Source organism: Ornithorhynchus anatinus, chromosome 16, assembly GCF_004115215.2.
Source record: "Ornithorhynchus anatinus isolate Pmale09 chromosome 16, mOrnAna1.pri.v4, whole genome shotgun sequence".
NCBI lineage: Eukaryota > Metazoa > Chordata > Mammalia > Monotremata > Ornithorhynchidae > Ornithorhynchus > Ornithorhynchus anatinus.
The window spans coordinates 19,137,451-19,280,296 of NC_041743.1; the positions used below are offsets into that span (position 1 = coordinate 19,137,451).

The window sequence follows — 142,846 nt, forward strand, 5'->3', positions numbered from 1 at the left end:
CCGCCTGCTCTGTGACCTTGGAGAGGTCGCTTCTTCCTATCTCTGTGCCTCAGTCTCCTCCTCTGTAACGTGGGGATTCACCACCAGTTCTCCCTCCCATTTGTTCTACGAGCACCACGTGGGGACAGGGACTGCGTCCAGCCCGATGATCTTGTTTCTACGCCCGGGCTTAGTACGGCGTTTGGCAGAGAGTAAGAGTTCGGCAGATACCACGCTCCTTAACGAGGTAGAGCCGAGGGCCACCGAGGAAAAGGATGGCTCCCTCTGAGCTGACAATCTGGGCACCCGGGAGACCAACGGACAGGTTGGAAAACGGCCACGGACGCCGCGGACGGCGCGGAAGCATAGGGCGGTCTAAAATGTGGTCAGGGAGCGGAACGGAATGACGGTGACGCGACTGAACCCACCGACAGAGAAAGGAGCTGACCGTCACCCGAGGCCATCTTCGAATACAGAGCGGGGCAAGAGAGGGTGAGGGGGCTCGGCGCGGGTCACCGGCGCTACCGAAAACCGAGTCAAGGGCACGTCCCGCTGACGCCGGGCTAGTTTATGCTTTGCAACCGACGACGTCTCGGCGGATAGGGTGGGTTGGGGGCACTGGCGGCCCGGTCGCTCCGTGGACTGGGGACCTTTGTGCCCAACCAGCCCAAAGTAGGCTCGCTCCGAATGGAGAAAGGGGCTAGAAAAAGCGAAGCAACGTGGCTTAGTGAAAAGAGCGTGAGCCTGCGAATGAGAGGACCCGGGTTCTAATCCTGCCTCTGCCAACTGCTGGCCGCGTGACCTCGGGCGAGCCACTTCATTTCCCCGTGACTCAAATGTAAAATGGGGATTCAACACCTGTCTTCCCTCTTCCTTAAGACTGGGAGCCCCGTGGGGGACAGGGACTGTGTCCGACCTGACATACCTACTTAGACCGGTGTTTGACACTTAGTGAGCGCTCAGTAAGTACCGTAAAAAAAAGAAGAAACAAAGAGATCTCTCTACAGATTGCCTGCCTCATGCAGAAAAAACTGGGTTGCGCAGGAGGTCTGTAGCTTGTAACTTCTGCACCTTTGTGGTGCAAACACGAAGAGCAGAAACAAAGACATATCGGAAGAAAATAATCATATTTACTGAGTGGGTACTCTGCGCGTATCACCGTACTAAGCGCTTGGGAGAGTACGACACAATAATAGAGCAGACATTTCCCGCCCACGATGAGCTTAGAGTCTAGAGGCAGAGACAGACATTGATATAAATGAATAAAATCCGGATAGGTACGTAAGTGATGTGGGGCTTGGGGGAGTGGGGGATGGCGGTGAATAAAGGGAGCAAGTCAGGGTGACGCAGAAGGGAGCGGGAAAAGAGGAAGCGAGGACTGAGTCGGGGAAGACCTCTTGGAGGAGATGGGCCTTCGATAAGGCTTTGAAGCGGGGGACTGTAACTCTCCGTCAGATATGAAAAGGGACGGTGTTCCGGGCCGGAGGCAGGACGTGGGCGAGGGGTCGGCGGCAAAATAGACGAGATCGAGGTACAGTGAGAAGGTTGGAATTAGAGGAGCGAAGCGTGCGGTCTGGGTTGTTGCAGGAGAGGAGCAAGGGGAGGAAAGAGGGGGCGAGGTGATGGAGTACTTTAAAGCCGAAAATAATAATGATAATAACAATAAAGTTGGTATTTGTTAAGCGCTCCCACAGTGCCGAGCACTGTTCTAGGCGCTGGGGTGGATAATAATAATGATAATAATAATGATGGCATTTGTTAAGCGCTTAATGGGCAAGTCACTTAACTTCTCGGTGTCTCAGTTTCCTCATCTGCAAAATGGGGATTAACTGTGAGCCTCACGTGGGACAACCTGATTACCCTGTATCTACCCCAGCGCTTAGAACGGTGCTCTGCACATAGTAAGCGCTTAACAAATACCAACATTATTGTTATATGCAAAGCACTGTTCTAAGCGCTGGAGGGGGCGATACAAGGTGATCAGGTTATACCACGTAGGGCTCACAGTCTTCATCCCCATTTTACAGATGAGGTCACTGAGGCCCAGAGAAGTGAAGTGACTTGCTCAAGGTCACCTAGCTGACAAGGGGCGGAGACAGGATTAGAACCCATGACCCCTGACTCCCAAGCCCGGGCTCTTTCCACTGAGCCACGCTGCTTCTCTAAGGAGCGATGATGCCGCCTTTCCCTCTGATGCGGAGATGGATGGGCAACCACTGAAATTTCTCGAGGAGTGGGGAAACGTGGCCTGAACGTTTCTGTAGAAAAATGATCCGGGCAGCGGAGTGAAATGTAGACTAGAGCGGGGAGAGACAGGAAGCAGGGAGGTCAGCAAGGAGGAATCAAGGTGGGATAACCTCGATCACCCTCCCATCATGGAATATGAGAACGCTACATCGTAACGAAACGAAGCGCTAGAAAAAGAACAGCTCTGGCCAGGTGCAGAGTTGATATGACAGCGCAAGGCAAGATTCCCGGAGGCCAGCTTCCAGAGTCAGCCATCAACGCTGCGGGCGTTAACTTCGGAAAGAGGCATCTCAGGGGTTAGATCTGCAAACAGGCAACCCCTGGCCCGGGGCCTCCCCAATCTTCCCGCTCGCGAAACAGAAACGTTCTTCCACCACCTGGGTACACACACTTCCACTGCGACGAAGAAAGAGAATGCTTCCGCAAAGACTCCCGGAACTCATCCCAGACGTGGCAGCGTCGATAAAATGAAAAGTGACACGGTCTAGTGTAGGATAATGTGTTATAATGTAGTAAGAGCGCCGGGAGCCGTGTCTACCCGGGGAGGTAAGTCACCGGGTCCCTTGGAATCGATAGGCTCAGTAGCCTTCGCCTACTTTGGTCGGCTTCGAACTCAACAGTGGCATCTCACCGATTCCACCGTGGCGGGGCAGAGAGAAGGCCATGCCCTTTGGAGCCCTCGGTCGCCGCAGATAGGCCAGTAGGCACGTGGTCGCCAGGAAAGAAGCGGCTCTCCGGGCAGAAGCTTCGTAAAGATCAGGCGACAAGGAGGCTAAAATGAAATTAACACCGGCTGCGCGACAGATAAAGGTGACAGAAAACAAAGGACAGTCTCCGAGCGTGGAGGGCGTGGTCAGGCCTGTGACCTTTTCAGGGACCGACACCCATCATCAGCGGCGACTTCTTCAAGGAAAAACCCAACTATGTCTCTTGATCAATTTTTCTACATGTACAGAGTGGGGGAAGAGAGAACAGAGAGAGAATGAAAGAGAGGGATCAAGGGAGTGACAGAAAAACGAGCCAAGGACCAGACAGAAAATTGTCATACAAATATCACCTTAAAAATGCTGAAATGGTTTAAATCCCAAGTATGCTCGAGGGACCTTTAATTAGATTAGCTAGTTAGACGGCGAGCAGGTTGGCATCAGAGGAGCGAAGCACGTGGACTGGATCACAGAGTGAGAAGATAGGGGGACAAAGCTGATATTGTGCCTTAAAAGCTGACGGTCAGGAGTTTCGACTTTGATGCAGAGAGCCACCGGACGTCCCGAGGAAGGGAGACGTGCACGACGTGATGCTCGCAAAAAACGATCCGGGCAGCAGAGTGAATCGGGACCGCGGAAGGGCAGGGCCGGAGGCAGGGGAATCACGGAGGAGGCCGACGCAGGAGGCGAGCCGGGATGGACAACACCTTGGATCAGAGTGGTCGCCGTTCGGGTGGAGGAGAAGGGGCAGATCCCGCAGATGCCGTGAAGAACGGACCGGCCGGCCGTGGCGGCCGACGGAACGTGCAGGCTGAGAGAGAGAGGAGTCAAGGATAACGCGGAGGTCGTGGGCTTGACGGACAGAGAGGATGGTGGGTCTAGACTGTGAGTGCGTTGAGGGCAGGGAATGTGTCCGCTGGCTGTTGCATTGTACTCTCCCAAGCGCTTAGTAGACCGCTTCGGACCCAATAAGCGCTCAGTAAATACAATCGAATGAACGAATGAATGAACGGTTCGGTCTAGAGCGACGGGAAAGTCAAGGGGAAGATGAGGAGTTCTGTTTGGGACGTGTTGAGGTTGAGCTGCCTTTGGGACATCCATTTAGAGATGCCTGGGAGTCAGGAGGAAATAGAAGATCGCAAAGAGAGTTGCAGAACAGAGAGACACATAAGGGACCGGGGGACGTCAGGTACGTGAGGAGAAAAACGGGGGCAAGGATGATCATGGGGCAATAGGTGAGAGGAGTACATTTTTAGGCTCTTCTCAACTCTGACTAACCTTTAAAAGGACCCGATTCCTGGTCAGCTTATCCCCGCCCCCTTCTCTCTCTCCTCCACCTCCCACTGCTCTCTCTCACACTCTTTTTCCCCCACCTGCCTGGCCCTTCTCTACACGACCCCAGCCCACGGCCCTCTCTTAGCTCCCCAGATCTAATCCCGTAAACCCTGTATTCCAACCCAGGTGCCTACTTGGGCCCAGGTTTACCGCACACCGCGACCACTACACGGTGCGAGTCTCAATACTCTTCTCCAAGAATTATTATAGCACTTCATCGGCTGAGTTCTTTCACCGCAGAGGAAAAGCGCGCTAGAATAGATAGCGAGAATAGATTTGCCAATACCCGGACGGCAATCGCATCCAGCCTTCACAATATTTCATCTCCATTATGAATGTAAGAATCTGTTAGTGTGCGGAATGGAAATTTGTCGCCTGTTCTACGTCTAGGCGTATTTTGAGGTGAACAATGTCAGTCACTAGTCAATGCCTAATAGCTTGCCAATCAGCTACTTTCTGTTTCAAAATATAGCAAAATAAATCATTGAAATGAGAAGATCGGATTCCAAAAATGTCGCTCTATTAAAATGCCTTTAAAAAGTAAGCTCGGCTGACAGAGCAACTCGCTAACTGCTGTAATCTAGCTATTCAGGGACAATGAAATAAAGCACCTATTTTTCTTTGAAGTAGTTTTGTACATTTATACTCTATTTCCTGATTAACCAATTTCAGCCTTTTTTTCATTTTTCTCAGAGTAAGCCTTTGCTTATTGCCCTCTTCTATTTTTTTTTTTTTACTGTTGGAGTCCTTCACTTCAAGTAGCTTCATGATTTGTTCCTTAGAAGGGCAGCTGGGTTCTTTGCCGAGTGTTTTTATTTCTCTTTTCTGCCTCTGCTCGCTCACAGTTTTTTTTTCTTTACTCTTTCCCTTAAACCTCTTCCCCTTCCTCTGTCCTATTCTTTGCTTTCTTTATGTCTTTTGAATACAGTTCTCATCTAAGGTGGGATATTTTAAATAAAAGACCCATCGACACCATTTTGTTTAGGAATACCGCTTTATTGTGTGCCCGAAAAGCCTGTCCAATTCTTCCCTTGGCTGACACAGTAAAGCCTTCTGCCACGGATTCTGTGAGAATAGGCCTCGGTCTCATAACTTGGTATATGAATTTAAAGAAACAAAGCACAATTACTTAGAGAAACAGCAGTCTAGTGGATAGAGCCCAGGCCTGGGTGTGAGAGGACACACCTGGGTAACTCACAATCACTGGTGGTATTCCCCTACTCATCAAATTACCCAATTCTCCTCTATCTACAAATTATTTTAGACTTGGTCTCTACTGAGAGACTGTAAGATCCTAGGGAACAGGAATGAGATCTATTTCTAGCTTTATCGTACTCTTCCAAACAGTTTAGGGCTCTGCATGGAATAGGCACTCAGTGAATTCTGGTCATCATCTGCATCTTGAAGATTCACCCATTGTCATGCATTAAATGTTGGATGAATTGAGGAAAATGCCAAGATAAGAGAGGCGGCATGGCTTACTGGGTAGAGCGTCGGCTGGGGGGGGGGGGGGTCAGAAGGATCTGGGTTCTAATCCTGGCTCCCCCTCTTGCCTGCTGTGTGACCTTGGGCAAATCAGATTACTTCTCGCTGCCTCGGTCACTTCATCTCTAAAACGGGGATCGAGATTGTAAGCCGAACATGGGACACGTCAGCGTGCATCTATCCCAGTGCTTAGTACAGTGCCTGGCACATAATAAGCCATTAACAGATGTCTTTTTTATAAATAGGGTTATGGGCTTGTGAGACAGGTTTAGGGTGGTGGTTCTGCTTACAGTGATGGGAAAGTCAGGAGGAGGAGAGGGTTTGCGTGAGAGGTTGAGGGGTTCTGTTTTGGAGATGTTATGTTCGAGGTTTCGGTGGGGCGTCCGAGCGGAGCTGTCCTGAAGGCAGAAGGAAATGCAGGACTGCAGAGAAGGAGAATGATCAGGGCTGGAGATGTAGAGTTGGGAATCATCTGACAGAGGTGGTAGTTGAAGCCACGTTGAGCGAATGAGTTCTTCAAGGGGATGGGTGCAGATGGAGAGCAAAAGGAGACCCAGAACTGATCTCTGAGGGACACTCACAGTTAGGGAGTGGGAGGCAAAGGAGGAGCCCACAAAAGAAACTAAGAATGCGCCATCAGAGAGATAGGGGGAGGACCAGGAGAGGACCGTGTCAGTGAAGCCAAGGTCAGGTGATATTTCCAGGAGGAGAAGGTGGTCGAAAGCGTCTAAGACAAGCTGAGAGAGGTCGGATGGAGTAGAGGCCGTTGGATCTGGCAAGGAGGAGATCAGTCGTGACCTTTGAGAGGGTAGTTTCTGTGGAGTGAAGGGGATGGAAGCCAGATTGGAGGGGGGTCAAAGGGAGAAGCCCAGTTCTTGAGGAAGGAGGGAGAGTGTGGGCCTTGGTGGGCTAGGGCGGGCCTGGCCACTTCAGCCCCTTGGCCTGAATTGTCTCTATTGCTGAATTGTTCTTTCCCAGCACTCAGAACAGTGCTCTGCACACAGTAAGAGCTCAGCGTGGCTTAGTGGAAAGAGCACGGTCTTGGGAGTCAGAGGTCACGGGTTCTAATCCCGGCTCCGCCGCTTATCAGCTGTGCACCTTTGGGTAAGTCACTTAACTTCTCTGTACCTCAATTACCTCATCTGTAAGATGAAGGTTAAGACTGTGAGTCCCTCGTGGAACGTGATTACCTCCACACCCCCCTGAACACGACCCATCTCGTCTGATATCGGAAGCGAAGCAGGGTAGGGACTGGTTAGTACTTGGACAGGAGTTCAGCAGGAAACACCGGGTGCCGTAGGCTTTTATTCTGAGAAGCAGCGTGGCTTAATGGAAAGAGTCCAGGCTTAGGAGCCAGAGGACGTGGTTTCCAATCCCGGCTCCGCCGCTTGTCCGCTGCGTGACCTTAGGCAAGTCACTTCACTTCTCTGTGCCTCAGGTACCTCGTCTGTCAAATGGGGATGAAGACTGTGAGCCCCACTTGGGAAACCTGAGTACCTTGTATCTAGCCCAGCACTCAGAACAGTGCTTGGCACATAGTAAGCGCTTAACAAATACCATCATCATCATTACTATTACCTCAAGCTTAGAACAGTAAGCGTTTAACAAATGCCAATGTTACCTAATAGCGATACATATCCAAGACTGAGCTCCTCATCTTCCCTCCCAAACCCGGTCCTCTCCCTGACTTCTCCATCACTGTGGACGGCACCACCATCCTTTCCGTCTCACAGACCCGCAACCTCGGGGTCGTCCTTGCCTCGGCTCTCTCATTCACCCCACACATCCAATCTGTCACCGAGACCTGCCGGCCTCACTTTCACAACCTCGCCAAGATCCACCCTTTCCTCTCCATCCAAACGGCTATCGTGCTGCTACAGGCTCTCATAATATCCCGGCTGGATTATTGTGTCAGCCTCCTCTCGTATCTCCCTTCCTCCCCTCTGTCCCCGCTTCAGTCTATTCTTCATTCCGCTGCCCGGATCATCTTCCTGCAGAAACGCTCTGGGCATGTCACTGCCCTTCTTAAAAACCTCCAGGGGTTGCCTATCGACCTCCTCACAAAACAAAAACTTCTCACTCTAGGCTTCAAGGCTCTCCATCACCTTGCCCCCTCCTACCTCACCTCCCTTCTCTCTTTCTGTTGCCCGGGTCGCACGCTCCGCTCCTCTGCCGCCCACCTCCTCACCGTCCCCCGTTCTCGCCTATCCCGCCGTCGATCCCTGGGCCACGTCCTCCCGCTGTCCCGGAATGCCCTCCCTCCTCACCTCCGCCAAACTAACTCTCTTCCCCTCTTCAAAGCCCTACTGAGAGCTCACCTCCTCCAGGGGGCCTTCCCAGACTGAGCCCCTCCCCGCTTTCCCTCTGCTCCTCCTCCTCTCCCCATCGCCCCTACTCCCTCCTTCTGCTCTTCCCCTTCCCATGACAGTCGTGTATATTTGAATACGTTATTTATTTATTTGTATATGTTATTACTCTTTATTTTATTAATGGCGTGCATATATCTATGATTCTATTTATCTATTTTCACGGGAGCGTTGCCTGTCTACCTGTTTTGTGGTCTGTCTCCCCTCGTTCTGGACCGTGAGCCCGCTGTCGGGCGGATATCGCCTCTGTTGCCGACTTCTACATTCCAAGCGCTTAGTCCAGTGTTCTGCACAGAGTAAGCGCTCAATAAATACGACTGAACGAATGAAACACCATCATCGTTAGTAGTAGTACCCCAGCGCTTCGAACAGTAAGTGCTTAAGAAACGCCATCACTATTATCCCAGTGCTTAGCACGTAGTAAGGTTTAAAAAATACCATCATTATTCTTATTATCAAGAAATACGACTGACTGAGTGACTGCGGGTGGGTGTTCCCCCCACGGCCCTGCTGGCCGCAGGCGTTATGTTGGTATTTAAGCGCTTACCATGTGCAGAGCACTGTTCTAAGCGCTGGGGGAGATACAGGGTCATCAGGTTGTCCCTCGTGAGGCTCAGTCTTCAACCCCATTTTCCAGATGAGGTCACTGAGGCCCAGAGAAGTGAAGTGACTTGCCCACAGTCACACAGCTGACAGGTGGCAGGGCCGGCATTCGAACCCATGACCTCGGACTCCCAAGCCCGGCCTCCTTCCACCGAGCCACGATGCTTCTCTCTAATAATAATAATGTTGGTACTTGTTAAGCGCTTCCTCTGTGCCGAGCACTGTTCTAGGCGCCGGGGGAGATCCAGGGTCATCAGGTTGTCCCACGTGAGGCTCCCAGTCTTCATCCCCATTTGACAGATGAGGGAACTGAGGCCCCGAGAAGTGACTCAGCCACAGTCACCCAGCCGCTAAGTGGCGGAGGCGACATTCGAACCCAGGACCTCCGACTCCCCAGCCCGGGCTCGTTCCGCTGAGCCCCGCTGCTTCTCCACGGAGCAGAAAGCACAGCCCGCCCCCCCAAGAAAGATTCCGGGAAGAAGAAGAAAGAAGAAAAAAGGAAAAAAGAAGGAAAGCGAGGAAGAAGAAGAAATGATGCGGCCGAGCGCAGGCGCGCCCCGCCAGGCGCGAGGCTCCGCCCACGGTGGGCGGGCAGGGGGCGGGGCCGCGGCCCCGCGACCCTCGCCGATTGGCAGAGCCGCTTGTCCATCAAGCGTCGGCGCGCATGCGCGAGGGGCGGAGCGGAGCCCGCGCTCCCCCTCGGCGGCGGAGGGGGCGCCTCGGCGCCGGTGTCCTTCCGCGGGACTATGGAGGGCGGAGGCGCGGCGGCCGCGGCGGAGGGCCACGAGCAGCCGCCGCCGCTGGGCCTCTGCGTCCTCTGCGGCCTGCCGGCTGCCGGCAAGTCCACCTTAGCGCGAGCCCTCCGGGATGGGCTGCGCCGGGGGCGGGGCTGGGGCTGCGTCGTCATCACGTACGATGACGTCATCCCCGAAGACTTCCTCCAGGGAGGAGCCGCGCACTCATCGGTGAGTGCGGGCGGGGGAGGGGGCGGGGCGCCAGCTGCGCGTGCGCACTCTCTCCCTCCCCCCGGCCCCCCCCCCGCGGGCCTTTCTATCATTTTATTAATACGCCATTTATTAAGCGCTTACTCTGTGCTAAGCGCTGGGGTGGATAACCGTGGCTCAGTGGAAAGAGCCCGGGCTTGGGAGGCAGAGGCCGTGGGTTCGATTCCCGGCTCTGCCACTTGTCAGCTGTGTGACTGTGGGCAAGTCACTTCACTTCTCTGGGTCGCAGTTCCCTCATCTGTAACATGGGGATTAATAATAATAATAATAATGTTGGTATTTGTTAAGCGCTTACTATGTGCCAAGCACTGTTCTAAGCGCTGGGGAAGATACAGGGTAATCAGGTTGTCCCACGTGAGGCTCACAGTCTTCATCCCCATTTTCCAGATGAGGTAACTGAGGCCCAGAGAAGTGAAGTGACTTGCCCACAGTCACACAGGTGACATGACTGCGAGCCTCACGTGGGACAAACTGATCACCCCCTATCTCCCCCAGCGCTTAGAACAGTGCTCTGCACATAGTGAGCGCTTAACAAATACCAACGCAATTATTACTATTATTATTAGACTGTAGGATACAAGCAAATGGGGTTGGACACCGTCCCTCGTCCCACGTGGGGCTCCCGGTCTCCATCCCCATTTTCCAGATGAGGTCACTGAGGCCCAGAGAAGTCAAGTGACTCGCCCACGGTCACACAGCAGACAGGTGGTGGAGCCGGGATTAGAACCCGTGACCTTCCGACTTCCAGGCCCTCGCTCTACCCCCTACGCCTTGGCGTAAGTAGGCCTGATTCCCGCCCTCGAGGAGGTTAGAGTATCACGAATATCACTCGCCGAGCGTCTGCCCCGTCTGCCCCGTGCGGAGCCGAGCTCTGTACTCTGGTGCCGGGGGAGTACGGAGATCGTATTTATCGAGTGCCCGCTCTGTGCAGAGGTTGTGCTAAGGGCCTGGGAGAGGACAGCGATAATCAGACACAGTCTCTGCCCACAACGAGCTTACAGTCTGGGCTGTTCACTCAGCCAGAGCTCAGGAATTAGCGCCGATGAAGGACTCACCCTTCGCACGGCACAGGTCGAAGCGTTTGGGAGAGTTCCCTCTGTAAGTAGACACGATTCCTGCCCTCAAGGCCTTCGTTTATAGTTTGACGGCTACCGGATGTGACTTAGTGAGCGTCTGCCCCGTGCCAGGCAGAGCGCATATTGGAAGCAGCGTGGCTCAGTGGAGCCTTGGGAGTCCGAGGTCATGGATTCGAGTCCCCGCTCCGCCACTTGGCAGCTTCGTGACTGTGGGCAAGTCACTTCACTTCTCTGTGCCTCAGTGACCTCATCTGGAAAAGGGGGATGAAGACCGTGAGCCTCACGTGGGACAATCTGATTACCCTGTATCTACCCCAGCGCTTAGAACAGTGCTCTGCACACAGTCAGCGCTTAACAAATACCAACATTATTATTATTATTATTATTATTATTACGCAGGTGCTGGTGGACCCAGCTTTCAGGGGCTTACCATTCTTACCACTTGGGGTGGTGGATGTTAGTTGGGGAAATAACAATAATGGGGTATCTGTTAAGCGCTTTCTATAGGTCAAGCTCTGTACTGAGCGCTGGCAGAGAAACAAGATGATCAGGTCCCACGTAGGGCTCACAGTCTAAGGAGGAGGGAGACCAGGGAAGCCCCATTTTCCAGTTAAGGGAATTGAGACACAGCGAAGTTAAGTGCCCACGGCCACACCGTAGGGAAGTGGTGGAACTGGGATTAGAACCCAAGTCCCAACTCTGAGGCCCTGCTCTTTCCACGAGACCACGCTACTTCGATCGGTACCGTTGGCTTCGAAGCCTTCTGTGGTATAGACCGCGAACCACGTGAGACAGGGACTTTGATCTGATTGGATGGTGTCCACCCCAGTATTTATCCATCAGTGGTATTTATTGAGCGCTCACTATGTGCAGAGCGCTGCACTCGGGAGCGTGCAGTACGACAGAATTTGTAGACAAGTTCCCGGTCCGTAACGAGCTAGTGTTTAGCACGTAGTAAGCATTTAACAAAGACTGCTCTTTTTATCATTGCTAAGCAGCGTGGCTCAGTGGAATGAGCATGGGCTTGGGCTTGGCTTGGGCTTGGGAGTCAGAGGTCCCGGGTTCGAATCCCAGCTCTGCCATTTGTCAGCTGTGTGACTGTGGGTAAATCACTTAACTTCTCTGTGCCTCAGTTCCCTCATCTGGAAAATGGGGATTAAGACTGTGAACCTCACGTGGGACAACCTGATTACCCTGTATTTACCCTAGCGCTTAGAACAGTGTTCTGCACATAGTAAGCATAGTAAGCTTACATAGTAAGCGCTTAACAAATACCAACATTACTATTATTATTATTATTATTTCCACAACCTTTCTCCGCGGTGTGTATCATCTAGGCCGGCCGTGAGCATCCTTGCAAAATCCTAGAACAAGAGGCAAATGTGACAATCTCCCATTCCTGCCCAAACTCCTCAAACTGGAGAACTCCACGGTTATTTTCACGTCCTGCCCTCCAACTCCTCTGGGCCTATTAAAGTCGTGTTTCTGATACGTGAAATGAGAGTTGGTCAAGAGCCTTGTAACTAATTTCTGCCTTCCTGGCTTCTCCATTCAAACGTAAGCAACTTCAAGGTAGGGTTTTCTGTGGTACTCGCCCAAGGGCTCAGTAGCGCTCTGCAGAGAGTGAGTTTTTCCTGTGGTTTTTTTAAGTGCTTACCATTTGCCGGGCACCGTGCTGAACACGGGAGCTAATCAGTTTGGACGCAGCCCGTGTCTCCCGGGGTGAATCCCCATTATTACAGATGAGAAAACTGAGGCACAGAGAAGTTAGGTGACTTCCTCTGGTCACACAGCAGACAGGTGGAGGAACCGGGATCAGAACCCAGGTCCTCCTGGCTCTCAGTCCCATGCTCTAGCCACAAGGCCGTGCCGCTGCTTGTGCGTTAATAAATATTATTGATTTAATGAACGCTTCCTGGCGGCGGTGAGATTCGGGGAGGGATCTGTCCGTTTCGATGGGAGAGGGAGTTCCGGGCAGGAGACGAGACGTCACCGAAGGGCAGGAGAATCGAGAGCAGTGCAGAGTGAAAGGATTAGCTTGGGTTGGGTGGAGGATGCGGGCCGGGGGCGGGAAGGGGGTTGGCGGAGAGATAAGATGGAAGGAGATGATGGCGAGCTTTCAAATCGGTAGTCGGAGGTTCTGCTCGATACCGAAGGGAACCTCTACCGTGTGGAGGGTTTGGAGGAGCGGAGAGAAGTTTTTGGAAGCTGCTCCGGGGAAGCAGTGTGTAGTATAGATGGCAGAGGAGGACCGCTGGGGTCAGCAAGACCAGAGGAGAAAAAGCCGGTGGAAAAGTCCAGTCGGGACGAGAGCCTGAACCGGGGCACGGCCCCCGGCGGGGAGAGAGAGGAGGGGCGTCCGGGGCACGGCGTGGGGGAAGAGCCGGCCCCATTTGGCAACGGAAAGAAAGTGGGCCTGTTAAAAGACAGAGAGGAGCCAAGGATGAGCCCAAGGTTGCGGGCGACTGGAACAGGGAGGGTGATGGGAGTGCTGACTGGGAGGTTAAAAGTGGGTTGGGAAAGCCGATTTCCCCTCCGGGCCCGGCCTGCCCCAGCCTCCGGGGCCCCGCCGCCGGTGCTCGTTTCAGCCCACCCGAACCCGCTCCCGACCGACAGACCCCGCCGCCCCGTCGGAAGTCGGCCCCATGCCGGCGGGGCCGGGCGGCCGGCGGCCGCGCCTTCCCCCTTCCGTCCCGACCTTCTTCCTCTTGGCAGTCACCCTGGAAGCGGCACCGGCACGAGCTGCTCTCCTACCTGGAGCTCCTGGTGGCGGCCCTCGCCGGCGGACGGCGTCGGCAGCCCTCCGGCCCGGGCCTGGGGACCGACCCCACGTGGGGCCGCTTCGTGGCCTGCCTGCGGGCTCAAGGCCTCGGGGCTCCCGGAGAGGCCGGGGCCCCGGCTGACGGCGGAAAGACGGCTGAATCCGGGCCCTTCTGGGTGGTGTTGGATGACAACTTTTACTACCGAAGCATGCGCTACGAAGTGTACCGGCTCGCTCGGAAATGTAAGAAGGCGTGTGTCGGGTCCACTCCCTGCTAGTGTTTGATCCGCATGTGGGCCGGGAGGACCTAGCGGAGCAGAAATACCCGATTCGGGAACTCTCCGGCCCCGCTCGGAAACCCCCACGGCGTTTAGGGGCGCGTGCCGGCTCGAGGGACTTCTGCGGCGAGCGGGCGGGGGTCTGCCCCAAACCGGGAGAGAGAAGCACTCAGTCGCCCGTTGGTCCCGCAGAGCGGGCACCTATGTCTTCAGCCCCCCGGGGAGTGGGTTCTGGGCCAGTTGATTTCAAATCAATTGAAGAGTTATTTCAAAAAATTAAATGACTGCGTGGACTCTCGTCGGCTACTGCGACCCGGACGGTTTGTGGATTCTCGACGTTTATTTGACCCCAGGAGGTTTAGGATTTCGAGCCAGTGTTTTCTGAAGCCGGGCTTTCTCCTCTTTTCTTTTTAGACGCGTTAGGCTTTTGCCAGTTATTTTTAGATTGCCCGCTTGAGTCTTGTCTGCAGAGGAATCGCCAGAGAAGTAGGCCGTTACCTGACGAGACCCTCTTTCTGATGACGAAAAAGTTAGAGATACCAAACCCGGAGAAAAACGTGTGGGAACGCAACAGCCTCACCATCACGAGCTTTGAAAGCAACCCCGAAGACAAGTACGTTCTGCGGTCGAGGCTTTCGTTAACGGATGTTGGCCGTGACTTTGATTTTTGTCTTTCTTCATTCTCTTCCTGAGGCTACGTGTAATGGGTAGCACATTGATTCGTTTCCGATTTCACACTTAACACATCGTCATTCGCCGTATCTGCGTCCCGTACCGCCCACCACTCCCTGCGTTTGTAGCTCTAGGATGTATCGTGCCTAGCATTTGGTTGTAAATCCAAGGCTGACCTGTTGTGCGTGGCGTACTTTCTCTTTCACGTGTCGCCTCCGATCCTGTCGTTCCGTAGTTTTCCTCTGCATTAATGTCAAATTCCCGTCACGCAACCGAGCTACGGACCGGAGGTGGCTGCGAACTTGGCTCGAGGACATCTTCCGCCAGTGATAGAAGTAGTACAAAGAGCGGTCAGGGAGCGGACCAGCCGGCCGCCTCTCCTCGGGAGCCTGGGGATCAGACCAGGGTGAATGGGTGATAGGGTGAGAGAGGAAATGGGCTTCCAAGTCCGGAAGGGAGGCCAGGGAAAATAGCGAGCCGGCGGTGATTTTCAGCAGCCCTCTCGGGGTCGGACCTGGAGAGTTTCTAGTCCTCTACCGGTCTCGACTACGGGAGGGAGAGTCAGCAGAGGCCTGTCCGTCCCATCTCGAGCGAGTGGAAGACGACCTGCTACAAGTCAAAACTCACCCGTGCTGGGCAGCGGCGGACGTGTTTATGGCGGCCCTTTCGGTCCGGTATAAGACAAGACAATTCTTAGCATTTGGGTTTTAAAGCGGGAGGGGAGCAGGCCTGATTATCATCAGATCCATTCAGTTGGGAGGCTTTGAAGTTGTGCTTATCCATCTCTACCTCTCCGAATATAACACTTCAGATGGCACTTTTAAAAGTATTTAGCATGCATTAATTTGGTCTTAAATCCCTTTACAGCCCAGAGGTGACTCATCTATTGCTTACAGCTTTGGAAAACCCAGTAAAGTATTTTGAAGACAACTCAGAGCAAAAGGTAAAACTTCTCTTTCCTTCGCGTGAGCGTCGTTCCGAGAGCTGGGGTAGATACGAGGCGATGTGGTCGGGACTCCAATCTGAGTGGGAGGGCGAACTGGATTTGAATGCCCATTTAACAGATGAGGGATCTGAGGCACAGAGAAGTGACGTGACTTGCCCGAGGTCACACAGCAGGCGAACGGTGGAGCCGTGATTAGAACCCAGGTCTTCGGAATCCCGGGCCCCTGCTCTTTCCACCAGGCCATGTGCTTGCCCACTGTGTGGGAAGAGAAGCAGCAGCGTGGCTCAGTGGAAGGAGCCTGGGCTTGGGAGTCAGAGGTCATAGGTTGGAATCCCAGCTCTGCCACTTGGCAGCCGTGTGACTGTGGGCGTCACTTCACTTCTCTGGGCCTCAGTTCCCTCATCTGGAAAACGGTGATTAACCGTGAGCCTCTCGTGGGACAACCTGATTACCCTGTCTCCACCCCAGTGCTTAGAACAGTGCTCTGCACATAGTAAGCGCTTAGCAAATACCAACATTATTATTATTATGTGTATTATGCCTGGAAGACTGATAGAGAACTAGGGACTGTGCATCTGATGGCTTGAGCCTGTTTCAACCCAGCAAGCTGTTCTGATGGAATAAGTAAATATCCTATAGTACGAGTTTTCTCCAACATGGGTTTTGCAGTAATTCAACGCCCGTGTTATTATAAAAGAACGAGGGGGATGCGAATGATTTGGTACTTTCTCAAACCAAGTGACTACCGGTATGAGAAAATTACGTTAGTCGACCTTTTATTTTTAAACAAATCTTGTTATTTTGCGTGTGGGTAGACAATGCTGTAATGTTTCTGTTGCACAGGAAACTGATCGAATTATTTGTTCAACTAATGTTCTTCATCAAGCCGATAAGACATTCAGAGGAATTATCTCCCAGACCATGAAGACTGCTAAAGGTACACTGTGTGCTCTTCAGCGTTTAAGTGATGCGTCGTGTCGAAGGGGTTTTCCGCAGCCGTGAAGTATTGAAGCTGACTGCCCAGTTGCTTCTAGTAAACATATGAAAGCTAACGTGAAGCTAAAAGCCAATAGTAGCAATAATGATGGTATTTATTAAGTGTCTACTATATGCCAAAGAACTGGGCAAAACGCAGGGGAAATCAGATCAAGTCTGTCGCATGGGACCATCTGGGGCTCACAGGCCTAGAGGGAGTGAGAACAGGGATCTTATTCCGTTTTATAGATCGAATAATGGGGGAATATGGTTTGGGCTGCCTGACTCCTCCCAGGCCCGTCGTCTTTCCACTAGGCCAAGCTGCCTTTATACTCTTCTTAATTTCTTACCCAGAATGAAAAAATTCAATTTTTTTTTTAACACAGAAATCTAAAACCATCTGGTCCTAACGTAGTGATATATACTAAGATATGTTTAGTTGTACTCCAGATGGCAAGTGGAAAATGACCTGCCAGGCATAGGGTTCAGATATTTCCTGAAATCCATCGTATCGCTTAAAAAAATCAACCTGAAACTCGGAATTATTCCTCATCTTTCCAAACGAACGGTCCGCGGAAGGCCCCCCCCCAGAAAGTCGCACGGTATTCAACTCTCCACGTTTGACTCTGAGGGGGCCGACCCTTCATTGCAACCGAGGAGAGTAGGGATCCAGGGTCATCTCATGCTTCTTCGAGGGGCACGGGAGGTGTAGGAAATAATCGGGAAGAGTCGTATGTGCAGGGAAGAGATGTCACAGTGGGTCAGACCGGTAGACCCCGGAGCTCATTATCCCCTCTGCCAGGGCAACCGAAAATATGGGCGGACACGGTGGTCGACGATCGGTCGTTAGTACTTATTGTGCCCCTGTTCCGAGCAGGGCACTGTATTACGTATTCGGGAGAGACCGGTAGAATCGCTAGCCGTGATCTCTGCCCTCAAGGCGCTAACGAACCAGCAGGGGAGGCGGAAAGGAAAATACGTCACAGCTGGGAGGAAATAATAAGGTCCGTTCACAGGCATAACCGGGCTGGTGAACCCTTAGGTGGTTAGACGGCCCAGAAGCGACGACGTGGGAGTGACGGAAGGTGGGAAGATTAGAAATCCATGGGGGAAGGCCTCTGGGAGATGTGATTGCACAGGTGCTTGGAAGATGCGGAGGGCAGTGGCCCGTTGGACATGAAGGGGCATTCCGGGCCTGGCTGGGGGGGGGGGGGGGGCGAATAGTACAGCGCTTAGTAGAGTGCCTGGCACAAAGTAAGTACTTACCAAATATAAATAAATAAATAATCATAATAATGTGAGCAACAGGCCCAAAAGACGAGTGAGCTGAGGCGTAGTAGGAGACAAAGCTGGATGAAAAGGCGGGAGAGGGCCGACGGAGAGCTCCCCGAGAGTGGGGCGGCGGGGATGTCGGTCAGGGAGGCGGGCCGGGATCTCAAGGGGGGAGGTAAAGGTCTGGAGCGGTTGGTGGGGGGCGGTGGGTGTGACAGCCGAAGTAATGTTGCTGAGCAAAAGACAGGGCAAGGTTATAGCGGGAGAGAAGCGGCGTGGCTCAGTGGCAAGAGCCCGGGCTTGGGAAATCAGAGGTCATGGGTTCTAATCCCGGCTCCGCCACGTGTCAGCCGTGTGACCTTGGGCAAGTCACTTCACTTCTCTGGGCCTCAGTTACCTCATCTGTAAAATGGGGGATGAAGACTGTGAGCCCTATGTGGGACAACCTGATCACCTTATATCTACCCCGGCGCTTAGAACAGTGCTTGGCACACAGTAAGCGCTCAACAAAAAAAGGAGAAACATGAATCGATCGATGGTATTAACCGACCGCTTACTGTGTGCATACAACTCTATCCTCCCCTTCCTCCTCAAAAGTCTCCAGTGGTTCTCCCGCCCAGCTGCACGTCAGACGGAAACTCCTCACCGCCAGCTTCGAGGCGTTCGATGGGCTCTCCCCTCCCTACCTTGTACGGCTTACGATGAACCTACTCGTGGTAGCTCCATCTCGTCCGTCTGGCTGCCGTCCCCTTGCCCGGTTCCCTCCCCCACGTAGTCACATTTGACAGACCACCACCCTCCCCATCCTCAAAACCCAAGGGGCCTTCCCCGATTAACCCATTTTCTCACCCTATTCGCTCCCCCTCTTGAATCGCATTTATTCACTTGGGTGTGTATCGTTTAAGCAGTCTTCCCCCGCCGTACGTACACGTACACCGTGATGCTTCCCCAGACTATAATTTAATATCTGTCTCCCCGCAGTAGGCTGTGTGCTCCTTGAGGGCAGTGACCACGTTCACCCACTCTACTACTCTCCCAGGTGGTTTATCGGTACGGTGCTCCGCGCACAGTGAGCGTTCGATAAATACCGCCCGTCGACTGCAGCCCGTTTCTCGCATAGGCTCTTCCCGTCTGTCCGATGTCTAAAGTGGATCCCCGATTTCGAAGAGGGATACAGAGGCCCCCAGAGCCGGTGAAGGTTACCGGAAATCTAACGGCAGCAGGTCAGAATAGGGAGGGCACCGAGTCGACGTCGGTCACGTCTATTGAGCCCTCGCCGTGAACTCCCGCTAAGTGTTTGGGGAGTTCGGGAGGATAATCTAACAGAACTGGTAGACACGTCCCCTCCCCAGAAGGAGATTATAGCCTAGAGAGGGAGACAGACGTTAAAATAATTGATGGCTACGTCGCGAAGTGCTGGGAGGCTGAAGATGAAGGCGAATAAAGGGTGCAAATCCTTGGGCAAGGGTGACGCAGAAGGGAGAGGGAGTGGGGGAAACCGAGGGAGCGCCGGGGTGGACCGTGAGCCCGTTGGGCAGGGATTGTCTCTATCTGTTGCCTAAGTGTACATTCCAAGTGCTCAGTACAGGGCTCTGCACACAGTAAGCGCTCAGTAAAGACGACTGAATACGAACAAATCAAATTTGTCATGACCCGTCCCATGTGGGGCTCATAGTCTCACTCCCCATTTTACAGATGAGGTAACTGAGGCACGGTGAAGTGACCTGCCCGAGGTCACACAGCAGACACCGACTCTGTTGTACTGTACTCTCCCCAGCGCCTAGTCCCGTGCTTTGCGCGCAGTAAGTGCTAAATAACTAACATCGCTTGACTGGGCACGCCGCCTAACCGGTGGCCGACAGACGCTCATCCCCGATGAATCTCCCGGCCTGGAAACACGACCCCGCCCGAGCTTGCCCTCCAAGCGCTTCCCTGCTCCGGTCCCTTGCCCCGGCTCCCCCCGGTCACGGATCTCCCTTCCACCCAGAGCCGGTGACGAGAACGAACCGCGAGGTCGTCTCCCCTGCCGTCGTCTTGCTCGGGTGGTTCCTGCTCCGCGGTCGACGATAGCGCGGTCGTTCCTGTCTGCCCAACGCATTCTACTCCTCGCTGGCCTATATGAGATTAGCCGTCACAGTCGAGCTTTTTTTAAATTTAGGGGGGTCGGTGCGTCGCGCTCTCCCAAGGGCTTAGCTCTGCACACGGTATATGCTCAATAATAATGATATCTAAGCACTTAGCACTCTGCCAAGCACTCTTCTAAGCGCCGAGGTAGATACGAGGAAATCGGGTTGTCCCACGTGGGGCTCGCCCTCTCATTTTAAGGTGAAGCAGCGTGGCTCAGCGGAAAGAGCAGGGGCTTGGGAGTCAGAGGTCGTGGGTTCGGATCTCCATTCTGCCACCTGTCAGCTGTGTGACTTTGGGCAAGCCACTTAACTTCTCTGGGCCTCAGTCACCTCAGCTGGAAAATGGGGATGAAGACGGTGAGCCTCACGGGGGACAACCTGATGACCCCGTTATCTCCCCCAGCGCTTAGAACAGGGCTCGGCACATAGTAAGCGCTTAACAAATACCAACGTTATTATTACGAGGTTAAGTGGCTCGCCCGAGGTGGCACAGCCGACAAGTGGCAGAGCCAGGATTAGAACCCACAACCTTCTGCCTCCCAAGGCCGTGCTCTAGTCACTACGCCCCGCTGCTTCTCAGCAATACGTACCGCCGATGGATGGTCTTTAATTGGTCTCTCCCACACAGAAAATTATTTTTCCTTCAGATAGAGAAGTGCTGCCATGTCAAATGAAGAGGCTGGCGGAAGAACTCAATAAGCTTAAAACAGACTTTTTGGAAGATCTCCGGCAAGGAAACGGTCAAAAGAATCCATGCTTTCAGCGGAGTGTGGACGTTACCGGTGTCATTTCTTTATTTCAACGTGAGAGAGACGACATTGTACAGAAACTTCTGAGTGAGCATTAAACCTCCTTTGGATTGCCAGGTTGTGGGTAAGCTTGCTTTCTGAATTTAGGCTGAGCTTTCGCGAACCGGTTAGAGAGCAACGACTGAGAGACTTCTGCCGGTGGCCCGCGTTAGGTTCAAAGCGCAAATCCGTGCGGGCCCTTCGGCCCGAGAGGAATCGATCCGCTCTGCTCCTCCCGCGGCGGGCTGTGAGCAAGTGGGAAATCCTAAAAAATAAAGCAGAAGCTCGTCGTCCCGAGCTTCGACACCGTTCGTTTATCGCAGGCCTCCCCGCTACGGCTCGCCTGTTTAGAACCTCGTCTGCCTGAAGTGGCTCCGTTAGGGGGAGATGGAAGGAAAAGAAGATGAAAAACAGTGTGGGAGAGGAAATGGGCAGCGGTGGGTTGATTTTAATTTGTCCCTGGTTTTCCCTCTCATTCTTCTGCCACGGGCAGGACCAGCCCCTCAGGGCTAAGCCCCTGCTTTCTCGAAGCTGTTGGGTTGCTTTTATTACTTAGTAATTTTCTTGAACGCAAAGTGTGCAGCCCTCTCTATTAGTCCTTGTCCTCGGTCCAATTTTCCAAATAGAAAGAGACATTAGAAAATGTTATTTTATTAATATTTTACAAAAGCAAAGCTTCACAGTCAACTACACTAGATAGAGTTATTTCAGCATTGAACTGTTTTCTGAAAACAGCGTCACTACACAATATAATCTGTTTTGCAACTGCACCTCCAATTTCATCCGCATATAAAATACGCTCTTTACATCAAAATACATATTAGCAAAGCAAATACCAGAGGCAGAGACACTCGACTCGGCGATCGGTTCCTCGGCGGGGAACGAGTCTTTCCGCGACAGCGCTTCGGCTCGGCGACGCTTTCGCCGGAGACGCCGCCTTGACGGGAGGCTCGTCTGACGAAGTCTCCCGTTGGTCACGTTCCCTTTGTCAGACACGTTCTGCAGTGGTACGGCGACATCGATTTCTGCTACGAAACAGCATCTGGAAAACATCCTATGGGATTTTTCACCACCCTTCCCCCCGCCCCCCCATTTGTCATTTTATTTTTTTTTTACTTGAATTTCAAGAAGCTGTACCTAGACGCTGCATTTGCAAAATCTGAAATAAAAGTATTCTGTTAGTTTCTTCACAGTTTAAAAAAAATATAAGCAGAGATAAGTTATCTACCAATTTTTAAAATCTAAACTGTTAGAATGTTCACTGAACAAAAATAAATTTCGTTTCAGAACATTAAAATCTGCCCGTTAACAGTAAAGTACTATAAATAGTGCATGTACAACATTCCCAAAAATTGTTATCTATAAAATATTTGATTAAAAATAAAACGGGGGCAATGTCTATCAGATACTCAAGTATCGGAGTCGATGTCTTTTCCAAATATAGGTCTTTCAAAGTCACGCTGTGGACACGTTGAAATAAAACTGAAGTTTTCTATGCTAAAACAAATGTTTTCCAACTACTAATGCAGATGACTTCGGTACCCCTCCGGTGCACTTCTAAATGAGCTGAATCCATCCAGCTCTTAAGCAGGGAATTTTACACTACCTATTGTGCTCTTTAAGTTATAGCAGATAGTAGTATACACTCTTTAGTATAAAATTATGAGAAAACGGGCTTTCTTTTGAGGTTTTCAAATTTTAAACACAGTTTTAAAAAAATCTAACCCGAGTGATCAGAAGAAGAAAATTCATTTGCCGCCGTTTAGTTCCAACTAATACGCTGTTTTGCGGAAGCGTATTTGTAATCTTTTAAAATTAAAATTTAGCCTAGTTCTTTTTTTTTTTAACTTTTGGGGGCCCGATTCCTCTCCCCCCAAAGTAAGGATGAGTACACAGAGAAATGCACTGAAAGATGAACACTGCTCTCCTCTTAGATCGGTAAACTCTTATTTCGGCAAGCACCCGCACCAAGAACCTTTTGACTTTTTACACTCTTCCCAAGCTCCAGAGAAATCTGATCTCTGCCGTGTTCACAGTCCTGTGACAAATTTCTAACGCCGACGAGGATCCGCCCGGCCCCATTTTCCGTACATCTCCGCTATTGCACATTTCCAGGTGCGCGTTCGGTCCCCACCACCCCCGAGCCTTCCCTCCTTGTGCCCCCCACGCTTTCTGCCCTGCGGGGATGTGGAGAGGTGAGGGGGCAGAGGGGCGAGCAGGCAGCACCCCAGGAATCCTCCCAACCTCCTCCTCCTCTCCCCAGGACTTCCCGACTCCTCTTCCTGCACGTAGGTGAAAGCCCGATCCACCCGGACGTCAGATCGGCCCGGGTGTCGTTCCCTTCCACCCCCGGAAAACAACGTGGAGGCTGAGTTGCTGGCCTCCATCCAGCCCCGCCACTGCATCGGTGCCAAATGGAAATCGGGAGAAGAACTATAACGTGTGAGTGCTTTCGTGGGCGAATGTATGGCCGTGTGTCCGCGGGTTGCGGCATTCAGAACAGATAATCTGCAAACAGGGTCTCTTGAGGTGACTTACACGGGTGGTGTTCCGTTGAGCTAAAGGCCGGCCTTTTCGGATTCCGGCCCCGAGTAACAGTGGGACTAAGGGAGGGAGCAGAAGCAAAGCTTTTCAAGCAAAAATCTCAGGTTTTCAACCTTCGACCTCTAGATCTCTCGAGGGAAAGAAACCATCGGAGTTGCTAAAAGCGCTCTCTGACAAAAGCAATACTCTGGGAAGTGAGCTAACTTAATTCACTCATCTAATACTGCGCCCCAAAGGAGACACCCCCTAATGATTTCCCAGTGGGTCAGAAATCTGAAGAAAAAAATTCCATCGACTTTAAGATACGAGTATTTTCCTGACAAATATTTACCGTCAGGTTTTAAAATTCCAAAGTTCGAGGGAATCTTGGTCAGTGTGAAACCTTTCCTCGCTACCGTTCTTAAAACTGAACCTGGATTACAGACACTGTATGGAAACATCCCAAGTTGAATGCCACTGCCCTTCTTTTTTTTTTGACCAGGCCATTTTGCTTGTCAAATTCCGTATTCTTCAAACAGAATCTTCCCACTGTGGGATAGCACGGCACTCATGGCCTTATATTCAAACCCTCTTCTCACAACATGAGAAACACAAAAAAAGGCCCGACTCGGGAGTCCTTCCTCAGAGGGGCTTTCCCGATATTTTTGTTCTATTCGTGCATGTTTTTCCAAAACTGCTTCCCTGAAACGACTGGGAAAAATATTAGGTGAAGTAATCCAGAATCCCTACGAACTAATATCGACTGCGGGCATCTAGACAGTGCTGAAACTTGTCACACATCTCCTCCTCTTCCAGACTTAGAAAATATCGTTAAACTCAACATCGTTCTTGCCACCTGTTGCTGAAACTGGGAGAGGCTATTGGCCTAAGTCCAGAGGAACACAACGATGTAAATCTCAAAGGAATCAGCGGCAGTTAACTAGATTTTTTTTTTTAATGAGAATCTGAGATCCAGATGTCAGCGGCCTTCCACTCACTCAAAAAGCAAATAGTCTGTTCCTCCTCCAACCATCCTTTGGGTTCTCTTCTCAGAAATGACTGATGGACGAGCAGATGGAAAAGACAGAAGCCCAACTCCAAAACTTTCTATTTGGAAGACAATCAAGATAACCGTGAGTAATCATCTCGGCGCTATATAAGCTATCTCTCCTGGTGTGAAATTAGTAGTAGGGGAACACGTTTCTTAGTACTGTCGTCTAGTTTAAGACTATGCTCCTCTCGTCACAATAGGGTTAATACAATCACTCTTCCTTGCAGCATCAGAATGAAAATAAGTTATATAAATGAGAAAGTGCATGATGAAGGAAAGATTTTTTTTTTATTTTTCAGGGACGTTACCTCTGTGACACGGCTAACGGTTTCATCTTAAGGGCCATTAAATTAACAGTAGTCGATGTAAACTGGTGTATCACATTCAAAATGGGTTGGAAATATACCACCACTCTGTCTTTGACTAAAGCTAGAAATGAAGGAATAGGTATTTTAAACATTAAATCCTATCTTCTCTCGTTCCCGGCAATGGAGCGAACTGTTCTGAAAATATTTTCAAATGCTAAAAGATCTATTAAGTCCTAGTTGGTAAAGCCTTTTGGTTTTTAACGTGACGAGCTTGCATTTTGCCTCATACAAAAATATAGTCTTTATATTCTTTGCTCTGTCAGTGAAACTAAACCAATATTTGAACTGTTGAAACCACACGAGTTAAAAAAAAAATTCAGAGTTAAGAACTCCCGTGGGTGCCGAACGCTCCCACTTCAACTGGCTGTCGGCTTGGAATACGTTTACACGGGGGAAAACAGAGGAGAGGGGGAAAGGAAGTCTTTCTTAGAACCGAGGGGCGGAATGGATCTAGGGATCCGGATACAGGGGGTTGCGTTTCCAATTGCCAGGTTTTCACGGGCTCGAAATGCAGAGAGTGGACACCGCTGGGCTCCCGGGACCCGTAAATCTGCGCTCCCAACTCACTTTCGCTCCGTCGACCCTTACTTAGCGCGGGACTCTTTCGACCGGACCGACCGTCGGACGCGTGAGGGAAAGCCTGCCTCCCGTCCCACGCTGGCCTCGGGAAGAGCACACCCGAATCTGAAAGATCAGCAGACACTTCACGGGGGGTGGGGGATGAAAACGGAAACGACGAGAGGCCGCCAGGGAGAGCACGGCGGGTCCGTCTGCCGATCAGTGTTGGTTATGCTGCCCTCTTGCAAAGTGACACGCAAAATCGTACTTGTTTTTACACTTACAGCCGCAGATATTACACTGAAACGGATTCTCAAACCCGTGGCACCCCATGTGAATCGTATAGAGGATGTTGTCTGCAAAATACATGTCACAGTGCTGGCAGTGGTGCAGAAGCTGAGGATCCTGAGCCGGCAGGGTCGGGGCCGGGGTGCTCGGCTGGCTGTTGCTTATACTCGGGGTGCTCGTGTGGGCGCTGCGCTCGCTGCTGGGCCCGGCCACGGGGCTGTAGTTCCGCTGCCCGTGGGCGGGCCGGGGCTCCGGGCTGGTGGGAGAGGAGCTCCGGGGGATACCCGTCGAGCCGGCGGAAACCGCCGCCGGGGCCGCCGGCTGCTGAATCATGAAAGGCTTCTCGTCGGGGCACGGCCCGACGTCGGGCGACGCCGGGTTCTGGGTCTCGGGCGGCAAGCTGGATAACTGCCCCGCGAGAGTGGACAGCTGGTTTAAAGGGTTATCCACCATGAGCTCCTGGGGGTCCCTCGGCAGGCCGCCGGGCGGGGCGGTTTTGGCCATGCTCTCGTAAGTGTCCGTCTGAATGTTCGGGATCTCGTGGGTGAAGTCGTTAAGGTAGTCCGGTTTCTGAACCACCATGGAGGGAGGGCTCAGGTTAATTAACGCTCTCCTGCTATAGGCTAGATTGCCGGTCTTCTTCTGTAACACCCCCCACATCTTCTTGCTGCTCAACGACGACCTGGTCCCCTTTATCGGGACCATTTTATGCTTGCGCCTACGATGGTGAGAGAGGTTACTTCTGTCGCTGCAGCGAAAGGAGCACAATTCACACTTGTACGGTTTCTCGCCGGTATGCGAGCGCATGTGGGCCTCCAGATGACGTTCGTAGGCTGACGCAAACGGACACAGGTGACATCGGTGGGGCTTTTCCCCTGGGGAGATCAAGGAAGACAATGCAGACTTTACCACCGAGATCCACGACGGAGACCCGGGTACCCAGAAAACCAGGAGCAGCGTGCTTGAGGACGGATTCCCAGCGAGGACGCACACCCCTAGCCGAAAACGTCAGAAATGAGTCCGTTCACAGGACCTCTGATCTAATGGCTGACTCTGTTGGGTAGGACCCTCAAACTCTGCTCCCCCATAATCCCACTGCTGACCTTTTGCCCACTCGGTTCTGTCAGAGCAGGTTTTTTCACACCACGTTTGGGCGAAAACCGTATTTCCAGAGGTGTTTTACTGAGCGCTTACTGCACGCGGTCACCGTACCTTATGCCGGGAGGGTATAACACAACGCAGTTGGTAGACACGTCCCAAAATAAGGACTATGCTTCGGGCCCACGTGCACCCGGGAAAACTGGCAGGGCTTAGCGCTACACCGTGGGTTTTCCAGAACGCGGGTTTTGGGAGAATGCCATCCCTAAGTTAGGAGATAACTGGGTGTAGGTGCCTGAGGCCTACTTTGGGCAATGCCCTCTACTGAAAGCTAGGGATTATTCCAAGAGGAGAAGCGAGAAGGTCTTGGCCCTTGAGGAGTTTACGGTCTCTTAAGGCAAGTACGCGACACCAAATTTAAACACTGACAGATGTTTACGTAAAGGCTAGGGAGACTTCGGTAAATCACGGCACCTGGGCAGCCGGGGTTTAACGGGGAAGACGCCACAAAGGTGAGTTCTAAGGACAGAGAGACCATTTCACAGACTTAATCCCCATTTTACAGATGAGGAAACTGAGGCACAGCGAAATGAAGTGACCTGCCCAAAGTCGCACTGCTGATTAAGGGGCAGAGCCGGGATCAGAGCTGATGACTTCTGACTCCCAAGCCCGGGCTCTTTCCGCTAAGCCACGCTGCGTCTGCTTCTTTGGCCATCAAACCATCAGCGGTATTTATCGAGCGCTTGCTCTGTGCGGAGCAATGTAGTAAGCATTCGGGAGTGCAACAGGATTGGCCTGAGGAGGGCAAATGGGCTGGAGAAGATAGGAGGGAAAATCCAAGAAAATGCCATCTAAATCCATCATCGTGCTTCCAGTTAGCAGTTCTACGCAAAAACGGGTAGAAAAAGATACGACTTATTGGTTCGATTGGGGTTTTGGAATTACCGGCGGATTGAAGTATTCTCTCTGGCGCTTATTCGCACAAGCGCTCAGAATCAGGCTGAAATAGCCAATAAACCATCTAAACTAAATACGACTGATTCAACTCGAGAGTGTGACGTCACAGTGCAGAAAAGAGGGCTACGGTAATCGGAGGCTGCCGACTGTACGGAACCACCCAACGGTCCGAAAGGTGAGGTCGTCCACGGTCCGGACGGACGCGGAACAATCCACGTCACTGAGATTCCCCGAGCCTTCTTGGTCCGTTGCCCATTTCAGTGTTTCCCTCCATGGAAAAATACACTCACCTGCCCAGATGAGAAGCAGCGGGCAGATTTTAAAGGGCCCAAGGGCATTTGGAGACAGGGACGGCATGCAATACTGTCGTTGATTCATCTCTCCCCCACGAGGTGGTGAGGAGAATGATGATGAGGACGGCAATGGGGGGCGGCTGAGAAGAAGAGAACCAGCTAGTTGGCTGGTGGCCTTCTTTCTGGGGCACGGAGTTGAATTTCGAACCGGGCCCTCCATTTCCAACCGTCAGAAGTGATTACATTCTACCAAACCCACGGGTTACCTTCAAACCGGTCCCTCATTACCTGTGTGAATTCTGATATGCTCTATGAGTCGTGCTGTTCCTTTACTGGCATAATTGCAGTAGCGACATTTTAGCTTTCCATCAAATGTCCTTTCAAACCCATCCACTAACATTCCTGAGTTTTCGTCCAGGGCGACTTCAACGGATGGATGATCGAGTCCGTTCTGATCACCATCTGTCCCAGCTAGAGAGAAAATATCGCAATGGCAATCACGTTATCACAGAAGAGCCGGGGTTTTATATTCCCCAGCGCGGGGTTGCGGTGATCTTTTTTTTAATCGGTTACATACTCGTAGTACGACTCCACCGCGTCGTTTAAACCTATCCATTCATTCATTTGCGTTTATTGCGCACTTCTCTGTGCAGAGCAGTGTACCGTGCAGTGAAAATATCAGTAAACCCAAAGTAAACTCATCTTCAAAGCACTTCACGAACATTTTTGTAACTACACGACGTGGATGTTTGTGGTGCAACCACAACCCGGGGGGTGATCGATCCACTCTCCTAACTATCGGGCTTCGGAGAGATAGGAGAGAGCTCGATCGAGAAGCTCAACTTGGCCTGCGGGTCGGAAGGACCTAGGTCCTAGTCCCGGCTCCACCACCTGTCTGCTGTGTGACCTTGGGCAAGTCACTTTGCTTCTCTGTGCCTCACATACCTCATCTGTAAAATGGGGGTTAAGACTGAGAGGCCCCTATGGGACAGGGACTGTGTCCGAATCTGACTGGTCTGTAACTACCCCAGTGCTTAGGACAGTGCCTGGCACACAGTAAGTGCTAAAATACACTAAAAAAAAAACCCCAGACAAAATCTGCATTTAATTGGGGTACTCGGTCATTCAGTTGAGCGTTCACTTGGGAGAGTATAATACAACAGAGTTGTTAGACACATTCCCTGTCCACAACAAGCTTAAGTTTTTAACCATCTAACGCACGTATTTTTTGGTGAATTCCACACTCGACGTTGCAACAGAATGAACCTTAGAACACCTTCCTCACCGATTGCTTTCTTTACTGCTTAAAAGAAACCAAACATCCAGGTACGGCTCACAAAAACGATAATGGTAATAATGAATGATGAAGAGGTAGAGAAGCAGCGTGGCTCAGTGGAAAGAGCCCGGGCTTGGGAGCCAGAGGTCATGGGTTCGAATTCCGGCTCTGCCACCTGTCAGCTGTGTGACTGTGGGCAAGTCACTTTACTTCTCTGTGCCTCAGTTCCCTCATCTGTAAAATGGGGATGAAGACTGTGAGCCTCATGTGGGACAACCTGATTACCCTGTACCTACCCCAGCGCTTAGAACAGTGCTCTGCACATAGTAAAGTGCTTAACCAATACCAATATTATTATTATGATGATATTTGTTAAGCACTAACTATGTGCCAAGCACTCTTCTAAGCACTGGGGTGGATACAAGGGAATGGGTTTGTCCCACGCGGGGCTCACAGTCTTTATCTCCATTTTACAGACGAGGTAACTGAGACCAAGAGAAATTAAGCGGCTTGCCCAAGGTCACGCAGCGGACAGGGGCGGAGGCGGGATTAGAACCCACGTCCTCTGACTCCCAAGCCCGGGCTCTTTCCACTAAGCCACACTGCGGGGTTGTTCGTAGGCAAATATTAATCTAATGATGTCTAGAGGCAAATATCAGCACACTTTCCAAATGGGATAATATTTAGTAAAACTGGTCTACCTCCCTGAAGAGCTTCTGCTTCTTTGTCTCCGCTCACTGATCCGGAGATCATGTTCACATGGTGGGTTTGTTGAGTTAGGTATTCCTGAAAATCTTTCACGAAGTCCAGGGGCTCTGGTTTCTTTTCCCCCATATTCACCGCTGGAGTTTACGATTCCTCGTACCTAGAAACACAAGACTTGTATTATACTTGTGCCATGAAACGACGCAGGACTCCTACGCTGCGAAGAGGTGGTGGTTTTTCACTGGAGCCGAGGATTCTCCTCCTCGTCTCGCAACAGCCTTATGTTCTCTGGCGTCTTGACGTCAATAAACCGAGTTCGGTGCCCATCTGTTTTAGAGGACCTGGGTTCTGATCGTCGTTCTGTCACTTGTCTGCTGTCGCTTTCCTAAATTTCCTCACACTCAAAATAATCTGAGCTAATGCTGTTGTACTGTACTCTCCCAAGTGTTTAGCAGAGTGCTCTACACAGAGTGTGTGCTCAATAAATACCATTCACTGATCGATTCCCCGGGCCTCGGTCACCTCATCCGTAAAATGGGGATTAAGACTGAGCCCAAGATGGACTGTGTCCAACCTGATTAGTTTGTATCTGCCCTAACTGCTTAGTACAGTGGCAGAGAGTAAGAGCTTAATACCATTAAAAAAATAAAATAAAAAGTAACTGGGAAACAATAACCGCTACCGGAGCTTGATTGGCTTTAACTAAAAAGGGATGAACTGTGGCTTGGGCCAGTGTCAAATCTTTCTAAAATGGGATGAAAAAGCCTTCTCTTGAGTAGCAATTTAGGAGACTCATTTAGGCCAAAAATGATTAGCCAGTCATCAGCTTGCCATTCTTCAATCCATTTACTGAGCCCTTATTGGGTATGCTTGGAAAAGTACATTAAATCCAGTTGGTAGACACAGTCCGTGCCCTCAACGACCTATGATTTCTCTTAAATCACCGTTTCCTCTTGTTGACGCCCTCTGGTTTCCCAATTCCCTTCTTCAAGAGGCTAGTGTCAGTCAATCGTATTTCTCGAGTGCTTACCGTGTGCGGAGCGCTGTACTAAGTGTTTGGGAGAGTACGATATTAAAGACATTCCCTGCCCACAGTGAGCTTGAGTCTAAAGGGAGAGACAGACAAGGATATAAATAAATAAAATCACAGCTATGTACATGAGTGCTTCGGGGCCGGGGGCAGGGTGTGAATAAAGGGAGCAAGTGAGGGTGACGGAGAAGGGAGTGGAAGCAAAGGACGAGAGGGCTTATCACGGAAGGCCTCCTGGAGGAGATGCGCCTTCGATAAGCATTAAAGTGGGGGGAGTATTTCTTCCCAGACTGAGCCCCCTTTTCCTCTGCTCCTCCTCCCCTCCCCATCGCCCCGACTCCCTCTGCTCTACCCCCCTTCCCGCGCCCACAGCACTTGTGTATATATGTACGTAGTTCTTATTCCATTTATTAATGATGTTTATATAACTATAATTCTATTTATTTATACTGATGCTATTGATGCCTGTTTACTTGTTTCTGATGTCTGTCTCCCCCCTTCTAGACCGTGAGCCTGTTGCTGGGTAGGGATTATCTCCATTTGTTGCTCAATCGTACTTTCCAAGCACTTAGTGCAGTGCTCCGCACACAGTAGGCACTCGATAAATACCCCCGAATGAAGAGGGAGGGCGATCCAGACCAGAGGCGGGACGCGGACGAGAGAGACGAGATTGAGGTACAATGCTAAGATACAGCGCTGAGGTAAAATGCGAAGCATTTTTCCCCGGACATGCTGCGAACAAGGCGGGTAGAGGTGGTTTACTTATTTATTTATATTGATGTCTGTCTCCCCCTCTAACTGTAAGCTCCTTGTGAGCAGGGAATGTGCCTGCTGACTCTGCTGTATCAAGTGCTTAGTAAAGTGCTCTTCACACAGTAAGTGCTCAATCTTATTTATTGAACGCTTAGGGGGGAGACAGCAAATAAAAATAAATTATACGTATGTAATAACAATAATTATGGTATTTGTTAAATGCTTACTATTTGCCAACCACCGTTCTAAGTACTGGAGTACATACAAGGTAATCACGTTGTCCCAGGTGGGGCTCACAGTCTTCATCCCCATTTTACAGATGGCGTCACTGAGGCACAGAGAAGTTAAGCAGCTTGCCCAAGGTCACAGAGCAGACAAGTGGCGGAGCAGGGATTAGAACCCAAGTCCCCTGATTCCCAACCCTGTGCTCTTTCCACTAACCCAAGCTGCTTAATGTATATAACTGCTGGGGGAGTAAAGGGTGCAAATAATAATAATAATGATGATGATGGTGTTCGTTAAGCGCTTACTAGGTGCCAAGCACTCTTCTAAGTGCTGGGGGGGGATACAAGCCGATCAGGTCGTCCCACGTGGGGCTCCCAGTCTTCATCCCCATTTGACAGATGAGGTCACTGAGGCCCAGAAAAGTGAAGTGATTTGCCCAAAGTCACACAGCTGCCAAGCGGTGGAGCCGGGATTAGAACCCATGACCTTCTGACTCCCAAGCCCGGGGTCTTTCCACCGAGCCACGCTCAGTGAGGGTGACACAGGCAACATTCACTCGTTTCAACCACCTCCTCCACACGAACGATTCCCAAATCTCCTCAGCTGGCCCTGACCTCCCTCCTCTGGAGTCTCACCTTTCCTCCTTCCAAAGCACATCTCTTTCTGGATGTCCCACCGACACCCCAAACTTACCATGGCCAAAACGCAACTTTGGGTCTTCCCTCGACTTTCCCATCACTGAAGGCAACTCCGCCATCCTCTCCGCCATCCTCCCCACCTCCCAAGTCCGTAACAGTGGCGTGATCTTCGATTCGCCTCCCGTTCAGCCTGTCGCTAAAATCCGCTCCGTTCTACCTTCACGATAGGTAGAACATCTCTTCCCCGCCTCCGGAGTCTCTCCCAGAGCTTAGTGCGCAGAGTACCCAGAGTGACCGCTTAATAAGTATTATTTCTACTACCAACATCTCTGTTAGACTTTCCCGCCATCCAAACCCCTACCAGGCTGGTCCAAGTATTTGGAAGCAGCGTGGCTTAGTGGAATGACCCCGGGCTTGGGAGTCAGAGGTCGTGGGTTCCAATCCCGACTCCGCCGCCTGTCTGCTGTGTGACCTTGGGCAAGTCACTTAAGTTCTCTGGGCCTCAGTTTTCTCATCTGTAAAAATGGGGATTAAAAAACGTGAGCCCCACGTGGGACGAGCTGAACCGTGGTCTGCACATAGTAAGCACTTAATGAATACCATAATTATTATTCTTATCATATCCCGCTTCAATTATTGCATCAGCCTCCTCGCTGACCTCCCTGCCTCTCCCCACTCCGGTCAATACTTCACTCTGCCGCCTGGATCATCTTTCTGAAAAAACAAAAAACAAAACCTTTCCGGGCATATCTCCCAACTCCTCAAAACCCTCCGAGGACAGCCCATCTATCTTCACATTCAGCAAAAACCCCTTAGCACAGTTAGGTTTTAAGGCCCTAAATCAACTCTCTCCACTCCTAAACCTCGCTAATCTAGTACAAACCTGCTTCCACACTTCACTTCTCTAATTTATTCGCTGAACCTCAATCTCAACTCCCTCGCTTGCCATCAACCCCTCGGACTCCCCTCCCACTCTGACCCCAACAGACCATCCCTCTCCCCACCTTCAGAGCCCTACTAAAATCACATCTCCCCAAGAGGTCTTCCCTGCCTAACCTCTCACCACCCCGACTATTTACTCTCCTTTCCGCATCGCCTGCGCCGTCGGGGGTCTGTGATACTCACCGCACACCCAGCCCCAGACCACTTACGGTAGTTAACGGCAACCCTATCTGGAATCTCCGCCACTCCGTTCTTTAACGTCTGTCTCCCCTGTTAGATTGTAGGCTCCTTGAAGGCAAGGTTCACTTTACCAACTTTATTGTACTGTTCTCTCCCGAGCACTTAGGACTCGGCACACAGTAAGTGCTCAGTAAATGCTACTGATCGGTCGATGGATTTCTGCAAGTGGGTAGCGCATCATACCAGACCTGATGACGCTGGGGGAAGAATCTTAAAGAGCTTTAAAAATCTGAATGAGACAGAATATTTGCACAATCACCTAAGCCTAACTAGGAGCATGCAATTCAATTGAGAGTTGATGATAAAGGGAACCGGAATATCCCAATCACCCCTTAGAAGTGAGTTTGTGTAACCGTACTCTGAAGAGCTTGAAGAATTCCCGTTCGGGAATTCGCTCCCATACAATATATCCATCACATTCCCCACCTTCCCCGTAACACTGGCCATATCAACACAATGTACACATTTTGCTGCAGATAATTTTTCAGTAGAAGGAGATTCCGGGGCAGAGCTAACACGGGTGGCCAATCGGGGGGACTGAACCGTGCAGAAACGATCCATCCTTCTGGCGCCTCACTGCTCACAATCTCTGAGCCGTCCCAGGAACCTGGTAACCGCCTGGAAGTCTAACGGGTCAATTCCGTTACCACCTTCTCCATGCCATTGGCTGGGCCAAGCCTTCAAGCCCCGAGGCCTTGAATTTTGGTGCCCAAGTCAGGTTAAACCTACACGGGTTTGGTCTGAGTAATCAGCCGGCCGGCCAGCCGGCCTCTCCACAAGCCACAGGCCTTCGGGTTCGAATCCCGGCTCGGCCACTTGCCAGCTGTGTGACTGTGGGCAAGTCACTTCACTTCTCTGGGCCTCAGTTACCTCATCTGTAAAATGGGGATGAAGACTGTGAGCCCCACGTGGGACAACCTGATTCCCCTGTGTCTATCCCAGCGCTTAGAACAGTGCTCGGCACATAGTAAGCGCTTAACAAATACCAACATTATTATTATCATTATTATTATTCTGCTCCTTGCCCTGGGGATCGAGATGGTTGGGAGCACACAGAGGGGTGGGCCACGATCGCGTCAACCGACTCTGTCCGACTGTACTTTCCCAAGGGCTTCTTCGGACCACACGGTGAGCACTCGATAAATAGGGCCGATCGACTGACTGATGTCTCAGAATGATTCGCCGGACAGGGAGACCCTTAAATGAGAGTGGCCGTGAGTGATGGCTGGCCTGAGCCGGGCCAGACTTGGTGGGCGGCCATTTCCCAGGGGATGAATTAGCGCGTGTTGTACGATGTGGACCTGGGGCTGGTCCCGGGCAGGTTGAGCTCCAGAACCAGACCCTTGTGGCGTTCTACCCCGGAGTGCTGGCCCTGGGGGGCCTAAGGTAAGTCCCTCCAGTTCAGAGGGGCTGACCGCAGGGTAAAAGCAGGGGGTGGAGGACAGGCTGTGGACCCACGCCAATCAAGCCGCACATCTGAGGACGTACTCTCAGAGTACAAACTCCTTATCAGCAGGATCCCGACCTTGGGCCGTTTAGCACGTCCGAGACAAATCGGAACAAAACATACCATGATGAATTCTCTGCCAGACACGCTTAAAAAGTCAGGCAGAGTGAGCGCAGGAAAGATGCCCCGTGATTCCGGGACTCTTCTTCAACCTGTCCGGGACAGATGTTTCTAATAAACTAGGATGAATCCTGACAGCGCCAGAGAACCTGCCGCTCTACCTCACGAACACCGGACCTTAAAGTCCTGCTGCAATCCTGAAAAGTCTGCCTTTTTGCTTCCCTCTGATTCTGAAATTTCTCTCCGTTAGACCAAATTTACATCTAATGCTTTTAATGCAACCCATGGTTCACAGTGCTTCGTACACCAGTTTACAAAAGTCAGTGAAGAGGGTAGGGAGGAAGATGGAGGAAGAGGCCCAAATGGGGCGGGGAGGGGAAGTGGGGAGAGAGAGAGCGGGTGAGCTGGGAGAGCTGGAAAAATGGGAAAGGGGGACGACTCACTGGGCCCATCCGCCCTCCCTCCCTCTCACCCAACCCCAATTTTCAGCCATGTGGGCCCGCCTTACTTCCCACGTCCCCAGTGACAGCCCAGAAAGCAGAAAGGCCAGTTCTGGAGGAGCTGGGAAAGACAGAAAGGGTTAAACAGCTACGTTGCGGAGGGTGGAGGGGGCTGGCAAGCGTGACCACAATCCTTTCTCTCCCCCGCCACTCTCCATATGGCCAACGGCAGGGAAGAGGATGGGGAGGCGGCAAGGTGTATCTGGGGTGGGGTCTCCATGAACTCTTGGTAGTAGGTTGGAAGTCTCTAATCCTGAGGTAGAGAGTCGCCTCTACCCAGAGTCGGGAGTCTGTCAGACCCCGCGTGATTCATTCAATAGTCTTTATTGAGCGCTTACTATGTGCAGAGCACTGTACTAAGCGCATGGAATGTACAAGTCGGCAACAGATAGAGACAGTCCCTGCCCTTTGACGGGTTTACAGTCTAAGCCAAGCGACCCGCTGGAGCTAGAAGTGAGTATTCCCCCTTGGGAACTTGACCCCCTGGGTTGTTTGAAAAGTAGCCCGTTTGGGGTGATCTGAGGTCTGCCTCCCCCACTCTCGACAGTGAGCTCGTTGTTGGCAGGGAATGTCACCGTTTACTGTGGTACTATACTTTCCCAAGTGCTGAGTACAGTGCTTTGCACTCACTAGACTCTCAATAAATATATACGAATGAAGAGCTCTTTGGGGATGATCTGAAAGGGGGCCTGTTTGGGGTGGTTTGTGAAAAGTAGCCCCTGGAGACAACCATCGTCTCCTTCCCGGTTTTACCAGCTGCTAGAAGTTGGGCACCAAGCTGACCAGTACTTAGTGATTATTAGAGAAGCAGCGTAGCTCAGTGGAAAGAACACGGGCTTAGGAGTCAGAAGTCATGGGTTCTAATTCCGGCTCCGCCACCTGTCAGCAGTGCGGCTTTGGGCAAGTCACTTGACTTCTCGGTGTCTCAGTTACCTCATCTGTAAAATGGGGATGAAGACTGGGAGCCTCACGTGGGACAACCTGATTACCCTGTATCCCCACCCCAGCGCTTACAGCGGTGCTCGGCACATAGTAAGCGCTTAACAAATACCAACATTATTATTATTATTAATTACTCTAAGAATAACTTTGCCCTCCGTAGTTTAACTCTCATCGTCCTCTGTCAATCTTAATAAACCTGCTTCTATCACCCATAATCCTCATACATCTGTAAATCCATTTCTAACCCCCCCAATCCATGAGCTCCCAAGTTGCCCGGTGGCCGGTTGCGCCCGGAGACCCTGCCTTTCCGCCAGAAATGACCCTGCCGAGGGGTTCTGCAGAATTTCCAGCCTGACAGCTCTCCAGCTGTGCTAGACACTCCCAAGAAAGGTCTGCAGAAGGTCCAATTCAGCGGTATCTCCGACAAAAGCTGCTGAAGCAAAAGAGAAGGCAGCGTCCCCCCTACTCCTCCTTTTTGGGGTGCTGCTGCTGTCCCCACCCCTGAGGCTGTCAGATCCTTCCCCCGATCTGGGCCAAAACAAGAACGATAGCATATGTTAAGCGCTCGCTGTCCTAAGCGCTGAAGCCCAGAAGCTCATCGGCAGTGGGACGCGACCTCCAGAGACCTGACGTTTTGACAGCGTGGGTTCACTTCTAGAGAAACAGCGTGACTCAGTGGAAAGAGCCCGGGCTTGGGAGTCAGAGTTCATGGGTTCTAATCCCGGCTCCGCCGCTTGCCAGCTGTGTGACTTTGGGCAGGTCACTTCACTTCTCCGTGCCTCAGTTACCTCATCTGGAAAATGGGGATGAAAACCGTGAGCCCCACGTGGGAAAACCTGATCACCTTGAATCCCCCCCCCAGCGCTCAGGACAGTGCTCTGCACATAGTAAGCGCTTAACAAATACCACCATTTATTTATTTTTTCTAATAGAGGATACCAACAGGTAACCAATCTAAGAGTTATGCTGCAGTTTAGGTGAGTGTTTAAAACAAATATTCTTCCACCTCTGTTCCTTGGATCAAAATAGCCTGACACTTTAGGGGAGAATCCTTTGGGCATATAAAACACAGCCACTTTACAAATAGGTTACACTGTAGTTAGGATGGGCGCAGGGCAGCCAGTTACTGGCAGCTGAAGAGTATTTTCAGGCACAGATGTGAGTTTTAAAGCGATACTATATGGAGCTCAGATGAAACTAATACCTGAGGGAAACAACAATAACTATAACGCTAATAATCACCATCCTCTTCATTATTACTGCAGTATTGGCTAAGCGCTTACTACGTGCCAAGCAACTGTACTAATTATGGGATAGATATAATACAATCAGAAGATCTGACACAGTCCCTGTCTCCCACAGGGCTCAGAGTCCAAGGGTACTTTATCCCCATTTTACAGATACAGAAACCGAGGCACAGAAAAGTGACTTGCCCAAGGTCACAGAGCTGGCTAGTGGCAGCACCAGAATTAGAACCCTGGTCTTCTACCTTCCCAGCCCATACTCTCTCCTCTAGGCCCATACATTGTGTCTGCCGGGGGCTACTGTCGTGCAGTCAGATTATAAATACCACCGTGTTTCCGGCCATACCTCTTTTTTCCATCAGTCAGTGGTCTTTTTTTGAGTCCTTACTGTGTGCAGATGGTGAGAGATAAGATATGCTTAAGAATAACAAAACAACAGAGTTGGTAGATATGATCCCTGCCCACAGCATACATATGTAGAACCCCCAGAAAATGTGTCCATCAAACCCAAGGATGGGAAAATCCTAAGGATGCAAGATTAAAAGATATACAGCACAGACCTAAGTGACTAAATAGATTATAGGCATAAGTGCTCATATGGCTGATGGGGAGGGATCACCAGGAAGGAGAGAGATCAGTCCTGGAAGAGGTGACTCTCCAAGTCACCCGGGAGTCAAAAGTGCACGGGTTCTAATCCCAGGTTCCACCCCTTGTTTACTGGGTGACCTTGGACAAGTCACTTCGTTCCTCTGTGCATCGGTTACCTCATCTGTAAAATGGGGGTTGAGACTGTGAGGCCCACACGGGACAGGGACTGCGTCCAACGTGATTTGCTTGTATCCAACCCAGCGCCTCGTATCGGGTCTGGCACGGAGTAGGCGCTTAACGAATTATTATCTGAGAGGGCTTGGCGAGCGGGAAATTGTACAGATACACTATCGGGATGACTGCTGATGGAGGTGGAGTGTTCTGGGAGAGCCGTGTCAATGGCGTCACTATGGGTCGGAGGCGACTCGATGGCATAAGATGGGACAAGAGGGCTTGGGAAGAAGGGCAAGATGCAGTCTGGCAAAGCTGAAGGTGCTCCAGGAGGAGGGAAAACGAGCCACAGGACAGCTGTGAGGAAGGTAGAGCCACTCGTCCTAATATCCAACCCGGTGCTTAAGAAAACGTGTGGGACACACAAGAGTCCTTAATAAATACCCTAAAAATACAGGCAAGGGGATAAAAAATGTCCTCGACATCTTTCCTGCGGGCCCCCTCCGGAAGAGACTGTCCTTCAACGACAATCAAATGCACAGATAGAATTTCAGCATCAGCGGCACTGAATACAAAGAACTGCTCCTAAAATAAACTCCTGCCTCTAATCCAAACCTCCTAACGGTTTTTACTTTTTTTTAAATAGTATGTAAGCACTTACTATGTGCCAGGCATTGTATTAAGCACTGGGGTAGATATAAGATAATCAGGATGGACACGGTCTGTTCTGTTTCAGTGGTGGGCCGCGTGAGCGGAAATCCATCTGTACAAGTGACTCCAATTTTTTGTTGATGACCACGGTTAAGTAGAGCATGTTGGCTAGTCAAAAATACGGATTTTTTTTAGCAGGGAAATTTTTTGAAAAAACAATTTAATCAGTTTTATTAGTACCCAGGTAAATAGTCACAGGCCCTGTGCTAGTTACCGACGATACTGATCAAGTCGAGAAGGATGACGGTGCCTTAAAAGACCGAACTACTCTCAAGAACTGGGGGATGTATTCTGTCTGCGCACACTTCAGTTCTGCCTAGCCTTTTACTGAACGATGGGGCCCAGTGTGTGCCGGCTAATTGGGCACTGAAAATACAACTCCAACCCTCAGGCGGGCCCCGGGCCTGAAGCTGCATGGCGGCCACCCCTGCCCCTCTACGCGCCCAAAGTCGGACCCGCTGCGGGCCGCAGCCGGGGTTGGTTTCGGCGGCCGGAAGGAGAGGAGGGCCGGCTGGGGCTCTGTCATCCGTGGCCAAAGCTTTCGACTGGAGAACCACCTGAGTCGTCTCGCCTGAGGAAAGGGCTCAACGGGAATCGGGTGAAATAGCGGGCGGCAGAGATCTCATCAGCCGGTGGCCCGTGGGGCTACTGCCCAGCCTTGGTCCTACGGTACGTCCACGTAGGCTGAGCGCACAAAACTCTCGCACGCCCCTTGCGATGTGCTGCTCCCACCTCTTCCCCTCCGTCCAGATGGCCACGCTGTCGGCCCAGGCCTTTATCGTACACTGGTTCGACTAGGATGGGACACGTGCCACCAGCGGAGGCCCCCATGCCGCGCTCCGGGAGTGCCGGTCCTCGGGGACAAAAGCCGCTGCTGCGCACTCCCGGCCCCACTCATCGTGGTCGAGCGAAGCCCTCGGTAGCTCCCACCTTCTCCCCCACCAGTGGGGTCTTCTGCTCCAGGCAGGCCCGTAGAGAAAAGCAGCTTCTGCCGCATGCTCTCAGCATATGCTGTCTTACCAGGAACGGACCCCGGCTCGCCTCAATCGATGGTATTTACTGAGCGCTTACTGTTTAGGCAGAATCTCAAACTAAGCACTTGGGAGAGTACAATACAATAGACCTAGAAGACATGATTCCCACCCTTAAGGCGCTTAGAGGAGGGAGGAGGAGACAGATATTGAAACAAATGATGAATAGGGGAGATGGCAGGGTGTAATGCTACAGAGATAAGTGCCGGGGGGTGACTACCAAGTGCTTAAGGGGGACAAATCCAAATGCAATACAGCTCCTCCGTGCCCCTGAGGAGTCACCACCCCAGAGGGAACGAAAATGGCACCCACAGCACGAGGCCTTCGCAACTCCGGGGAGACTGGTGGCTGTTGGAACGGGCACTATGGCGTGGGGCAGGTCTCAGACTCTGAGCTATGAGGAGCCTGAAATTCTTCCCTTCTAGACGCATCGCCCACTTGACTTTTCTTTTTTATTTCGGGTGTATTATGCGTTTGTCCTTGTCTTGTACTCAGTTTTAGCATTTTACTTTTTCATCACTCCTGATGTGGCGGTCTCTAGTCACGCCTCTCCTACTTCTAGTTATAGATCACGAGCCCCCTGAGGGCTAAAGACCGCATCTAACTCCCACCTGGGTATTTTTGGCCTGTGTTTAATACAAGTCCCCGCAGATAAGGCTTACTTACAACCACATCAGCCTCCTCGTTGATTGCTCCGCCTCCCGATTCTCCCCTCTCCAATCCCCGCTTCACTCAACTGCCCGGATCATTTTTCTACAACATCATTCCACACATCGTCTCCCTACTCCCCAGAAATCTCCGCAGGCCGCCAATCCCTCTGTGTATCGTGCGGAAAATCCCATCCACCGGCTTTAAAGTCACTACATCAGCTTCCCCCTCCCGCATATCCACTGTCCCCTCCCACCAGACCCCAGGTCAGGCTCTTTTCAAGCTAACCTTCTCACTGTGCCTCACCCTCTTTTTTCCCTATTGCTCACCTCCTCCCATCTGACAGATCGCTGCTTTCTTCAATTCAAAGGCCCTTCTGAGATCGCATCTTCAGGAAGCCTTCCCCAAATTAACTTCTAATATTCCCTTTTTAAATTTCCGGCTCCCACGTCAGCCCTTTCCCACTCGCAACCCCGCCATACCTAAATGCCGTATTTATTAGGTCTTTCTCTCTGCAATTCATTCTAGTTTCTGTCTCTCCCGATAGATTGCTAAACTCCTGGAGGGAAGGCAACATGCCTACCAATTCTAATGCAGCCTCCCAAGTGTTCTGCATACAGCAGGCACTTAGCAGTACCGATTAATTGATTGACAACTGGACTCAAGGTTCTCCATCAACTCTCCCCATCCTAATCATCCCACTAAATCCCATCTCATTCTCTCAGTTCCTCCAAAGCTTACAACATCTCACTCTCACCTGCCTGGCCTCAGGCCCCCTGCTCATCCTGCTGCTCCCACCTGGACCTCCCTCCCCACCCAATTTGACGGGCCTCAGCTGCCCACAACTCCCATCTGAGCACAGTCTGGGGCCTAGAAGCACCCCAGGCGTCGTTCACGGAGAGGCACGGTGTCTATCGACAGTGGGCGTAACCACGCCTCGTGCAATCCCGGGATAGCTCTCCCGGCCACTGCTCGAAAGGGCCGAGCCGGAGGAATGCCGACCCATTTAGCACATCTGATGACAGGAAAAAATGCTCCCCAAAAGCAAATGCCATTTTCAAACCAGACAGAGGAATATTGACATTGCAGAAGTGCGGCGAGCATGTAGACTGCCCTCACGGACGGTGGCTGTGGGACTGTGTACTGCCCACGGGCTGGCCAGGAAAGAGGAAGGAGGACTCAAGATGGGACCCATGTGAAGGCTCCGAAAGCGGGACACGGGCACCTGGAACAGCCCCTATTAGCACCTGAGGAGGCCTCTCCCACGCCTGCCCTGAGTGCTGGGAGGAACCAGCCAGCCAAGCCAGAGAGTTGAGAGTCAACCGGGAGCTGGTGACTTAGGGGCGACTCAGTCAGTCACCCCATCCCGGATGTGAGAGACTGGCTTTAGAGTCCTCAGGGAGCCAACAGAGAGCCATGAGGCAGGAATGGCTGAAATCACTGAGACCCTACGTGAAGAAGGCTCATCTGAGACCCCAGACTGGGGAGTGTGAGTGCACATCAAAGGCAGTAGGATGCTGAGCCAGCCTCTCTGGGTTCCCTCATCCTGCCATGCTCTTGGCTTGTTTCGCTCCACTTTATGTCTCCTGCCGGCTGCCAGAGGAGGCTGTTCAAGGAGGAGGCTCTATGGTAAGGCTGCTAATCTAACTCCGAGGCCCATCGGCTGGCAAGCGAACCTCATCGAACCCCTCGGTGACTCAGGTCCTACCGAGTTTGAGTGCTGGGGATCAGGCACCACTGTGGGCAGGGAGTCCACTGGACTGCAAAGGATCTGGTGATGTTATCAGCCTGTACAAGGGAGGCCAACCTCACAACCAAGAATTCATATTGGCTACACGGAGGTAAAAAAAAAACAAACCAAAAACAAAAAAAGCTTGGACAGAATTCTGTTACCTTGGCAGCACGACGGCCAACAACACAACAGACAAGGAGGGAGAAAAGCAAATCGGGAAGAGCAGCCCATCCTCTGGTCAGAGATGGTCAGAGTTTGGCAGTAGCATGGTATCGGGCTCCAGATCCAACTCAAGAGCTGTAGTGTTGTCCAACCTTTTCTACGGCTCAGAGGGAAAGCTGGACTACCCACAGGGGCCACCCTGGCTCCTTGTGCAGTTCCACCAGTGGCTCTTACGGGCCTTACTTCAAATCAGATGGTAAGATACGATCACCAACAGTGAGGTTTTGGATCGTTAGTCAGTCTCTTAGCACCGAAACTCTGCTCACCTGAACGCAGCTAAGCTGGGTGGAACACGAACAAGAATGAGTGTCGGAGAGCTGAAATTTAAAAAGAAAAAGCAAGGGAGGCGGGGGAAATGTTTGAAGGACTCGATGAAACAAATGCTTCGTCCCAGCTAAAAACCAGGAGTCAACTGCTGGGGATAGACATGCGTGAAGCGCTGCCATCAAGGAAGGGAGGGGCTCTCAGAGCAAAAGCTTCGGAATAAGTGACGGACAAGGTGACAAAAGAGAAAAGAGTGTCAGGTAATGCAAGCATTAAACATAATACATGGGATGGCCACTTTCTGTAGCCCTGTGGGCCCCACTTCGGCCTTTTCAGGTGCACACACACACACACACACACACACACACACACAAGAACTTCATCTCTTCTTCAAATATAAAAGACAATTATACATGGGAAAAGAATATGAGACAAAGTCAGGAGCCCTGGGTTCAAATGCCAACTCTGCTTATCACTACTCAGCTCCGTGCAGATCACTTGACCTCTCCGGGACTCACTTTCCTTGTCTATACAATGGAGATAAGATGGACAAGAGTTCTTTGTGGGACAGGCACGGTTTCCAATCTCATAACTCCATATCTACCCGGCACTTAGCACGTAGTAAGTGCTTAATTACAGCCATAAACATCATCGCTAGACTATGGTCTTCAGTGGACCGTAGAAACGTTTTCGACTCGCTATGGCCTGTGGACTGTTCTCAGTAAGTCTGGTCATCCAGCAGAGATTGCCAGTATCATAATGGCGCTCTATGACTGGATGGCAAGGAATGAAAAGGATTATGGCTGCTTCTCTACACCCTTCACTGGCACGAATGGTTTGATCACAGCTGCGCTCTTGATATCGACACTTTTCACCATCGGATTCTCAGCTATAGTGATGGGTACATTAGAAGGCGAGGAACACGGGGTCGTCTGTCACAAAGTACCGCCTGAGACAGAGGATTCACTTGTAACAACTTTGAACAAAGACAAGGGTGGCGAACCCTCAACTGTGAGCCATTATTTGCAGATGCCTGCACCCTGCTAGCCAAAACGCTTCAAGACCCACAACTGCTCAATGAATGTTCAGCAGGACCTGCTAAATGTTTTGGGTGGACGATGAATCTGTAAAGATCGAAGCCATGCTACAGCCAGAGCCCAATACGCACACTCCCATTCCAATGGGATCCACTGAGAGCGTGCACTTTAAGGCCACCGGAAATTCTGCTACCTGGGCAGCACGCTTTCGCAAAGCACTGTTATTTGTAATGACATTTCAAGAGGCATCGGCATGGCCAGCGGTTGCCACTTTTCAAGAGCTGGGACACTGGCTGGGGAAAGGCAGGGGAATCAGCTTAAAGACAGAGAAGGACATCTTCCCACGCTGCTGCCCTCACAATACTGTGATACAACTGTGGGGCCCGGGTACCACGGAGGTTACACGTAAAGCAACTCAACCAGTTCCACCTGCTCTGTCCAAGATGGAGAGCCAGCATCCTGAACAGTGCCTGGCACACAGTATGCACTTAAATACCATAAAAAAACCAAACCCAGGTTGTGCAACATAGAGGGGACCCCAGGCCCCGAAGCGGTGACGAACTGTGGTCATTGGATACCAACGGGTGACGAGACTGTTGCCAAAACGCTCTTTAATAAAGAGCTCAGTACTGCAGCATGCTCCCGGCAGAAGAAAAGATTCGAGGACATACTGAAGGCCACCCCCCCAGGGCGGGCTCTCATGGCCACCAGGGTTTGGGAGCTCCAGACCCAACCCTGACGTGTCCTTCTGGCATCGGCTGTGCCAGGCCTTTTGAGGACAAGTGTGTCACTTTATCAGGGAGAAGCACACTTGGGCAAAAGATGGTTTCGAAAGGGCTGCACAACAAAGAGTGCTGACTTTGGGGTGCACCATCTGCGAGAGCCCTTGTGCTCTGCCCCTTGAGCCTCTTTGAGAGCCCAGATTGGATTGAGGCTCATCCGGGGCTCTCACCATCTCCTGCCCTCTCCCACTGAGTGACTTTACAAAGACGAGGGCAGACGAGACTGCCCATCAAACAGGGAAGCAGCAGATGTGGACACTGGCCAAAAAGAGCAAAGCCAAACTATATACCTGTTTCTACACTAATTCGGGAAGCCTAAAAAATAAATGGATTAATTGGAAAGTTTGGCCGCAGCGAAGGACCCTTAACATAACTGGCCACTCGGAGGCTTGATGGAGGGAAGAAAAATCTACATTACTCTGAATATCAACTCTGGGGAAATTGAGAACTGAACTTTCTTTCCATCCAGCACCTGGTCAAACCCCTGCAATCTGGTTTTTGCCCCTTCACTAGGAACGTGTCTGTTAAACTGTCCTCGCCCAAGCGCTCAGTACGGTGCTCTGCACACAGTAAGCACCCAAATGCCATTGAGGGATTAAAGGGACATCACCAGCCAACCTCTCCAACGATTGGCTTTGACCACGTAGAATGGCCCTAACCTTCCCTGATTTCTTGGCTGACTTTGACTCAGGTTCTCTGCAATACCGTGCTTTCCTGACTCTTCACCCTGTAAGCGGATCGTGCTACTTCTGTCTCCATTGCAGACTTCCACTTCTCCCTGCACCTTTCAACTGGAAGCATCTCACAACTTCTTCTTTGAGCCTCCCGGAGTAGTAGAAAGAGCAGCATGCATCGAATGCCCATTTGAATCGATCAACGGAAATAACTGAGTGCTTACTGTGTGCAGAGCACTGTATTAAGTGCTCAGAAGAGTTCAATACAATGGAATTGGCAAACGTGACCAGAGAGTAAAGTGGGAATGAATCGGTGGAGTGCCTTCAAATCTGTTTGACAGGGAGAAGAAAAGATAAGTACTGGAAGTGATGATTTTCTTTTTTTAATGTTACTTGTGTAATGGCTCAGTGGAAAGAGCATGGGCTTCGGAGTCAGAGGTCATGAGTTCGACTCCCGGCTCTGCCACTTGTCAGCTGTGTGACTGTGGGCAAGTCACTTCACTTCTCTGTGCCTCAGTTACCTCATCTGTAAAATGGGGATTAACTGTGAGCCTCACGTGGGACAACCTGATTACCCTGTATCTCCCCCAGCGCTTAGAACAGTGCTCTGCACATAGTAAGCGCTTAACAAATACCAACATTATTATTATTATTATTTATCTATTACGCCATGCTGCTTCTCTAGATACAAGATAATTGGGTTGGACAAAGTATCTATCCCACATAGGGCTCACAGCCTTAATCCCCATTTTACAGATGAGGTAACTGAGGCACAGACAAGTGAAGTGACTTGCTCCAAGTCACACACAGCAGACAAGTGGCACAGCTGGGATTACAACCCATGACCTTCCGATTCCCAGGCCCGGACTCTATCGACTAAGCCATGGTTCCAGTTCATCTCCCCCTCTGGACTGTAGGCTCCTTGTGGGCAGGAGACGTGTCTACCAACAACTCTGCTACACTGTACTCTCTCAAGTGCTTAGTACAGTAGTCTGCGCACAGTAGGTGCTCAATAAACAGGATCGATGGACTGATGTAGACTGAGTCAGCAGTCAAAGGTTGGGAGGGTACGAGCAGATTCTTCGGGATGCATATCTCTTCGCTTCTCTCCTCCACGGCCAGTTTTTCAGCTCCTACCGCATCAGAACTGCCCACTCACCCATCACTTCAATAAGTGACCCAACGATCTTGAGAAACGCGCCACCCTGGAACCACCCAGCAGTTAACGATGACGACAGTCACGTGACGAACCCCACCATCAACACCGCCATGCCTCCGTGAAAACTCACATTAATCAGTGACCACGAATGAGAGCAACTAATAGCCGACACGACACCCGCCCACCCACCCACACATTAAGATCACCTCCACAGTCACTCTCTTTGGCTGTTGTGCACGAGCCTAGTATCTACCCCAGGGCTCAGAACAGTGCTTGGCACATAGTAAGCACTTAACAAATTCCATAATTACTGTTATTATTATTATGAGCCGCAGAGGGCTGCTGGCGGAAATCTAGAGATCAGCCGACTCCGTCCACTTCAAGTGTATCCCTGGGTGTGTTAACTCTGCCCGGCAAAATTATTTCCCCGTCCTTACTGGCACCCATGCCAGCTGCCCTCACCAGTTGTTTCAGATGTCTAACTTCCTCCTCAAACCCCCTCTCCCCTGACCTCTCCCATCCCTTGCCCCGACCAGGTTACCTACTTTATTGAGAAAATAATTGAGAAACGATCACCCCTGAAGGACAGGGGAGATTTTTTGGAGATCACCCCTGATAATCTCCCTAAAATCTCCCATCCTTCCCCTCTCCTGCCCCTTCTTCAACTCTCCCATCTTTCCCAGAAGTATCTCAAGAGATCTCCTGTCTTCTCTCAAAATCTACCCCCTCCAAATGCACATCTGACACTATCCCTTCACATTTTATCAAAACACTTGCCCCGCTTCTTCCCTCCCTAACAGCCATCTTCAACTGTTTGCTCTCCAACGGCCTCTTCCCCGCTGTTTTCAAAAATGCCCATGTCTCTCCTCTCCTAAAAAAAAAAACTCCCTTAATCCCACTGCCATGCGGGTGATTCCTTGCCAAGCCTTAGTACAGTGCTCTACACACAGTAAGCGCTCGATAAATACGACTGAATGAATGATTCCCAAATCTCCATCTCCAGACCTGACCTCTCTCCCCTCTCTGCAGTCTTGCATTTCCTCCTGCCTTCCAGATGTCCGTGTTCCATCACCACCTCAAACTTAACCCGTCTAGAACAGAACACCCAAACACTGTCCATCCCCTGACTTTCCCATCACCACAGACAGCACCACCATCCTTCCTGCCTCATGAGCCCAAAACCTCGGCGTTATCCTTGACTCCTCTCTCTCCGTCAATCCACATATTCATTCCATTACAAAAACTGGTTGGTTTGACCTTCACAACATCCCTAAAATCCGGCCTTTCCTCTCCTGTCAAACCGCTACCATATCAGTCCAAGCACTTTATCCTTTCCTGCCTTGATTACTGTATCAGCCTCCTTGCTGACCTTCCTGTCTCTCCCTACTCTAGTCCATACTTCGCTCTGCTGCCCGGATCATTTTTCTACAGAAACGTTCAGGCCGTCTCTCCCCTCAAGAACCTCCAGTGGTTGTCCATCCACCTCCCCCTCAAAAGGAAACTCCTACCAATGGCTTTCAGGTGCTCACCTTGCCCCCTCGGTATTCTCCTACCACAACCCAGCCTGCATAATTCACTCTTCTAATGCTATCCTTCTCACTGTACCTCCATCTCGTTTATCTGGCCGCTGACCTCTCACCCGCGACCTGCCTCTTGCCCGGAACGCACTCTCTCTTCAATTACTCTCCTCACCTTCAAAGCCTTACCGGAAGCACATCTTCTCCACTCTTTTCTGCGTTGCTCTGACTTGCCCCCCTTTATTCCCTCTTCCCAGCCCCAGAGCACTCTTGCACATATCGGTAATTTTATTTATAATGTCCGTCTCCCCCTCTAGACTGTAAGTTCATTGTGGGGAACGTATCTGTTATATTGCTATATTGTACTCTCCCAAGTGCTTAGTACAGTGTTCTGCCCAGAGTAAGTGCTCAATAAATACGACTGACCGACCGACTCATACTACAGGGGCCCCCCCAGGCTACAACGCACCACGATACATGCGACTCAGAGATACGACCGTTACGGTGGGCTGCTTTTTACCCCAGATCACGGCTCCACCGTGATTCACCAGCTCTGGTGTTTGACACCTTGCCAATCTCCCGCATCACTGCAAGATGTCAAAACAGATGAAATAGGGATCTCTCCAAAGAAAGCAGGTGAGTCAAGACGATGACCAAAGAAGACCACGATGGTGAAAGGAGTTCAGAGGTGTGAAGAAGTATCCAGTTGAAGTTGGCCAACTATCAGGTGCTCTATGAACGAGAAGACTGCTGCTCAATCAAAATGAGAAAAAGACTTCACTAAAGCTTGAAAAATCACTTCCACAGTCAGCAGGTTACTTTTGCAGCCTCCAGCAAAGTTTAGTCGTCATATTAAAACTTCTCATTCAGTTAATATGGTTGATATTATGTTCTGAATGACTCTAATGAAGATGAAACAGTGGCCGAGTGATGCTTAGTTTAACAGTACGTAGCAGAGAAAAGAATTTCGAATTCTCACAGAAGTTTTGGAAGAGATCCCAGTCTATAACATCATAAGCATATCCCATGATAGATCCACGTTTACAAACACCATAGCTAAGCTGTATTGCTCGCCTTAACCCGAGGCAGGATCAGGCAGAAACTGACAATGACTTAGGGCATCCAACAGCACAGAGTCATCCTGAAGATTTCCAGAGTTAATGTGAGATTCACGGGGGAAGGTGGGGGCTAATCAAACGATAACTCGTAGGTGCTACACTCAAAAATGATGACACATCTACAAATACTGAAAATGCTTGCAGAACACAGAGAAAGAGAGAAAATCACACCTTAGAACTGTGGTGTTTGCTCAGCGCTAACTACGTGTCAAGCACTGTACTAAATGCTGGGGTAGAGACGAGATAATCCGGTCCCACTCGGGGCTCACAGTCTAAGGAGGAGGGGGAACAGGTAATGAATCCCCATTTTGCAGATGAGGGAACTGAGGCCCAGAGAAGTGAGGGACTCACCTAAGGTCACACAGCAAACAAGTGGCAGAGGCAGGATTAGAACCTGGGTCCTCTGACTCCCAGATCTGGGCTCTGCCCACAAGGCCACACCGCTAACAACCCTGGGAGCGCAGAGTTACAGCACTCTCCTTCAGTGCTACCTTAAATAGCTGTGGTTAAATTAAGGTTCCAAGCTACAATGTGATTTTTAAAACAAATATTTTTTTAAAAAATGGTATTTGTTTCGCCCATACCATGTGCCAGGCACTTATCAATCAATCAATAGTATTTATTGAGCGCTTACTAGGTGCAGAGCACTGTACTAAGCGCTTGGAATGAACAAGTCGGCAACAGATATAGTCCCTGCCGTTTCCTGGGGAAAAGACAAGATAATTAGGTTGGACCAAATCCCTGTCCCACATGAGGCTCACTGTCTTAATCCTCATCTCTCCATCTGTTTGGGAAACCTGTCCTTCCCCTAACTGCTCGTTTGCTTTTGAAGCTCTGACCTCCCTCCTCCTGCCCTCTGCTGTATTAGTAATTTCGTAGAGGTAGGGCTTGAAAAACCTTGGCTTAGCTCCTCACACCAAAGTTTGGCTTCCCTTGTTTGTTTGAGTCTTATCGATAACTCTCTGCCTACCCTGTGCACATCTGCTTAGAATTATCTCTTCAGAGAGGTGTCTTTATGGAAGGGGACTATCTACTGTGTTCTCGTCTTGCTATTTGATGTTGGCAACAGTTGGTGAGCGATGTCTTCAAACTCTGCAAGAAGCAGGATGTGTCTTCTCTGATAGATTCAGGTCTCATAGCCTCAGAGAATCACTACTTGATATTGACCCTCGCAAGTAGAAGAGTATTTGTCTAGCTCTATACACAGGGGTATCAAAATAATCGCTGCCGGCTATTTTCTCGCCTCTGCCTGAGTGAAGTTTAACTATTTGAGTCTGTTGAGGTCTCATCTCAATTACTTTCTGGCTCCCTCCCTGTGATTTTCCACTTGCCTCTACAGAGTTTATGTGTGTATCTGTTAGGACCAGCTGGGCAACCTTGATTCTTCACTGATCGCTGACAAGGAGATGAATATCTGTGGAGGCCTGGCTAGACACCACATGCCATTTGGGAAGAGGAGGCCAGCCATTAACCGTGCCGTGGAAAAAAACGTGTTATCTCATAAACTTTTCCCCTAAAAAAACGAAATTACTTCAGAAAGATTCTGATTTAGCATAGGTGGAGAATTTAAACTTGTCTCCTGACAAAATCATGGCCGCATAGGTTTTGCCCATTTCACTGGGGTAAAAACAACCCCGGGTTCATTCCATAAGATAATTTTAACAGCCTCTTACATTCCACCAAAACTCTAATGAAACACGCACCCTTCGGCTACCAGGCCCCCAGTAGAGATTACTTAATGACACCAGAAACAGAAATCTACACATAAAGTCACCACGCTATAAATGCACACGCCAGGTCAGTTTCAGTTACCGTATGTTTTGTTTGTTTGCTTTTGTCAACGGTACTTATAAAGCACTTACTGTACGCCAGATACCTTACCAAGCGTTGGGGTGGATACCCCAGAGACTGATAGGTTGAACACAGTCCCTGGTCCAAATCGGGGGGGTTCACCCCACCGCTCGAAAGGCCACGGAGAGTAAGATCTGGCAGCTGCGGATGCAGTGACAAGGCAGGAGAAGGGACAGCTCAATCTCTTGCTCTTTGTCACCCACCGCTTCCACAGCTGAAGGGATCCATTCAGGACCGTGACTCGTAGGAACTGGTGCACTCGGAATGGCATCTGGAAATTCTAATGGACGGCAGAGGAAGATCTCGTTCGGTCAGTGGCTTCTGCCACTTAATAATAAGAATAATAATAATCCACTTCCACCTGGATGACAATGGCGGCTAAGTGAATCGCCCGCCTCTCTATCTGCCTTGCCCATCTCTTCCCTTTCTCCTTCTCCCTTTTGCCATTTCTCCCTCCCCGCCCTTGTCCCGACCCGCTGTCGAATCCCCCCCTCCCCCCCCCCGTTCTTTTCCACCCCACTTCGGGTGATCAAAATGTGGTCCGGTACTTATTCAGAATAAGGAGAATCAGATAACCAGGGCCAAAGGGAGCACCTTTAATTCCTCTACGCCATAAATAGGTTTTTCAAGAGTTCTACGGCAGCCAGATCCCTCTGCCTGCCCCTCAGGGCCTAACCCCTGCACAGCCCTGGACCTCAGTGCCTCCGAGTCGGGTAGAGGTCCAGGCTTCTCTTCTCGGGGGGGAGAGGGGGTTGCCGGTAGCTTCTGGGAGTTGCGGTCCAACATCCCACGGGATGCAGTCGATCAATCGATGGGATCCGATGAACACTCACTGTGTACAGAGCACTGCTAAGTGCTTTGGGAGAGAGCACCGGAGACGGGGTTTGACGTTCTAACCAGACCAGATGCCTACCTAACCCAACCCCCTCCGCTCTAGCCCAGGCAAAATCCTGGCCCACCTACACTGCAGGGCCCCAGAAGCCACAGAGTGGTTCACCAGGTCCAAGATGGGCAGGAGGAATAGTCTGTTGGGGAGATCACTGGAGGGGCCTGCAAATTTGGCTACTACAAGCTCTGTGAAGAGCTCTGCCTTCCTCCACTCGATACTCTGAGAGTGCTCTGGGAAGCAGCGTGGCTCAGTGGGAAGAGCACGGGCTCAGGGGTCAGAGGTCACGGGTTCTGATCCCGGCTCCGCCGCTTGGCAGCTGTGTGACTGTGGGCAAGACACTTCACTTCTTGGTGCCTCAGTTCCCTCATCTGTAAAATGGGGATTAAGACTGTGAGCCCCACATGGAACCACCTGATTACCTTGTATCTACCCCAGCGCTTAGAACAGTGCTCAGCACAGAGTAAGCGCTTAGCATATGCCAACATTATTATTATTATTACTACGAGGCTAAGCTTCAGCACTTTCTAATATCTCAGATCAATTCGCTGCTATAAAACTAGCTGATTCAAGTCCCCAGTAAGGTCAGAGAGAAAGTACTTCTGAAATAAGCCTCACTATTGCTTAGTTTCAAGAAGCAGTACGCCTAACGGAAAGGGTTTGGGTTTAGAGAAGCAACACGGGCTTGCGAATCAGAGGACGTGGGTTCTAATCCCGGCTCCGCCACTTGTCTGCTGTGTGGCGTTGGGCAAGTCACTTCGCTTCTCGAAGCCTTAGTGGCCTCATCTGTAAAATGGGGATGAAGACCGTGAGCCCCACGTGGGACGACCCGATTACCTTGTATCTACCCCCGCGCTCGGAACGGTGCTCGGCATGTGGTAAGCGCTTAACAAATACCATAATCATTTATTATTATTATTATGAGTCAGGGAACCTGCGTTCTAATCCCATCTCTGCCACACGCCCACCCTGTGTCCCTGGGTAAGCCACTTAACTGCTCTGCCCCTCAGCTTACCCAACTGTAAAAGGGGGATAAAATAAATATCAGTTCTTTCTACCCTTTAGGCCGTGAGCCCTGTGTGGGACGGAGACTGTATCCGGCCTCATTATCTTGTATTTACCCCGGTGCTGAGGACAGTGCCTAGCACACAACACCTACATAAGCAACACCACTTTGGTGAGTTCATTTTCAGTTACAAGGCTGAGTACTAACGAAGACTAAATAATACCACTCTTTGCCTGGTGTTAGACAATGTACTTATGCTTTCCCTTCCCATTTTTTTTTCACCTAGTGTTTTCTCTCTGGCATCTTCCTTTGGACCCAGTACAATTCTTCACTCTTTCATCCAGTCACTTCTGTCACTGCACACTGGCTTATGTTAATGTTTATAAATGTCTGCTATGATTGTGTTTATGATGGGCAACGCAACCTTCAACGGTTGCCCATCCTTACCCCATCAAGCAGAAGCTCTTTTTACATTTTTTTAAAATGGTATTTCTTAAGGACTTGGCGTGTCGCCAGGCATTAGAGTATCTTTGTACTAAGAGCCGGGGTAGATACAGATAATCAGGTTGGACACAGTCCGCGGCCAATACGGGGTTCGGAGACTTCGTGACAGAGGAGGTAACGGAGGCACAAAGAAGTTAGGCGACTTGCTTCAGTTCACACAACAGACAGGGATTAGAACCCAGCTCCTCCGATTCCCAGGCCTGTACTCTTTCCACCAGGCCACGTCACTCCTCGCCTGTTCACCATCGGCTTTAAGGCGCTCAATCAGTTCTCTCCCTACTGTGCCATTATAACCCAGTTTGCTTCTCTAACACCAGTCGCGTTACTCTGCCATGATCATCTGTCTTGTCGACCCCATGTTCTTCTCTCCTGCCTGGAGCTCCCTCCACCCGCTTCATATCCTACCCCCCATCACTCTCTCCTTCAAAGCCCTTTGAATTCACATCTCGGTGTGGCTCAGTGGAAAAAGAGCCCGGGTTTGGGAGTCAGAGGTCAGGGGTCCGCCACTTGGCAGCTGTGTGACTCTGGGCAAGTCGCTTAACTTCCCTGGGCCTCAGCTCCCTCATCTGTAAAATGGGGATTAAGACTGTGAGCCCCACGTGGGACAATCTGATTACCTTGTATTCCCCTCCCCCCAGCTCTTAGAACAGTGTTTGGCACATAGTAAGCGCTTAACAAAGACCATCATTATCTCCCCTTGCAATCTTTCCCTGACGAACCTTTCATCTTCCCAGCCTACTCTCCCTCCCTGACTGCATCACCTAAGCATTTAAGGCCGAACTTCTAAAGCATTTTAAAACTCACCGCCCGCCCCCCGGCCCCCACAGCACTTACGTGCATCTCTTTATACTCTGTTAATTCTCCTGTCTCTACTTTAATGTCTTTCTCCCCCATTTGACCGTAAGACCTCTGTGGGCAGGGACCTTGTCTACCAATTCTACTGAACTCTCCCAAGTGCTTAATTCAGCATAAGGTAAGGGAACTTGAACACCAGGCTGAACGAACCATTCTCCGGAGACGGCAGAAAGGAACGTTTGGCACAACAGCAACAGATTCGGTCTCCCTCCCTGACATTCAATGTCACGGTTAAGGCCGGACCTTTTAATCTCCCCGACTGTCCCTTTTAATGATACCGTCTGCTGTCTCAAGGCAAGGTAGGGCTGTGGGATGAGGGATTTGCTCTTCTGTTTGGTAGAGTGGAGCTGCCCACCTGCCCACCTCTTTAAACAAGAGAGCAGGACTCTTTGTTAAATAACGAACACACCCAAAATCCCACGTGCAGAATTTTTTTTTAAAGTACAGAATACTTCATCCAGGTAGAGCTAGGGACATTCACGCCTTCCAAAGGTACGTCTCGGGAGGGAGGCTGGTCAAAACACACAACGCTGTCTATTCAGAGATCCTCGGAATCCCTGAAGTGAGAGTTTGACCCAGTGTACGATACGCAAAAATAAACGTGCCGCAACGAATAAAAACAAGCTTACCTTTTCAACCCAAATCAGTTCCACTTCTTTCTTCCCGCTCTAACATTGACGAATAGCCCAGTATCAGAAATCCACTCTGGCGATGCGCTAATGGACTCCAACAGGCCATCGGGAGGGATTCAACTAAAATTGAAAAGGCCTACAGAGTTCTGCAAAGAAAGACAACCATAAATTCAGGATCCAGCATGGGCACCAATCTGCTCTCCAGAAGGAATTAAGATGAGAGATAGAGTACAGAGCCCTGAGTCAAAAACCATTAGCCAGGAAATGGCTGGCAATGGAAGCTCGTTGGACCATTCTTCTGAAAAAAGCTCTCGCCGTTTCTCTTTCCCACTAAAAAAAAACAGTCTTTCTCAAATCAAGACTGGGATGATGCTCTCCGGGGGAAGGATTTTAGGTTTCTTCTTATGACAGACTAACAGGTTACTGAAAAACCGGAGCCGGTAACACCTTAGCTCTGTGGAATCCCCCTTTGTAGAGCAAAGTCAACTCTCCGGTGGTCCATCTGGGTAAATCAACCCAGCAGTCTTCCTGAACTAATGAACTACTATGGATTTATACGAATAATACGAACTAATGGCCACAGTTCCCATATCATAGTCCACACTCTGCTGCTAAGTCAGACCATGACCTCAGGGTCAAATACTTGGGTGAACAAAGGTGCAGTGACCCTGCGAGAAAAGCAAATGAGGGGACCCACGAGAAGGGCCCTGAGGGTTTCTGCCCAGAGTCTAGTAATTATTATTACTATTATGGTATTTGTGAGGTGCTTACTATGTGCCAAGCACCATACTGAGCACTGGGGTGGATAGAAGAAGCAGCGTGGCGTAACGGATAGAGCACGGGGCCCGGGAGTCAGAAGGTCATGGGTTATCCGGGCTCCGCCACTTGCCAGCTGTGTGACCTCGGGCAAGTCACTTCACTTCTCTGTGCCTCAGTTACCTCATCTGTAAAGAGGAGATTAAGACTGAACCCCCACAGGGGACGGCGACGGTGTCCAACCCAGTTATCTTCTAACTAACCCAGCGCTTAGTACAGTGCTCTGCACGTAGTACGCGCTTAACAAATACCATAATCATTATTACTATTATTACGAGCAAACCGGGTTGGACGCAGTCCCTGTCCCAGGTGGGGCTCTCGGTCTCGATCCCCTTTTTAAAGATGGGGTAACTGAAGCCCAGAGAAGTTAAGTGACTTGTCCAACAAGAGGCGGAGTCAGGATTAGAACCCATGACCTTCTGACTCCCAGGCCCGGGCTCCAGCCACCACACCAGGTTGTTTCTCTTACACCTTGCTGCTTCTCTAGAAAAGCTACCTGAATTGGGATTGGCTTCAAATAACGTGCTGACCCGAGCCAAAACCCCGGGATCCCCCAGACAGACCCACACCTTACAGGACATCCTGGAATTAACATAAATATACGTTTACAGGAATAAATATCCTCTTCCCTTCCACTTTCTGGACATGAGCTCAGGGCACCTTCACAACTGAAAGCTCTTACAAACCAATCTCTCTAACTGGGAAGCAATCACACACATAATTCAGGGAGCATGAGAGTTTTAAATCTGCAAATACTATTAAAGAAAAAAAGCACAGGCCCTTCTTCTGAATAATATATTATTCATTTCTGAAACCATAGTCCTCTGGTGCATTTTCTTGTTCTGATGAGTTTTCTTGTACATTGCTTTACTCAATTATGGCTTTGAGGGAGCTACAGATCACAAGCCAACACGTACTGATCGCTTATTCCGCTGCACACCAGAGCCTGTGGTGATGTTTTCACTCAATGCAGTTCTTGGAATCAAGTTTTCGTTAATTTTGATCAAAATGAGATCACATCTGCAGGACTGCATTATATCATTTAAAAGTGAAAGCTTCTGGATTGTTTAACAGAGGGCCCAGTTGAAAAAAGGGCGAGCAGCGATCTGTCTGCGGCGAGAGAGCACGGGGCTCCAAAAAAATTAATTCCTGAAATCAAGGTCGTCCGGTGGAATACGTACGAAGGCATTCGGGTGAGAGATGATATTTAAAAACTCGACTACTCAAAGAGCACCTGGCAGCGGTAACTGGTTTATCGGCGTAGTCGATAACTGTTGAACCTTGGCAATCGATATTTTACGGATAAGTGAATTTTTAACCGACAAAAATCCCAAGCAATGATAACATGACGCTCAATCCCTCCGAATGGTCCCGTGGTTTACAACGGTCACTCGGAGAGCGATCGGAGGACGTCGCGGTACTAGGAAGAGCAGGGCAGAAGCCGAGAGCTCTTCGTTAAGGAGCCTCTCTCCTCGCACCCGGAAAAACGACTCCGCCGATTCCCACCCTGAAGAAGCCAAGGACAAAACCTCTCCCGATCCAAGTCGGTCTAAACCGGCAGGCCGATTTTAGGGAATACACAATCCGGACCACCGGCGGTAATGCCGCCTCCCCGGCACAGGGCATTTTCCTGACGGAGTCCGGGAGTAGGCCGAGCCTTCTCCGCCACGATGGTGAACTCGGGGGAAGGGTGCGTGGCTTAGCGCCAAGAGTCCGGGCTTGGGAGTCAGAGGTCGTGGGTTCTAATCCCGCCTCCCCCACCTGTCAGATGTGAGACTCTGGGCGAGTCCTTGAATTTCTCTGGGCCTCCGTGACCTCCTCTGTAAAATGGGGGTGAAGACCGTGCGCCTCGAGAGTAGCGGCGTGGCTCAGTGGAAGGAACCTGGGCTTGGGAGTCGGAGGTCATGGGTTCGAATCCCGGCTCTGCCGCTTGTCAGCTATATGACTGTGGGCAAGTCACTTCACTTCTCTGTGCCTCAGTTACCTTCTCCGTAAAATGGGGATGAAGACTGCGAGCCCCACACGGGACAACCTCATCACCTTGTATCTACCCCCGCGCTTAGAGCGGTGCTTGGCACATAGTAAGCGCTTAACAAATGCCATCATCCTTATTATCACTATAACCCTGCATCAACCCCCGCGCTGAGCACAGTGCTCGGCACGTAGTCCGCGCTTAATCAATGCCATCATTATTACTCTAAACTCGTATCCATCCCCGTGCTGAGCACAGTGCTCAGCACATAGTCCGCGCTTAATCAATGCCATCATTGTTACTCTAAACTCGTATCCATCCCCGTGCTGAGCACAGTGCTCAGCACATAGTCCGCGCTTAATCAATGCCATCATTGTTACTCTAAACTCGTATCCATCCCCGAGCTGAGAAGAGCGGTGGGCACATAGTCGGCGCTTAACCAACGTCATCATGGTCATTATTGCTGTAACCTCGCAGGGACCCCCGCGCTTCGAGCAGTGCTTGGCACACGGTCAGGGCTCGCGAAACGGCATCGTTACTAGTCTCAGCTTGGACGTGCCCCCGCGCTCGGTCCAGTGTCCCGCTGCCGCCCTGTCCATTCCCAGCGCCTAGTCCAGTGCTCCGCACGTAGCAAGCGCTCGAGAACTACTACTGAATGAATCCAGTGCCGGGCGCGCAGTGAGGGCTTAAGGGCCAGCCGCGGTGGAGCGGGCGCAGCTGGGCAGCCCGGCCGGGGTCCGGCCTAGCGTTTAGCGCAGTGTCCCGGGGCCTCCCGCCCTCCCGTCGGGGCCGGGCCGGGGGCCGCTCCGGGGCGGAGGCCGCTCAGCCGGGACCCTCCCAACCGAACGGGCGCTCCCTGACACACCGGCCCCGCCGCCGCCCCCTCCTCCTCCTCCTCCTCCTCCTCCTCCCCGCGGCAACGACTGACCGCCGCCGCCGCCCTCGTCGTCGTCTCCTCGGTCTTCTTCTTCTTCTTCGCCGCCGCCGGCGCCGCCGCCATCTTTGTTGTGCCCCCGACTCGCCGCTGGCCCCGCCCCCCGCCCCGCCCCCCCGTCTCGCGAGAGCGGCCGCGAGCGCGCGCGCTCCGTGGGGCCCTTCCGTCCGCCCGGGCCCCGGGGGGAGGGGGCGGGGCGGAAGTGGGCGTCCCGGCGCCCGCCCCTTGTCCTCGCGTCCTCCGGGCCCAGCCGTGGCGGCGGCGGCGGCGGCGGCATGGAGGCGGTGTGCGGGCGGGGGCTGCTGCGGCTGGGGAGCGGCGGGCTGGTGAGTGGCTCCGCCGGGGGGCGCGGGCGGGGGCCTCGCCGGCCGCTCGCCACCCCGGAATCGGGGGGACGGTGACCTTCCCCTCTCCCCCCCACCTACGCGCGCGAGAGAGACCCCCGCGGCGCGCGCCGGGGCCGACGTGATGGAGACGCCCCTCCCCCACGCTCCCGGCACGTGCCTCGCGCCTCGCCCCACGCGCCTCGCGCCTCTTGCCCCGCCCCTCACATCTCTTGCCGCGCTCCTCGTGCCTCGCGCCACGCCCCTCGCGCCTCGCTCCTCGCGCCTCTTGCCCCGCCCCTCACATCTCTTGCCGCGCTCCTCGTGCCTCGCGCCACGCCCCTCGCGCCTCGCTCCTCGCGCCTCTTGCCCCGCCCCTCACATCTCTTGCCTCGCCCCTCGTGCCTCGCGCCACACCCCGCGCGCCTCGCCCTCCCTCCCCCCCCCCCCCCCCCCCCCCCCCCGCCATGGGGCTGAGGGCCTCCAAAAAGACTTCTAAATTCCCCTTTGGATCGGCTCCTTATCCGCCATGCAGCGACCCCGACTTCCCTTCCCGGCGGCCTTTCCCCCCCAGCCGCTTGCCTTTGGGTCACCTCCCAACTTCGTCATCCCTCTTCACCGCAGCCGCCCGCCCGCGCGCCCCGAGGCGAGACCCTCATCGAGGCGAGACCCTCATCCTCCGGCTACACTTAACAAACTGTAATAATAACAATAATGATGATAACGGCATTTATTAAGCGCTCATTATGTGCAGAGCACTGTTCTGAGCGCTGGGGGGGAGGGATACAGGGCGATGAGGTGGTCCCCCGTGGGGCTCACCGTCTTCATCCCCATTTTCCAGATGAGGTGACCGAGGCCCAGAGAAGAGAAGTGACTTGCCCGAAGTCACACAGAAAATCAAACGGTCCCCGGCGTTGGTTAGGAAGCCAGGACGGTTTTAGCGCGGACCCGTCTGATCTCCGGAAATCTCTTTTCGCGGTGAAATTTTATGGGTGGACGTAGCCGGCGATTCGATCAGAAGAAACCCTCGTGAGAGACTTAATGATGGCATTTGTTAAGCGCTGACTATGTGCGAAGCGCTGTTCTGAGTACTCGAGTGGATGCAAGGTGATCAGGTGGTCCCACGTGGGGATCACAGTCTTCATCCCCATTTTACAGTTGAGGGAACTGAGGCCCAGGCAAGTGAAGTGACTTGCCCAAAGTCACACATCTGGCGAGCGGCCGAGTCGGGATTTGAACCCATGACCCCTGACTTCCCGGCCCGCACGCTTTCCACGGAGCCACGCTGCTTCTCTGAGAGACTTGCCCTTCGAGCCCTCGATTGTGGAAAGCTGGACGGTCGGGAGGACCGACTGAGTGCTCACCAAGGGATTGCTCATAGTTCTTTTTCGGATGGTACTTGTTAAGCGCCTACCATGGGCCAAGCCTCCTTCTCAGTGCTGGGGCAGACGCAAGTTAATTAGGTTGGACACGGTCCCCGTCCCTCCTGGGGCTCACGCTCTTAATCCCCATTTTACAGATCGGGTAACAGAGGGCCTGGAGGGCCTGCAAAGTGAAGTGACTTGCCCACGGCAGACAAGCGGCAGAGGCGGAATTAGAATTCAGCACCTTCTGACTCCCCGGCCCGTGCTCTGTCCGCCAAGCCTCGCTCGCGTAACCCTCAGTTGTATCCCCACCGAAGCACGGCGCTCTGAGCACGTTGGACGAGAGTGGTGCAAAACCCAACGTGTCCCCAGCGAGATTCCGGTGTCGGGTCAATAATAATAATAATAATGATGGCATTTGTTAAGCGCTTACTATGTGCGAAGCACTGTTCTAAGCGCTGGGGAGGATACAGGGTCATCAGGTTGTCCCACGTGGGGCTCACAGTCTTCATCCCCATTTTATAGTTGAGGAAACTGAGGCACAGAGAAGTTAAGTGACTGGCCCGGAGTCACACAGCTGACAATTGGCGGAGCTGGGATTTGAACCCATGATCTCTGAGTCCCCAACCCGTGCTCTTTCCACTGAGCCACGCTGGGGTCAAAGCCCGGCCCACCACCGGTTTGGGAGCCGTTGTGGTCTTCACCGCCCAGATTAGCTAGTTATCTTTCCTGAGAAGCAGCTGGCGCACCGGCGGAGTAAAATTTTCAAACGTTGCTAACCAGTTTCCCGTGAAGTCTAAGTGGGGCGAGGGGGAGAGGTTGTACTTCCAAGAGGCAAACTAAATCTGACCGCGTGTTTTTAGCGTGACTTTACTGTATGCGGAGCGCTGGACTCGGTGCTTGGGAGAGTGCGGCCAAACAGAATTAGCAGGCGCGTCCCCTGCCCATAACGGCCTTACAGCCTAGAGAGGTAGACGGACATTAATATGAATCCCTCCGCATCCAAACAGAATTAGCAGGCGCGTCCCCTGCCCACAACGGGCTTACAGCCTAGAGAGGTAGACGGACATTAATATGAATCCCTCCGCATCAACCAAAAACTCCTCACCATTGGCTTTAAAGCATTTAATCCCCTTGCCCCCTCCTCCGTCACCCCGCTACTCTCCTTCTACAACCCAGCCCGCACTTCGTTCCTCTAATGCCAAACTTCTCACTGTACCTTAGTCTCGTCTCTCTCACCGCCGACCTCTTCCCACCTCCTACCTCTGGCCTGGAACGCCCTCCCTTCTCCTATCAGCCAGATAATTGCTCTCCCCCACTTTAAAACCTTAATGAAAGCACATCTCGTCCAAGAAGTCTTCTCTCACTCCCTCCTGCTCCGCTCGTACTTGCTCCTTCATTCATCCTCCCATCCTCAGAGCACATATATATGTGTGTGTGTGTGTATATATATATATATATATATGCCTGTCGTTTATATTAATGTCCGTCTCCCCCATTGAGGAGCTGTGAGCTTGTTGCAAGCAGGAATGTGTCTGTCTGTTGTTATAGTATAGTCTCCCAAATGCTTAGTACAGTGTTTTGCTCACCGTAAGCACTCAAATACAATCGAATGAGTGAATAATATATAATTTAAAGGTGTGATAGTGTTGTGAGCTCGTTGCGGGCAGGAATGTGTCTGTCTGTTGTTATAGTGTACTCTCCCAAATGCTTAGTAAAGTGTTTTGCTCACCGTAAGCACTCAATAAATACAATCGAATGAGTGAGTAATTTATAATATATCATTTAAAGGTGTGATGGTGTTGTGAGCTCGTTGCGGGCAGGAATGTTTCTGTTTGTTGTTATAGTGTACTCTCCCAAATGCTTAGTGTTTTGCACAGCGTAAGCACTCAATAAATACAATTGAATGAATGAGTAATTTATGATATATAATTTAATAATAATGTTGGTATTTATTAAACGCTTACTATGTGCAGAGCACTGTTCTAAGCACTGGGGTAGGTACAGGGTAATCAGGTTGTCGCACGTGAGGCTCACAATCTTCATCCCCATTTTACAGATGAGGTCACTGAGGCACAGAGAAGTTGTGACTTGCCCACAGTCACACAGCTGCCAAGTGGCAGAGCCGGGATTCGAACCCATGACGTCTTATTGTGGTATAGCCTTGATTGTAGTTTCAATCTGTTTCTTCTAAAACAATATGGGATTCATTGGTCATTGGGCGGTGGATTTCGTTGGTTGCTTGAATTCTTGATTTATATTACTACTACTAATAATCATAATGGTACTTGTTAAACGCTTACTATGTTCCAAGCACTGTTCTAAGCAGAGGGTTAGATAGAAGTTAATCGGGTTGGACACAGTCTCTGTCCCACATGGGCTCACAGTCTTAATCCCCATATTACGGATGAGGTAACTGAGGCCCAGAGAAATGAAGTGACTGCCCAAAGTCACCCAGCAGATATGTGGCAGAGCCGGGATTAGAACCCAGGTCCTTCTGACTCCCAGGCCCGTGCTCTATCCACTAAAGCATGCTGCTTCTCTAGTCTACTAAGATAGGGTACTTGAAGTTACAGTTTCAGTTCAGCATCATATAGGTTTGTTTTCTTAAAATAGTATTGGGAAAAATAGACGAAAAATGTTCCCACCCTTTCACTGTACATTCCAAGTGTTTAGTACAGTGCTCCTCACATAGTAAGCACTCAATAAATACTATGGAATGAATTTCTAGCCCGATTAACAACAATCTTTATTCCAGACTTCTGCTGAGAGCAGGAACTAGGCTCACATTTTCTGGTGACTTTCATTTTTCTCGAGTTTCCCTTTGGAACCCCTTATTGGCTGGGGTGCTGCCTCAGTCCTGTGGGGGCTGACAGGGAAGAGTTGTGGGGGGAGACGCAAAGAGCGTGGCCCGGTGGAGGGATCGAAAGCTTGGGATTCAGAGGACCTGGGTTCTAATCCTAGCACACGGCCACCTGTCTGCTGCACCTTCTCATGCCTCAATTTGCCCCCGTGAAGAACGGGGCTCGCCTCTTAGTTCTCCCTCCTACTCAGACTGAGCCTGATGATGTTCAGGTACGGTGTCCATCTTGATCGACTTGTATCTACCTCCGTCTCGGTTCAGTGCTTGGCACATGGTCCGCGCTACGCAGGTGCCACCGCTAAAATGACTAAAGACTCGGCCCTGGAGAGCAGAAGGAGAAGAAATAGGGTCAGTGAGCCGCCTGGGTGGCAGGGACAGAGCTTCTTTGCCCTGTCAGCCTGTGTCTCCCAATACAGCGGGCACCGGATCGGGTCTTCACGCCTCCGCAGCTTCCCTTCTCAAAATAGAACGTGTTTGGGGGAAGCGGAGGGCGAGCTGAGCCAGGCCCTGGCTGGCGGCCGTGCCAAACTCTGGAGAAAGAAGAAGCAGGGCCCATCTGGGACTGGTAGCGGGGAAAACCTCCTTCTAAGCATCTTGTGGGGTGAGGAGAGGAGTCTAAAATCAGGACCGATGCAACAGGCACAGAAAATGTAGACAGAGCCCTGCTGGCATTGCTTTTCCCCAAGCGTTTAGTACAGTTCTCCACACGCATTAAGCACTCAATAAATACAATCTCTGGATCGACTTTTTAAAAAAAAACAAATTCTACCCACCCTTATAACATTTCCCAAGTTTTGCTGTTACTTACTTCCACATGAATAACTTCTGGCACGTTTGCTTTTTCCCGTCCAGAATGATCCCTATGTGAGCTGCCATTGATAATTAACAATAACTATTTAACTGCTCACTATATGCCAAGCACTGAACTAAACACTGTTTCTATGGTGCTTAGAACAGTGCTCGGCACATAGTACTTAACAAATACCATCATTAAAATTACTATTATTATTATTATTGAACACAAATTTGTTTTAAAGGAGTTTTTCAGTGGAAATTAAATTATCCAAATCTATAAAAGGCAGATTTTTAAAACCAGCTTAACACTAGCAAGCAGATTTTTAGAACTGAGTGTTATTAGTGGCACATAATAATAATAATGTGGGTATTTGTTAAGCACTTACTATGTGCAGAGCACTGTTCTAAGCGCTGGGTAGATACAGGGTCATCAGGTAGTCCCACGTGAGGCTCACTGTCTTCATCCCCATTTTACAGATGAGGTAACTGAGGCACAGAGAAGTGAAGCGACTTGCCCACAGTCACACAGCTGACAAGCGGCAGAGCTGGGATTCGGACCCATGACCTCTGACTCCCAAGCCCGGGCTCTTTCCACCGAGCCACGGTGTTCACATATTCCAACTCACACCGGGAACCCGGAGGTCAATTTGTCATACTGACTGCCCGTGTGGGGCCTTTTCCATCCCTTCCTCTTTCCAACCTGCTGTCTCTTTGTCTCCCCTGAAGCTCTTTCTGGCGAAGCCTCATCTTCTCTCACTCTCTCAGACTCACTGGGAAAGGAGGATGAGCCGGCTTCCTTCTCACTCCCCAGTGCCGTTTTCCAACCATCCCACCGCCCCATCCCTCTCTTTCCCTTCCTCTAAAGCCCATATCATCTGCCTTTAACACCCACTTCGGGAGCTAATCACCAGTCACCAGGCTCCACCGCCAACAGGCTTTCCGGACCATTTTGATCCCTTTCTCACATTCCTTCTCGCATTCTGCATCTTTACACGGATCCTTGGGGACTTTGTTATTCATGTGGATGTACCTGACAGTCCTCCCGTTGTTCGCCTCCTCTCACGCCTCTATTCCAGTGACCTCTTGCTCCACCCCGCCTCACACCCTCAACCAGCCTGAGCACAAATCTGATCCTGTAATCACTAGTAAATGCACAATCTCTACCCTCACCGGTCTGAGATTCCTCCAGCAGACCACTACCTCCTGACCCATACACCTCTTTCCCATACACCCATCCCCCACCGATCTGTCCCGTCTTCCCACAGAGACCTCTGTTCTTTTGTTACCCTGCGATACTCTACAGCCGTCCTGCCCCATTTGGTCTCCGAGCTCAAACCATCTTCTCTTGACACACAAATCGATGCCTTCAAGACCGTCTTCACTGAACCCAATTCTCCTGCTCCCCCATCCTACCACTAACCCACAACCCTGGATCACCCCCACAGCCCGCTTCCTCTGCTCACGTGCCTGAGCTGCAGAGCGCTGTTGGAAGAAATCCAGACATCTCTCTGACCTTGTCCACCTTTAATTCATTCTTAGCTGCTCCACTGTCTGACAGAAATACTTCTCCTTCCTCATTCACTCCCACATCCACTGTCCCCACCAGCTGTTCCAGATATTTAACTCCCTCCCCAAACCTCCCGTTCCCCACATCCCGACCGTCTCTTTCCCCTCGATGACCTGGCCACATACTTCGCCAAAAGAAATTGAAACCATGAGGCGGGATCTCCCTGAAATCGCCCCCGCTCATCTCTAGTCCCACCCCCAACACACCCTCTTCAACCCTCCCTACAATCCCCGAAGTAACTCAAGCTGAGATCTCCGGCCTCCTTACTAAATCTACCTCGTCCACTGCGCTTCTGACCCCCCCCCCCCCTTCGTACCTTTTTAAAACAATCGCCCCCCCCCCCCACTTTCCCTTCTTGACGGCCATCTTCAGCAGTTCACTTTCCAACAGCTTCTTCCCCGCTGCTGTCAAGCACACTGATGTATCCCCTGTCTAAAAGAGCCCCTCCCTTGACCTCACCGTTCCCTCCAGTTATTGCCCCATGTCTCTCCTGGTATTTCTCTCCAAACTTCTCAAAGAGAGTTGTTTACATTCACCGTTTCCCCTTCCTATCCTGCAGTTCTCTCTAGAGCCCCTCCATTCAGGCTTCCTCCCCACTTCACAAAAACAGCCCTATCTAACCGACGCCCACCTTCTCGCAAATCTGGTGGCCTCTGCTCTATCCCGATCCTCCTCCTCGACCTCTTAGCTGCTGCCTTCGACACTGTGGGCCACCCCCTTCTCCTCGAAACGTTGTCCGACTTGGGCTTCCCTGCCACTGTCGTCTCTTGGTTCTCCTTCTCGGTCTCTCTTGCTGGTTCCTCTGACTCTGCTCTGTTTTAGGTCCCCTTCTTTTCGGCGTCTACCCCATCTCCCTTGGAGACCTCATTCGCTCTCACGGCTTCAACTTCAGCTAGGCAGACGATTCCCAAATCTCCATCTCCAGCCCTGCAATCTCGCGGTTCCTCCTGCCTTCAGGACATCGCTACCTAGAAGTCCTACTTAAGCCTCAAACTGAGCATGGGCAAAACTCAACTTCTTATCTTCCCATCCAAACCCTGTCCGCCCCTTGTGTTTCCCATCGCTGTAGACAGCAACACTATCCTCCCTATCTCTCGTTCCACCCACATATTCAATCTGTCACCAAATCCTGTCGCTTCTACCTTCCCAACATAGCTAAAACCCACCCTTTTCCTGATGAGGCCCTCCCCGCTGAAGCCGTCTTTTCCCCAGCTCCCTCTCCCTTGTACATCATCTGCGTACTTGGATCTGTGACCTTTGGATTCGATATTAGTCCCAACCCCACAGTACTCATGTTCATATCTTTAAATCATACGTTATGAATAATATATTGTAAACTGTTCATATCAATGTCCGGCTCCCCCATTAAACTGTAAGCTCGTTATGGGCAGAGAATGTCTGCTAATTCTGCTGTATTTTACTCTCCCTAACACTTAGTAATAATAATAATAATACTAATGATGGCATTTGTTATGGGCTTACTATGTGCAAAGCACTGTTCTTAGTGCCGGAGAGGACACTAGATAATCGGGTTGTCCCACGTGGGACTCACAGTCTTAATGCCCGTTTTCCAGATGAGGTCACTGAGAAGTGAAGTGACTTGCCCAAAGTCACACTGTTGACAAGCGGCTGAGCCGGGATTTGAACCCATGACCTCTGACTCCCAAGCCGGGGCTCTTTCCACTGAGCCACGCTGCTTCTCTACCGTGCTGGTACTGTTCTCTGCACTTAGTAAGTGCTCAGTAAATGCTTGTATCTACCCCAGTGCTTAGACCAGTGCCTGGCACATAGTAAGCGCTTAACAAATACTGTTATTATTATTATTATTAATCAATGGAGTTGTTTGATCATTGCTGATCCTGAGAGCGGTGACCAGCGTCCACACGGACGGGCAAGCAAGCAGCAAGTTATGTGGCAGAACACGGGCCCGCCGTAGCCTCTGGGGCTTTAAGCTCAATGGGATGGCCTATGTGACAGTGTGATCTCAGGCCTGTACGCTCTCCGGACTCACCACCTGTCATTCAGTCAATTAATGATAACAGTAAAAATAATGATGGAATTTGTTAAGAGCTTTCTATGTGTCAAGCACTATTCTAAGCTCTGGGGTAGATACAAGCTAATCAAGTTGGACACCGTCCCTGTCCCACATGGGGCTCGCAGCCTTAACCCCCGTTTTACAGATGGGAGAACTGAGGCATGGAGACTGAAAGTGACTTGCTCCTGGTCACACAGACGAATAGTGGAGCCGGGACTAGAACCCGGGTCCTTCTGACTCCAAGACCCACGCTCTGTCCTCTAGACCGGGCTCGAGCACTTACCCTGTGCAGAGCACTGTGCTGAGCGCTTGGAAGACTACAGTACAACGGAGTTGGTAGACACGTTGCCCGCCACGAGTTCACAGTCTAGAGGGGGTGACGGACTTTTATATAAGTAAATAAATTATGGATGTGTCCGCAAGTGCTGTGGAGCAGAAGAGACAGTGAGGGCTGAATCGGGGAAGACCTCCTGGAGGAGATGCGTCTTCAGTAAGGCTTTGAAGGTGGGGAGAGTCTGTCCCGTGGCACTTTTGAGGGATCTGAGGTGGAACGAAGGAACTAGAGTAAAATTCCACTAATGTCACCTGGCTAATGAGTCAGCTATTATATATGCCCTTCAACCAAGGGGACTTCACTGAAAGGTTGCCCGGCGATCTTAGGTTGGCCTTGGGCCCAAAACTCCAGCTACCACTGCAGGGAACCCTGGAGTGGAAGGCAAGAGTTTTAAATTGATCCTCAGATTCTTCTTGTTGCCCTTTGGGGAAAATGGCGTCATTTGGGGAGCAGGCACCCCGGATGTCAGGGTGGCGTGGGGAAATGAAATGCTGCAAACTTCCCTCGGAGGTGGGAATGTCTAAAATCTATCAGAGATCCAGAGGGGACTTTTATAGAAACGACTCTGCGAGTGATTGATTATGTCATCTCTCCAAGTCTTGCACGTGCCCCCCTAAACATAATAATAATAACGTTGGAATTTGTTAAGCACTTACTATGTGCAGAGCACTATTCTAAGCGCTGGGGGAGATACAGGGTGATCAGGTTGTCCCACGTGGGGCTCACAGTTTTAATCCCCATTTTACAGATGAGGGAACTGAGGCTCAGAGAAGTGAAGTGACTTGCCCACAGTCACACAGCTGACAAGCGGCGGAGCTGGGATTCAAACCCATGACCTCTCACTTCCAAGCCCGGGCTCTTTCCACCGAGCCACGCTGCTTGCGGAAGAATAAAAGCGTAGCCCCCACCAGCCCTGTTGGTGCATAGCGCTTAGTATAGTGCTCTGCACATAGGAAGCGCTCAATAAATACTATTGAATGAATGAATATGCTCCTCTGTGGAGTCCCTTGTCCAATGTGTTTGGCCTGGCCTCCTCCTCCCACCCTCCCCTCTCCCCTCCTCACCTGCTGGTCTCCACTTCACTGCCCGTGATGACACCTGGAAGGCATGTTACCCCCGGAGCAAAACTTGGAAAATGTTTTCCTTTGTATTTGCATGACTGGTAAAAAAAACAGTAGCAGATAACATCTAAGCAGAGGCTTAGAATTATTTACTAAAGGTGGGTTCGAACCATAGTGTGTCAATACTGTGCTGCTTCCTGGATTTAAACAAATATTTGGGCAATGGAAACTCTACAGCTGTCTGTCTGATGCAGAGTAGAACTGGAAAAGAATTTAGTGAATCGGTGAACTAAGTATTTGAAAATACTAAACTCCAGGAATAGTGAGGGGATGAAAATCTAAGTAAATGTCTAAATGGCCGTTTATGCCCACTTTTTGCTTTGTGTAGCGGGGAGCCGACAGGAGAGTGTTTACAGTAAAAACAGTCAGGAAACCTATAGATCAGAGACTTGCCCCAAACCCAGCCGCTAGTAAGAGCGCAAGCAGGAATGGCCCCAGAGACGGCAGGCGGAAAGCCGGCCACATCCAGAGACAAACGTAGGCCAGAGAAGTGATGGAGACAGAGACACAGGACAAGAGGAGGGAGAGAGAGAGAAAGGAGAGAGATCCAAAACCCTACTCAAATCCCAGAGGCTGTGTATTTACTTTAAATCACCATTTTAGAAATTCAGGTAAAATGGATGTATCAGAATAGGCGACAAGAAAAACCGGCACCCTTGAAAAGGAAACCCCTTGAGTTCAGTTGGCCAGGTAAAAGGGGTTAGCCAAAGAAAAATGTCATCTTTTTGAAAAAATGGAGCACTACTCCAGAAGAGGAGAATACGGAAGACTCAGAAAGAGGAGCACATCAGACCCAGACAGGCTAATAGGAGGACCAAAAAGTAATTTAATAATAATGTTGGTATTTGTTAAGCACTTACTATGTGCCAAACACTGTTCTAAGAACCGGGGTAGATACAGGGTAATCAGGTTGTCCCACGTGAGGCTCACGGTCTTAATCCCCATTTTCTAGATGAGGTAACTGAGGCACGGAGAAGTTAAGTGATTTGTCCAAAATCACACAGCTGACAGGTGGCGGAGCCGGGATTAGAACCCATGACCTCTGACTCCTAAGCCCAGGCTCTTTCCACTCAGCTATGCCGCATGCCAATAACCAAAGGTTCTTCAGATATTCTCGGTTCTCCCATGACCTAGCGTGCTTGCCTGTCCCTGCCAAACCCCTCATTAAGGATAACTCAGCATACTGAGATCCTCCATGACCATTAGAGAGCATGCGAGCATATGCACTGGGACCAGTAGAGAGCATCCACCAAGACCAGTTCGGGGCGTACACCGTGACCAGTATAGAGTGTGCACCTGGACCGGTACAGAGCGTGTGCACCGGGACCAGTAGAGAGCGTGTGCAGCGGGACTGGTAGAGAATGTAATAATAATAATAATCTTGGTATTTGTTAAGCGCTTACTATTTGCCGAGCACTGTTCTAAGCGCTGGGGGAGATACAGGGTAATCAGGTCGTCCCACGTGAGGCTCACAGTTAATCCCCATTTTACAGATGAGGTAACTGAGGCACAGAGAAGTGAAGTGACTTGCCCACAGTCACACAGCTGACAAGTGGCAGAGCTGGGAGTCGAACCCATGACCTCTGACTCCGAAGCCCAGGCCCTTTTCCACTGAGCCACGCTGCTTCCCCTAGCACTGGGGAAGCAGCATATGCACTGGGACCAGTACAGAACTCGCACCGGGACCAGTAGAGAGCATCCACCCTGACCAGTACAGAACGTGCACCGCGACCAGTAGAGAACCTGTGCGGCGAGACAGTAGATAGCGTGTGCACTGGGACCGGCAGAGAGTGGGTGCAGTGAGACCAGTCCAGGGCGTGCACTGGAACCAGTTTAGAGCTTGCAGCAGGACCAGTAGAGAGTGTGTACACGGTGACCACCCACTTGTGCACAGCAGCGCTTTCCGCCATCACAACACGCTCCATCCAGCTAGACACACGCTGATGGAAGACCGCGTTCCCAAGTCCCCGCTGTTCGGATCGCATTACGGAAGAAGCGGAGAGGGGGTAGAGCTACGATTGGCCTCAGGATAAGCCGTGGGGCAGACCTGGCCGTCGCGTATTTTAGAAGTCCTGGGTAACGGTGGCTGTTCATTCACTCATCGATTCATTCATCGCAGCACCAGCAGAGCTTACCTTTTTTTTCCAATGACATTTGTTAAGCGCTCACTTCGTGCCAGCCGTTTGACTAAGCGCCGGGGTAGATCCGAGCTTATCAGGTCGGACACGGTCCCTGTCCCGGCTGGGGCCCCCAGTCTCAATCCCCATTTTCCAGATGAGCTAACGGAGGCCCAGAGAAGTGAAGTGACTTGCCCGGGGTCACACACAGACAAGTCAGTGCTCTATCGACTAGGCCATGCTGCTTCTCCCCTTTCGTCTTGCCTCTTACCTGGACCGTGTCCCCCAATGGTAATTCCCCGGCTTCGTCGTTGGTTATCTAGTTTCTTCATCTGACTTTTAGCCAAGGAGCAGCAGTCCGCTTCCCCCGAGCCCCCTCTCTCCCCGGCCCCCTCGCCCTGCACCGCCATCCACGCAAACCAGCCCCCGATCCCAGGAGCTTCCACCTCCCCCACATTCTTTCATTTAAAGAAGTCATTTGGGGCCCAAGTCATTAAAGTGATGGAATTATAACCAGATGAGTAGAATAACTTCAGAGAGAATCACAGACGGAGGAAATGGCCACGCAGATGCGGCGGAGGGGCTATCCGAGGACGATAATCACCGCTAGGCATCGGTTTCTCTGTGGGAGCGGCATCAGGGGAATCGACGTGGGCCGGATCAGGCGCTCCAGCTGCGTATCGTCGTACCGGCGTACAACGGGACAGTAGGCGGACAGAATTTCAGCCCTGACGTTTCAGGGCTCGGATCCCGCCTGGAGGAATTGAGCGGTGTTATGTACGGGGCCATAACTTCTCTGAGCCTCAGTGACCTCATCTGTCAAATGGGGACGAAGACTCTGAGCCCCACGTGGGACACCCTGATTGCCTCGAATCTACCCCAGCGCTTAGAACAGTGCTTGGTACATAGTAAGCGCTTAGCAAATACCATCATTATTATTATTATTATTATACAGATATTACAGGTGGTTGCCTTAGGTAGTCCACTAACCATTCTCCTTTAAAAATCAAGGTTTGTAAATGCGCATTTCAAATCGTAATGATTACTTAATGTAATGGGTGGCTCACAACACCAGGTGGAAGGTGTTTCTTTGAAAAATAGCTACTCACTGGAATACTATATCTATCCACCTGATTGCCTCCACTGCACAGTTTGTCCCACCGTGATTTTTGAGGAGAAAATGAAAGCTTTTTTTGTACCACATAATTGTAAATAGTGATTGCCTGAGTCAGATAATCACATTCAATCTTCAACCAAATCCTGTTGGTTCGGCCTTCACAACATCACTAAAATCTTCCCTTTCCTCTCCATCAGACTTACTACCCTGTTAATCCAGTTATTTATCCTACCCAGCCTCCCTGCCTCTTCCCACTCTTGTCCATTCATTCTTCACTTTGCCGCCCAGGTCGTTTTCCTGCAAAACCGTTCAGTCCACGTTTCCCCATTCATCGAAAACCACCAGTGATTGTCCATCCATCTCCGCATCAAACAGAAACTCCTTTCCAAAGGATTTAAAGCACTGAATCACCTTGCCCCCCTTACCTTACCTCCCGGCCGGTACCTTACTACTACCCGGCCCACAAACCTCGCTCCTCTAATGCCGACCTCCTCACTCAGTCGCATCTATCTCGCCGACCTCTAGCCCGGAACGTCCTCCCTCTTCATATCCAAAGATCACCCCCCCACCCGCCTTCGGAGCCGTATTAAAGACACATCTCCAGGAGGCCTTCCTTGACCAGACCCTCATTTCCTTTTCTCCCACTCCCATCAGCGTCACCCACGCACTTGGATCTGCCCACTCGATTCACTCCCCCCTCAGCCCCACAGCACTTACGTACATATCAGTAGTTTATATTAATGTCTGTCTCCCCCTCTAGACTTAAGCTCATGGACAGGGAACATTTCTACCAACCCTGTTCTATTGTACTCTCCTAAGTGCGTAATAGAGTGCTCTGTGCAGTAAGCGCTCAATAAATAGGATTGATGGATGGACGAGGAGGGGAAAGAAGAGGGTGAGAACTCGCCAAGCCAGCAGGGAAAGGGTTGCCTGTTATGTGCAGCACTTGGGAGAGTGGAAGTAAGAGAAACGGTCTCTGATTCCCTCATACTTTCCTCCGTTTTCTTTTCTCCTTTCCTCCTTTATTCTTCCTCTTTTATACTCCCCCCCCCATTACAGACAGCACTCAAGTAGCCCACCTAACATCCCACCTATGCTTTAATGTAATAAAACTTGTGTGGAAACGTGGCACAATTATGCCAGTAACTATGGTATGATTTTCTTTTCTTTATACTGCTAGACTGTAAATTGTGTTTTTTGTGTAAAACTTAGAAAGGTAACAGTAATGAGCCAACTGTGCATTAAAAAAAACAACTTTCCCTCATTCATTGCTGGGTAGAAAAGTAAAAGAGTAGAAATCCTCACACATTTTAATCAACTTGAAATGCTTGCTTCTAACTTAAAATATCTTTTGCGGGGGGTGTCAACAGCTAAGAAGATATATGCCAACATGCCTGTCCTCTTGGAAAGCTCCTCGTGTCTATAAGTCTTCCCAGACAGAAGCTATCCCGAATATGGCAAATAGTGGCATAATGAATGCTCCCCTTCAGACATTTACGGAAGAGGAGATGATGATCAAAACCATGGGTAAGTGTTTTGCCGGTAAACTCATGGGCTTTAAATTCAGTCTTCTTACCATTGCTAAAACTACCTTAATAGAGTTAGTTCTTTGATCACAAAGGAAACCTAGCAAGTTAGCTCCTCTAGCTTTGACTCTACCCTGCTAGGCCTATGCACACCTGGGTTGTTGTTTTTTTCCCCCCACACTACACTGTATTTTATTATATTTAGTCTGACCCTTGTGGTTGGAAGAACATTCTCTAATTCTTATTACAGAAGCAGCGTGGCTTACTCGAAAAAACCCGGGCTTGGGAGTCAGAGGACGTGGGTTCTGATCCCGGCTCTGCCACTTGTCAGCTGTGTGACTTTGGGCAAGTCACTTTACCTCTCTGTGCCCCTGTTCCCTCATCTAGAAAATGGAGATTAAGACTTTGAGCCCCACATGGGACAACTTGATTACCTTGTATCTACTCCAGTGCTTAGAACAGTGCTTGGCACATAGTAAGCACTTATCAAATACCATCATTATGATTATTAACTGTTTTTCTATTTTACCTAATTGTGAAATAGCTTCTTTGATTTTTTTCTAAGCCTGTTGTTTTTCCTCTTTGAAGAAAATTTACTGAAATTAAATGAGTTTGGCAGCTCCAGCCTCCTGTTGAAAATCTCTCAAAAGTTGGTGGCATGATTTAATAATATTAATAACAGTGATGATGATGTTCATTAAGGGCTTACTGCGCTATTCTCAGCTCTGGGGTAGATCGAAGCTAATCAGGTCGGACACACTCCCTGTTCCACATAGAGCTCACAATTTTAATCCCTATTTTACAGATGAGGCAACTGAGGCCCAGTGAAGTGACTTGCCCAAGACCACACTGCAGACAAGTGGCAGAGCCAGGATTAGAACCATGACCTTCTGATTCCCAGGCCCATGCTCTGTCCACTATGCCAATTTAGGAAATGAAAAGAGAAATGTATCTAATAATAATGATACCTCAAATGTGGATAGCACTTTTACTTTTTCAGAACACTTTCACATTAGTTGTGTCCTGTCTTCCCAACAGTCCTGTGAAGTTGGAAGTGTACACAGCCCCACCATCCTCCCTGTCTCACAAGCCCATAATAACCTCTACTCACCTCTCTCATTCATCCCACATATTCAGTCTGTCGTGCAATCCTCAGTTTTGCTTTCACAACGTTGCTGAAATCCACCCTTTTCTCTCCTTCCAAACGGCTACTCCGCTGATCCAAGCCCTAATCCTATCCCTCCTCGACTGCTGCATCCCTCTAGACTGTAAGCTTGCTTTGGGCAGGGAATGTGTCCATTTATTGTTGTATTGTACTCTCCCAATACAGGGAAGCAGCGTGGCTCAGTGGAAAGAGCCCGGGCTTGGGAGTCAGAGGTCATGGGTTTGAATCCCGGCTCTGCTGCTTTACAGCCGTGTGACTGTGGGCAAGTCACTTCGCTTCTCTGGGCCTCAGTTAGCTCATCTGTAAAATGGGGATTAAGACTTTGAGCCCCACGTGGGACAACCTGATTACCCTGTATCTACCTCAGCGCTTAGAACAGTGCTCTGCACATAGTAAGCGCTTAACAAATACCAACATTGTTATTATTATTACAGTGCTGTGTAGAGAGTAAGCGCTCAATAAATACGCCTGAATGAGCCTCCTCGCTGACCTTTCTGCTTCCTCTCTCCCCTCACTCCAGCCCATTCTTCACTCTGCTGGATCATTTTTCTAAAAAACTGTCCAGTCCATGTTTCTCCACTCCAGAAGAACCTTCACTGAACGCCCATCCACCTCCACATCAAATAGAAAGTCCTTACCTTTGGCTTTAAAGCACTCAATCACTTTGTCCCCTCCTGACTTCTCTCACTTCACTCCTCTAACGCCAGCCTACTCACTGCACCTCGATCTCATCTCTCTGGCTTACCTTACCAAAGCCTTTCCAACAGCACATCTCCTGCAAGAGGCCATCATTTCCTCTTCTCCCACTCCCTTCTGCTTCACCCTTGCATGTAGATTTGCACCCTTTATTCACCCCCACTTAGCCCTGCAGCTCTTCTGTCAATATTCGTAATTTATTTATACTCACGTCTGTCTCCCCATCTAGACTGTTAGCTCATTGTGGGCAGAGAATGTGTCTGCCAATTGTTATGTCGTGCTATCCCGAGCGCTTAGTAGAGTGTTCTGTACACAGTAATTGCTCAGTAAATTCCATTTATTGAGTTCAGGTTCCACCCCAGTTTTACAAAAGGAAGCAGGGTAAATCAGATAAAACCTGAAAAAGTTATATCCTAATTAAAGTCTTTGAAGGGCATGCTATTTACTCTTCGCCCACGGTGACAGCCTTTGAAATAACTGATTAAGGTGGTAATATTTGTTCTCTCTTTGCTCTCCAGTTAAAAAATTTGCCCAGGAACGGATCACGCCTTTGGTAGCCACCATGGACGAAAATTCAAAAATGGATAAATCCGTCATTCAAGGACTCTTTGAACAAGGGGTCTGTACATTCGATCGATCGTTCTAGCTGGGAAGGGGAGGACACCCCCATTTCATTCGCCAGTGAGCCCTGTGGTCGATTTGAGACTTGAGACCCGGTCTAAGCGGGGATCGAACAGGAGGGCTGGGGCCAGGCCCCACCCGAGTCGCTTGCTTCTGACTTGTTGCTGCCTTCCCCCCTCCAAGAGGACTGTCGCTCTCCTCCCCTCCCCTGCCCCTCTCCTTTCTCCTTCACTCCCCTAGAGGGAGAAATCCTCATCTTCCCCCTTCGACTTCCCCCACCACAGTCTTCTCGCTATGGGAGTTAAGCCCCTCGGCAATAAAACCACTCTCCCTCCCCAGCACCTCCCATCCTGTCCCCACAGTGGTCAGAGCTCTTCCACAGGGGCACGCCACCACTCCCAGTTTCCCCTCAGCCTCCACGGTGACTCCAGAGTATACTCTCTCCTCTCTCTATTTCTCTCCTTACCCCCATCTTGCTCTCCCATTGTCCCCTCATTCCCGTTACGGGAGCACATCCTCGTGCCTCCCCTGCCAACCCTTCTCTGCTCCCTTCCTAGCACCAGAGCCTTGGCTGCAGGGCCGGAACCCACCAAAGTCCTCCGCAGACCCGCTCCTGCCGTGGAGGCTGAGCCCCCGCGGGAGGGAATGTACACCCTCCTTCCTACCCCCTCCTCCCTCCCAACCCAGCACATCCGCTGAGGCCCCCACAGTGGGTAGCACCCAGCCGACACCATCCCCAGTAAGAACTCCTTCCCTTTGTCTCTGCAGCCATGTGAATGACTGCATGCGCCTCACCCACCCAAACCTTGGATTTTGCTAATAATTGGTATGAATTTGAGGTTGAAGGAATTATTTACAGGCATATTTCCCAATACTGCCTTTATGACCTAGAGTTAAAGTTAGTTTTATGGCTACTTAAGACATTGCATTCTTCAAATTATTGTCTTTCAAAATTATTTAGACTTTTATTGAATTCCAAAATGCTGGATTACGGCCCTGCTTCCGACAGATGTACAGTGAAAAATATTTATTGTAAGCTCCTCGTAGGGAAGGAACGTGTCAACTGACTCTTGTGTTGTCCTCTCCCAAGTGGCGAGTACAGTGTGCACACAGTTAGCACTCAGTAAATACCATTAACTGATTAAATGTTTTAGCAGTATAAAAAGAAAGAAATCAGCTCTGTAATGTAAGCGTGTGGCCAGAGAATCTAGTCATACTTGCCCAGCCAGAGGCATATACATATCCTTCAGCACCTACAAATCCTCAGACACGGGCACCCATCAATCTTAATTCTGTTTGCTACCATAACTTTGTAGAACTATCAAAATATTAAAGGGACAGAGGGAAAGGTAATGAGAAGCAGCATGGCCTAGTGGATAGAGCACAGGCCTGGGAGTCAGAAGGACCTGGGTTCTAATGCTGGCTCTGTCACTTGTCTGCTGTATGACCTTGGGCAAGGCACTTCACTCCTCTGTGCCTCAGTTCCCTCATCTGTCAAACGGAAGTTGACTGTGAGCCCCATGTAGGACATGGATTGTGCCCAACCTGATTACCTTGTATCTATCCCAGCGCTTAACACAGTGTCTGGCGCATAGTAAGCACTTAACAGCATGTCAGCAGTTTTCAACGGTTCAGGTCAGATTTTATAGTAAAAATTTATATTCTGTGCAATAAAGAAATGACAAAAAAAATTGAAATCATTATCTAGAGGATGGGAATGAATAAGTGGGAAAGCAAATCATAGTCAGTATGAAATGTTTTCATCTGAACATATTTTGAATGATTTGTTCTTCTCGTAATATTGACTGTGAGCCCCGTGTGGGACAGGGACTGGACCCAACCAGTCAACCTCGTATCTCCCTTGGGGCTTAGAACAGTGCTTAGTGCAGCGTAAGTGTTTAATAATAACAATAATAATAATAGTGATAATGTCTATTTGCTGCTCATTAGAGTAGGGATCTTGCTCCACTCCTCCCCACACCTAAGTCCTTTCTACCCATTCCCTTCTCGCACCCAGTGCGCCTCGCGTACACGCACCCTCAGCCAAGGGAGCAGAGCAGCCGAAACAGGTGAGAAAAAGAATTGCTCTTCTCCCGCTCTTTGGAATTTGTGCATCCAGGGTCATAGGACCACATGTAGCTGTTCGAGGCACTGATTTTAGGGGTCTGGCGGTGGCAAAGGAGAATCGGTTTCTCTCTTCCCCTCTTCCAGCCACCGCCACTTCACTTCTTGCAGTCTCGCTGTCTCGTCAGTCATCTCATCAAAGAGCCCCGCAAGAAACAACTACTTCTGCTGCCACTGCCATACCCTCCCTGAGTTACGTACCATCCCTCACCCCGCAAAGCCTACGTACCGGCAAAGATTTCATCAGGAACACAGAACGGAAAGCCGTTACCAGATTCTGCTACCTGGGCAGAATGCAGTCCGAAGCTACGCTAATAAGAGGCAGAAAACAGAGTTAAAAAGTGTGATCTTCAGAAGGCTGTAAGATAGAGTTTGACAACAAGGGAAAATCACATTCCCAGCCAAATCAAAGGTCTGCAAGACTGTTGTGGAGTTCGTCCCTGTATATGGCTGGGAGACCTGGACCTACAGCAGGCACATGAGCTTCTACAGCCATTTTATCACTGTCGTCTAACAATTAATTATGGTGTTGGTTAAGCGCTTACTATTTGCCAAGCACTGTTCTAAGCTCTGGGGGAGATAGAAGGTAATCAGGTTGTCCCATGTGGGACTCACAGTGTTCATTCTCATTTTACAGATGAGGTAACTGAGGCACAGAGAACGTAAGTGCCTTGCCCAAGGTCACACAGCAGGCAAGTGGCGGAGCAGGGATTAGAACCCATGTCCTCTGACTCCCAAGCCCATGCTCTTGCCGCTAAGCCACGCTGCTTCTCATCATCTTCATCAGTCGTACTCAACCTCAAATGGCAGGACAAGGTCACAAACAACGAGGTCCTTAAACACAGTCAGCTCACACTATCGAAGGAGCAGCATCAGTACAGCTCTGCTGACACAGGACACGTGAGGAAAATGGTGTACAGCAGAAGACCCCAACACCTGGAGAGGGTACACACAACCCTAGTGAACAGAAGCATTTTTTTAAAAAAACCTGGTGAAGCAACATTCGAACAGCACTTAGAACAATGCTTGGCCCATATTAAGCACTTAAATACCATAATTATTATTATTATTAATAGTGCACTTCAGCCATGGACAGTTGGAAGACAGAGCAAAGGCTCTGTGAAGACCAAGACATAAGGAAGCAGAGTAGAAACAGTGACAGACTGAAATAGGAGAAGCCCACTAGCATAACAAGTTCTCTCCTTAATTGTTAACTGTACATAATGATGGCATTTGTTAAGTGCTTACTGTATGCCAAGCACTGTTCTAGGCACTGAGGTAGATACAAGGTAATCAGGTTGTCCCATGTGGGGCTCACAGTCTTAATCCCCATTTTACAGATGAGGGAACCGAGGCACAGAGAAGTTAAGCGAGTTGCCCAAAGTCACGCAGCTGATACAGTGGTGAAGTTGGGATTAGAACCCACGACCTCTGACTCAAGCCCGGGCTCTTTTCACTAAGCCAATACACTGTTACATCGAGACTTCAGCCTCTGTAGCAGCACCTCTGAATACTAAGGATACATATATATGTGCGTAAATAGTCCCTAAGATACTTTGAACTTCCCCCGATGTATTTCTTTCCCTGGTTAAAAATCTGTGCATTAGAACATCCCCATAGCCCTCTATATTTAATTTAAGATAAAAGACAAAGTGGAGATGGCAGCCGTAATTTCAAGTCCTTTCGTCCTTTTTAAAAGTTACGCTTTTTGATTCGATTTATGCGTGGAAAGACTTTTGACATTCATTGCATGGAAAATGAAACCCATAAACCAGTTTTAAAAGGAAGCATCGTTTCCCAAAGAGGAAGTGCGTAATTGATTCCAAATCAGTTATCTTGTTTGAAAACCCAGTTAATCCTTGATTTACAATAACTATAAAATATAAAACAGTGAGAAGGAATAGTTTTTCATAGCAAATTGTACCGCAGATTTTCAGGTTATTTCAGACGGGTTCCATCTTGCTTTTTAAAATGATATGATACGTATAAAAGTGTATTTATTCAATTACCTCATTACTACAGCATTCCTCCTCCATCACTATTTTTCTCATGTTCCTTATCCACACCATATCACTTTCGCATTTTCATACAATCAGAGCTAGTGACACTTGGCCACTTTCACTCATTTCCCCGTACCTCCCCTTCTCTTCAGAACATTTTATGCCTTGGGCACAAGCATTATATATGAAACAGCCCTCTTTTTCAGTGCCTAAATGGTCAAGAAGCCTGGTCATGATTTCAGAGGAATGGACTAAAATCAAGTTCTTGTTGTGAGAAATTCCCGTATCGAAACAATTCTATTGATATATGTTTCCTGTTTTTTTCTCCCTTCTAGTTAATGGGCATTGAGATCGACCCAAAGTATGGAGGAACCGGAGCTTCATTTTTTTCCTCCATCTTAGTGATTGAAGAATTGGCCAAAGTCGATGCCTCGGTATCTGTCCTTTGTGATATTCAGAACACGTTAATAAATACGCTCATTAGAAAATGTGGGACAGAAGAACAGAAGGCAACCTATTTGGTCAAATTGGCTAAAGACACGGTGAGTTCGGACTGTATCCACTGATTTGATTTTCCCTTAAAAGTAGAGTGTTTTCCAAAGGAAGCCAAACAATAGTACGGTAACTGGGTCGAACTACTTCTCTTTCAAGTATTGTGACCATTTTCTTGCTGGACTTTCTATCCATTTTCTCCTCCTACTGCACAAGGCCCCAGGTGGGAACCCTAGGTAAAGTGAGAACAAGGTCTGAGAAGTGGGGAGGATTACTGGGTTCAGATGTAGAGGTTTTATTAATAATAAAAACAAAATGTTATATGTTAAGCACTTTCTATGTGTCAAACACTGTTTTAAGCTCTGGGGTAGGTGCAAGGTAATCAGGTCATTCCACATAGGGTTCACAGTCTTAATCCCCATTTTACAGATGAGGTAACTGAGGCACAGAAAAGCTAAGTGGCTTGCCCAAGATCACACAGCAGAGTGTATTTTAGGGAATTTTAGGGAATAAGGTCTCCTGCAAAATTGTCACTGCCAGTATTCCCTAGTGGCCACTATGGCAGACCACAGCAAAATGGTCATCAAGAACCTGGTCCTGTGAAATGAGAACTGAACTGGAAGTCCAGAGGCGGAGTTCCATTTTCATTTTTGCCACTGATTCAGCATGTTGCCTTGGGAAAGTGGATTAGCCTCTTTAACTATAAAATGAAATAATACGACCTGCCCCTTCCTTACCTCTTCTTCCCTGACCACATCCCTGGCATCTCCGTTGTCCACCCTTGTCTTGACTAATGCCGTTGAGTCATTTCCAGCCCATAGCGACACCATGGATGCATCTCTCCCAGAACGTCCCACTCTCTTTACCGTTTTCTTGGTAAAAATACGGACGTGGCTTTCCATTACCTCCTTTTGCGCAGTAAACGTGCGTCTCCGCCCTCAACTCTTGCCCGTGCCTCTGCTACCCAGCAGGGGTGAGTTTTGACTCGTAGCGGATTGCCTTCTGCTCGCTAGCCATTGGCCAAGCTAGGAATGGAATGGGTAGGCCTCTGCTTGACTCTCCCTCCCCATAGCCAAGACTGGTAAGTGTACCGGAAACTCTCCAGGTGTGACCCGGAGAGGTGAGTTGCCCACCCTCATCCAAGATTTTTCCCCAGTTTTGTAGTTTAGAAAATCTGAAACCAGTTTATGTAATCCACAAGTTTCTTCCTGGTAATAACGTGACCCGATTAATGACAGGGAAATTTGCTACAATGAGGGGACCCTGCTCTAAGGCAGTTTGCTCTCCCATAAGTCCCTGTTAACTTCGTGCTGATCCCTTTATGGAAACCATTTTTGGTTTTAGTTGGGGTTTTTTTTCATTTAAAAAGCTGGGGATGCACCATTTCCCAGCCCAGGCGTGAGGGGAGAGAGGCTCATTCCCCCAGAGACTGCCAGCTAGCAGTCAAGGATGGAGCTGTTGCCAGGGACAGGTGGCTACTTGCCGGTGGCGGGATGAGCCAACGTGTCCATTTCCCACACTTGTCTTCTGTGTGACCCTTGGCAAGACCCTTGGCAAGTCACTTAACGTCTCTGTGCCTCAATTAACCTCATCTATAAAATGGGGATTAAGACTGTGAACCCCATGCAGGACAAGGATCGTGTCCAACCCAAATACCTTGTATCTATCCCAGGACTTAGTGCAGTGCCTGGCACATAGCAAGTGCTTATCAAGCACCACAGTTAGCATTATTATTATTATTATTATTACTATTACTAGTAGTAATAATAATAAACTCTGGTCCACAGTTAGCAAGTGGAGGCGGGAACTTGGAACTAAGGGGAAGAGTGGGTCCAAATTTTCTCCTTACTCCTTTGTGAGGGGAGCTGGGAGAAGAATCCCACATACGGCAGGCTTGCATATATTGTTTCTCTAATTAGATCCCTCAGCCTGTATCCTAGCAGAGCCCTACCTGTGTCTTGTGGGAGTTCACCACGGCAGGGATGGCAGAGAGTAGATTGAGCTTGGGCAGAAAGGGAGGGTTTGGTGTGAAGTTGTACCTTCTTGGTTTCCTCTCATGTGCCAAAATCCTTATTTCCCTGCCCTTTTCACCCTCCCTTCTGCATTGCCAATGCAATTTTGTCAGTACCCCTTAATCACTCAATCAGTTGGATTTCTTGAGCTCTTGCTATGTGCAGAGCACTGTACTAAGCGCTTGGGAGAGTACAGCAGAACAATATAACACACTCATTCCCTGCCCACAGTGAGCTTACAGGGTACAGGGGGAGATAGACATTAATATAAATTGCAGATATGTACACGAGTATTTGGGGGTTGAAGGGGGTGGTTGGTGAATAAAGGGAGCAAATCAGGTCAACACCGAAGGGACTGGAGAAGAGGAAATGAGGACTTAGTCAAGGAAGGCGTCTTGGAGGAGATTTCAATAATGCTTTGAAGCTGGGGAGCGTAACTGTCTGTCAGATGAGGGCGTTCCAGGTCATGGGCAAGAGGTCGGTGGCGAAATAGACGAGATTGAGGTACAGTGAGAAGGTTAGCGTTAGAAGATTGAAGTGTACGGACTGGGTTTTAATAGGAGAATAGCAAGGTGATTTAGAAGGCGGCAAGGTGATGGAGTGCTTTAAAGCCAATGGTGAGGAGTTTCTATTTAATGCAGAAGTGGATGGGCAACCACTGGAGGTTCTTGAGGTGTGGAGAAACGTGGCCCAAACGTGTCCATAGAGAAATGATCCGGGCATCGGAGTGAAGTGTGGACTGGAGTGGGGAGAGACAGCAGGCAGAGAGGTCAGCAAGGAGGCTGATGTAGTAATCAGGGTGGGACAGGATAAGTCATGGCCATTTGTAAGGAGAGGAAAGGGCAGATTTTAGTAATAGATTGAATATATGGGTTGAATGAGATGAGTCAAGGATAATGCCAAGATTATGGGCTAGCAAGACAGGAAGGGTGGTGATGCTGTCTACAGTGATGGGAAAGTCAGAGGGAAGACAGGGTTTGGCTGGACTTGTTAAGTTTGAGGAGATGGCAGGACATCCAAATAGAGATGTGATGAAAGTAGGAAGAACAGGGACTGCAGAGGAAGCGAGAGCCGGACTGGAGAGGTAGATTTGTGAATCAGCTGCATAGAAGTGGAAGTTGAAGACATGGGGGTGAATGAGTTCTTCAAGGGAGTGGGTGTAGATGGAGAATAGAAGGGGACCCAGAACTGAACTTGAGGAATGCTCATAGCTAAGGGGGTGGGAGGCAGAGGAGGAGTTCGCAAAAAACTGAGAATGAGCGGCCAGAGAGGATGAGAACCAGGAGAGGACAGTGTCAGTGAAGCTGAGGTTTGATAATGTTTCCAGGAGAAGAGGGTCGGCGACAGTGTCGAAGGCAGCTGAGAGGGGGAGGAGGATTAAGATAGAGTACAAGCTGTTGGATTTGCCAAGAAGGAGATTCTTTGTAACCTTTGAGAGGGCAGTTCTCTGGAGTGAAGGGGATGGAAGCCAGATTGGAGGGGGTCGAGAAGAGAACTGGACGAAAGGAATCAGAGAGCGGGTGTAGGCAACTTGCTCAAGGAGTTTAGAGAGGAATTTTAGGAGGGAGATGGGGTGGTAACTGGAGAGAGCCATGGGGTCTAGGGAGGCTTTGTTTTTTTTTTAAAGATGGGGGAGACTTGGGCATTTGAAAGCAGTGGGGAAGAAATCATTGGAGAGTGAACAGTTGAAGATGGCAGTTAGGAAGGGAAGAAGGTAGGGGCAAGTGTTAAGGAGAGAAACACTGGGGTTGGATGCTCAGGTGGAGGGTCTGGATTTTGAGAGAAGGCAGGAGATCTTCTCTTGAGGTACAGCTGGGAAAGATGGGAGAGTTGAAGAGGGGGCAGGAAGAGGGAGGGACTAGAGAGGAGCAGGGGAGATTTTAGGAAGTTCATGCCCGACGGTTTCAATTTTCTCAATGAAGTAGGTTGCCAGGTCATTAGGGGCAAGGGATGGGGGAAGCAGAGGGATGGGAGTTTGAGGAGGGAGTAAAGCATCTGAAACAACCGGCAAGGTCAGTGGGCGGGGGAGTCAGTAAGGATGGAGAAATAATTTTGCTGGGCAGAGGAGAGAGTAGAGTTAAAGCGACCGAGGATGAACTTGAAGTGGACGGGTCCATTTCTGTTCCGGTTGGCAGGAGGGGAATTTCCACCATCAGTGTTCTGCAGCTCGTGCATAAGAGTGAAGAAAGCGGACTGTGGAGGCGATCCATGGTTGTGGGTTAGGGGTAAGAAATCGGCAAAGGGAAAGGAAAGCACTTTGATACCCCCCCCACCCCAGGCCCACCGTTTAGGGACATATCCATAGACTCTGCCACTTTCCCTAGCTGTAATCCATTGTAATGTCTGACTCCTGCACTAGCCTGGAAGCTTCTTGAAGGCAGGGATCATGGCCGCTAACTCTCCCAGGCTCTGCACTCTGTAAGCACTCAGTAAATAGGATTGATTGATTAGTTGCCGCCTGATTGATCCAAAAGGCTTCCCAGCTGACAGATCCCGTCCAGGAATGCCGGGCCACCCTCCCCCGTGCACTCTTCTCGCATCGTGCCGTTACCGTGCGTGAAGCCACCCAGGGAGGTGGCTGCAGAGTTAAGAAACAAGACTTACGCTGTGATGCTAGAACACGAAGTACGATCCGCCGGGGCGGCACATTGACCTCAGTATTCCCGGCATGGGCTCCGAGGAAGGTGGGGGAATTGGTCACTGTGTGCCGATCCCCGCTACTGTTCGGTCTGCTTTTGGCTCCTGCCAGTGTGAACCCAAGCCAGAATTATCGTCTGGCAGTTTATCTTCAGAAAACACACTTGGCCCAAGCAAATGGACCCTATGTGCTAATATGTCCTTGTACCCTTTGGGTGAAAAGTCCTTGAAAGGAATGTGTTCTTTCAGTTTATTTTTTGCATAGCACCTAGGGTCACAGACAAGAATAGCAAATGTCGTGTTTGTTAAGAGCTTACTCTGAGCCAGGCGCTGTACTAAGATCTGGGGTAGAATCAAGATCATCAGGTCAGACACAGCCCCAGTCCCCCATGGGGCATGGTCCGAGGAGGAGGGAGAACTAGATACTGTGCATTTCCGTTCTAACGGTGGGGAAACTGAGGCACCGAGCAGTTAAGTGCCTAACCCAAGGTCCCAGACCCGACGCGTGGCGAAGCCGCGATTAGAACCTAAGTCCTCTGCCTCCCAGGCTCGGGCTCTTTCCACTAGGCTACGCCGCTTCCCGATACTAAAATTACAGTAGTCCCATGGTTTCGATACGTGATGGGGTAGAAACTTTTCCCGTGAAAAATCAGAAACGTTGGGTCACAGGACCCCACCGCAGAGTCGGAAACCGAGCCCAAATGTCACCCCTTTTGACGGCCTTTTCCCCGGTCTGGTGGCGACGGTTTTTCACCCACCTGCTGTTCATACGATGGAGCTGACAGAAGGAGGTGCCTGCTACCTAGAAGCAGCGCTGTCAAGCGGATAGAGCACAGCCCCGGGAGTCAGAAGGACCGGGTTTGTAATCCCGGCTCCACCACTCGCTCGGGCTCCGCGTGACCATGAGCAAGTCACTTCACTTCTCTGTGCCTCAGGTACCTCCTCTGTAAAATGGGGATTAAGACCGGGAGCCCCATGTGGGACAGGGACTGTGTCCAACCTGACTAGCTTCTATCTACGGCAGTGCTTAGTACAGAGCCCAGAACATAGTAGGCCCTGAACAGATGCCATCAAAAAAATTAGGTGGGTGACTAGTTGGTTTGCAGGTGAAATGAAATCAGGCAACCGAAAGACAGAGAAAATATTTTTCAGATGCAACCTCTGACAATCTCCATTTCCCCCCCACTCTGGTAGATAATTAAGGCATAAAATTTGCATGGCATCCTGCAAACTAGGAAAGAGAGTCTCCTTGAACTGAAGGTTTAAGAGGATTGTGAAACCAAAAGTTAAAGTAAAAACAGTGCCGGGATTCACATACCATAAATGAATGAAAACAACAAAGCACAGTCTTGGTGAATGCATTAGCTATGGGACAAACAAGTGCCCATAGGTGAATCTCTCTGCCGTAATTTCATCTTTAAGTACAAAGGACTATCTTTGCGTTGATTATCTTTGCTTAGTCTCTTTTACAAAGGATGGTAAGTTTGGGTAGGGGGGGAAATGCTATTAAAAGAGATAAACGATCTTGCTATTTATTTCCGGGGTTTTAAAATAAATAAATACAAGATTTTCCTATCAAACCTCTGTTTTATTATAAAGCGGTATTTATGTAAGTTGTAAAAATAATAGTCAAAAACCTGAAATTTTTTTTCCCCTCAAATATACAGGTAGGCAGTTTCTGTCTCTCCGAATCTGAAGCTGGCAGTGATGCATTTGCTTTGAAGACTCGTGCTGAGAAGAAGGGAGACTATTATATCATCAATGGCTCGAAGATGTGGATTAGCAACGCCGAGTATGCTGGAATTTTTCTAGTGATGGCGAACGCTAATCCTAGTATTGTAAGTTAATGACTGATTTTGTGTGTATACTTTTTCTTAGCACAATTGCAGAACCCTGACATTGGTTGGTACTCCTTATTCCTAAATATTAAGAATTTCTTGAGAAGCAGCCCAATTTAGGTGAAAGAGCACAGGCCTGGGAGTCAGGGGACCTGGGTTCTAATCCCGATGCTTGACCTTGGCCAAGTCCCTTCACTTCTTTGTGCTTCAGTTCCCTCATCTGTAAAGTGGGGATTCCAACCCGTTCTCCCTCCTACTTAGACTGTGAGTCCCATGTGGGATCTGATGATCTTGTTTCTACCCTAGCGCTTAGTAATAATAACAGTGATAATAATTTTGGTATTTGTGAAGTACTTACTATGTGCCAGGCACTGTTCTAAACCCCGGGGTGGATACAGTCCCTGTCCACCTGGGGCTCCCAGGTTCAATCCCCATTTTATAAATGCGGTAACTGAGGCACCGTGAAGTCCAGTGCCTTGCCCAAGTTCACACCGATGACAGGTGGTGGAGCAGGGATTTGAACACGGGTCTTCTGACTCCCAGGCCTGTACTCTATCCACTACACGCTACTGCTTCACATAGATCACTGCCTGGCACATAGTAAGCACTAAAGAAAAACCGCAAGTGTTACTATTGTTATCAACACTGTTGTCGTTATCATTACTTTTATTATTATCAAGTTCCTCAATCCGATCTCACAATAGGCAGTTTTGTTTCGACTGGCAAAGGGAAATGATTTTGTATTCCAATATGCATTTCACACCCTCTCTAAATTGAAACTGTGTAGGATCTCTTTTCAGTCGTCAGCCTCACTAGCGTGTTCTGTATTCACGCTCCTTTGAGCTTCGTCCAAGAAGCAACGTGGCTCAGTGGAAGGAGCCTGGGCTTGGGAGTCAGAGGTCATGGGTTCGAATCCTGGCTCTGCCACTCGTCAGCTGTGTGACTGAGGGCAAGTCACTTCACTTCTCTGGGCCTCAGTTACCTCATCTGTAAAATGGGGATTAAGACTGTGAGCCTCACATGGGACAACCTGATTACCCTGTATCTACCCCAGCACTTACAACAGTGCTCTGCACATAGTAAGCGCTTAACAAATACCAACATTATTATTGTTATTATTATTAATAACTCTTTCCAAGCCCTTCCCCAGCATTAATCCTATGCGTTCTTATAAAACTCAAAGCAGTTATATGGCTCATTCAAACGTTTTTCGTTTAGTAGTATTTAATTGCATTTGGATATTGAAAATAAGCCCTTTGGGAAGTAAGCGTGTCACTACATTAGGCCCCGATGAGCTCGTTGAACCGGAAGGTCCCCGAGGTTTGTCCGTTTAGACGTCCTGCAGAAGTTGAGGCGTTTCCAGCTAAACTGTCCCTCTTACGAGTCATTTTAGGAACGGGGGTCCAGTAATGATATCTTTAGGTGTAGGAAGGAAATGGGCAGTGTTTGTCATTACCCTCCGTTCGTCATTCCAAACTGCCTAGTTCCACTGAGGGTAAGCCTCAATCTAACCCTTATAAATGGGTCACGGTGAACGGTAATTACCCCGACTGATACCTGGTTGAACCTGACGGCGGATGATGGAGAGCCCATTTCCGTGTCATAAAATACCCAGTCTGATTATTTGAATAGAGGCCAGCTAACGCTTTCCGTTGCAACTTCCAGAGCCTGCTCGCTGCCATCCGCTTCCCACAGTGGCAAAGCCCCGCTCATTCTTTGCTCTCGAGCGCTGTTGTTGAGCGGGGTGCGCAGAGGACCAGAATAGACGCTTGGTAAGATAAAAATAGAATTTCATCCCTCGAAGAGGGAGGCAGACGTGAACTGCCCCATGTAAAATAGTAAGAGGATCGATACGGGTGCTGAGAACCTCCGTCTGCGTCAGCTGTGAACTTGGCTGTGAGTCCCTTAAGTGCTCTGATACCCGACCCCGCAGCACTTATGTAAATATTCTTATATCCTGCTCTTTTCCCGATTCCTATTCTATTTTAATACCTCTCGCCCCTTGTAGACTTTAAGGTCCTCGTGGGTGGGGACATTCAGATGTTTGATATTCACCCCATCCCCAACTGCACAGCTTTTATATATATCTTTAAATTATGAATTATAAATTACTCATATTAATGTCTCTGCCCCTCCCCAGACTGTAAACTCCTTATGGGCAGGGAACGTATCTGCTAATTTTGTGGTATTGTACTCTCCCAAGCCCTTAGTAAGGTGTTCTACACATAGTAAGCATTCAGTAAATGCAGTTGATTGAGTGGAGCTCATGTCTATCTGCTGCATTAATGATAATAATAATAATTATGGTATTTGTTAAGCACTTACTGTATGCCAGGCATCCAGGGTGGATAGAAGCAAATCGGGTTGGACAAAGTCCCTGTCCCACGTGGGGCTCCCAGTCTCAATCCCCATTTTCCAGATGAGATTACTGAGGCCCCGAGAAGTGATGTGACTTGCCCACACAGCAGACAGGTGGCCGAGCTGGGATTAGTACCCATGACCTTCTGACTCCTACTTTTTCAAGAGTTTAGTACAGTGCTCTGGACACAGTTAGCGTTTAGTAAATACCTTTGATTAATTGACAGTAAGGAGTTAAAAGAATTTTAAAAAAACAGGTGTGCACAGAAGTCTAAGGTTATGGGGTACCGTGATCAGGAAGGGGGATGATTAATCAACGACTGCTTCTTGGAGGAGGTGGCTGTTTTGGGAGGGATTTGAAGATGGGGCAGGATGCAGATTGGCAAAATACATGAGAAGCAGCAGGATCTAGTGAATAGTGTTAGAGTCGGAAGGACCTGGGTCCTCATCCCAGCTCTGCCTCTTGTCTGCTGTGTGACCTTAGGCGAGTCACTTCACTTCTCTGAACCTCAGTTACCTCATCTGTAAAATGGACAGGGACTATGTGGGACATGGGCCATGTCCACCTTGATTACCTTGTATTTATTCCAGCGGTTAGACCGGTGCGTGGCACGTAGAAGGTGCTTAACAAATGACATTAAAAAAAATGGAGGAAGGATTTGCATGCAAGGGGAGACCAAAATCAGCAGAAAAAGACATGAGCAAGGAAAAATTGGGAGGAATGAAAAATGTCAGCTGGGTATATCAGGAGAAGAGGGAAATCATTTGTAGAGAATCTTGAAGCTGGTACTAAGGAGTCTTTGTTGTATTGGAATAAAAATGGAGATGAATGGTAATGCCTTGAGATTGACATTAATAATAATATTGGTATTTGTTTAGTGCTTACTATGTGCAGAGCACTGTTCTAAGCGCTGGGGTAGATACAGGGTAATCAGGTTGTCCCACGTGAGGCTCACAGTCTTACTCCCCATTTTACAGTTGAGGTAACTGAGACACAGAGAAGTTAAGTGTCTTGCCCACAGTCACACAGCTGACAAGTGGCAGAGCCTGGATTCGAACCCATGACCTCTGATTCCCAAGCCCGGTCTCTTTCCCCTGAGCCACGCTGCTTCTCTGCAGCAGTACCTTAATGCTGACTAGCATTAAGGTATTCAGTCAGCTCTCCCCCTCCTACCTTATTTTGGTGATCTCCTTCTACAGCCCAATCACATACTTTGCTCCTGTAACATCAAACTATTCTCTATATCTCAGTCTAATCTTTCTCTCTGCCATCCCCTTGCCCACGTCCTCCCTCCACTCTGGAATTCCCTTCCCCTTCGTGTCCTACAGAGCACCAAATTATCCCAATCGTCAAAGACGTATTAAATTCATATCTCCTCTTAGAGGTCTTCCCTATTACTTCACTTCCCCTATTCAGGCAATCCTCGATATTTTTTGAGCACTTTCTGTGTATAGATCACTGAAGTAATCACTTGGGAGAGAATAATACAACCGAGCTGATAGACTTGTTCCCTGCCCGCAGGGAGCTTGCAGTTTAGAAGAGGAGGCAGACATTAAATTATAAACGTATTATGGATGTGTATAAAAGTGTTGTGGGACTGAGGGTGGGGTGAATAACAAGTTTTGAGAAGACACAAACTCATCTATTCATTCAATAGTATTTATTGAGCACTTACTATGTGCAGAGCACTGTACTAAGCACTTGGAATGGACAATTCGGCAACAGTTAGAGACAGTTCTTGCCCATTGACGGGCTCACAGTCTAAACGGGGGAGACAGACCGACAAAAACGAGATATCAGGATAAATAGAATCAAGGGGATGCACACCTCATTAACAAAATAAATAGGGTAAATATCCAAATCCAAACATATAGATGACACAGAAGGGAGAGAGAGTAGGGGAAAGGAAGATTTAGTCAGGGAAGACCTCTAAGAGGAGATATGATTTTCATAAGTTTTTTGAAGGTGGGGGAAGTGGTGGTTTGTTATATATGAAGGGGGAGGGAGTTCCAGGCCAGAGGGAGGATATTACTAAGGGGGTTGACAGTTTCTTTCTGTGTGCCAAGCACTGTTCTAATCTCTGGGGTAGATACAAGGTTATCAGGTTGTCCCAGGTGGGGCTCACCATCTCAGTCCCCGTTTTACAGATGAGGGAACTGAGGCACAGAGCAGTTAGGTGACTTGCCCAAACTCACCCAGCTGACAAGTGGCGGAGCCGGGATTAGAAGCCACGACCTTTGACTCCCAAGCCCGGCCTCTCTGCGCTAAGCCACGCTGCTTCTAGACAGATGACATTTAGGTAGGGTAGATTGATGCTAGAAAATCAGCAAGATAAGGAAGGGTCGGGGGGGAGCCGAGTCTTTTTAAAGCTAGTGGAAGGAGGTTCTCCAAGGCGCGGCGGTAGATGGGTAACCACTTGAGGAGTGGAGAGACGTGGTGGAGAGACCCCTCACTCCTGCCCTTTGTGTTACCTGGATTACCCAGTCGTGGGCATGATGTGAAGTGTCTTCTCATCTTAAATTCACATTTTGCTTTTCATTCAGTCAGTTTACGGAGCACTTACTGTGCACATAGGACTGTACTGAGCGCTTGGGAGAGTACCATCTGAGTATAACAGACATCCCCTGCCCACGATGAGCTTAGAGTACAGAGAGGGAGACAGACATTAATATAAATAAATAAACATATAGATATACAGATAAGGGATGTGAGACTGGGAGGGGGAATGAATAAAGGAAACAAATCAAGGCAGTGCAGGAGGGAATGTGAGAAGAGGAAAGGAGGGCTTAGGGAAGGCCTCTTGGAGGAGGCCTTTTCCCACTCTGCTGGCACCTCTGTTATGCAGCTACTTGCCAATATTTTGTACGTGGGAAGCGTGAGTCTTGTTAAACAGCGGTATGCAGAGTGAGCCAAGCACCCAGAGGGCAGAAGGAAGGGTAAAGCTCTCTCTCTCTTAGTGAGGTCTTCTATAGGTTCGTGAGTCCGCACACAAACAAGCCATCCCAAACAATTCTCTTTCTAGCGAAGAGATGTCACATTTAGATTATACTTATTTAGAGTATCTCTCTACATATAAATAGATGTTACTATTATGATGATGGTGTCTTCTCTCCCTCCACTCCTCTCCCTCCTCCAAAGACCCAGGACTAGTCTCCAGGTTGGAGCAGGCAAGGAAGAGGAAGTCGGGTCCGTGGGTCTGCTGATTTAACACTCTCTTCTGACCTCCCCTTTATCCCACCCCTCCACTGTCGTCGAGTGGAGCCGGTCCTCCCCAAAAAAGTGACGGGGTGTGCCCATGGATTTCCCCATCTACATCTCATGTGGACTTCATCCGGCCTGTTAATTTGCCTGTATCAAATTCGGACATGATTCACAAATTGCCTCACAATCTGTGCCCAGCAATTCCTTGCTAATAATACATTGCTTTGGTCAGATTTCCTGCTTGTTCTTTGTTTTCAGTCGGTCATCTTCGGTTAGAAAGCTTGACCGGCGACTAAATGAAATGCTGGCGTTACAAGTAACTTCAAAATAGGGACTCTATGCATATATCCAACAGAATTTCTCAGGATCTGTTACTTGCTTAACATCGGGACAGTCAATGGTAATGGCTGTAAGTTGTGTAACAGATTTCATTGTTCACCAACTCTTTCGTGTTGTACTCTCCCAAGCATTTCAGTACAGTGTTCCGCCCACGGTAAGCACTCAATAAATACCACTGAGTGAGTGATCGAATAGTTTATGATGTCTGCATCAACTGGCATGAGCAGCAGCGTGGCTCGGTGGAAAGAGCGCGGGCTTGGGTCTCAGAGATCACGGGTTCTAATCCCAGCTCCGCCGCTAGTCAGCTGTGTGACCTTGGGCAAGTCACTTAACTTCCCTGGGCCTCAGTTACCTCATCTGTCAAATGGGGATTAAAACTGTGAGCCACGTGGGACAAACTGATCACCTTGTATCCCCCAGCGCTTAGAACAGTGCTCTGCACATAGTAAGCACTTAACAAATACCACAATTTATTTTTATTTATTTTTATGAGTTTCAGCCCCGTACCTGGTGGGCAAATTATTGGCCCCTTTCTCCATAAGCAAGGATTAGATTTGGGTTTGATCCCAAAAGAGGCAATTTGGATTGTAGATAAGCACAACATTCAACAACAGGTAGTATTCACTTCATCCCTGTACCTCATAGTAAGACTATTGGTCTCTAGAAGGAAATACTTCTAAAAATGCCCCCCAAAATGCTCATCCATTTTGAAAGATGTCTAAAATAGCATAATCTCATGGATCCTAGTTTCAGTTGATCGCATCCTACACTTTAGGACTTTAGTATGTAGACTTCAGTCACATAAATCTGAAATATTTTCTTTTTAAAGATTTCCAGGATATTCATTTTTGGTGACAATCTAGAATTTGAAGCTTCTGACCCATTCATTACTAATCTCTCTTCTTTCCTTTTGGAAAATACGTATTAATCAGAACGATGGTAAAAAGCTTTGTCTTTTCCCCAGTCGTCTTTGGTGAAACGCTGCAGTAAGCAGTAGAGTATTATTTTATCTACTTTACAGGGATACAAAGGAATAACTTGTTTCATAATAGATCGGGACACCGAGGGTCTTCAGATTGGAAAGAAGGAGAACAAAATGGGAATCAGAGCCTCTTCGACGTGTCCTTTGACGTTTGAGAATGTAAAGGTAGGTGTGTTGGAATTTCAACAAGTATATGATGCGAAAATATATTTAGTATGCATGCGTCAGTGCAAGATAAAAGACAGAAGACAAATATATTGTCAAATGTTTCCCACTTTACCCCCAAATTATCCCACATATCAGGTGGCACGACGGTAACGCTTCTGAGCGTTTGTTGTAGCTCATTCTGGTGTTCAGTCCAAGTCCACTGAAACCCCGGAATTGTATCTCTTGCCCACTCTGTTCACCACCCATCACCGATCAGGCAAGGGTGGCCTGCCCCGGAAAGGCACGTACGTTCACTTTCAGATATCTGAGAGCCAAATGCAGAAAAGCTGAGGATTAATCCCTGGAGCAACAGCCTCTAGCCTCTTCCTGTTGCCGAATTATATATTCCAAGCACGGAGTACGGTGCTCTGCACGCTGGAAGCGCTCAATAAATATGATTGAAGGAATGAATGGTGTGGCAAACGGGAGCCTACACTATTAGCCTCCTCCCGCCTTTTGAGCCTCTCCCCAGGATATGGAGGACTTCTTCCCTAGGTTCTCCCTCGAGGGACAGGATCCGCGTCCCATCCCGACCCGGGGACCCTTTCCCGCCGCTCAGTACAGTGCTCTGCAAAGTAAGCACACTTAATGAATACCACTACTATCCGTACCCTCCTCGGCACGCGTGGTCACCACGCCAGTCGCGGGCCCAAAGACTTTAACTGCGCATTTGTTCTATGATACCGATAGGAAGCATTTATCGAGCACCGACTGAATGCAGTGGCTCAGGAGCTCGTCGGAACTGGGGACTTCCAGATTGTATCCGTGGAGAGACGCCTCATAGGAGGGTGGGGGCGGGCGGTGGAGGTGGGTACCCGTTCAGTTGGGCTCAGCTCAGGCGAGCGATCTGTGTATTTCCTACAAGCCATACTCACTTTAAAAGGGCTTCGAATATCGCTCACGAGCGACGGTTGGCCCGTCCCCGCTCCGCCGCCCGTCAGCGTACGGAGAAGATTTGGGAGGCCGGAGATCCGGCGCGTTTACGGCCGAGGGGATGCGTCAACTGTTGAGAGGCCGGCGTCCTCTCCGTCGTCGCCTCCGGCCCCGGCCCCGGTGGGGTGTCATCAGGCGAGCCTCGGAGGTCCGTCGGGGCGCCGGGGTACCGAACGGGGGACTTCTCGATCCTTCAGGTGCCGGAAGCCAATATCCTGGGACGGCTCGGAGAGGGTTACAAGTACGCCATCGGCATGCTGAACGAAGGCAGGATAGGAATCGCCGCCCAGGTGAGTAGCTCGGATGGTACCGTGCAGACTGAACCAGCTGGGGCCGAATGAGTTGTGTCGGGGCGGGCGGAGGGGGCGGGCGTGGGGGCGGGCGTGCGGGCGGGCGACGCGCTGGCCGGTCCGTAGGTTTAGGAAACGCCGCCTGGTTGAAGAGCGCTAACCCCACTAGGTGTCGCCCTTGCCCTAGGGTGACCCGTCGTTCTTCAATCCTCGTTGGGCAGATCAGCAAAATCATGGCTCCGCCGTGGATTTTTCCACCTCGAACTCAAAGCGATCGCACCCGCTTGCTGCCTAGATGGCTAACTTCTACAGGTCTCTCAAAAATAAACCCCCCTCTCGAAAGACCCGGGGCACTCCAAAGGCATAAAGCTCGGGGGTTACGCGCGGGAAGACGAGGAAGGTTTGAAGCGACGTTAGGTCTTTACGTTCGATGCGCCGGTCGCCGTTCACGAAGGAAAGCTCCTCCGGGGGGGGGCTTTCGGAGCCCGGGCTCAAGCCCCAGCACGAAGCGACCGGATGAAAGCGGTACCGTCCGTTGCTTGCCACGTGGAACGGGGACGCGCCCCAGCGCTCGGGGCAGGGTTTGACTCAGATCCCGTAATTATGATCTGTCCGTCTGAGATCGTTATTCTGAAAAATCATCACCGCTTAAATGCCGGTTATATTTTGGGCTTCGGGAGTGCTTGCGTGCGTCATTTCTGCTTACCTCTGGGTAGTGTGTGTTTGTGTGTGTGTGTGTGTGTGCGTACACACCACTGCATATAGTAGACCGTGGCTATATCTATGGGTGTGCAGAAAAAAATGACTTTTTTCTCTTTTTAATTCACTGTTAACTTTTCCAGTCCAATCAAGAAGAGGTCATCATGCTAGTTTCTTCCAAAGGACACAAATCCCAGTGCTCTGTGTTGATTTTGGGAAGTGACAGTATTGGTTGTCTCAGGCTTTGCTAATAACTGTGGTATTGTTAAGCGCTTACTATGTGCCCGGCACTGTACTAAGCGCTGGGGCGGATCCAAGAACATTGGGTCGGACACAGTCCCTGTCCCACACAGGCGCTCATGGTCTTAATTCCCATTTTCCAGACGAGGTAACAGGCCCGGAGAAGTGAAGCGACAGCAGACAAGTGGTGGAGCCGGGATTAGAACCCGGGTCCTTCTGACTCCCAGGCCCGTGCTCTGTCCACTGAGCCATGCTGCCTCTGGGCTCAGCCTCTTTTTCTCTCCTTCAGCTCTAATCGCCCTGATTTGCTAGGTGGTTTTAGATCGAGCATTAAATCCAACCTACCCATAAAGCTGCCTGAATACCGGTGCACAACATGACATTGGCCTCCCCATCCCTTCTTACATTTCTGTGATTAAACTTGTCAGATGTGGCATTAAAAACTGTAGCCCTGGATCTCATTGTTCCCAACGATATAAATAATATAGAAGTTCGGGCAATAAAACACACTGTCAGGGTTTTACTCTAATTACCCCAAGTCACTCTTATAACCTAATTAAAAGTTAAGGTCAGGTAATTATTAGATCTTGGTTAATACTTTGGGCACCTCTTAAATGAAGAGGAATGCGATAAAAAGAACGAAAACATCAATCTTGGAACTTGTAGGGCTAAAGAATTCCGTTTCACGGGATTCCTAGCGAGCGGCTGTTATCTCAAGACGTTATTGGGATTGACGGCTCTGTCGGACGTAGTCTACGCAAACTTCGGTAACCGGCGTAGTTTTAGGGATGTTTTAGCATTCAGGTATTGTCATTCTGTGTCACCGTAAAAGGCTGTAGGTAGCGAGGTTGGAAACCTCCCACCGATTTTGTCCTATTTCCTACTCACGGGGACTTTGAGAAAGGGAAGAGCCAATCGGTAGTATTTATGGAGCACCTATTCTTTGGGGAACGTGGCGTTAGGTACGTGAAAAAATCCAATAGAGTGAGCAGACGTGACCCCTGCCTTTGAGGACTTTGCAGTTTGTCGAGTGAATTAGACAGGCAGAAGGGAAGTGGGCATGTGGGAGAGTGTAAGAAAATCTGCAGTGTAAGAAGATATATGGACTACTAAGAGTGCTAAAAAAATATTTGGGACAATAAAGCTCCTCTCCCAAATGTTTGGAACGAGTATTTTTTTTCCTTTCCTTACTAACTAGTTTACAAGAAATAGATTGATTTAATCAAGTAGTAAAATATTTTTCCATTTTTGTTTTTCCCCGTCTTAATGGTTCAGCATGTACTTTCACCTCCTCCCCACTGTACAGTCTGGTTTCCCTCTCCTTTTTTTTTTAAAATGGTATTTTTTAAGCGCTTACTCTATGCAGAGCACTGAGCTAAGCATTTTGAAGAGTTCAGTGCGATGCAACTGAGTTGGTAGACACGTTCCCTGCCCACAAGAAGCTGCAGGCTAGAGGAAGAAGTCATTCCTCCCTCTTCAGGACTTTGTATTATTTCTCCTGTTCCTACATAACCAGTGCATGACGATTGATTTGGCACAGACTTGACTTTATCGTCACTGTAGACAACGCTCCCATCCTCCCCGTCTTAGAAGCCCAGCACTTTGGCGGTGTTTTCGACTCATCTCTCTCATTCAACCCACACGTTAAATCCGTCACCAAATCCTTGTCTGTTCTGTCTTCGCAACCTCTTTAAAATCCATCCCGGGGTGTCCATCCAAACTCCTGCCATGCTAATTCACTTATACTGAGGAGCAGCGTGGCTTGAGTGGATAGACCATGGGCCTGGGAGTCAGGAGGACCTGGGTTATAATCCCGGCTCCACCGCGTGTCTGCTGTGTGACCTTGGGCAGGTCACTTAACCTCTCTGGGTCTCAGTTACCTCATCTGTAAAATGAGGATTAGGAGTGTGAACCCCTCGTAGGACAGGGACTGTGGCCAACCCGATTAACTTGTATCACGGTGTTGGGCACATTGTGAGAGCTTAATGACTACCGTAATTATTACACACTGCTCTGACTACCGCGTCAACCTCCCCTCTGACCTTCCGGCCTCCCGTCTCTCTCCATTACAGTCACTCTGCTGGCCAGATCATTTTTTTAAAAAGTATTCAGCCCTCATCTCCCCAGTCCTCAGAAGCCTCCGGCCGTTACCCGCCTACCTCCACGTCAAGCAGAGTGTCCGTACTCTGCACTCTAATCGATCTACCAATCTCAGTTGATTTTATTGAGCACGGTACTGTGTGCCGAGCACTGTATTAAGTGCCCGGGGAAAGTACCGTTTAAAGAGTTGCTATGATATACGTCTCTGCTTATAAGGAGCTACAGATTGCAGGGGGAGACAGACTTGCAAGTAAATTGACATAGTAAATGGAAAGGGCATTTCCATAAATGCTCTGGGGCTGGGTGAGCATCACAGTGCTCGAAGGGTACCCAGTCAGTGTTGAAGGGAGAGCCAACCAGAGAAATGAGGCCTCATTCCCAGAAGGCCTCTGTCAACCTTCCCCTTCCTACCTTACATCGCCCATCTACTACAACCCAACCCGCCCCCTTCACTCTTCCTACTTGGACCAACTTTCGGTACCTCGATCGGGCCGGGCTCGCTGCCGACTCCCTGATTCTGGCCTGGATCTCCCTCCCCCTGCATGTCTGGCAGACCCCCACCTCTAAAGTCGTATTAAAATCCTATCTCCTCCAAGAGACCTTCCCTGCGTCACCTGTGCTTCCCTTTAAGCACTTGCTGTTCAGCCCCACAGCACTTTCGAGAAGCAGTGTGGCTCAGTGGAAAGAGCCCGGGCTTGGGAGTCAGCGGTCCCGGGTTCTAATCTCAGCTCCGCCGCTTGTCAGCTGTGTGACTTTGGGCAAGTCACTTCACTTCTCTGGGCCTCAGTTACCTCATCTGGAAAATGGGGATTAAGACTGCGAGCCTCACGTGGGACAACCTGATCACCTTGTATCACCCCCAATGCTTAGAACAGGGCTTTGCACATAGTAAGCGCTTAAGAAATGCCATCATCATTATTATTCTAATTATTATTCTACCCTCCCACTTTCCCCGTCGGTAAATTATTTCAAAGTCCGTCTCCCCCTACAGACTGTAAGCTCCCCGTGGGCAAAGAACATGTCTACCAACTCTGTTGTACTCTCCCAAGCACGCATTGCACGGAATTCTGCACGCAAAAAGCACTCGATTGGTTCCTACTACAACACTCTGGTTGTTGTGGTTGTTAATATCATCATCATTATTATTATTATCCCTCCGGTTACTTCCTTGATTACCTCCGGGTCATCAAAAAATGGCTTTCCAATGATCGTTTCCACGGCATGACTGAAAAAGCGTCTAGGTGAAAGAATTCAGACACCTACAGTAGCACCTTGGATTCTGTCATGCTGGGTAAAATCCAAGAAGGATTTTGGAAAAAAACGATATTTGAGCGTTCTGCATTATCTAACATTGAGCACCTCTCTGACAGCTTGTCGTAGCTCCGTTAATATGGCCCCGGAAACCGGTTTTTATCCAACTGCTAGTTTGGTTTCTGATCAACGGTGGTCATCACCTTGCAGTCGTCTCCCTGTGCCGTGCTAGTGAATCTTGTGAGGCGGCGTGAAGCAAGCCGGCAAAAGAAGCATTCCACCTGTAGAGCTGCAAAGTTTCATAAGCAAACACGGGCACGTTATGGCATTGTATTCCCCTGTTCTTTCAGTGCGTTGCGTTGAAACTGTGGTCTAAGACAATGTGCCGTGGCAGGAATGACTGCATAATAATAATAATAATAATGTTGGTATTTGTTAAGCTCTTACTGTGTGCAGAGCACTGTTCTAAGCGCTGGGGGAGATACAGGGTCATCAGGTTGTCCCACGTGAGGCTCACGGTCTCAATCCCCATTTTACAGATGAGGTCACTGAGGCACAGAGAAGTTAAGTGACTTGCCCACAGCGACAGGTGGCAGAGCTGGGATTCGAACCCATGACCTCTGACTCCCAAGCCCGGGCTCTTTCCACTGAGCCACGCTGCCTGCGTGAATAAGTAGCCTCCCAAATGAGGATGGGCAGGACGGTGTAGGCCAAAGGCGCTCTTCATTCGATTAATGCCTTTGATTGATTCGTTGGTAGGTGCCGGCTTCTCACTCTGACTGCAAAATTGAAAAAGGGGCAGGGATTTTATTAATATTAATAATAATAATTGTGGTATTTAAGTGCCTACTATGTGTCGAGCACCCTACTAAGCACAGGGGTAGATAAAAGATCATCAGGCCCCACGTGGGGCTCACAGTCTGAGTAAGAGGGAGCGGAGGGATTGAATCCCTATTTTGCAGACGAGGGAACCTTGATCACAAGTCATACGGCAGACCAGGGTCAGTTTACTCAGTTTGATGTGTATGGATCTATAGTTCTGTTTATACTGACGTTATTGATGCCTGTTTGCTGGTTTTGATGTCTGTCTCCCCCCTTCTAGACTGTAAACCCATTTTGGGCAGGGATTGTCTCTCTTTATTGCCGAATCGTACCTTCCGAGCGCTTAGTACAGTGCTCTGCACACAATAAGTGCAGAGTAAATACGACTGAATGAACGATTGGTGGGGCCAGGATTAGAACCCAGGCCTCCTGACTCCCAGTCCCATGCTCTATCCACCAGGCCACACTGTTTCTCTTAAGAGAGTCGGGTGCTAGTAGGGGATGTGTTTCAAAGATCTACCGGGTCAGAAAGCCACCATCTGGGGGAATTTTTTTGACCCTGATTAGAAACTCTCAGGTCATGTCGGAAAACCAAGATGAGCCCGTTGAGAAGCAGCATGGCCTAGTGGCCTGGGAGTCCTTAAGACCTGGGTTCTGATCCGACCCCACCACCTGTCTGCTGTGTGACCTGGGGCAAGCCACTTCTCTCCTCTGGGCCTCGGTGACCTCGTCTGTAAAATAAGGATTGCGTCTCTGAGCCCCAAGTGGGACAGGGACTGTGTCCAAACTGATTAGCTTCTACCTACCTCAGAGCTTACTGTAGTGCCTGGCACGTATTAAGCGCTTAATAAATGACATTAAAAAATAAAAAACAACTTTGGAAGTCCAGCGTTAAAAGCTGTGAGGGCCATCACCCCTCTGGCCCCCATGGAATTGGCGCCTCAGTCGATTGTGAGCCCCTCGAGGGACAGGACCGGTCTAAATCTCTGTCGGCTCTTAGTACACCGAGCTGCATACAATAAGCACGTGGTAAATATTATCGCCGGTACCATTCTTTCAGGCTTGGGCCAGCTCCCACCCCCTGGGCAGACTTTGGGGGGCTACCTCCAAGGGCCCATCGTAACGGGGAATCGAGCTCTGAAGAAACTGTAGCGCCGGAGCCCTCAGCCATCAATTTGGGGTTGACACCTCAAGTCGGATCACTAGATAAGTCAAATCAGTGGTATTTATCGAGCCGCGGAGAAGCAGGGTGGCCTAGTGGCTAGAGCGTGGGCTGTGGAGTCAGAAGGACATGGGTTCTAATCCCGGCTCCGCTGTAGATGAGGTCACTGAGGCACAGAGAAGTGAAGTGACTTGCCCACAGTCACCCAGCTGCCAAGCGGCAGAGCCGGGATTCGAACCCATGACCTCTGACTCCCAGGCCCGGGCTCTTTCCACTGAGCCACGCTGCTTCTCAACGAATATGACAATTATTAGTGTACTAAAAGCACAGGAGGGTACAATACAGCAGAGGTGGTAGAGACATTTCCTACCCACCGGGAGCTTATAGTCTAGAGTGGGTGACAGACATTTAAAGAAATTACGGCTATGGATATAAGGGCTGTGGGGCTGAGGATGGGAGGGATGGATATCAGAAAGCACAATTTCCCACCCAAACCTTCTTATGGAGAACTAGGAGATGTTCCCAGTGCTTGCAGCTTCTCTTCCCTCATTGTGGGAATAATGTGTGGCTCGGTGGAAAGAGCCCGGGCTTGGGAGTCAGAGGTCATGGGTTCGAATCCCGGCTCTGCCGCTCGGCAGCTGGGTGACTGTGGGCAAGTTACTTCACTTCTCTCTGCCTCAGTTACCTCATCTGTAAAATGGAGATTAACTGTGAGCCTCATGTGGGACAACCTGATGACCCTGTATCTCCCCCAGCGCTTACAACAGTGCTGTACACATAGTAAGCGCTTAACAAATACCAACATTATTATTATTATTCACCCCCACGCATTTCCTCATCAGTCTTCCTTTCTCCCTCTTTACGTCCCGCGTATTCTTAGCCAAATCTACAAATGCACACAGGTACACACGCAACACAAACGTTCTGTCAACACACACTCTCACACTTGCAAATGCTCTCTTCTAAGCACATTCATTCACACATGAAAGCACTCTATTCGGGGGACACAATCCCATATTCACACACAGAAACCTGCTCAGCCAGGACCGTAAGTACATATCAATCAGTCAGTGGTATTTATTGAGTGCTTCGTGGATGCAGAACACCGTACTAAGCACTTGAGAGCGTACAATGCAACAGAGTCGGTGGACGCGTCCAACGCCCACAAGGAGCTTACAGCCCAAAGGAGTTTAGAGTCTAGAGCTTCCATTTGTGTGAGCTCGGCCTTTACATTTGTTATCGAGCGTGGCCCGGAAATGGTGCCGATGAAAGTGGCCGAGGAGCCGGACGGACGTGATGCGGGGTCCGGGGTCTCCCGGCCTCAGGGAGTGGGCAGGGACTAGGTCCGTTGATTGTCGTATTATACTCTCCCAAGCTTTTAGTACAGTGCTCCGCACACCCTAAGCGCCCAATAAATACGATTGGATGAAAGATTGAATTAATTTAGAAAGCACTTGACTTCTGGAAGACTTTTAGTTTGATCTGCATGGAACCCAGTAATAATAATAATGATGATGATGATGATGGTATTTGTTAAGCGCTTACGATGTGCCAGCAGGCACCGTTCTAAGCTCGGGGGTAGATACGAGGCAATCAGACCATCCCTGTCCCACATGGGGCTCCCAGTCTTCATCCCCATTTTCCAGATGAGGTAACTGAGGCCCAGAGAGGTGACTTGCCCAAGCTCACGCAGCGGACAAGGGGCGGAGCCGGGATTAGAACCCAGGACCTCCTGACTCCCAGCCCCGTGCTCTATCCACGCTGCCGTGCTGCCAAAATGGCTCCAACCGTCACTGCTGCTGGATGAGAAGCTCCGTCCCATGACGAGGGATCCCCCTTTAACTAGTCCTCTGCAAGTGGGCAGCTCAAGACGTTGCTGATGATGATAATGGTGTTTGTGCAGCACCTACGCTGCGCCAAGCACTGTACTAAGCACTGGGGTAGATCCAAGCCCCAGTGTTTAGTACAGTGCCTGGGACACGGTAAGCACTTTAACACATACCACATTTAAAATAAAGATAACCGGGTTGGGCGCAGTCCGGACGGGCTCACAGTCCGAGAGTCATCCGTCTTTCCCCGCACCCAACTCAGATTTGTCCCTCAGTCACTGCCCCTCTCAACTCTGCTGGTCTCTGTGGCCAAGGGGCTTTGCTGACCGTTAGATCCCGGGCACTGAGGCCTAATTTATCCTGGTCGCCTGGGGTGGTTTGGGTTGCTCTGGGGGACAACTAGGAAGTCCAAGCAGTACCTATAGGTGACTTAGGTCAGGGAGAATGAGGGGAGGACCCTGGCTACATGGGGCGCTTCTCCCCAAAAGAGAAGCAGCGGGGTCTAGTAGGTAAAGCATGGACCTGGGAGTCAGAAGGACCTGGCTTCCGATTCCGGCTCCACCACTCATCTGCTGTGTGACCTTGGGCAAGTCACTTAACTTCTCTGGGCTTGTTACCTCGTCTGTGAAATGGGACTAAGGCGGCCAGCTCCGTGTAGGACAGGGACTGTGGCCAACGTGATTAGCTTCTTTATATCCCAGGGCTTAGTACAGTGCTTGGAACATAGTAAGTGCTTAACAAATGCCATTAAAAAAACGGGGGGGGGGGTGAACTTGTTGGCCACCCTGTGCTGTAGCTCCGGGTTCTTGATGAGTGGGTCGGTCAGCTCGGATACTGGTTGTTCAGTCGTCGACAGCAAGAGCAGCATTCAATAGCATTGAGAAGCAGCGTGGCTCGGTGGAAAGAGCCCGGGCTTGGGAGGCAGAGGTCATGGGTTCGGATCTTGCCTCTGCCACTTGGCAGCTGTGTGACTGTGGGCAAGTCACTTCACTTCTCTGTGCCTCAGTTACCTCATCTGTAAAATGGGGATTAACTGTGAGCCTCATGTGGGACAACCTGATTACCCTGTATCTACTTCAGCGCTTAACAGTGCTTAACAGCACTTAACTTAACAGCTTAACTTAACATAACAGTTTAACAGCGCTTAACAGTGCTCTGCACATAGTAAGCGCTTAACAAATGCCAACATTATTATTATTGATTGATTCGGGGTCGGTGTCTGAGCAAACCTAGTTAAGAACGCACTGCTCACCCCAAAAGGAGAATGAATGGGTTGCAAAAGGTACAGTAAAGAGTACCTCTCTCACCAGGCTTAAATCCGGGCTCACCAGAGGAACGTGGCTAATTTTGCAGAGCATTAGCCAATAGAAAATTAATGAACATATAGAAAATAACCATTTCACGGTGGAACAACAAGACATTACTCAATGGCGACTATAACAACTGTCACCAACGAACAGACGCATTCGATGCTCATGAATTGACGAGATTCATAGTGGACACTGCCAAAGTGAGAGAGTGTTATAATTATCTAATGAGGAGTTTCTGACAGCTCGATCCAGGGGAGGGGCTGTAATGGTAGAGGGGAGGGGATGGTTTCGTGACGCACTGAAGAGGAAGAAACAGCAAGACTAAAATAGTAATGATAATGAGGGTAATAAATAATAATAATTATGCTCTTTTTTTAAGTGCTTACTATGTGCCAAGAAGGGTACTAACTGCTGGGTAGAAAACCTCAGGTGTGACACAATTCCTGTCCTACGTGGGGCTCACATTCTAAGTAGGAGGCAGCCTGGAATATTGAATCCCTCGTTTGAAGATGAGGAAACTGAGGCCCGGAGAACTGAAGTGACTTGCCCAGGGTTCCACAGCAGGCAATTGGCAGAGCTGGGATTAGAACCAAAGACCTCTGACTCCTTGGCCTGGTTGTATTTCACTAGGCCACACTGATCACTATTAGTATTATTATTATTGTTATTATTTTAATCTCTCATCTTACTAAAGGACTTGGGAGGAGCAATATAGATGACAAATCCCTCTCTTTATAAGATACATAAGTATTTCTAAATACAGATTTATTCTAGCTAATTGTGGCTTCAATATAGTGACTGCTACACATTTTTTGAATACTCTGGGTGGGCTAAATGAGGTGATTATGCCACAGTAATCCATTCCGGGACCATGACAGTGGTCTGAGACAGCTATGGAAAAATAACCGTCATTTAGGAGATTAAATAGGTTCTTTAAATAATACAATCTGATCTTTGTTTATCTTGTTCTTTTCAGATGTTGGGATTAGCGCAAGGATGTTTTGACCAAACCATTCCATATACCAAAGAAAGGATGCAGTTCGGCAAAAGAATCTTTGATTTTCAAGTACGCATTTATGGTGAAGGAATGAGTATTTGTTAGATGCGTAATTTGGTAAGAATTAGTATCTTGTGGAAAAACTAATTAGGAAAAAAAAGCTTGGAGGAGATTTCAGGAAATCCTTGAGTTAGAGTATATTTCTAGGTAAGTAAAATGGCACTGAGATAATTTCTAAACTTACATCCTGTTTCGGTTTTAAAATGCATTTATGTCGATTTTACAAAAGCAATCTCATTTATGGCACTTGCTGTGGGGCTAAGGATGGTCAAGGGCGTCACACGGGAGTCACGGGGAAACGGGAGAGAAATTTCAAATCCTCAATGTGGGGAAAGAGAAGTAAGGCGTAGAGAGGCCTGGGTGGGGGGTAGTATGGGCGAAGTCGGGGTTGTGGGGTGGAATGGGAGAGGTGCCAAGGCGGGGATGAGGTGGGAGAACCAGGAAGGAGTAGAATGGGAAAAGCTGGAAGGAGTGGAATGGGGAAGCCGCTGTGGGGTTAGAATGGGAGAGGCCAGGGTGGGAATGGAATGGAATGGAGTGGGAAAGCCCAGTGGAAGGAGAGAGGAGTGGAAGAGGAGAGACCAGTAAGGGAAATGGAAGGGGAGAGACCGGTGGAGAAGTGGAATCGGAGAGGCCAGGGTGTATAGTTAGGTGAGAGTGTGGCATGGGAGAAGTAAGTTAGTTGGGGGTGAGTGAAATGCAAGGGGCTCGGGGATGGGGGACGGGGGTGAAGAGGTGGGATGGGAAGGAGTGTGTGTGGTTTCAGCGGAAGGGTGAGGGAGGAGGGATGGGAGAGTCCGGGCCGGGAGATGGAATGGAAGAGGCTGGGGACCCTAATTGGTAGGCTTCTTTCCTGGAATGATTACTCTGGTAGAATTTCCCTTGAATTCTCTTTCCCTTGAATTCTCTGTCATAACGGTTTGACAGTGATCATAAAAAGGACAACATCCCAACATTTTCATATTTTGAACTGCCTCTTTATGTGCATTTTGTCTTTTTAAATAGCAGTTGTCATAAAAGAATGACATGAACTTTGAAGCTACGATAAGAGAATTTTAACGATATGTGATGTCACTCGATTTTGAACGTAGATTAAAAAGTATTTTCAAAGAGCCCGTGAATTTCCTTTTTGTATATTTAAGGCATCTGACAATATACCGTTAACAGTCCAGGATTTCGGGTTGGGAGGTGTTCTCGGAGATTGAAGTTCTAACATTAGGTCTGACCTTAACAGGGACTCCAGCATCAAATAGCTCAAGTGGCCACCCAGCTAGAAGCCACAAGGCTACTGACCTACAATGCCGCCAGGCTGGCGGAAGCCGGGAGACCGTTCATCAAGGAAGCCTGCATGGCCAAATACTATGCGTCAGAGGTAAGAGATCGTTCTCTGTAGTCGGATTCAGCCGGTCTGTGTGCTCTACCTATTTGTTTTATTAAGTTCTTGGACAAAGCACTTGGGTTAAAAGTGTTATTTAGGTAAATTCCAACTTGTAGGGCCTTCCCTTAGCCAGGAGAAGTCTGGGAGGTGCATTAATGCGAGAACCTTTCAAACGGGAATGCCGCCGACATCGCCTACGATATGCCAGGTTCTCAGCGCCATATCGTGGTACCATAGGCTGGCCAGATGGAACGGGGGCAAGAACTCAACCGAAAAGGAGGGTGCTGGAGTGGAGGTCGGGGCCTAGCCTCCCCTACAGCCTCCCACCTATCAAAGAGGTGGCAGAAACCGACAGGAAGGGGCTCCTGTCATTCCCCAGCCTCCCCTCCTGAACCCAATGGGAAGTAGCCTGACTGTGAAGCTACTTCTGGCAAAAAATAGAGGCACAGTTGGGGTCCTGCCCAGACCCAAAGTCTGACTCTGGGTGGCCAGGGTGGGGGGCTGCCGAATGCCAGTCCGGCTGGTCTCAGGCCCATCCCTTCCTCTCCCCAGAAGCTCTCCCTGGAACCTGAGCACTTCACTTATCTCCCCGCCTCCAGGTTCTCCCCTTTCCAGTCCACACATCGCTCTGCTCCCCAGATCTCAGTGGTTACCCATTCCTCCCTTTGTCAAGCACTCTTCTCCCTCTGCACCCCAGCTCGCACTCCTGACTCCTCTCAAACCGACCTCTTCACGGACCAACTCACCTGTCCCGCCTCTGACCCCTTGCTCATTCCCTTTCTCCTTCCTAATAATGATAATGTTGGTATTTGTTAAGCGCTCACTATGTGCAGAGCACTGTTCTAAGCGCTGGGGTAGATACAGGGTAATCAGGTTGTCCCACATGAGGCTCACAGTCTTCATCCCCATTTTGCAGATGAGGGAACTGAGGCACAGAGAAGTGAAGTGACTTGCCCACAGTCACACAGCCGACAGGTGGCAGAGCCGGTATTCGACCCATGACCTCTGACTCCCAAGCCCGGGCTCTTTCCGCTGAGCCACGCTGCTTCCTAGAACTCCCTCTCCCTTCGTACCCAGCAAACCACAACTTGCCCGTCTTCCAAACCGTTCCAAACTCTCATCTCCTCCAGGAGGCCTACTCTGATTACTCGCCCTTATTTTCCATCAATCAGTGGTGTTTTCTGAGTGCATACCATGTGCAGAGCACTGTATTAAGCCCTTGGGAGAGTCCAGTGCAGCAGAATTAGCAGACAAGTTCTCTGCCCAAAACGAGCTTGCAGCCTAGAGGACTTTCCCGGCTTTCTCCGAATACTACTTTCCCCCCTTCCAGTTCCCTGAAGCTTCAGTCCCCAGGGGCCTTCCTCACCATTGCTGAGTCTCGTGACCTTGTAGTATAGGGTAGGTTCTCCTTTCCTCCAGACCCCAGCCAGATCCTCAGGAGAAAACCTGTCCGGCTATACAGCGGCTGCTGACCCGTCAGCTCTTGGCTCCACTCCGTAGTTCCGGACCGCCTGGTCCTGGGAAAAGCTTCGGCAGTGGGAATCCTGCCGAGCGCAGACTCAGTGGTTCATCGTGGGCCTAGGACCGCTAGCAAAACCTCCTTCCTCCTACCAGTCAACCCCAGACATTGGGAGGGCCTCCATCCTGCGAGGGAACGTATAGGTTGGCCAACATTTCTAAGGCTGGTGGATCCCAGTAAAACACCGTGAGCCCTGGGCCAGAGAGGGGCGGCATCCAGGTCCCCTCTGCTCCCTAGACGCGCTGCTTACGTAGGTAGGAGAGAGTTCTCTCAGGGCCCCGTGGACCTGGCGGTAAACCAGAAATGGCCAAGATGGGGAAGAATGGAGAGAAAGAGCAGGTGTCTGGATCAGTGATCTGGGTCCCCAGGCTCTTATGGCGCCATTTCCTTGGGCATTTGGGGGAGCACGGAGAGAAGAGATGAGGGGAGGGCTTCTCCCAGACCCTACTGTGCCCGGCTGAGGGGGCGGGGAAGAGTGCTGAGGGGAGTCGTTCAATCAGGCAGGCAGTCAGTCAGTGAAGCTCAGTGAGCTCTGTACCAAAGGCCTGGGAGAGTTTAATAAAACGAGTAGACACAACCCCCCCCATCAAGGTGCTTTCGGCGTAGCGGGACTGGTGTCCAGACCGACACCCTGGGTGAACCGCATTATAACAGCAAATCCAGTGGTAAGGGAAAGCCAGAGGTACAGAAAGAGATCAATTTCTAATACCTTAATTTACACTGATGCTCGGTCTTTGAAAATATTTTCCCCAAGAAAATAATTTTTAAAATGCGGTCTGAATTGTGCGGCAAGGCAGGTGATGGAATCTCTGACTGATCTCTGGCAGGTTGCAGCGCTGACAACGAGTAAATGTGTGGAGTGGATGGGTGGAGTAGGCTACATGAAAGATTATCCAATTGAAAAATATTACAGAGATGCTAAAATTGGTAAGTAGCTCTTTATAACTCGCATGGTTTAACTAAATAAAGCAGTTGAAAATGTTTTTGCTAATAGTTGCATGGGTGATTTTTAGATTACTTTTAAGTGTTCGTCGGTGCCTCTCTCTTTATTGCCTGTGAAGGTTATATTGGGTTTTTTTCTGCCTCTTGCCTCAAAAAAAAGTCATATTTCCTAGGAAGCACAGAGATGCCAAGTGTTTGTTTTTTATTACCCCTCCAACTCTTGTATTTCTAAGGTATCATATGGGATTCTGTGCACCACTGAAATTTTGTGACATAGGATTAGATGCTCTGTACTAGAGAATTGGCTTAATTCCTTGAAGTTGCTCGAAGACTTCTACCTAACTGACGAGGCTTTTAACAAATTTACAGTTTCGGAAATTGGTCAAACCTGACGAGTGTGGAAATTCTACTCCTTCTCCAAAAGAAGTGTTCCGGTAATTTCAATTCACGGGAGCAGAATAAGCTACTTAAATTAGTCATGTGTGTACTGTGAACCTGTCTTATGGATATTTATTTATATCTCATGAAATAGAAGCCTGAACTTTAAATGAAGAGCTACACTGCTACAAAAATTGGCAACATCAGCAAGGAAACCAAGCAGATTTGACTTGTTAAAAAAATTTAGACTCTTAATGAAACTGTCTCCCTTTCAAGTTGCCTCAGCGCCCCTTATTTGCCCCAGTTCTTTTGGGAAGTGAGAGAGATGCCATTCGTATGCCTGGAAAACCTAAACCATAGACTTACAGTTAATGCACATATGTGAGTATGTGCATCCCATGCACAATTATTATTATTTATTTGTTTAATTAATGAGATCCACTCTCAGTAATGAAACCCCTAAATCCGGTTTCAGAAACACATTATGAGCTTTTAAATTAACTCCTCTATTAATATGCAACTGTGTAATATTAGGAATTTATGAATCACGATGGTAGATCTTTGAGAGAAAACGTTTATCATCTGCCACAAATGTGCTATTAGTGGTTGGGTGACTAAATAAGATAACCCCGGAAGACTAGACTGATGAAGTTTTTTTTTTTCCCTATGGTATGGTATTAAGTGTTTACTATGTACCGGGTGCTGTACTAAGCGTCGGAGCTAATAGAGGTGATCGGGTTGGGCCCAGTCCATGTCCCCATGGCGTTCACATTCTTAATCCCGATTTTACAGATGAAGGAAATGAGGTACAGAGGAGTGAAGTGACTAGCCCAGGGTCCTCTGCTGTGCTCTGACTCCCGGGCGCATGCTCTATCCATTGGGCCATGCTTATCGCTCGTTAGGGATATTGTGTGTGTGTTTGTGTGTGTTGTCTCTGATTTTGGGTTTTGTTTGCATTTGGTCAAAGCACAGGTAATCACCCACTGAAGTTCAGTCACCATTAAAGGGTGTGGATTTCTCTTGCTTCTTTGGGTCTACTCCTATTCACTCTCCTCTTTTGTTTCAGGTGCTATCTATGAAGGAACTTCAAATATCCAGTTGAGCACCATAGCAAAACTCTTAGGCCAGGAATATTGAAAGCCGCAAGGATCTGACGACTAGAACTAGAAACTTTGAACCAGTGTGCCTCATTGGTGAAATAATGTGCCGTGCGATCCAAATGCGTCTTCCCGGGAGTGATGTAAAACTCGGGGGATTCCAGTCTTCCATGGATAGGAATTTGACATCTCCAAAAGTGCCCGGATTTGCATTCAGAAATAGTTTATTGACCAGGTAAACCAACTAAATGTCTCCCTCAAATCTGGTTTAATGTACCATCTCTGCGACTGATTCCAGCAGTCATTTTGCTTCACATAAATACTGCATTCTTATAATATTTGCCAAGGTAATAATAATGTTTATCTGGGGGATAATCAAGTAGAAAAATACTACCATTTCAGCTTCGTAGAAAAATCTACGTTATCTATAGTTCTAATCACAGGTTGTATTCATGTTTCTAGACAATACATTGCAGGGCTGTTTTTATTTAGCATTTTTGCAGAGTCATTTCTGTGGTATAAAGTCAAATGGTTCATTGTAAATATCAAAAGGTATTTTGAAAGACTTTTAAATATTAGAGCAGTTGAGTGTTATAATGAGTAGGTCAAATGATCAGGTCACAAACAAGGCTTTGGAAACATATTGTTGCAATTCTTGTTGTGTTCTTTAAATATCCCTACGGTCTCAAATGGCTTTATGAATCTCTACTTCCATTTCCAAGACATTATTAAAATAATATATTTATCTGTACCCTCTCCGAATCTGACACTTGATTTGATAAAATGATTTTCCTACTCTCTCCAGCAGCACTTCCCCTCTATATCAAAATTGTCTCCTGCTTTCTCAGAATTGAACTTTAATTTAAAAGTAATCTATAAATTGAGCTTTCAGGTGGAGTTCAGTGACTTACGCTGTGAATTGTGAAATATTTCACTACTTGGGCATTTTGATCTTCAGCAAGCAGAGAAATCAGTTGCTCTAGGACAGATGATAGCCGGAGAGCCAGTTACATGTGGGCAGATATAAGTCAAAGAGGAATTAATTTAAGATGCTCTTTTAGCATGAAACAAAAATAATAGAAATCACAAGAGCAAAAGAGAATGCGTAGCATGTATTGGAAAGGAGGAGAGAATTTGCTGGATAATGAGACAAGCTCCCAGAAGTGATGGATCCTAAATCAATCAGGAAAAGAAGGCAAAAAGAACACTCTCTTGTTCTTTAAGGGGAGATTACTGCAGAGGCAAGAGCAGGTAAGATGACCCCAAGAGGGAGTTTTTGCATCTTGAATTCTTTTCAGAGAAAGAAATGAAATGAAAAGACCCTACATTTAAAACGACATTTTTTTTTAAATCCCAAAGCCATTTTCTAATTCAGCAAGTAACAAATGATAAACATTAGCAGTGTAGTACAAAAATTCACTCTTGAGAGTTTTAATAACTAATCGGTTGGCTTTACGGTGTTCTTGATTATACCCCTCCAAAATAATGTTGAGGCCCAGATTCCCAACTGCCACCTGTTGGGTTTTTTTCCTATATTTTTATCTTTATGAATCTATATCCAGTGGAAAGCTCCTGAAACATAGGTCACAATTTAAGAGGTGGTGGACGGTCATCTTGTCTGTATGTAAAATGTATTTAAAATTTATATCAGAGCCTAATATATTATTATTCATTCTTTTTGCTTGCTCATGAGCTGCGTGATAACTGTAACTTTCTCCCAGGAGAGAGAGCGGCTTCTCTGCTGATCCTTCCATTTGCCTCTTTCCTCCTCCCGCCAGACTTTGCAACCTCTTAAGTGTGGTTTCTTAATTTTCAAAGGCAGTGTGGTGTGCCCATCCAAGTTAGCCGCCTGTTCTTTCCGGTGGGAATGCTTTAAAGAGAGGCTATGTGCTCACCCTCCTATGTGAGTATTTTCTCAACAATGCCGCTAGTCCAAGGTTCAGAGCATCTTGACTCTCAAATAGAACTGGGATCCCTTTCCCCACCCAACGCCTAAAATATGCCAAAGTTTTGCTTCAGAGAATTTGGAAATGAACTGGTCAGGGAACTCATTGATATTTTCCTGTTGATACTACATCTTTGCTGCCATTCATGACTTATTGGCTTCACAACCTTCAAGCCTTTCTAGGTAGTCTCCTGTTTTAATGATAGCAGGCTTCGGGATGGAATACTTATGGGATTAACAAAATATCACTAAGATTCAGCACAGATTCACTTCGTTATTCTGTTTTCTGATTTTAATTTTGTAAGAATGGTTTTACTTCTAGAGAAATCCATTGAAAATGCATATAGTGTATTTACACCCATTTAAAACCTTTGGATTCCTCTTTGTGGCCTAAATCTTTGAATAAAGAGTAAATTCAGTGCCAAAAATACAAACTGAGTTTTGGCATTTGGGCATCAGGAGTTACCTAGTGGTACTCTAAAAATCAGTGCAGTGGGAGATCCTTTAGAAGAGAAAAATCTCAAGAGATTTGAAGCTCTTTGGAGGTGAATTAATTCCTTCATGCTTCTAGCACGTGATTACTCCAGGACACCAAGCAGTAACCTTAAAGAGTTTGGGGTTCACCAGCAATACGTGGCATGACCCCCGATGAATGACTGACTCTGGTGGAAGAATCTCATTGAGTTGGTTAAGAATTTTTCATGAAACATGTTAAAATACCCCAATTCCACATCTTTTTTAGAGATTTTTTCCATTTACTAATGACTTTGGAAAATCCATAGATCTACATGCGAAAACTAGATATTGTTACTAAAGCTGGCATCATCACTTTAAGATCATTTATCCTTAGAAATTTCTATTAGTAAGCACAAGGGTTTATCTCTGCAGAGTTTGCTACGGTTGGATAAATGAATTTTGTGTTCATTTACATCAGAATCTCTTCTGGACCGCAAAAATCAGTAATTTACGGGAAACAAAAAAAGTGAGGAAAATAAAGGACTTGATTCCAGATTTCACTGATCGTCAATTTTATTGTATGGAAGAATTGAGCTGCCCATTGCCGACAGGGATAGATCACTGTTATCCGTCTCCTCTATGATTCAGTTATTGTTTTTATAGATAAGAGAGTTTACAAAAGTGCATAAGGAAATTGAAAAAAAGGTTCTTGGAGTCAGCGTGATTCTAAAATGTATTAACGTGACAGCCTCCTTAAGCCCGCTAAAAGTGGGGCTTCCTACTATTATTTCTCATCAGAGTTTTTAACTTCATCCTGAACAACTCCCTGTTGTCAAGATTTCCAGTTGTTCACCCACTGTGTTAAGAGTTGTTTTGTTATTTTGAAGCCTATCTCAAGATGACAGTACCAAAATACTACAAAGAGGGGGTGGGGGAGTTTTAATTCTCTTCTACAGAAAGCACTGGACACTAGCAGTGACCGAAGCTAGCCAAATGTTTTCACTTTTCCTATATGCATAGATTTCACTTTTGCTTTCGTTGTCCTCTATTAGCCTTTCTTGGTGAAACACAGAAAGATTTTGCCAGACCTCTTTGTGGCTAGGATGGGATCACCTGGGCCTTGGGGGCTGCCAGTTGAAAAAAACTTGTGAACTGCTCCTTGAGGTGGACTCCCTTTCCAGTAAAAACAGGAACAACTCTTCCCCTCCGTCATGCAGAAATTAGAGACATTTTGAAATCGGATGAGGAGTGCTTTCTGAAGGCGGGTGTTGAATGCTCATTCGACAACCACGAAATCTGAACAAATGATTTCAGGGGAGAGGGGACAGTGAGATGCGTCGTATTGAGGAATGTGCAGTTGTGACCCGGGAATATGTTATATGACGGTGAAGGCAGTAGGCCGCCGCAGCAGGCAGTATTAGGCTCCTGTAATAGCCTGATGTGCTAAGTCATAATTTGGTGATGATCATCATGTCTCTAGGCTAAGCATTTCTCTAATCACTTGTGACCCTGAGACGATACAAATGTATTCTTAATTCCAGCTGACTTTTGGGTTGAAATTGCCATTGGGCCGCAGTGACCCAGGGGCAATTTCTAGAACGGATTTTAAAAAACTGGTTTTACTTCATCAGCTCTGCTTAATAATATATAAATTACCGAGAACTCAAGACTGTTCAGCCTAGCCCACCTCTCCACAGTTTTAACCAAGTGTTTTCGAACCTTCCGCTCAGGAAAGGGGGGTGCAAAAGAGCCGGGGGGATTAGCATGCCACCTGCACAACATCCTATTACTAGTCAGAAGGGAATTGCTCCTAAAAGAAATAAAAATGTAAACCATGAGAATCAATCAACAGAGCACAATACTGAACACTTGGGAAAGTACAATACGATAGAATTGGTACACCCACAAGGAGCTTACAGTCTGTGGGGGGGAGACATATTAAAATACCCTGAACAGTGATCTATTCTTTTTCCTCTTTCCTTCCTTCTTTCCTCCTCTATTCCCTATCCCACTCCCCAGCGCCTCCTTTTAATTGCAGTCATAGGGGGAATATGGTGGTGGGAAAACTCCAAGGTTAGAATTTAGTCAAACGCAGAATGGGAAGTAGGAATTTGAAACATAATCCTCCCTTCGATTACCCTCTTTGAGGGTGACCCAGGAGAAACCACGCTATACTTAACAGGAGTTCTGTTAACACAGGCCTGGGAGTCAGAAAGATCTGGGTTCTAATCCTGACTCGGCCACTGGTCTGCTGTGTGACCCTGGGCAAGTCACTTACTTCTTTGGGCCTTGGTTACCTTATCTGTAAAATGGGGATTTAGAATGTGACCCCCATGTGGGACAGGGACTGCGTCCACCCTGATTAGCTTGTATCTACCCTAGTGCTTAATAGAGTGGCACATAGTAACAAGTACCATAAGGTACATATTATTAATTTCTTAGCAGCCACTCGGCAGGTATTCAGGGTACTCAGCATGTAAAGTGTATAGCTCCCTTTTGACTGTAAGCTCATTTGGGGCAAGGAACATGTCCCCTAAGTCTGTTGTACTCTCCAAAGCGCATAGTAAGTGCTCAGTAAATGCTATTGATTGATCGATTGATTAACAGCCCTGCCCTGGCTGCCTGGGATTGAGCGTAGCGGGAAGGTCCCCCTCCATTCGGGAATCTTACAGTGTCCGAGGTGAGATCAGGCAGACAAACATCGCAGTTGTTTGAAAAGTTTCTTTGTTTTAAGTTTGACTCTTTAAAGGGTTAAAATGTTTCATAATCGATATGAAGTGGGTATTTGTCCTTGTGGTTCAGGTCTTTGGAGCGAGCCTGGTATTAGGGATGAATACCAGAGCCATCTCTCATAGCTTGGCGGTAGGAAATGACCATCTTTGCACATTCAACATAAATGAAGTTAGTTGAAATCCTTGAAACATTTATAGGAGCTTCCTGTTTTTTCCTGTTTTATAATCTTTTTGTGGTCTTTTCCGTTATTCTCCCTGCTCCTCGCATGCGTCCGTTCTCTCATCCCTGCTGCTTTACACACCTCCTGCTTTGGGCCGTGAGTTGCATCCAGCCCTACTCTCTTCCCATCTGGTCCCTGCTCTTAATCTCACCCCCCTCCTGCCCTGGGCTCCTATGATCCTAATGCTAATAATAATCATGATAGCTCCTTGTGAGCAAGGAATGTGTCACTTAATGATTCTGTACAGTGCGCGGCACCAGGCGGACACTCAGTAAACAGTGCTAATTACCTTGATTTTTGTATAGCGCTTCAAATTTTTTTCCAAACTCCTTTCGGATCGACTATCCGACTTTCATGTCGCAACATCCTTAAAAGGTAGGGAGAGGTAGGTATTATCCCTGTTTTACAGATGAGGAAACAAGTCCACAGAGGTTAGGTGACTTACCCAAGGTCACCTAGCAGGCAGGGATTAGAGCTGGAACTAGAACCTAGGGCTCCCGAATCCCCGTCCCAGCCAGTAGAATGTACTGAGTGCCCTCCGTGTGCAGAGTACTTGCTGCTGTAAGCGCTTGTGAGTATTCCACGGGGTACATCCACTCTCTCCCAGACCCGAAGCCAGCCAGCAGCGCCGCACCTGATGCAGAGATCCAGGTAGCTCCTCCATAGTGGATGGCCTGTCCCCTTCTTGTCTCGGTCTATCAGGAGTTCGACCTTATCTGTCTCTTTTCTGAAGTTGACCTGTTTTCGAAATTATCACAGAACTTAGAGGTTCAAAAGTGAATTGTAAAAGGGAAAGTGCTCCCGTCAAAGGGCAGGGACTGTCTCTATCTGTTACCGATTTGTACATTCCAAGCGCTTAGTACAGTGCTCTGCACATAGTAAGCCCTCAATAAATACTATCGAATGAATGAATGAATGAGCCTGTTGCTGCTTTGCCCGTGTGAGAACTGGGAACAGAATATGAATCAGAACTACCCTGCAGTCCCAAAAGGCCAAGTTTGTGCCTTCAAATGTAAGATGGGCATCAAATAACTGTTCTCTCACCCTCTTACTGTGAACGCTGTGAGACAGGGATTGGATTCAATCTGATTATCTTGTGTTTACTTCCGTGCTAGTACAGTGCTTGACATGTAACATGTGCTTAATGCATATTATAATAACAATTATTATTATTATTATTATCATTGCTATTTAGGCTGTTCGCTCAGCCGTGAAGGTACTCTCTTTCCATTGTAGAAGAGGGGTATAAAGACTTCGGAAAGGCTCTTTCCTGAGTTTCACTCACAGCGAAGCCTCTGAGATGTCTTATAGCCACTCAGACATATCACAGATCTATTCAGAACAGCCCTCAGCTTGATCACCATAATCGGTTTTTCAGTCAACCAATCAATCGGTGGTATTTACGGAGCACTTAACTGTGTGCAGAGCACTGTACTAAATGCTGGAAAAAGTACAGCATATTTAGTAGAGTTGGTAGTTATAGTCTAAAGAGGGAGAAAGACACTGCAGTAAATTACAGATAGGGGAAATGGGAGAGAATAAGGGTATGTACATCAGTGCTGTGGGGTTGAGAATAGGGTGAATATCAAGTGATTAAAGGGTAAATAATAATAATGTTGGTATTTGTTAAGCACTTACTATGTGCAGAGCACTGTTCTAAGCGCTGGGGTAGATACAGGGTGATCAGGTTGTCTCACGTGGGGCTCACAGTTTTAATCCCCGTTTTACAGATGATATAACTGAGGCACAGAGAAGTTAAGTGACTTGCCCACAGTCACACAGCCGACAAGGGACAGAGGTGGCATTCGAACCCATGACCTCTGACTCCCAAGTCTGTGCTCTTTCCACTGAGCCACACTCGGTACAGATTTGATACCAAGTAGGAGAATGAGGGCTTAGAGAAGGCTCTTTGGAGGAAAAGTGATTTTAGGAGGACTTTGAAGTTGGGAAGATTGGTGGTCTGTAGGATACGAAGAAAGAGGGAAGTTCCAGGCCAGAGAGAGAGGACGTGGGCAAGGTTGTCAGCGAGTTAGATGAGATTGAGGTACAGAGACTATGTTGGCGTTTGAGGACTGGCTCGCAATAGATCAGTGAGGTGAAGTAGGAGGGAGAGAGCTGGTTGAGCGCCCTAAGGCCAATAGCAAGAAGCTTCCGTTTAATGCAGCAGTGGACGGAAACCACTGGGGGCTCTTGAATAGTGAAGAGATACAGAACTTTTTTCAGAAAAATGATTCAGGAAGCAAAACGAAGTAGGCGCCGCCCAAAGAGAACTTAGAGCGTTAAAGCATCTCACTCCCAAAACTCGTCATAGTAATAGGGGCAGGATTTGTTGATTACCTCCTCTAGGCTGTTGGGATAACATGACCGAGCTTTCCAGATTAGGTGGGACAAGCGAGAATAAAGGGGTCCCAGCTTGCTGCCAGGAAGCTTCAAGAAGGACCCACGGGGATCTTGGTTTCCGCCAGACGTCAGCAAGTCAAATGGAGGGGCAGCTCGGAGCGAGGGGGCGTCTCGGCCTCTTCGTCCTCCTCCCCTTCTTCTTCCTCAACACCTACTGCCCCCGCCGTCACAACCGTCCCCGAGACTTTGACTCGTTTCTGTATGCAAGAGACGACTGTGACGTTGGCAGCGATTGAGGAGCCCCCAGCGGAGTGTAAGGATCTGGGGCGGCGGGTGGAGGGGTCCCCATCCCCCCTAGACTGTGACGGGATCCATATTTTGAGATCTGGCCGCTTTGCATCTGTGGCAACGGGGCGTGCTGTTGAATGGGCTTGACCATCTGACGCCAGTCCGGCACTTGCGGGAGCAGAGACCTCCGAGCATCCGGAAGAGGATGGCGGTGCCCGCACGCGGCCCACCTGAGGCAACTTCCCTCTCCCAACCCTGAGATTCTTTCCCTTTTGGTTCCATCCAGGGCTTCAGGTCTTGTGGCAGATTCAGCCATTTGGCTTGCCAGCCTTTTCAGACTTAGGTGTCCCTTCGGGATCTCCTTTGTAGGGGTCGTGTCTACGCCTTGAAGTTAAAGAACACCTCCCGGAGGCCTCCGATTTCTCATCCGGGGAGCCGTGAGAGCTCTGGAAAAAAAAAATCGAACAGCGTGAACACACGTATTTCGGGGACACGCGCGCGCACACCTGCTCGTACGTAAACACGGGCAACCGGTTAGACCACTGAAGCGGGAAACATTTTCAAATGATCGGTTTTTCTCAGATTGCAGTCACCCCTCTGCCGAGTCTAAAACGGGCAGCGGGGCTACCGTGAATGCTGAACAAAAAAGTCACTGCGGTTCCGAGCCGTGTGCCCAGCAGAACGGAATGAGGCTTCTCAGATACTTTGTTCCTTGGCTCCGAGATGATCTACATGACGTTTAGGTCGATCGATCTGTGGATAATGACTCCAGCTGCACATCTAACTTAACCGGTCACGAGAAATCATAGTTTCCAATTTATCTCCGTAGACAAGTTTCATTTTTTTCTATATTGTGGGAATTCCAGGTCAGACATCGAAGACCCAGACGGTGCAGTTTTATCCATTTTTTGTTTAGGAGGGTTCTGGTGCAGCGAGCCCTATTAAATAAATCGGATGCATCGACTCCATTGAGCCATTGCTCGTATATCCTCAGCTCAGTACTTCTAATCCAGAAAGGAAGAAAGACAAAGGCTCTTTGCCTTGTGGCTATGTACTCCTGTCTTTTCCAGATTAATTTCTCCCAACAAGAGGGTGAAACATTAGTGTGTTGGTTTCCTGGGTTTTTCCCTTCCTGATCCGTGCCCTGCGTATCTATGACAGGCTCAAAAATGAAATTCAACAAAGCCTAAATTGATAACTAAAAGGGTAATTAAAAATAGGTAACCAGCCTTCTGTCTCTGCTAACCAGGTTGATTTATGTGTTGTTTGTGGTTTTTTGAGAACACAAAACGATTAATTTATGTGTGAAAAGAACAGTGAATTAATCCTAGAGAGCCCTGGAGCCTTTAAAGACCCAAATCATATGTTGAGCTCGTTTAAAACTTGCATAGGAAATTAATGTCGAATAAAGCCCTTTAATTGGAAAAGTGCATCTATAGTAGCTGTCCCTAGGATATCTGCTGGATCATTATTCAGAAAGGTTAAGAAGGACTTTATTTTTTTTATATTCAGTATGTATTTCCCAGTTACCGCTCAACATGGTGCATTTCAACTTGTAAAGAAGAGGAGATAAAAAAAAAAAGGAACGGGGAGCTCTTTATTCACCTTCCACTTAATTTCCTTGCTGCCATGCCAGGCCCAGCTTAATGAATGTAATTGCTACCTTTGATGAAAATACCATTATCAAGATCACTCATTACATTGGAAAACAGTTTTTCTTTAAACACAGCTACAGCAGTCTCTAATTATGCATGTAACAAGTGCGTCCTGAACAAAGGAGCATGTTGTCTACAATTGCTAGGAATTGGAGCAAGGCAAATCTGAACAAAGGACAGATTAGATTTGCTCCATGCTCCACAAAGCCCGTCCCCCTGATTAATTTCCTGCAAAAACTAAAACAATTCTCTTAAAAGAAACTCACCCTCATCTCTAGAATGATCCATATGCCATCCGTGGCCATCTATATGATGATAATGGCTTCAGATTTAACCCCGCGTAGTAAAATGAGAGCGCTTTTAGGCACTTGGCTTTTCACGTGCAAATCAGCCGCTCAAGGTCTTAAGGCAGAGCGAACCCCCCGTTCCCCCCACCCCCACCCAAAAATAAAAAAAAAGAATATGGCTTTCCTGTCACGCCCTGGACTCCAAGGGAAGGACCGAGGAGGAAAGGGTCCCTAGCGGTCCATATCGGGGCAGATAAATCTTCAGAATTCTGTTTTTGGGTGTCAAGCGCCACTTCTTGGCCAGTTCCCGGTTCCCGACTTTCTGCAAGGAATGATCTGTCACTCGGAGGCCCAGGCTTCTCTGGACGAGCAGCAGGACTCTCAGAGCCGACGGGTGAAGCCCCAGTTCCCTTCCATCGGGAATGGATGTTTATCTGCTATTCTGTGTATTTCACAATCAGGCCTCAAGACCCCTTCTCAGAGCGGCTTCCCGTCGCACAAGCCCAGGAACCTCCTCGTTGGCCCACGGAGACCCCCACAGGAAGTCGCACGTCCAATTAAAGCTGGCGTCCTGACCCAGAGGTGGGCCGATCCATCGATTGGTGGTACTTATTGAGTACTTATTGTGTGCAGAGCACTGTACTGAGCACTGGGGAGAGTATAGTTCAACAGAATTAGCAGGCACCTTCCCTGCCCATGACGAGTTGCCAGTCTAGGTTGATGAAAGTGAAGATGATATCTACTGGAAAAGGAGACCTGTGGGCTCTCCTAGTTTGACTGGTTCTTGGTTTACCACATCTCCCTTTGACCTGGACCTACTGCTGTCCCGGTCAAAGGCCTGAAGGGTAAGAGGAGGACCTGCACGTCTAAAGGCCAGGAGGAGAGAAGGGACCCAAGGGGGGCCGGGGTAGCCTTCTAGGAAAATATCGAGCCAACCTGTGGGCTGGATAAGAACCCAGTGCTCATGGCAAGTCACAGCATCCCCGAGGTGGTGGCGTGCGGCTGCCTGACGACTGAGGGTCAGGTGGGCTGCTCATCTTGAGTCTGGGAAAGCAGACCATGGACCAAATGGATGAATTCAGGAACCCTCTTCTCGGAAGGGAAGCATGGTCTCCTGCAAAGAGGGGGAAAGCCGATCCCGAGGAACTTGATGTCCATCAATCAAATCGGTCGATCAATGTAATTTATTGAGCTCACAGCGCTTTACTGAGTGCTTAGGGAGAGTACAATACAATAGATTTGGTAGATGTGATCCCTTCCCACCAGGTGCTTACAGTCGACAGCAGGAGATGGACATTAAAATAAATGACAGGGGAAATGGGAGAGTATAAGGCTGTGTAAAAAAAGTGCTGTGGGGCTGTAGGTCGGGTGGGTATCAAGTGCTTAAGTGACACAGACAGGAGGGCCAATAGGGGAAATGAGAAACAGTGTTGCCTAATGGATAGAACATGGGCCTGGGCGTCAGGCGGACATGGGTTCTAATTCCAGCTTGTCTGCTGCGTGACCTTGGGGAAGTCACTTCTCTGTGCCTCAGTTATCTGGAAAATGGGGATTAAGACTGTGAGCCCTATGTGGGGCAGGGACTGTGTCCAACCTGATTAGCTTATATCTACCCCAGTGCTTAGTATACAGTGCCTGGCACATAATAAGCACTTAAAATGCCATTTTAAAAAAGTTAAGATGAGGGTCTTAGAGGAGATGTGATTTTAGTAGGGCTTTAAAGGTTGGGAAAGTGGCCATCTGATGGACATGAAGAGGGATAGCTGGGCTTGTGTCGCCATAGGTGGGCTGACACGGCCCCTCAGAGAAGCCCAGAGAGAGACAAAGCTTAGGCAATTGGAGAACTGCTGGTAGTCACCTATCTCCCTCGGCCTGCACGGCAGTGCGAACGACCAGTCATTTCTTGGTCCACTGGTTAATAACATTAACATACTGTTCTCTGGGAGGCAAACTCAGATTTGTCTTTTCAGTTGTTCTTTATAACCTCAAGGTGAAAACAGCAGCTAACCCTTGAGTCTCTGAAGGATAATACCCCAAACAGACAGCATCAGGGAACCGGGAAGACCTGGAAATAATCTAATTGATCTAATTTTCCGTTATCCATGATTTCTTTTAGTATCTCTCAGCCTCCTAGGCTATAAGCTTCTGCGGGCAGGGGTCATGTCTACCGATTCTAGTGTATTTTACGTTTCTGAACTCTGTGTGCTTTGCACACCGTAGATGCTCAATAAATACGATTGATTGAAACTCAATGTGCACTTGTAAATCCTCAGGTCACTGACAAAATTAACTATTGTCACTGAAGATACCAACCCCACCACTGTTCATTTGTTTCCCTATCTAGAATTTACTTGAATGCCCTAATCAGGGCTAATGGGAGAAATCCCAACCTCCTGGTGCCACTACGCTCGCAGTTTCCTGGCTTTGGGAAAACACAGAGTAGAAAAATCATGGCCAGCTAACTTTCGTAGATCCTGAGCCAGCCGAGGACCCCAGTGGAAAGCAGAATCCGAAGAGGAGAGGAATGCCGTGGGTTTGCGTGGCCCAGGGCCAGGCTTTGGATTTGTACCGAAGTTTAATGTATTTGAAGTCTCGCTGTGCTACAGTAGCTAATTCAGAGAGTGGTTAATTTTTTGTTTTTTTAAACACCTTATTTCCCAGGAGAGCTACTTTCCTGGGAGCTCTTCTGTCCCGCTACTGAAAATTTAGAGATGTCGGGTCTGCAGTGAAATCTGTACGTTCAGTGAGGAAGCTAGCATGTGATCCAGTTAGAAAACAATTAATCACATTTCTTGAGGCATTGCTGTGTGCAGAGCACTGTAGTTACCTCATCTGTAAAATGGGGATGAAGACTGTGAGCCCTATACGGGACAGGGGCTACATCCAACCTGATTTGCTTGTATCCACCCCAGCGTTTAGTACAGTGTCTGGCACGTAATAAGCGCTTAACAAATGCCATCATTATTATTATTACTAAGCCCTCGGGAGAGTACAACGTAAACATCCCCTACCCACAGTGAGTTTATAGTCTAGTCGGGGAGACCAACATCAATATAAATTGTGGATATGTTCGTAAGTAGATATGTTCGTAAGTACAGAGGGGTTGGGGGTGGTGAATAAAAGGAGCTAGTCAGGAGGACGCAGAAGGGAACGGGAGAGGTGGAAGTAAGGTCTTAGGAAAGAAGGCCTCTTGAAAGAGATGTGCCTTCAATGAGTCTTTGAAGGTGAGGAGAGCAATCGTCCTTGGGATGTGAAAAGGGAAGGTGTTCCAGGCCGGAGGCAGGATGTGGGCAAGAGGTCGGCGACGAGATAGGCGAGATCAAGGTACAGTGAGAAAGTTGGAATTTAGAGGAGCCAAGTGTGTGGGCTGGGTTGTAGTAGGAGAGCAGCGAGGCAAGGTAGGAGGGATATGTTTTGTGAATGAAGAATTGCCTCAGTCTGACACCATGACCAAGTTTCCCTACCCCACCTTTTAAGATTTGCAAGCAAAGAAGACAGAATAGATAGAAGAGGGGACACATACACAGTCCCCAAAAACTTACTTAGATCATGTTTTCTCAGTTCAGCCAGAGAGCAAGCCTGGCAGCCAGACCCAAACTTTCCCCTGTTGCTTCCCAGCTGTCAGACTGTTCCCCTGAGTTTTCTAGGGTGGCAGGAGGGAGGGGGACAGTGGCGGCCAGCACCCTGGGTGGTCGCACCCCAGTCAAAGACGGAACAGTAAGGAATCCTGCCTGTCATCTGCGGGGAGGGGTTGGGATTCTGAAAGATGTGAGCAGCTCTTGTACAAGGTGCACAATGCGAGGCTTTTACACACATGTTCTGGGAAACTTGCCCAGATCTCTCATCTCTGTCTCTTCCTCTCTCTCTCTCCCTTCCTTCCCCCTTCTCATTCCCTCCTCTTTATTTTGAGTATCTGAACACTCCAAGCCCCGAGTTCACAGCCCCTAAACCCACTATTTCCAGGGTCTCAGACATGCGTCCCTTGCTGCTCCTGGAGACACCCCGTCCCTGCTACTCAGAAACTTTGGACTTGGCGCGGACCTTCCTCCAGTGACTCTGGACACAATGTCACTAATATTTCCATCACCGATATTGATTCCATGCTTATTGCGTACCAGGCGCTATTCATTCAATTCATTCAATCATATTTATTGAGCACTTACTATGTGCTAAGTACAATAGAACACTAACGCTTGGCAAAGCCAGGCCCACAGGGAGCTTACTGTCTGATTGCGGGAGGAAGGGCACACAGAACGAAACAAAGGAACATTTGATGCTAAGACCTTGCTAGTGAATTAAAACTCAGTTAAATGTACTTTGGAGGGGATGGACCTCGGGCTCCTCCATGCTCCAGGCCCCAGGCTTTGGTCACTAATTCGCACAGCCTCCCTAACACTCTACAATTGTACAGGGGCTTGGTTCCTGTGACTCCATGAGGAAGTGGAGAAGGCTGGTCCAGGTAGCAGGTGATCCTGCACCCTCTGTGGTCCCCATGGCTCACTGGCGTGGGAGGAGCAGACTTTAGAATGTTTCTTTAGGTTTTCTGTTAGGCTTATGTCTCTAACACGTGTTGTTTGTGGGTCTGTGTTTGTGATTCTCTCCCCAGCAGATTGTTAGTTTCTGGAGGACTGGAGTCGTGGCGTCTTCTTCCACTGAGTTCCCCAGAGCCCGGAGTGTGATTCTCTCCGTCCATCCAGTGGGCTGGCTGACTGGAGTGGAATCAGAGAGACAGGAACTCTGTGGAAGGGAGAGGGGAGAGGGCAGAAAGTGGGTTGGCTTTTGAGGAGAAAGGGTCACTGAAAGTAGCCGCCCGATGAACTGGGTCAGGGGTGGAACCTAGGGCAACCAAACGGCGGTCAAGGGGCTTCGCCCCAAATCTGGCATCTCTCGCCACACTGCTCCTCCTGTCGAGCCACTTGTGGTGGCCTCCTGGGCAGGGGGATGGTGGCGATGGGGCGAAGGCAGACCAGCCTCCATTACCAGCTATGAGGAAGGCAGCTCTTCCATGAATGTATTGACCACAGGTGAGTTTGCCAGAGGATCATCTTCTACTTCCTCCTGCGCGTCACATGTGACTCCCCTCCTATCACTGATTTATTTTACTTTACTGGCCATCTCTCCCCCGGCCCCGTGTTTGCTCCTTTAAACTCCTTTAAACCCTTTGCTCCTGGATCTCTGCCTTGCTGAACCACACTTCTGAAATCGCAATATTAACTCCCTCCTCCCAAATCCTAAAATTTTCCTCAGAAACCATTCATTCATTCAATTCATTCAATCATATTAATAAGCACTTACTGTGCGCAGACCACTGTACTAAATCTTGGGAAGGAACAATACAACAGTAAACAGTGAAAATCCCTGCCCACAGTGAGCTCATAGTGTAGTTGGGGGGAGACAGACATCAATACAAATAAAATAGATATATTCATAAGTGCCGTGAGGCCTGGAAAGGGGGGGAATGGGGCAAATGGGAATTGAAGAAAAGAGGGGCTTAGTCTGGGAAGACTTCTCGGAGGAGATGTGCCTACAATAAGGCTTTGAAAGGGAGGAGAGTAATTATCGGTCAGTTTTGAAGAAGGAGGGCGTTCCAGGCCAGAGGCAGGACGCGGACCAGGGGTCAATTGGCGGGACAGGCAAGAACAAGGCACAGTGAGAAGGTTAGCACCAGAGGAGCCAAGTATGCAGGCTGGGTTGTAGAAAGAGAGAAGCGAGGCGAGGTAAGTGGGGGCAAGTTGATGGACTGCTTTAAAGCCAGTCCGTCCCTCCTTGCCTGCCCCTGTCTATGCTCCACAGTGCCCTTCCGGGCCCCTGCTACCCGGGGCCCTCAGAGCTGTGGGCAGAGGGAGAATAGGACCAAAGTGGCAGAGGGCGAGAGGAAATGCATTTTTAAAAAAAGATGCCTGAGACTAGCATGTTGGGCAAGAAGGGAAGGTGGCAAGCTTAAAGGAGGGAAGGTGAATGGAGGAAAGGGAAAGGTGGAGAGGGCTGAGTGGAGGGGAATGGGGAGACGGTGGGGCATGTGAAGATAAACAATTGTGAGGGATGATCTAGGCAACAGCTTCCATCACTAGGGACTCCTCTGTCTTGCTGCCCCATCATATCTAGCAAATGCCATTCTGTCCCTGGAAAATATTTTATTTGAAAGACAGACCTACTAGCATTATATGCCTGTTAGATGTTCACAGATCTAAAAGAGGTATATTTGATTTTCACAGCTGCGGCAAGGCCAGAGGTAACAGGGCTTGGGCTGCTAATTTTCGTGGTGCTAAGGCAAATCCCTGCTGCAAATTTAGCCCTAAGAGGATCTTTTCCTTTGGGGCAGATATTCAGCTAACCATGCTTTATTTTTGTAAATTATAAACATCTTTAGCAAAGTCTCTATCAGAGGTGCTCACTCTGTCATTCCCCACACACCATCAACCTATATTCTATCCATCCTCACCAAAGCTTTTGAAATTATTCCACTCAGGGAGATATTTTTATTTTTAGGGTGATAACCAAAATACTCCATAAAATCGTTTCTTGACTCTGCTGCATAATCCTTGCAATTGGATTTGTACCCTTTAAGTCCTTGATATTCACCCCACCCTCAGTTCCATAAGACTTACGTAAATATCTGTAATTTATTTTAATATCTGTCTTCCCCTCTTAACTGTAAGCTCACTGTGGGCAGGGAATGTGTCTATCAACTCTGTTACCCTCCCAAGAACTTAGTATAATGATCTGCAAGGAATAATTGCTCAATCAATACGATTGACTAATTGATTCAATTCTTAGCTTAAGGTCCTCCCTGTCTCGTGTAACTGATCGTTCTCCTACTTGTTAGCCTCTCTAACCGAAGGTTTCAGGGACAGAAAGAGGACTCCCTCTTTAGACTGTAGGCTACTGTGGACAGGGACTATGTTTTCTGCCTTTTATTTCCTTTTTCAACAGTTTAGTACAGTAAGTCGCACCCAATAAGCACTCTATCAATATCATGATCTACTTCTAGGAGATCAGAACTTCAGCTCTGTTCATTTGCTATCCTTTACCAATTCTATAAAGCTTTATAGGGGAGGTGGAAGTAGGGACTTGTGGTTTGGAAGATATGGTGGATTTTATTTATTTAGTATTTATTTAATGAGAAACAGCATGCCTTAGCGGATAGAACAGGGGCCTGGGAATCAGAAGGACCTGGGTTGTAATCCCAGCTCGGCTACTAATCTCCTTTGTGACCTTGGGCAAGTCACTTCATTTATCTGTGCCTCAATTATCTCAACTGGAAAATGGGGATAAAGACTGTGAGCCCCTATGGGACAGGGACTGTGTCCAACCCAATTACCTCGTATCTACTCCAGCATTTAGTATAGTGTCTGGCACATAGTAAGTGCTTAGCAAATACCACGGTTATTATCATTATTATTATTACCCATGGCTCTAGCTCACCCCGGAATAAACCGAGAGCCAGCTGGGATGTGCCCTTATGAAAGAGAAGGAAGGAGTTGTTTCATTAACCAGCATCCAGATCCCTGCAAAGTTGTCAGGATTGTAACTCAGAGATGAACAGGAACCCTAAAGGCCACGATAATGTCAGAGACTTTGCTAACTCACACAATAGCCCATTTGGATTTCACAAGGATCTCTCCCAAGGTGGGAATGTCTAACTATTTACAGTAATCAAAGACGTCATGCAGGTCTTGCCTTAGCCTGTGCTGGGGGGCGGGGGAAGCGGGGGGCTCACCTCTGAACTTTCACATTTGCCAGACCTAACTAGCAATTTGTGGAAAAAACGACCCTCATTCGCAAAACTCAGACCCACCTTGATAAAGTTTCACCTGGCGCGTTAGGACAGTGCTGGACTTCTCGGTGTGGATCAGTCCTCGGGGAAAAGGAGGCCACGAGCCGACTAGCCGCAACTCGGGAATTCCACTGGGAGTTGAAAACATAAATAAACCGATAGTTTCCTGAACAGAGACAGGTGACTGACCTTAACAGGTGACTAATGGATCGTATGCCAAACAAAATCAAGGCTGCATTCTGTCTCGGGTTATCTATCTCGCTTGCCATGTGATCTTTGACAAAATACCTTGCCTCCCTGCGCTGTCTCTTTAGAATTAGACTAATACTCGGCCCCCTCCCCCTCGAGAAATCCTGTGGCGAACGTTAGATGAAAATGGATCGTCCGTGTCTCTTAAGGACAAATAGTTCAGATCATTGAGAAGGGGTCAAATGATAGAGCCTTGGATGGTGAATTCCTTGAGGGGTGTTTGCTTGTTCTGACAATGAAGATACTTTACAAACAAGCTAAATAAGTTGGCAGGGACCATTTCTGGTTTGGCAGGTGTTTACCACGAGCCTGCTACTCTGCTTGAACTCCCTAGTAATGAGAGTGCTTACTCTGTGTTAAGCACTGTGCTAAGTGCTGGGGTAGACTCAAGACAATCAGACCGGATACAGTGCCTACCCCACATGGGCCCAACTGTCTAAAATGGAGGAAGGGCTACTTTAGCCCCACTTTAAAAGGTGAGGAAACTGAGGCACAGAGCAGTTCAGTGACCGGCCCAAGGTAGCGCAGCAGGTGAGTGGCAGAGCCGGGACTAGAAGTCGGGTCTCTTGGCTCCCAGTCTCAGGGTCTCTCCACTAGGCCACACAGCTTCCCTGTGGACACCCATTCAGCATTTGTTGACTACCCACCCGCCGGACCTAGCTCATTGACGGGGTTCAGAGAATTGGCCGGACACGGGCGGGCGGCCCCGTGGGAGCGGGGCAGCCCGTCTCCTCCACTGCTGCTGTTCCAGGCCTCGCCCTGTGGCACTTTCCCTTTCAACCAGGGATGGTTCACCTCTCCATTCCCCAGACGGGCAAAGCGGGGAGTAGGGTGGGGGTCGGAGGGTCCGGGGGACGGCGGGAGGAATTCCGGTTTAAGGCCTTACCGCTAAAGCGAGTCTCCCTTTACATTAAAACCTATCCAGGTCCAGAGACAGGCGCGGGCTCAGACCTCATGTCATAAATTTGTGCGTGTAGAAAAAAGACTTATTGGTGAATTTAGCAGTATTTTTCGTGGAACTGGCAGTTGCTAACCATTACACCAGTATTTATTTGATTCTTAAAGAGCACAAAAGCATGGGCTACAAATAAAGAAGATGGAGTAATAGCTTTTGACTGGACCACTAGCTTTAAACTTGAAATGAAGTGTCCGGTTTTGAGTTACTGTGTCCAAATGCCATTTGTACAGTTTGAAAAGTGGGAGCATTATTCCAGGTTGTCACTGTTAGCTGTAGTTCATTCTCATGAATGATATCACGGAAGGAGCAGTTGTTCTGCTATAAGTACTTCACTCATGACTGCAATGTATTAAATGTATTAATCTGTCCCTCCCCAGGTAATTTAGGAAAGCCCCACATTTGACACATTCTTGTACATCCTTATTTTATTGCCTTTCTCCAGCGGGGAGCTCAGAAGCCAAACTAGTGAATGAAGCTGAAATTACGCGTCAGGCCAGATCACATGCACTCTTGCCGCTTATTGTCCCGTACAAATTACCCGTTCGCAATAACGTGAGACTAACGAGGGCCGCAGAGTGATTTACACTGCCCCGCGGAAGCGAGGCTCTCGGCGGAACTCCAGCCCGCTAATGATCCCGCTGGCGACGAGATGAAGTCATGAGTGCCCCGGCGATGTCCCGAGCCCTCGACGCTACATCTCTAATGACAAAACCGTGTCACCCAATCCCGTCGGGCCATCGCTGAGATAAAAAGTAATGTTTGACTGATTTCCCAGAGTATTTGTCAAAGCTGTTTTAAGTCAGCAGAATAAAAATGTATTTCTCAAGCAAGGTTAGCCGTTCTGTCAGCGGAGAGAATCCATAAAGCACCCAGCCACTGGAGCCCATTAGCCAGCGGGGCTCTGCCTTGGACCCAGCCGGGAAGTGTCCTGGTTTTTGAGGTCCCATTCTTTTCCCCATTGTTTTTCCACTTAAACCAGCCAATCCATTTCGAGCGGCGTGTTTGGCGTAGGGTAATAGGGGGCGACGAGCCTCGTGTCTAACGTTTAATTACATTACGAGTGATGATCCGGCGGGGGAGACCGGGCCCCGGCAGTCCGAGCTGACAGGGCGGATGTGATCTCGCCCCGGTCAGTGGCTGCCCTGGCTGGCGGTGGACGCTTCCAGCCATCGCGGGACGGGGATGACGGACCTCGGTGGAGACCACCTGCTTAACGACATTAAGTGACCGCTTCCTATATGGTTTCTTCATTCTCCAAGATTGCGGAAATTGAACTCAAATCTCTGGAGCGTTTGCCAGGCACCTGTCTCTGCTGCATCCGCTTTGCACCACTCATTGGTTCATTCAATCGTATTTATCGTATTTACAGTGCAGAGCACGGTACCGAGCGCTTGGAAAGTACAGTTCGGCAACAGATAGAGACGATGCCTACCCAATAAAGGGCTCACGGCCTAGAAGGGGGAGGCGGACAACAAAACAAAACAAGTAGATAGGCATCAATAGCATCAAAAGCAGACGCCAGACACCAGCCACGCGTCGGTCGCTTCCAAGATGACCCCGACTGGCAGCGTGGCAGAGTGGAAAGAGCACGGGCTTCAGAGTCAGAAGGTCAAGGGTTCTAATCCCAGCTCCACCACTTGTCTGCTGCGTGACCTTAGCCAAGTCGCTCGGCTTCTCTGGGCCTCGGTTACCTCATCTCTAAAATGGGGATTGAGACCCATGTGGACTGTGTCCAACTCGATTTGCTCGTATCCACACCGGTGCTTCGGACAGTACCTCGCCCATAGTGAGCACTTAACCAATACCGTGATTATTATTACTGTTATTACTATTATTATCCCCTGCCTGGCCGGGAAGGACGCTTCCCCGGGTGTCTCCAAGGCACCGATCGCCGGGTCTGTCTGGGTTTTCCCGCAAGGCTCTGGAGCCGCCGGGCGACCGGTAAAGATGGAGAGCGGTAACGCTCCACCTGCCGGCGTCGCCAGCCGGCCGCGAGGGCCGTGATGGAAATGATGGGAACGGTGACTGAACCCTGACCTTATCGATCGGAGCCACCTCCGCCCAGCTGAGTTTCTGCAGCTCAGTCAGCTGAAAAGGAGTTTAAAGGGCAGTTGTCTTCCTCGGTGGAGTCTCCTGTCATCAATAACATTTCCATCCATGACAGTGATGAACCTGTGGTTCTTGAGCAGAGTTTATTAAGGTCACTCTATAAATAAGCATTAATTTTTTTTTTAAATGGGTTTACACAGATGAGCAGATGGATGAATACAGTGATTGGGGAAATAATAAATATGAAAATGGCATCGCTCCTCAGAAAGGCTCCTTCTCTGAAATGTTGGCAATAACCTCCCCCCACCCACCGCCCCAGGTCTCCGCCATCTCCCCCCGCTGCCAAATTTCAATTTAATGAAGTTGCTTTGAAACTTACAGCCCTTGTGAATCTCTGGCCTGACTAATATTTTGTCATTTAATACCTATTCTCCGACCCGGTAAAGAGTTGTGGCCATTTTTCTATGTCAAGCCCGTAACTCAGTGCTACTAAAATTTAAATGTCGATCTTGTCCTTGGGTTGAAACGCACACAGCCTTAAACAGGGAATTGAGAGCACAGAACGGTCCTGCCGGTTCTTGGCTGGCTTCCTTCAGACTCTCCCTGCGGAAGGAGGGTAGCCCACCGACCGACTACTCGTATGCCCCCAGAGCAGGGTCCGGGGCCCTCAGAGACCGCAGGAGCGTTGCTCTCTCTCCCCGACTCCAGGTCGGGAGCCTCGGGCGACCTGCGCCATCCTGCCCCGCAAAATAAATAGGCTGCTATTTCCTACCTCCCCGGCGAGAAGCAGCTCGGTCTATTGGAAAGAACCCGGGCCCGGGAGTCAGAAGACCTGGGTTCTGGATCCCGGCTCCCCTACTTGCCTGCTGTGTGACCTCGGGCAAGTCCCTTTGCTTCTCTGTGCCTCAGATTCCTCATCTGTGAAATGGGGGTAAAACACCTACTCTCCCTCCTACTTAGACTGTGAGCCCCACGTGACACAGGGACTACATCGGATCTGACTGTAAAGTCTCCACCTGAGAACTTGGTGCTGAGCATATAGTACACGCATAAATACCGCCATCACTATTCTTATTGTTGTTATTACATTATCATTATTATTATCGTTATGATTATCACTACAATACATTTCCAGTAGGTTTTCCATCAGATGGTCTCTGAAGTGTTAGCAGGGGAGGTGGAGAAATTAGTGAAAGTGGGAAACTTAGTCAAAAGTCCCATGCTTCCTTGTTAGGTTTTTTTATCCTATAGTGGAACTTGGATAGCGGAGGTGAATGAGGAGGAAACTTCACATTTGCTTAACATTAATCGGGCACCCAGATCAGCACGTTATGTGTCACCGATAGAGTGTCCGTGACCTTAGGTACCCGTGGGTAAATGGTAATGGGTACATGAACAAAAAGATGAGTATTGTTATAAAGGTAAAGGCAACAACTTCTCATTACATGTGATTAGGTAGAAAATAGCATTCCTGAAACTCAGTCAAACCTGGGGTGTCAGGCCTCCCCTCCCTCGCCCCCCTGCCTCATGCCCAGGGAGTCATCCCCCCAGACCATGCCCACAGAATCACACACCCCATGCCTGGGGAGTCATGCTACGCTTCTCCCACAAAATACACCAGGAATACATTTCCAACCCGGATCCCGAAAGCCTGAAAAATCCATCCTCCAAACTCAGGACTCGAATACTATCGTCTAAATAATGAATCATTGCAAATAGCTTCCATCCCTAAAAATCTATAAAGTCTGTATTTTTCCTTGATGACCTGTTCTAAAAGGAGAGAATTGAACTCTGGGCTGCTTTACTTTGCTTTGCATTAAATGAAAACTTGAAAGACTCCCTCAGTGTGGGTCATTTTCATTCAGCACACTGCCCCTCTCTGGCCCCCAGCACCTAAATGAGTTCCATGTTCCCATTCCTCGGCTGGTAATCAAGAATATGCTGTGTCTCGGGGTGTCCTCATCACTTAGTAAGCGATGCTCTGGGAGTTGCGGCCCAGAACTTGTTCTTATAGTTTAAGCAGCGATTTGGGAAAATCCATGAGAGCAGGGATGGCCCAGCCATATTTGGGAAGGGTTTTCTGAGCCCCCACGCTCACTGAGAGTGAGCAGGGAACGGCGGATTCCGCATGAAGTTTCAGCAACCTGTCGTGGCCCTAGGCCGGCCTCTTGGCAGCGGGGCTGACTGCAGGATGGCCGCCGGACCAGCCACAGGACTGGCCACAAGACTGACCAACACCCAGGCCACAGGAATGGCTACAGAACTGGCTGCTGCAGGACTAGCTTTTGCACTGATGGATTGTTTTAGATCTAATCAGTGAAATGGCTCTTGAAGGAGGTCCTGGGAGTATGGTGCTCTGCACACAGTAAGTGCTCAATAAATACGATTGAAATGAATTCAGTAACCACCCAATGTAGGTTGCTGAGTCAGAAGAGAGGGAAAATGGGAGGTTTATAAGAGAGGGCACATTCGTTTTATAAAAATCAGTTTTTTAACCCCAAAAGAATGGAGCTCAAGAAAGGGATTCAGCCACTCTGAGGACATTCTCCAATCCCAAAAGTAAAAAAGAATTTCTAACCAGAACACTGTCCATCAATTAATCTTTCGATCAGTAGCATTTATTGAATCCTCCACAGTTTGCGGAACATGGTACTGAGTGCTTAGGAGATTAACTAGAATGAAAAAAAGTTGATATTTGTTAAGCGCTTACTATGTGCCAAGCACTGTTCTAAGCACTGGGGTAGATACAAGGTAATCAGGTTGTCCCACGTGGGGCTCACAGTCTTCATCCCCATTTTGCAGATGAGGAAACGGGCACAGAGAAGTTAAGTGATTTGCCCAAAGTCACATGAGATCCCTGCCCTCAAGGACTCCCACCATCACCAGTTGCTGTGAGAGACTATTGCACAGGGAATAGGCAACAGGTCAGCCCCCCACCAAGGGAAGGATCTGGATTGCCCTCAAAGGTGTCCAGACGGGGCAGATGGCACCTTGCCAACGGAGGACAAGCCGTGGAGTCGCCATCTTGGCTCCACCTCCAACCTCCCACCCCAATAACCGGCATGTGGCTCCAGCTGCTGATGACCAGGGGAGATCGGGGCGGAGGACAGAGATCTAGGGACCCCACCCCCTCCCCGGCTCATTGGGTGAGGACCGCCTCCTGCCAACCAAAGGGCGGCCGCCGAGAAACAATTCACTCACTGAAAAGAGAAGGGAGAAGGGCTTCTTGTCTTGTCTGCCGTGGGACCTGGGGGAAAATCTATACATGCCGAAGTTCAACGACAGGCTGTGAGTGCAGAAGTGCTGAGATGATAGTAGGCAAACACAGGGAGAAGAAAAATTAATCAAGGAAATCAGAGAAAACATCCTGGAGGAGGTGGGATTTACAATCTCTTCTAGACAGTAAACTCATTGTGGGCGGGGAATGTGTCTACCAACTCTGGTATGTGGTACTCTCCCAAATGTTTAGTTCAGTGCTCCGAACAGAGTAAGAGCTCAAAAAATATGATTGATTGATGGATTGATGTGAGCCCCGTGTGGGACAGGGACTGTGTCCAACCCGATTTGCTTGTATCCTCTCCAGTGCATGTAGTAAGCACTCAACAAATAGCACAATTACTATTATTATTATTGGATTTCAGACTGGCTTTTCCTTCCTTGCTTCCATGGCTTGTCCTTTGCTTCCAGAGTCCTCGTTGCTCTTCTTGGTGAATTTAGGTGCAAATATATATATTTTTTAAAGGACTTTTTTTTAAAGCACCTAGTCTGTGTCAAGCATTGTTCTAAACACTGGGGTAGGTACAGATTAATTACGTTGTCCCGCAAGGGGCCTCACAGTCTACATAGGAGGGAGACCATGCATTTAATCCCCATTTTATAGTTGGGGAACCTGAGACACAGAGAAGTTAAGCAACTTGCCCCAGGTCACCCAGTAAGCAATTGACAGAGATGGGATTAGAACCCAGATCCTCTGGCTCTCAGGCCCAGGCTCTTTCCACAAAAAGCCCTTATCAAGAGAGACTGTGGATAAGTGCTTAGTACAGTGCTCTGCACACAGTAAGTGCTACCAGCTCTGCCACTTGTCTGCTGTGTCACCTAAGGCAAGTCACTTAATTTCTCTGTGCCTCAACTACCTCATCTATAAATGGGGATTAAGACTGTGAGCCCCAAGTGGGACGTGGACTGTGTCCAAATTGATAATCTTGTACCTACCCCAGGGCTTAGTAGTCTGGCATCTAATAAGTGCTTAACAAATAGCATTTAAAAATGAATAAATACATAAATAAACAAAGAAGTATCATTGATTGATAAGAGCTGCATGCACCAATTCTCCTTAATTTGGTGCCTTTTCCTGGACTTGATCCCCTGAGACCAGCTGTTTCATGGCTTTAGAGAATGAATTTAAGAACCAAGTCAGAAACGAAATGAGGGAAAATGACGGAGACCAAAATGTCAATCAGCGATGCAATCCTTCCCAAGTGGATCTGGAAGGCTTTCTTGTTTGAGGTCATTGCTCCCAGTGGGTGCTCAATAAATTCCTTTACTACTTACTACCACTACCAAATTTTCTGATCTATAAGTATGTGACCTTCGGGTTTAGAGATGTTGCTCCTGATGGGGAGATTTCCTCAACGTAGGAGAGTGGGGCTGATAAGACCTGTGTGTTCCCGACAGCGTGTGTTTTCTGGGCTGAGTGTGTTAACCACTAAAAACGAATGGATGGCGAAGAGAGAGAGGAGATTTCAAATAAGGGTTGGGAAAGGGGTCGGCCTACAAGTACCTGAGTGAAGGGGAGACTCTCCCCCTCATCCCTTCAAGCTGGAAGAATACAAACTGTCTGGAAAAGGAAGCAAATCAGCAGTTTAATACAAGCCCTCAGAATAATAATTGTGGTATTATGGTATTGTTAAGTGCTTACTATGTGCCGAGCACTGCTCTAAGCACTGGGGCAGATATCAGGTTGGGATATCATGCTGGGAAGCAGAGTGGCTCAGTGGAAAGAGCATGGGCTTTGGAGTCAGAGGGCATGAGTTTGAATCCCAGCTCTGCCACTTGTCAGCTGTGTGACTGTGGGCAAGTCACTTAACTTCTCTGTGCCTCAGTTACCTCATCTGTAAAATGGGGATGAAGACTGTGAGCCCCACGTGGGACAACCTGATTCCCCTGTGTCTACCCCAGCGCTTAGAACAGTGCTCTGCACATAGTAAGCGCTTAACAAATACTAACATAATAATAATCAGGTAATCAGGTTGTCCCACGCGGGGCTCACAGTCTTAATGCTCATTTTACAGATGAGGTAACTGAGGCACAGAGAAGAGAAGTGGCTCGCTCAAGGTCACACAGCAGACAAGTGGCAGAGCCGGGATTAGAAACCTCATCCACTGACCTCCAAGCCTGTGCTCTTGCTACTAAGCCATGCTGCTTCTCACATTATCATTAGTAGTAATAGTATTTCAACATTATTTCTCTATCCTTATTGACTTCCCTGCCTACTCCCTTGCCAGTTGTTTCAGACATTTAACTCTCTCCTCAAACAGCCCGTCTCCCCACTCCCCCAGATCTCTTGCCTTAAAGACCTGATCACATACTTTGTTGAACAACTGGAAACCTTTAGCAGTGATCTCCCTAAAATTTCCCTGCTCCTCTCCATTTCCTCCCTCCTCCTGCTCATTCCTCAACTCTCCCATCTTTCCTAGCAGTATCTCAAGAGCAGATCTTCTGCCCCCTCTCAAAATCCACTCCTTCCAACTGCTCCTCTGGCCCTATCCCTTCGCACCTCATCAAACTACTTGCCCCCTCTCTTGACCCCACTGATGTCTTCCAGTTATGGCCCCATCTCCCTCCTACCATTCCTCCCCAAACTCCTTGGGTGAACTGTCTTCACCCACTGTCTCTAGTTCTCCTCCAATTCTCCACTTGACCTTCTCCAATCAGACTTCCATACTCTTCACTCGTCTGAATCTGATCTCTTAAAGGTCACCAGTGATCTCTTAAAGGTCACTAATAATCTCCTTTCCATATCCATTGGCCTCTACTCCATCCTAATCTATCTTGACCACTCAGCTGCCTTCAACACTGATAACCACCCTCTCCTCCTGAAAACATTATCCATCCTCTGCTTCACTGACACTGTCCTCTCCTGGTTATCCTCCTATATCTTTGGATGTTCATTCTCAGTCTCTTTCACGGGCTCCCCCTCTGTCTACCACCCACTCCCTAACTGTGGCAGTCCCTCAAGGCTGAGTTCTGGATCCTCTTCCATTCTCCAACTACCCCCACTCCCCTGGACAACTATCTCTATGCGGATGATTCCCAGATCTACATCTCCAGCCCTTATCTCTCTCCTTCCCCGCAGTCTCTCACATTTCCTCCTGCTTTCAGGATATCTCACGATCAGTCAGTCAATCGTTTTCATTGAGTGTGTACTGTGTGCAGAGCACTGTACTAAATCTTTGGGAGAGTACAACACAACAATGTAACAGTCAGATTCCCTGCCCACAGTGAGCTTATATTCCAGAGGGGGAGAAAGACTTTAATATCAACAAATACATTATGGATATGGACGTACATGCTGAAGACTGTGAATAAAAGGAGCAAAACTGGGCAGTGCAGCAAGGAATAGGAGAAAAGGAAGTGAGGGTTTAGTCAGGGAAGGCCTCTTGGAGGAGAAGTCCTTTCCACAAGACTTTGAAGGTGGGGAGAGAAATTGTCTGTAGGATATGAAGAGGGAGGGCATTCCACGCCAGAAGCAGGACGTGGGTGAGAGATTGGCGGTGAGATAGACGAAATTGAGGTATGATGAGTAGATTGGCATTTCAGAAGCGAAGTGTTGGGGCTGGGTTGGTAGGAGAGTAGCAAAGTGAGGTAGGAGGAGGCAAGGCGATTGAGTGCTTCAGAGCCAATGGCAAGGAGTTTCTGTGTGATGCAGAGGTCAATGGGCAACCGCTGGAGAACCACTGGAATGGGGAAACATATAGAAAAATGATCCCTGCAATAGTAAGCGCTCAATAAATACTATTGATTGAAGGAATGAATGAGAATGAAGTATGGGCTGAAGTAGGAAGAGACAGGAGGCAGGAAGTTCAGCGAGGAGGCTACACAATAATCAAGGTGGGATAGGATAAGTGTTTGGATGGCTAGCTAGATCTCTACTGGAATGACCAGCCAACACCTCAAATTTAACATGCCCGAAACAGAATTCCTTATCATCCCACACAAACCTTGACCTCCCCCGTTCTCAATCGCTGTAGACAATACCGCCATCCTCCCTTTCTCACAAGCTTTAAACCTTGGCATTATCCTCGGCTCATCTCTGTCATTCAACCCACATATTCAATCTGTCACCAAATCTTGTCAGTTCAACCTTCATGACGTCACTAAAATGCACCGTTTCCTCTCTATCCAAACTGCTACCATGTCAATCCATGTCAATCCATGTTATCCTGTCCTGCCTTGATTACTGTATCAGCCTACTTGCTAACCTCCCTGCCTCTTGCCTCTCCCCACTTCAGACCATATTTCACTCTGCTGCCCAGATCATTTGTCTACAAAAATGTCCACTCCATGTCTCCCCACTTCTCAAGAATCTCCAGTGGTTGCCCATCCACCTCTGCATCAAACTGAAACAGTTAATCACCTTGTCCCCTCCTACCTTACCTCCCCAATTTTCTACTACAACCCCACGGACACACTTTCCTCCTATAATGCCAAGCTACTCACTGAACTTCAATCTTGTCTATCTCGTCGCTGACCTCTCGCCCACATCTGCCTCTGGCCTGGAAGGTCCTCCCTCCTCATATCTGACAGACGATTATTCTTTCCGCCTTCAAAGCCTTATTAAAAGCATGTCTCCTACAAGATGCCTTCCCCAAATGAGCCCTCATTTCCTCTTCTCCCACTCCCTTCTGCATCACCTAAGCACATGGATTCGCACCCTTTATTCACTCCTCCCTCTGACTCAGAGCACCTATGTACATATCAGTGCATTTATTAATGTCTGTCTCCCCTTCTAGACTGCAAACTCACTGTGGGCAGGGAATGTGTCTATCAACTCTGTTCTATTGTACTCTATCGAGAGCTTGGTACAGTGTTCTGCGCATAGTAAACACTCAATAAATAAGACTGATTGATTGATTGATTGATTGATTGATTGATTCTGACTGGGGTCCTCCTTGGACCCAGTTAGACCTCAGTGATTATTAGGTTCTTATTATGTGTCAGATGCTACTCTCCTGGCTAAGTGCTGCAGTAGATACAAAATAAACAACCCAAACCTGGTCCCAGGCCCACATTGAGCTCACAGTCTAAGTGGCGGCGGACTGATACTATATGAGAAGCAGCATGGCTTAGTGGAAAGAGCATGGGCTTGGGAATCTGGGGTCTTGGGTTCTAATTCTGACTCCAACACTCGTCAGCTGTGTGACTTTGGGCAAGTCACTTCACTTCTCTGTGCCTCAGTTACCTCATCTGTAAAATTGGGATCAAGACTGTGAGCCCCACGTGGGACAATCTGATATCCTTGAATCTACCCCAGAGCTTAGAACAGTGCTTGGCACATAGCGCTTAACAAATATTACTATTATTATTAATAGGAATAAGTTACTGACATTCTGCAACTCTGAAATTAGTTACAGATGCATCTTCTGTGGCTCTGCAGGTAAAATACAAATTCTCCATATCTAATGCCGTTATTTACCTAAGATGTAACACTTGGAAATCTTGTGAGCAGGGGAGAGTCTACCAACTCTGTTTGACTGTATTCTCCCAGTGTTTCCTACAGTGCTCTGTACAGGGTAGGTGCTCAATGAATACCATTCATTGGTTGATGGAGGTTCTTAAAACATTGTTTTATATAGCCTATCTAATCATAAGCAACCTCTGCTGTGACTTTTATCTCCACCTTAGCCCTAGTCTTAGCCCCCTTGTTTGTCCCGCGGGAAGAACATTGTTCTCAGAAAGAGTAGCTCTGGTTTCTAGCCCAGCACTGAAGGTTTGGTTTCTGATTGAAGAACAACCTAAGGTGTTCCATGAGCTGGACAGATACAGCAGGAATCCTGAAATACAGCTGGCTCACATGGGCAGCATAGACCATGACAGCGACCGAAGCAACAAGCTGGCACCGTACCAGGACTCTGTTGAGCCAGTTTGGCAGTACACGGATGCTGCATGAAGAAACCTAAATGTGCGCTTCACAATATGCTGCCCCTGTGCCTGACTCCTATCTCGTAGCACTCCGAGTCCCTGGCAAGACCGACAAGGAAGAGAGAATGTGAGAAGAGAGACTGACAAGGAAGAGAGAACCTGATTACGCTGTATCTATCCCAGTGCTTAGAACAGTGCTCGGCACATAGTAAGCGCTTACCAAATACCAACTATGAGAAGCAGCGTGGCTCAGTGGAAAGAGCACAGGCTTTGGAGTCAGGGCTCATGAGTTCGAATCCCAGCTCTGCCACTTGTCGGCTGTGTGACTGTGGGCAAGTCACTTAACTTCTCTGTGCCTCAGTTATCTCATCTGTAAAATGGGGATTAGGACTGTGAGCCCCACGTGGGTCAACCTGATTCCCCTATGTCTACCCCAGCGCTTAGAACAGTGTTCGGCACATAGTAAGCGCTTAACAAATACCAACATTATTATTATTAATGTGAGTGGTGCTGTGCAAACCACCATCACTTTAATCCATTTCTCTGCACAGGTTCTCAGTCTGGAGGCCTCAGAACTGAAGCACACCCATCGTTTATCATCAAATCCAGCTGGGCTCTAGCCACTAGACCGGCTCTCAGGTCATCAGCATTGCAGCAACCACTGGACTGAATTGTGACCGGTCACAGCCTGGCCAGGCTAACGAGCTTAGTTCAGTAGCTCCAGACGGTCTGACAGTGAGCTATAAAAAGCATTAATACACTCCAGGCCTTCCGGCCCTATTGACCCCAGAAGGGCTGGGAGAGCAATAGGGCCGAACAATTAGACCCGGAATGAGAAAATTCCAATGGGTCTTGTCACAAGATCCTTTTTCACCCCAAATATGACCAACTAAAGGGACGAAGATTGGAAAGTAGCAAGGCGTATCCGAGGAGCGGTCTCCACGAACTCTTTGCAGTAGGTTGGAATTCTGTCACAGTAGG

The 142,846-nt window shown here is 49.0% G+C and overlaps 3 protein-coding genes across 7 annotated transcripts; 2 read left to right on the top strand and 1 right to left on the bottom strand.

Annotated features, from left to right (window-relative positions):
* The first annotated feature begins 9,394 nt into the window (after window positions 1-9,394).
* PSTK (phosphoseryl-tRNA kinase) lies at window positions 9,395-20,694 on the top strand. Of its 2 annotated transcripts, none has more exons than XM_029081522.2 (6): window positions 9,395-9,684; window positions 13,515-13,803; window positions 14,253-14,451; window positions 15,378-15,453; window positions 16,300-16,393; window positions 20,458-20,541. In XM_029081522.2, the coding sequence occupies exons 1-6, from the start codon at window positions 9,466-9,468 to the stop codon at window positions 20,478-20,480; spliced, it is 900 nt and encodes a 299-aa protein (XP_028937355.1). In that variant the 5' UTR covers window positions 9,395-9,465; the 3' UTR covers window positions 20,481-20,541. The 2 variants fall into 2 exon arrangements, with proteins under 2 accessions (XP_028937355.1, XP_028937354.1); XM_029081521.2 differs by having other exon boundaries at window positions 9,401-9,684; window positions 20,477-20,694.
* A 558-nt stretch (window positions 20,695-21,252) lies between these two features.
* On the bottom strand, window positions 21,253-59,007 carry IKZF5 (IKAROS family zinc finger 5). 4 transcript variants are annotated; one of them, XR_005660926.1, is made up of 6 exons: window positions 58,920-59,007; window positions 55,201-55,349; window positions 29,731-29,894; window positions 28,042-28,224; window positions 25,127-26,280; window positions 21,253-21,659 (listed from the first exon to the last, which is right to left on the bottom strand). XR_005660926.1 is itself a non-coding variant. In XM_007666045.3 (5 exons), exons 3-5 carry the CDS (start codon window positions 29,861-29,863, stop codon window positions 25,337-25,339), a joined length of 1,260 nt encoding a protein of 419 aa, XP_007664235.1. In that variant the 5' UTR covers window positions 29,864-29,894; window positions 55,201-55,349; window positions 58,920-59,007; the 3' UTR covers window positions 21,253-25,336. The 4 variants fall into 4 exon arrangements, 2 of the variants coding, with proteins under 2 accessions (XP_007664235.1, XP_039770320.1); XR_485891.3 differs by having other exon boundaries at window positions 21,253-24,247; XM_007666045.3 differs by having other exon boundaries at window positions 21,253-26,280.
* A 178-nt stretch (window positions 59,008-59,185) lies between these two features.
* ACADSB (acyl-CoA dehydrogenase short/branched chain) lies at window positions 59,186-114,728 on the top strand. Its single transcript, XM_029080514.2, has 11 exons — window positions 59,186-59,251; window positions 73,932-74,088; window positions 76,467-76,567; window positions 81,029-81,235; window positions 87,502-87,672; window positions 94,593-94,718; window positions 95,891-95,983; window positions 106,373-106,462; window positions 107,688-107,825; window positions 110,178-110,277; window positions 111,737-114,728. The coding sequence occupies exons 1-11, from the start codon at window positions 59,201-59,203 to the stop codon at window positions 111,805-111,807; spliced, it is 1,305 nt and encodes a 434-aa protein (XP_028936347.1). The 5' UTR covers window positions 59,186-59,200; the 3' UTR covers window positions 111,808-114,728.
* The last annotated feature ends 28,118 nt before the right edge of the window (window positions 114,729-142,846 follow it).

What these genes read in the sequence shown, in the direction of transcription:
- ACADSB (XM_029080514.2), top strand. Translation starts at nt 59,201, where the DNA reads ATGGAGGCGGTGTGCGGGCGGGGGCTGCTGCGGCTGGGGAGCGGCGGG. An exon ending in TCAAATTGGCTAAAGACACG is followed by an intron (nt 81,236 to 87,501) that starts GTGAGTTCGGAC and finishes TCAAATATACAG; the next exon opens with GTAGGCAGTTTCTGTCTCTC. An exon ending in TGACGTTTGAGAATGTAAAG is followed by an intron (nt 94,719 to 95,890) that starts GTAGGTGTGTTG and finishes TCGATCCTTCAG; the next exon opens with GTGCCGGAAGCCAATATCCT.
- IKZF5 (XM_007666045.3), bottom strand. Translation starts at nt 29,863, where the DNA reads ATGGGGGAAAAGAAACCAGAGCCCCTGGACTTCGTGAAAGATTTTCAG. An exon ending in AGCAGAAGCTCTTCAGGGAG is followed by an intron (nt 28,225 to 29,730) that starts GTAGACCAGTTT and finishes TTTTCTCTCTAG; the next exon opens with CTGGGACAGATGGTGATCAG. An exon ending in GCATATCAGAATTCACACAG is followed by an intron (nt 26,281 to 28,041) that starts GTAATGAGGGAC and finishes TGATCTCCCCAG; the next exon opens with GGGAAAAGCCCCACCGATGT.
- PSTK (XM_029081521.2), top strand. Translation starts at nt 9,466, where the DNA reads ATGGAGGGCGGAGGCGCGGCGGCCGCGGCGGAGGGCCACGAGCAGCCG. An exon ending in AAGACAACTCAGAGCAAAAG is followed by an intron (nt 15,454 to 16,299) that starts GTAAAACTTCTC and finishes TCTGTTGCACAG; the next exon opens with GAAACTGATCGAATTATTTG. An exon ending in GACCATGAAGACTGCTAAAG is followed by an intron (nt 16,394 to 20,476) that starts GTACACTGTGTG and finishes TTTTTCCTTCAG; the next exon opens with ATAGAGAAGTGCTGCCATGT.